Genomic DNA, 123104 nt, shown 5'->3' with positions numbered 1-123104 from the left:
AGAAAAATGAATTCTCATGGATAAACATGACAGAGGCTAGACTAAGCGCATTTCACAACAATGACTCCGCTGGAGTAAACGCTGCTCTGGTGGAAGAGCGTGAGCCTCCGCCACAGGGAGCACATTTGCTGCTAAAATGAGAACCATATACCCTCCCGTGCTCCTAACCCCATTAGGCACGGCTTTCTTTCTGATGCTGAAACAGGGACAGAGCCTGAAGCGCGCACAGACGCACACTTCATATATCTCAGAGGGGCCAGAGGCTTTGGTTTCAGCGCCACTCCCGGCCCCTCCAAAAGTCTGCATGGGGCCAGTATGAGCCTCGGTGTGGCATAAGAGCTTGGTGGAGGAACAGGATATTACGCTTCCTCTGTACATCACCTCAGCCTGCACAGGATGAATTGTGTACAGTCTGCCCCAGCAAGCACGGAAAGGGCTTGTCCTGTTAGGGCTCTGTAATGCTGAGGGCCTGCCTCTCACCCAAAGCTCTGGGAACCATAGCAAATCATGAAATACCAGGAGATCACGGTGAAGAACTTGTTGACCCTTCAAAAAACTTGGACACTAGCTATAATCAGGTCTTCCATTAGGATAGTTATCCAAAATATGTCTAAACAGAGGAACAGTTCATAATCATCCTTCTTCCAACCAAGGACTCTGGATCATCTAGTGATGGTGAAATAATGGTGAAAGGTCCTTCTCTCTGCATCTTCATTGTTTTAGAGATATAAGCAAGGACAAGACAAATTGCTGTTCTGTTGGCGGGAGGGTTTTTTTTGTACCACTTAATCAGTAAATGTTTCAACAAAAGGTGTTGCCGGCCAGTAGCAACGATTTTTAACAGAAAATTCTCTTTGTGGTCAATCTTTATGTTGTCTTTGTGGTAAAACAATTGCTTTTGTTTTTATCTTGAACAAGTTTTGGACTTTGGTGAAGCAGAACAAGTCCTTTCACTACAAAACAAAGGGAATTCTCAGCACAGAAAGCATATCTAGGAGGTATAGCACTCATGTGCGATCACACCAAACAAGAGGAAAACTGTTTGCTTTACGTGGAAGTGTGCAGAAACGCAGTCATTGTTCAACGCTGCAAACTTCCTCCAGATAAAAAAACGCTGGCATGCACTTTGTTTGACTTGAGAATAGACAATAGGTCCTTAACCGCATTCAAAACGTGAACCCCCCCCCCAAAAACTGTTTAGTCTGCAGGCAGGACTGATTATCATGAAGCAAAGTTCACTGAGATACAATAATGATGTGAAATACGGCACCCTAGCCCCTGATTTTTAATTAACATACATATGTCTTCCTCTGGCTGTGCACTGGACCGGTTTCAAAGTGGTATCAGATGTCCCTAAAGTTCCAGCGGCCTCGGCGTGATCGCTGTGTGTATTTTCCATATGATAATTTCAGTGAACCGCAGCCCTGAGCTTTAGGTCCGCGTCTGCACATACAAACTAAAACATCTGGTCCTGCTATAGGAGGCTGACTCGCAGGACCAGAACGACCCCACGAGGCTCCCCCCTCACACCCGGAGCCAGGATTAAATGTGAGAATACATTAAATTCATGCATGTGCGCTGTATGTATGAGTAATGACTTCTGCACCAAGGAAAACCGCTTATTTTTTGCGTGCTTTTTGGATGGAATTTCACAATTTTGCTTGCTTTAGGAAAGGAACGAGACACGAAGCGTTAACAGAGGAACAGAAAGGGTCACGTCTGCGTCACATGGTGGATGTCAAAGGTCATGAGGAAGGCTGTTGTAGGGCGATGGCTGCAAACATCCTTGACCTCCTGATTAAACAAACAGAAAGTTAAAGTTGTTTGAAGGTGACACAATAACCAGAAGGCTCCTGCTTTTACAGTTTTTATTTGTTGCTTTGACACAGCAGTCAGCTCAAAACCCACGTTTTTCAAAACAGTTAACGCAGAGGTCTAAACTTTGGCAACAATGGTCAAAATGAAACATTTTGTTTGCAAAAGGCTCCAACTCTGCCAAAACATTTAAAATATGAACCAAAAGCAAATTTTCCCTCAAACAACACAACCTACACACAAATGTATGAGCCCTTCCAATCATTCGTTACACAAGGGGCAACAAAATATAAAACACCAAACTCAGTGTGAATCAGTGCAGCATTGCTGGTTCATTGTAGCCAAAGACTCTACGCAGCTTACATGTCAGTGTCATTTGTAGTCAAATTTGCCTTCTTGCAAAAAATAGATCCAGAATCAGATATGCAGTGATCCAAATTTTATTGATTATTCTTTTTTTTTTTTTTTTTCAGATTGTGGCTACAAATGAAATATTCCAACAGAAGATACTAGAGCTGTGAGTCTCTTCTAGTCTCTTCTCTCTTGATGAATAGGCCACATAGCCTCATCTTCATCACACTCAATATTTTCCCTTGTGATGCACCTAGGGAAAAATCTTCTTGCATGCCTGAGCCATCCTTGGCATGCCTCTGCATCCATATCATGGGCAGCAGCAGTCATTGCATTGAGCAAGGGCATCTGCTCATATGGGCAGTGATCATATACCTTCCATCTCCATGCACTGAAGAATTCCTCTATAGGAATAGATAGAGATATATCTGTATATACTGTATAGCAGCAAGACCTGCTCTCCCGTTGAAAAAGAAAAACTCTTACAATGGATGCAACCGTGTTTCTATTGAGAACAGGTTGGACTCTTTGTTTCCCTCTAAGTGAAAGGCCATGATTTACCACATGATCAATCATAGTTGCCTAAATTTCATCTGTAACTTCAGCCCTTCCAGCTACACCGCCACCTAGCACACGGATTCCTCTTCCTCATAATCTTCTTCCCCTGACCCATCTACCTCTTCCTCTGACTCTCATCTGCCTTAGACAATCCATGCTTGCAAAGAACAACACACAACATGGCACCTTTTACGTAAAGCCTGCAGACTGATTGCAAATTGAAAAATTGTGTAAAGAGGTGTCAATCAGGTGCTTCAGTGATTTCATTCTGAGCAAGAAGTTTCTAAGAGCTTGAAACATATGGTTTCTGTTTTGCTACCACAGCTAAAGCAATGAAGTTTGGACTGCATGAATGACATCTGCGTTAACTGTTTTGCAAAAGGGTGGGGAAAATGTGTCAAGCCAATGAGAATGGGTTAACTCATTTGCAAGAGGAGTCTTTTGCTCTGCAGAGATGGTGATGATGAAAACTTAGAGGTTAGCAGTTTCTTCAAACAGGTCAAAGCAATCAATAAAAACTGTAAGTCACAGTGCCTCGCAAAAGTAATCAGACCCCTGTACCATTTTCCACAAGGCTCAGACTTGTGCCCACATATTTAACAAAACAGCTCAAGTTCAGTCCGGCCAGATGAGCAGCATCTGCGAAGATTAATTAATCACTGACATGAATATGCACTGATAACAGCATCAGCCATCGAGTCGGTGCTCAGCTACTCTGGCTGCACCGTAGCGAACAGGAAGGCTCTACAGCGGATGGTCAGGACAGCCGGGAGGATCATCGCACCCGGCATCCCAGACCCACTGCACCAGGAGGACCACGGGCCCCACCTGCACACACCTGTACGCTGCAGGACACACAGCTATGAGGCTTATTAACTCTACCCCCAGAGACATGAAGGACTCAGCAACCCCCACCTATATCCCTCTCATCAAGGACTCATCCAGCCTCAGAGGGGGTATCTATCTCTAGTTTTATTCTATTTAAACCCGTTATTATCAGGATTTCCATGGTACTGCGTAATGACCTCCACACTGCCCCGTCTTCCAGACGTATGCTGCCTCATACACATTTCAGATTTGTGAAAAGCCATGCATAATCTTTCAAGCACTTCACAATCCCACTGGGCTATCTCCTAAAATCCTAAAGGAATACACGAAACCTTTATTGCCACAACCAGGGGAAAACACGGACGCCAAAGTGTGTGAACCTGCTTTACTGATTTTGATCAGCCTCTCTCGGGTTGATTCCTCTTTTTCAGGACCTTTTCTCTCTTCAAGAATGTCTCTCAATCTTCGTGCCTGAATGAACACGTCTCTGCACCAGTCAAGGTACTCTGTTATTACAATTTCATTATTCCAGCACTCCGCCGTCGCTGCAGTGATCAAAGCCGGGGTCTACTTCAGAGTCCCTTTTTTGTCTCTGCGCCGCATGGAGACGTTTAAATGAGCTCCGTGTGCATGCCTGAGTGCTTCAGAGCACAAATCAATGCAGGTCTCCAGCGAATCCTGCAGGAGCGTCACAGGATCAGCGGGCGGCCAGACAAACATAAAGATGGTGAAAACATGGTAAAACACGATTACCTTGATTTGAGATTATGATGGAGGTGTGTTGTTTAACTAAAAAATACATAAATGAAAAAATTTGGAAAGAGAAGAAGCCTAGAAAAAGTTCTTGTAGAGGAGAAGCTCTGCTTTCTGCTTGTTTAGAAACAAAAACAGAGTTATAGAGACTACCTTAAACAGGGCTGTGCTTCAGAAGGTGCCGACTGATGGATCCCACCGGCACCCGTAAATACACAGACCCTGCAGACACGCTCAAGATCACAGCGGCGTGGACGATGCCTCCAGCTGCACTTTGACGTTGCAATGAGATGCTGTAATTTTTCCATTTCTAATGGAGGCTGGATGGAGTTCTTAAAATACTTAAAGTACGCACTCACAGGTGCACGCCCCTCACCCCCTAATAAAAAGCCACAGCAGTCCCCTTCTTTTTTTAAAGAAAAAAAAAAAAAAAAAAAGCTCTTTGTGTTCCTACGAGATACAGAGAGACATAACACCACAAATATGGACGGGGAACATTAGGATTCAAGATGGGGCCTTTTTTTCACTGCCTTCACATTCTAACACACATGTTAAATGAAAGGACTATAAGCAGAGTGACGAGCTGGTTTTTGAATTGACATGGTTTCAAGACTCAAAGTGAACACTGGATGAAGCTTCAGAGGTTTCTTCACTGATAGAAATCGACTGATTGGTGGCTTCATCACAACAGCAATCATACTGTGCACACCACAGATGAACATATTAAAAAAAGATTATGTATCCTCATAAAAAAAAATTAATAGAGATTATTATGGCCGCTGGAGGCAACAGCCCACCTGCACGGATAAGCTGGTATGGCCAATGGATAGATGTATAATAATAATAATAATAATAATAATAATAATAATAATAATAATAATAATAATAATAATAAAATAATAATAATAATAATTATTATTATTATTATTATTATTAATAGGCACCAGCAACCCCCGCGACCCCATGAGGGATTAAGCGGTTTGGAAAATGGATGGATGGATGGATGGATTATTATTATTATTATTAGTAGTAGTAGTAGTAGTAGTAGTAGTAGTAGTAGTAGTAGTAGCTGTAGTATTATTATTATTATACATCCAAATACATCTATAAAAGCTCCAAAATTAATAACATTCATGCCCATGGTATTAGTTTCTGGCTAAAGCTGTACATTATTATTTACATTAAAAAAAGTCCAAGAATGTTAATGATTACTGAATGAATTGTGTCAACAAAGCTCTAAATGGTGAGTAGAATGCAAATGAAAGCCAAACGCAACTCATTTTAATGCCCAATTACAAGGTCATTGTGCAAAATATAGATGGAATAGTTTAAAAGATTCGGAATATAATTAGCTCTTATTAATATATTCTGATTTCTTTTTACTTGATTTTACTAACAACATAAGAATGAGACAACTGTCTGTTGCGGGGCAAAGACCCGCCTGAACATCTCACAGCGGTTAACACGGTGACATGAGAAAGCGCAATAAAAAGAGATTGCTGTTAGTGAATGTGGGGAAAAGTTATATATCTGTGTGGCTCAGCAGGTCAGATTAACGCACATCAAATCATAACTAATACTTTTGAACCTCATCTGTAAGTTATCAGATCAATAAAGTCTTTGTTTCGAAGTGAAAAGGGGCAACACTAACACAGAGGGATCATGGTGTTCAGGTCCTCGGCCAGCAGTGCATACAGTAACACAGAAGGCCTTCTGTGGCGGAAACTAATGCAGAGGTGGAAATTTATCTGTGTTCATGGTAAAACATTGACTCTCTGCATCTTGATAATCCCCCCTTGTTTATTTCAACTCATCAAAGAACCCTCACTGTAGAGAATCTATTTTAATCATCTTTTATGTTTCGCTTATTGGCCTCAAATGTCTATCCTCAATTGAAATCAGGCACGTCAGCAGCGCGATGACTCCGCCATCATCAAGGCTTCGCTTTGCTCTGTGATGTGTCACCTGTCACCAAGTTAACCTCCAGCCAGACACACGCTAGATCGAAGCGACAGAGCCTCTAAGTCACTGCGGTAATGCGACATCAAAGACATTGGCAGCATGTGAGCTTCGTTAAAGGAACCTGTTCTTCAGCCAGAGACGTAACGCACACCCAGACTATAGCACGAGCGGAGCTGCCAGGAAGGGCCTGCTTCCACTGAGAGGACCCTCCTTCGAGGTGATGTCAGATGTGCAGGAAATGTGTCGCGGCGGTTTCCTGGCACGCTTGTTACACAGGAAGAAAGCTGGAGGATGCCTCTGTCAGCCTGGATGTGATATTCGGGAAGTGTTTGATTTATTTCCATTTTCAATAATGGGTCGCCTCAGATTATGTAACATGGCCTTGTGGACTTGTCACGTCTACTAAGTAAATACAAAACCAAATCCCTTCACTTTCTAATTTCCTGGTTTCTATGCAGTTCATTTATTTCCCCCGTGTTGTTTGTACTGTTTCCATGGTTTCTATGTCAGTTTTAGCCCCTCACCCGCCCCTCAGTTCATGCTCCTCCACAGCTGGTCCTCATGCACTTAATCACACTCACCTGCTCATTGTGGTGCTTATTGCTCTCCTCAGGGGTTTTAGTCCTGGTTTGCGTTCTTTCATAGTCCAGCTTACTTTGTTGTCTCTTCCCTCTTTTTTTAAGCCTTCTGCATTTTATGTAAGACTGCTTGTTTGAGTTTATTCACTAAAATCTACGACAATATCATCATAGTATCAGCTTAATAAATCAGCAGCAGTGTCACCCTCCTGTCTGTGTTTGGGCCCACAGACACAAAACATGACATTTATGGCCAGAATCATATTTTCATTTTTACTTTCAGATAAGAGGTAGCTCAAAAAATAAATAAGTAAGGAAATCTGTGTTTTAAAGGAGACATGCTTTCAAAGGGTGTCTTTTCATATTGAAATCATGAAGTTGTACTTGTAAAAAGTGGAACTGCAATGCTTTGGTCTGAATTCCTCATTATTGTTGACCCACAAGTCCATCTTTTACCCCAGTTCTGAGGCGCGTCAGAGAGCAACTTATTTTGGTGCCGTCTCTTTAAATGCAAAGGAGGCACTTTGCACACCCTGCCTTCCAGGTTGCAGAGCATTCCGCTCACTTCGGCCAATTTTGTAGAATGCTGATGGCAATGAAGGGAAAAGGTGTAATGAATTTTGTGGATTACACCTAACAACCGGACATTATCACTTATCCACTTGTAGTTTCAGCATCCTTAAGTCTGGGCTACAAAATCTGAGTGAGGAAAATGGTGGATTTGCAAAATTGGTCATTTGGAAATCCCAGACTTCTTTTAGCAGGAATGCTGAAAATACTGTGCCTGTATTGTTAAAAAAAAATGTAATAGAGAAACGAACTGAATTGCTTGAAAACAGAATATAGACCCAAACAGAATATAACATTTTCTACGCAGCACCTAGAGAGGCTACATTCAGAATCTCTGCACTCCTAGAGACTCCTGGTATACAATAAATGGCATTTAAGGGCTAAAAAAAGTGGATTTCACATTATATGTGCACTTTAACAATGATTCTTGGCAATAAGTTATATGCCATAGGAAAGTCACTTGATTTTCCTTTTGTGCCATGTTTGCAAGGAAAATGCTTTTGTGGGCAGTGGTATGTGTGTAATGTACAAATGTCTCTCCCAATCCGAAACAACCTTATTCCGCTGCTGACTCTTGCTTGGTTCCCTCCTCTTCACTCGCAGATTCTGGAGGGAGGCTCTGATAAATCCGGCGCTGGAGGAGCTAACACTGGCCTCTCGGTGAATAGAAGGGGAGATATTGGATCGGTGGCAGAATCTCTTCTTGATATCTCTCTGGTTTCCTATGACAGCAAGCCTTGCTTCTCAAGTAAGGGGGGTTGCTGCACCACACCATCACACTGCCTCCTCCTTTATTTTTAAGGCTTAGCTCAAACGAATTGTGGTTTTCCACTATGTTTAGGATCTCAGCCAAGTGTTTTATGCAAGTGGGGACACAATCCTGAGTACCAGGCGGATTGACAAGACAGCGCGTGATGGTGTGCTTGATCTAGAGCGTGAAATGGTGAAAGCCCCCTGGATTTATGAATGTCGGTGCTTGCATGTGGACCACACAGAGATATATCTGATACCAGAAGCTGTCTCGTCTCAGGGTCCAGCTGAGAAAACAGAGCAAACCTAACAGTTTATTCAAACAAAAAACCCGCTGTCATGAGATAAAACAACAAATCTAGGTTGAAATATTTGGCGTGAGGTGTCAGTCGTTTGATTGCTGCCTCCTGTGCAGCCTTACAATGGAAACGTTAGTTTTTGCAGATTGCAAGCTGGTACCAGCCATCTATGGTTCCCAGTGTATAATTATCTTATTGAGTGACACGCCTCCCTCCAGGGCAGCATGCGGTGGTATTTAGAGCGGATCTGCTTTTCCACCGACAGTAAGTTTAGATGTAAAGCCCGGGTGAATGCGTCGCTTTGTGTAACTGTATTGGTTGGCGAAACGGGACACGGGGCCTTATGGTTTAACGTTGCCGTGCGGTTCCACCTGTCTGTCACGTCCGGTCCCGTGCAGCAACCCCTTGTGGAGCGGGACGCCGATGCTCCGCTGGTCATCCACAGAGGTGAAGCGTTCAGGAGCTCCCCAGAGACACGCTGCAAAAACAAATCCAGGCGTGGAACGTTCTCACAGTGTAACCCAGTATGCCCAGTGAAAGGCTTTCTTAGAGGCGGATCGTTTCCTCCACAGCTCCTCCACTTTTGCCGGGCCGCTCTTGAGCGAGCCAGGCTCCTTTGGCTCCAGCCGAACAGGGGCCCCCCTCTCCTTCGCTCCACTCCAGGCAGGGGCCCGTGCAGGTAGCTGAGGAACACAGGCAGTCCCGCTTCAATGGAGCCTCTTATGTATCAATTACCTAGAATATCAAACAGCACGTAAGAGGGGCGGTTGACTTGTTTGTTTGACTTTGGTCACAGAAGTTCCTGAGTAAACTCGGGGAGGTGGAGGGGGGTGAGAAAAGGCTGGTCTATCTCAGAGGATGTGAGGCGGGGCAGCTGGGTCATTTGTCATGTGCACGGCCTATATTTATCGCAGGGGAAACTTGATTCTTTGCTTCACAATGCAGCGAGACGACAACAAAAATGCAGTTCTTTAAAGGTTAAACAAAGTTTGGGACTTCAGCGTCAGTTAAACGGAGCAGTTTTTAGTCCAGATAGCTTAACACACGGTTTTCTTGCAGCCACATTTCATGTTAAATGTGGATTGGGAGCTAAGTACCGCCAGAGGTGGAACTGCTCAGGAACGATGCACGGAGCAAAAAAAAAGAATCAAACTGGTTTTAGAAAGCGATCCCAGTGGGTTGATGTTGGGTGTGTGTGTGTGTGTGTGAGCAGCAGCAGATTTTGATATGACCATCATCGCTCGGAGCCCGTGGCAGCATGTCACCGAACGGAGAATCGAGTCTGAATATCTCACTGTTCGCTGCCTAAATTAAAGGACTATTTCATAGTTGCTGCTAAGGAATCTGGATTGTATTATACTTCAAAGTTAATAGATTGAATTATTCTACTCTAAGCAAGGGGGTGTAGCTAAAGGAGCAGCGTGTCCAATGTTAGCAATAAAATATCAGAAAAATGTGGAGTGCATTTGTGCACAGCCATCGTTGGAGGAAAGGCGCATTAGGCACAGGGGAGGCACAGAGGTAGATCACATGACCCAGGTTCAGAGGCATCAGTTCTCGATGTCCTCTGCTGCATGCTCTGTCAACCTCATCTCCTGTGTCAAATAAAGGCCACTAGTGCCTAAAAAATAAAGAAAGAGAAGTTTAAATTGTAGCTTAAATTTCACTGCAAGCCCTGTGAGGGGGTGAAACAAACCTGATATGAAGTTCCTAGCTGCGTCCCTCTGGAGATTTTTGGACATGAGCAACTATGAGGAGACCCCAGGGCTGACCCACAACCTCAGCGGACGCACTTTACATCCTAGTGACCCCAGAACACGTCAGGAGACGTGTTCTGGGGTCCAGAAAGCCATGGGGAGCAGCAATTATTAAGTTTTGCCACAGATTTTCAATTTAATTCAACTGTGGACGATTATAACTTGTAAATATGCTTTGATCTAAACTATCTCAGTTTAGTTCTGGCCATTGTCCTGCTGGAAGAAGAACCTACACGCCAATCTCAAGTCTTTTGCCGCCTCTAACGTGTTTCCTTCCAGGATTAAGGTATTTCCAAGTTAGAGTCAGCAATTTATTTTTTTGAACAGATTACCAACTATAGCTTTAAGTCTCTAGATGTGCAACTCTGGCCTAAAAGACTTGCAGCTGTGAGGGTGATTCTGCAAGGAGGCTGAATAAAAATGTACACCACACTTTTCAGAAGTTTGCTGCAAAAAGATTTAAAACCATGTATCATTTTTGTCCAAAGTTCATGAATACCTTGGATAGAGTCCCAGTATAGTATCGTTAGATCAGGCCTCCCTCTGACTCCACAGGTTGGATTTAGGTTAAGAAGTAATCAGTTACTGAGCTAAAACTATTTAACCACCCCTGACGGACCCCCCACCCAACCCCTGCAAGCCTTGGTCCTTCACTGAAATGGCCTGATTGTGAACAGACCTGCAGCTCAGTTGATACCGGGGGGTAAAAGAGGGGGCGAGGTGGGGAAGTAGCCACAAAAGCCTTCTGTGACTGCCTGGGCGTGGGGTTACCTGGCCCGTCCTTTCCCGTGTGGTCTAATTTCACACATCACATGTGTGCATGCCCATGCATGACCACTCCAGGAGCGAACAATCGCACACAGCCGCAGCAGCAGTGGGAGGGGGGGGGGGGGGGGGGGGGGTGGAGGATTGTGGTTCACGTCTGAGACAAGTGACGGTTGTTTGTTGAGTATTCACAGTGACAGATAGCTGTTGTTCCCTGGGGGGGGGGGGACATGGAAAAGCCACAGGAAATGCACAAACACGTTTCCTACTTGGTAAATTCTTAAACACTAACTTGCTCTGAGTGGGTCAGAGAAACTAATTTAGTAGCCGACCTCTGGCTGCTGCGGCTCCGGTGTGGTCAGAGCAGCAGATCTACGGAGCCTTTCTCAGAAATGTTGAATTGATATTTGGGTCTATTTGAAGAACAACACAACGTTGCCCACAATTGTGAAGTGGAAGAGAAGAAAATGATGCCTGGTTTTCAAATTTTGAAATATATATTTTTTTGGAAGTACAAATCAGAAAAATAGTATGTATCTTAATTCAGGACCTCTGAGTCAATATTTGGTAAGACCGCCTCTCGATGCAAACCCAGTTGTGAGTCTGATGCTGTATCAGCGTTGTACATCTGATGCCTGCATTTATTTATGAATTTTTACCCATGCGTGGCATTTTGGATGTGGGTCAAAAAAAAAACATCGCCTTCTTCCACATGTCTGCTTTGCTCCCTATATGGTTTGTGCCAAACTTTCAAAAGTACTTCTTATGACAAATAGTTGTGATATGAACTGAATCGTCCACAAATTCTACCACCAGAGCTGTGAACGTCTGCAGCTCCTCCAGAGCTAACTTGGTCCTCTTGGCTGCTTCTACGGCGCCTTTATTTGTAAATTAAACATTATTTTGGAAGGCAGAGTATTTAGTGTCCAAAATCTCTGTTTAAACAAATTTCCTTGAAATAAAAATCTATTTCATTTTCATCACAATATTTTCACTACTTTAAAAAGGATGACAAAGCAAATTGATTAGCTTATAATTGAAGGCATTTTGATGAAAGGTCTGCTTAACAGAGGAATGGGTGGGGAAGTGTGTTTCTCCCTGTGACCAAAGGGGAATGGAACGATGCTTTCCACAAACAGCAACTCCCATCGGAGGAAATAAAAGCTTCAAAGGTAAGTGATCCGCCAGAGGCCGGGAGGCAGGATCCTCCCCGCTCCTCCTGTGACAACATGCAACATTAATGTTATTTCTCATCTGAGACGGATCTACTCACACCCATAACATGTGTCTCCGACGGGATAGGGGAGACACGTTATGTTTCTGATAAATGATTTTGACTCTGGCAGCTGTTCACAGGTCAGACGATACATAAAGCAGCTCGCCTCATGGGTTTATGTCAAAAATCATTTCTGGGTGGCGCAGCAAAACTATTCATTCAGTTAGAAATTTAGATGAGAAGAAAAGGTTATGCGATGCAGTCTGTGTGCCGGGTTGGGTAAGTTGCTTTAAAAATGTAATTAGTTAGAGTTACAAGTAACTGCATATGAAATATCATAGTAGTGACCTGTTTCAATTCCTTCCCCCCCCACCCCCCGTCTCTCTTTCAAATATTATAAATATATGTACACGAACACAAAAGTCTTTTTTACTATATATATCTATATATATATATATAGATATATATAGATAGATAGATAGATAGATAGATAGATAGATAGATAGATAGATAGATAGATAGATAGATAGATAGATAGATAGATAGATATGTATGTATGTATGTATGTATGTATGTATGTATGTATATAGTTAGCAGCAAAATTTGTTAATAGTCCAAAGATTTTTTGGTGGCTTTGTTTGTCGAGGCTCTGGATGGTCATGCAGTGGCTGTTAAAGAGTCCAAAGGAAAGCGTCCATCAGTCCATAATCTTGTTTTCTTACAGCTGGAAGTTTCTGCAGATATAAGCAGTGTCTGGCAAGGGAATGAATAATATTGCAGAGTTTGAGCCATTGACTACTCAGCTGTCCTTCCATTTCTGTTAAGCTTGATTGGTTCTCCCTATGTCTGTGAAAAGTTCCTCAGTGATTATATGAGCGATCTTCTTCCAGGAAGCGGTGCCGCTCAGACATCGGAGGAACAGATACTCTACGGTTTCGGGGTCTAAAAAGACAAACTGTACAATCTCTTTACGTTTTTGGTCAACTCGGTGCAGGATGACTCCTGTGCGGATCCTCCCGCCTCACAACAGAAACTTAAATGCATGTTTGTGACAGAATGTGGGATGCAGATTTGACAACATCTGTTGAATCAGTCTATATGGAAACGTATGTGACCATTGTTTGTAAGCTGTTGGTTCTTGTATAATGGAGTAAATTAATGCATTTGTACCATGGTTTAGTTAGTTTCAATTCCTTTAACATTGTAATGAAACATGTTACATTTAGCTAATACTAGATTTTGTTTTTTTTTCATTTAGATCCATCATAGGTGGCTGGTGCTGCACATTCAAATGTCTGATTGATGAGAAAAGCTCGTGTTCAGGGCACTCTGAAGGGAGCCCAATCATATGGATCCATTCCTTCCAAAGATTTTCATCTGGATTTGTGTGTATTGGGGCACATCCTGCTCTGTGCTCCTCTACAGTGGACAGGCATAACAGGGCAACCTGCAGAGACACAAGACAAACAACCAACCAACCCTTGAGGGAGACTTGAAAACACTAATTCACCTAACATGCATGTTTTCTGACTGTGGGAGGATGCATGCTTAGGGAGACCATGCGAACTGCACACAGAGACACCAGGCCAGGATTTGAACCAAGGACTTCCTGGCTGAAAAGCTGAAAAGCTAAAGTGTCAACAGTTGCTCCTTAAGCAGGTTGTGAATAAGTTCATTTTCAGCCAAATCACTTCCGATAAATACAACAGAAACAGTTAGTAAACATTTTACTGTGAATAAATAAGTTTAAATATTTATTTTTCTGCTGCAGCGAAGATAGTGAAACTTGGATTTGTCTCCAACAAACTCCTTTATCACTCTGCCAGTCCAGATCAAACTCCTCTGGTCTCGGACGGCAAAAGGCGCCTCAAACGTGAGACTTTCTCACATCTGTAAAACAGCTTTGCTGACAGTCGTGGAGCGGAAAACGAGCCCCTGCTCCTATTCCTGGTCTAAACAGAGGAAACCACCTGTTTAATCGATGTGAATCATTTTACTAGCGCGTATGCCTACCTGCCAGAAGAGGACCAATAATGTCATCAGTGTTTGAATCAAAATTGAGCAGTTATCGCTCAGCGTAGCCCTTACCTGCAGATTTCTGTTCTTTTCACCGACAGAGAAGCCAACGTAAGATGTAAAAGTGTATCAGTCATTCCCTTTTAAGTATTATTGAGAATCATTTGCAGTTCAGTCTAAATACCTAATAATTTTTACAAGCATATTGTTTTCGACATGTAAGCCACTTAATCCTGACAGGAGTCACAATGACGAACAACTGCTGTGCATGAATGGAAGCATGCTGATACATACAAGGGTATATATATATATATATATATATATATATATATATATATATATATATATATATATATATGTAGATAGATAGATAGATAGATAGATAGATAGATAGATAGATAGATAGATAGATATATTCTTATCAGCAAAAATAAGAATATGAGAATTTCGATAGGGTACATTTGAAACATGAGATGCATGTAGTTGCTAAAAATCAATACACAAAAACAAAGACGTTTGCAACTAAGCAGGGTCCCCTTAAAACACGTATATTTGTGCATAAAAACACAAGCAATGGATTATTTCTAAGAAATGAAAACACTAAACAGCAGGGATGTACATGCTTATTGGGTATTTCTGGGAGCAGTGCTGGTTATAAAGTCCTACAGCTGCTGGGAGGAAGGATCTCTAACAACGCTCCTTTGTGCACCTAGGATGCAGCAGTCTGTCCCTGAAGGAGCTCTCCAGCAGCTTCTTGCATGGAATGGTAGACATTTTCCAACAGTGGTGCTGTTTTTGCCAGAGTCCATCTGTCTCCCACCACCTGCACTGGGTTGAGGGGACCTGCTAGGACAGAGTTGGCCTTCCTGATGAGCTCATCTAACCGCTTCTCCTCAGCTGTAGAAAAGCTTCTGCTCCAACAAACTACACTGTAGAAGATGGCAGATTTTACCGCAGAGTCAAAGGAGGTCTTCAGGAGCGCCCCCTGCAGTCCAATCTACTGTCACTGTCACCCTAATCAAAGATTGAGATATAAAAGTTAGGACACCATCACCCTCTGCCCCCAACATATTTACTGGTAGAAATCATGTTTTTTTTTTTTTTTTTTTTAGGCCAAATATAACACATCTTTTAAAAACCTCCACTTATGTCTCCTCAGTCCTCAGAATATTTTCTTAAAAGTCTTGGAGATCATCAAGATGTTTTTTTTTCTTCCTTCAAATGTGTGACAGGCCTTTCTTTTCTTTTTGGTCACCAGTACCTTTCACCTTGGCACTCTCCCATGGCGGCCATATTGGTCCAGCATCTTTCTTACCGTTGAATCATGAACAGTAGCATTAACTTAGGCAAATGAGGTCTGGAACTCTTTAGATGTTGTCCTGGGTTCTTTAATGAACTCCTGGATGAGTCCTCACCCCTGGAGTAGTTCAGATCCGGCACTGCTCCACGTTTTCTAATGGATAACAGGTCCCACTGTGCTTCACTCAAATCCCAAAGCCTCAGAAGTGACTTTTTCCCACCTGTTCTTGAATTTCTTTAAAAAAAAAAAAAGGTATCGTGTGCCGGTTTTTGCCTAATTCATGTAATTTATTTCTTTATTCTACAGGTCAGGCAGTGATGAATGTAGCTACAGAAAAATGTCGCTAATCACTGGTAATTATTTCTTGGCGAGGCAGGTTTATTTATAAAGCATTTTTCAGCAACAAGATGATTCAAAGCCTTGTTCATATAATGTAGGTCCAGGTTGGTTTGGATTGCTTCCCCCCCTTAACACATGAAATAATCATCTGAGAGCTGCCTTTTGTACTTATCAGGTGATCTATGGGTACTTGGGGTAAAAATATTTTTCACTGCCCTGTACAACGAATCATTCCGTGTCTGCAGGCCTTAGATCTTGAGCTTTTCGCCTAATAAGGCTTTTTGCATATCCACTCTCTTAAATTTGTCTGAATCGTGCCTTCATATTAATATATATAGGTTTTAGACTCTGAAACAGAAATATAAAATGCAGCTTTGTTTAATCAAAAGGTACGTGAAGAGTCATGCAAGTGTTGCAGCTGTAGACAAACTTAATTTCGTTTTGGCAAAGAATTACCGACTATGAAGGTTTCTCACTGCAGGGCAAGTTCATTCTGCATCTTAGTTCTTTATTTGCAAGAATGATTCAAATATTCGTACTACAGTGAATGAATAAGACTTTTTTTTTAACCAGAGGGGGGGGAAAAAGGTCATGCCCAGAGAAAACACCAATATTGTCTTGCAGAAAGCCTTGAAAATATTTACTCTATTAAAGAAAAGCATCAAGTGTTAGCAATCATTTAGAAATTATAGATTCGACCGATTTTAATAAATATTGTAAACCTTGAGATTTCCAGCTTTGTGAAATCAGTTTGTTTCTCCACGGGCCACAAACTCTGCTGCCATCTTGTGGTGAGAGGTGCTCTGTCTCCTGATCCCAATTTTTTCTGCCAATTTATTTTCAATCCCCACCTAAATAAAATTGTAAATGTTTCAAAATGAAATAAAGACTGTTTTTTACTGTTCAACAACAAAAAACCCACACATGTTGTAGTGTTAAAAGGACCACTTTACTCTTGCACAAGACATCCAAAGAGTACATTGTCAATAGAAAAATAAAACTGCCTACTTTGGAGGACATTTAATGTAATCAAGCATTTTTCTTCTTCTTCTTCTTCTTCTTAGAAACAACTGAAACCAACGCAAAGTTCAGAGACGCATCTCAAAATGTTCAGGCCCATTCCTTCAGCTGAACACACATTCATTGAGATTAACTTTGGGTTCATGTCTAGTTTCCTCTCTTTAGAAAATCAGCGAACGCTTGCAGCGCAGTCAGTGGGTGGTGGATACAGTCAGAACAAAAAAAAAAGGTCCAAGACAGGCAGGAGCCATGCATAGCCAGATGGTAGAGTAAAAACAGCAGAAACCCGTTAAACTAGTCAAACAGATGAACTACCAACTGAATGTTAAACAGAAATTGGTCAAACTGTGGAGAAAGGGGGCAAAGAATCAAACCACATGAAGATCCTCCACAACTTCTCACTCAGATCGGCTTTATTTTTAATTATAATTCTTCTCTATGAATTCTCCAGCACATAAATAGCATCATTATTGCTTGTTAAAAAAAAAAACAAATCAACTCGAGTACCACTCACACATACTGGCATTAATTCCACGATACGGCACTTCATTGGCCATGACAAAGCTAGAGCGACAGCAAAACCAAATGTTAGCAGTTGGATCTAAACAAGCACTTCAACGCTTTGTCTCGGGTAAAATGACTCGTCAGGAGACGTTAACAAAAAGAGGCTCTACTTCACGCAGGGGAGGGGGGGGGGATCTAAACTCCTCGGTTAAATTATACACATACTTGGGAGACGGAAAGGCTCAAATGAAAACCGATTCAAGGGGGGCTCTTTCAGGGAATATTTACAATTTAGGATCAATATTACAGGTTGGCTTCATTTCTCCGAGTTATTCGTCGGCGCCGTTTGTCTGAGGCGTCTCCGTCGGCTCGCCTGCCGGCTTCACGCCAGACTCGCCCGCTTGATCCTGAAAAAAGAACAACGAGAAGCCGTCAGCGGGCGCGAGCCGATTACCGAGAACGCGCGAGACGTGGCGCTGAACGCTGCGTAACCTTCTTTAGTGCATCCAAAAGCCCGTTGACGGTGGTCATCAAGGAGTTGGCCGACTTGCTCATCAGGTCGTAGTAGATGGTCTTCTGCTCCGTCGCGGCTCTCAGGGTCTCCTCGGTTAGGCTGAGGCTGCTCGTCACCTCCTCCAGCTCCTTGGTCAGGGCTTTGTTGGCTTGCTCTAACTGAGCTTTAAGCTTTGCTTCCTCCTCTGGGAATCCAGATCAGATTGGAGGATGAGGGGAAAGAAATGATCATGTTTTGATACATTTGCACTTTAATTTAACAAAACGGTAAAAAATTATTTTTTACCAAACATCATTGGGTCATTTAAATGCATCTGAGCTGGTTAGTAACGTGTTAAAAAAGGAGAAGATGCCTTGTCCTGTCTTGTTTTGGCTATAAAAAAAAACCCACAGTGATGGGAGGAAGGTGGTTTTTACTGTTTTTTTAACAGAAGACACGGTTAGCCTAAAGAGTGTTGCTTAGATTTTACAAACATGCCCCGACGTTTCAGAGCTGGTCACAGATTAGAACTGAGCAGCATCTGAGACGCCCGGTTCTGCCGGAGGTTTTCTATCCCGTTAATGGGGAGTTTTTCTTTCCACTGTCGCTTCATGCTTGTTCAGTATGAGGGATTGCTGCAAAGCCATCAACAATGCAGACGACTCTCCATGTGGCTCTACGGTTCCCCAGGAGTGAATGCTGCTTGTCAGGACTTTGATGCAATTAACAGGTTCGCTTATATAGGACATTTTTGACCAATCTGTATAATCTGATTGAATTTGACTTTGTAAAGTGCCTTGAGATAACATGTTTTATGAATTGCCGCTATGTAAATAAAATTTTATTGAATTGAATAGAAGTGAAGATAGAGCAGTGAGCTTATTATAAACACATAAAATATGATAATTGTTTCAGTTTCTTTCTTAATAAAATGAGTAAAAAGCGATATAGTTTACAGTGAGAAAAAAAACAAGCTCAATAAATAATCTAAACTAATATAAAGAAAAACCTAATAAAAATTGGCACTTTGAATTCTGGAAAACCTCTGACTTTCTTCTCGACAGTCAATATCTTCTTACAGCAAATCTGTTTATTTCACTGCCTGCTCAATAATCTTCATTTGTAATCAAGTAAAAGTAAGAGAGCCCACCGCCTCTGCTTTCCCGCTCAGAGGGATCTTTATGGGAAAGCTGTGGTCAAACAAACACTTGGCTGCTCTTAAATGGGACGCTCCCTTAGCTACAGCAAACGCAGCGACTGGTTGCCAGAACAGTCAGAGAAGCTGCAGACTCCGGGCAAAGATGGAGCTTTCTCCTGTCTGAAGCAAAATAAAGTTTAAACAATGTACACACACACACGGTGTTTTTAAATGCCTGGAAAAGTGTTCTTTCTAATTTCCAGGTCATGCCAGTGTCTTACTAGCTAGCAAATAGGGCTTGAGCTTAACACCCTTGAAAAATAATTGCTTCCTGCATGTGGTGTTACTCTGTAACTCCAGGGCAACGTGATTCAGCTTTAGTTTGTGAAATACAGCGATCACAAATTAATAAACAAAACGATGGTCCATCTGTTCGTTTTTCTGATTGTTCTCACCAAGTGAAAACTCAGCTTCAGAACCAATCTCAGCCCAAAGTGGTGATCTGCACCGTGTGATCTACTTTCAATAGTTATAGCCGCTTAATGCAACCCTAAACTGCAGAAACGAGAGCAGAGTTGCTCCCTCTGCGTTTACTCCCGTTGGCTCCAGCCTAGAGCAGGAGAGACCCATCCAAGATGGCAGCGCCGCAGGATGCACTCCAGCACATAATGAGGCATCTACATATTTAATGTCTGTGCCCCTAGCCTAACAGCAGGCGGTGATGGTTTTTCGAAATAAAGTACATTTTAACTTTTCATGATATTTAAATTAATTTCAAGCTCGGACTACGGTTAGTGTAAGTGCAAACTTGATTCTGAAGGTGCGGTGCCTCTTATTTTGCCGTGGCGGTGCGCCACCATCAATTACATGCAGCAGAGACCCTTTATATTTAAGACATATCAATCTGGAAGAACTTTCTACCATTTAGTAGGAAACATGCAAAGTTATGCTTAACTTGCATACCATGTACCCTACTTTATATGTATTGTGTGTGTGCAGCATTAAAATTAATTTGTGTAACAAAAAATAAATATATATTTTATTTAAGAATGGTTCTATTCTGAATAAAACCAGGCGTATATAAACGCACATCATGATCAGATTAATTGATTGTGTGCCCATATAACCGGTACCATCCAATTATTTTTTGTATTTTAATCTCAATACAATTCAATCTGATCGTACAATTTTGTGCCTGTAAACATAGTTATTGTTAGACCCTTATTATATAGCCTAGTTATTGTGGCTCCTACAGGTTAAGATGATGAACCAGGATTTTTTCACAGTGCTATGCGTTGAGCATTTTTAGTTTAATCAAACGTTGTGGCCTCCTTTTATTTTCAATAGTTTTACCCCTTCCATATCAGTATAGTTATCCAGCAGGTTTCTCTCCTCAGTTGAGATCTGACGTGCTTTCAAAGTGTTGCTTTAACTGGTTTTTAGCCATGTATGACAGAGGTTTTCAGAAACAAACTCTAAATGAAGAACATCGTCCTAAAGTAAAGCTGGTAACAAGCAGCAATATAACGTTTACCCATTTTGGCATCCTGAGTAATAAGCTTCTGCTCGATCTCCTCTCGAGCCTTCTCGCTCTTCTCCAGCTTCTGCATCATGCTGCCGACGTCGACCATGGCTCCGTTGTAAACGATCAGATTACCAGACTCACTGGCCTCAGACGAAGCACAAGCTTTCGGACTAGGAAGCAGTGCTCTGTTACCTGACAGGGAAAGAGGAAAAAGAGCTGTTTCCATTAGCAGCCCGACTCCTTTGAATTGATTCCTAACACCGAACCCACTACTCACCTATAAGGTTCTCTATGTGGGCTTCGTTAAACGAGGGTCCGGCTTCATCGTTTTCCCTGTCTGTCAGTTTTCGGTAGTAACAGGACTCTCTAACCACAGGTTTGTTCAAAAGCTTCTTTATCTAAAACCAGAAATCGACAGGAGACGTATTCTGAGAATAGAAGCTCTCTAAACAGACAATATCATCACCTGAAGCCCAGAAATGTGAAAATATTGTACTTTGAGAACGTATGTTCACCTGCGCACGCGAAAGATGCAGGCCCAGGGTGTACAGGATATCCTCCAAGTCTCTCTCCAGCAAATAGCCACAGTGGCTTTGGTCAAAGTAGACAAACGCCATGAGCAGCTCCCGGTTCTGGGTCACCATCTGTTTCTTCTCCTGGAGCAGAAAACAACAACGATGTCACCTGCATCAGTACCAGCCTCGTGCAGCAGGGATGAAGAAGTACCAACCTTGTCTTTAGAGGATCTTTCCTTCGACGACCTGTGGTCGTCTTTTCGGTCTCTTCTGTCTCTGTCGTTGGAGTCTTCGTCGTCTTTGTCTGACAAAAGGAAATAGACAAGTATATGTTTAGCGTCAAATCTTACAAATGGCAAAATCAAATCAAGTAGTTTCAGATTTAAACTGCAGGGAAACAGAAGATGCGTAGGTTACCCTCATCATCGTCGTCATCATCTGCATCTTCAGCCTCTAAGGGGTCATATTCCTCAGCATTGGCTGTGCTGCCCTCATCTTCATTGTCCTCCTCATCCCGAGACTCGTCCTTTTTGAGGGCTTTGTCCTCGCACTGGTGAAAAACAAAACTCGTCATTTACTGTTTATTAAACCTTTAACAGACAAACAGAAACAGGACGGGCTTAAAACCCACCTTCCTTTTGTCCTCTTCGTCGTCTTTGCTCTTTTTAGCTGCTGGCTCCTCGGCCTCTTCGTCCTTCTCCTTTTTCGGTTCGTTTTTTTCCACGTCCTTCTTGTCTGCCTCCTTTTTAGCCTTCTTTTCCTTCTTGTCATCCTTTGCAGGAAGACAAGCGAGCGCTTTGTAGATGCGGTAGCCAAAGTCTCTCTGCAGCATCTCGTTAAACAGCTCAGCAAACAGGGAAACCTGGAGGGGGGGGACAGGACAGTATACCTCAGCATGCAGCGGTGAAAAACGTGTCCACCAGATCTTCAGAGTTGAAAGGGCAGAGCGGCCTTCATTTCCCCCCCCCCCCTTTATCAAATAAATGCTGTCCATTTAACTGTCACAGAATAATCTAATGTCTATTTTATCCTTGCTCCTTTTTTAAAGTCTCCTCAAGCAAAGGCAAAGCAAGTCTCACCTCAAACGAGTGCTCCTTGTTGTCCTCCAGTCTGTAGTCCAGCAGCACGCTGAGGGACATGACGCTGCAGTCGAATTTGCCGTTCTTGGCGGCCCAGTTGGGGTACACCAGGATGGTGGGCTCATCCGGGAGGATGTAGCGCCGTTCTCTCCGCTGGCGCTCAAGCTCTTCCTGCTTCTTTTTTTCGTCATCCTATCAAAGAAAAACAGGGTTGTTGTTTTTTCTGTAAGGACTTGAGAATACAGCGGAAAAGTTCACTTCGTAAAGCTTCGCTTCAAGTAATAGAGCGCTGTTGAAGCAGCAACAAACACCTTCACACTGGCAGAAAAGACAAGCAGCAGGACGATTAGATTCACGTTTAAACAATGTCTGACAAATCTATGAATGAAAACTTTGACATTTTCATATCGTCAAGTAGAAATGAGAAGTTATAAAATCATCATGACGTGATACGTATTTACATAAAGATTTACAAACAGCATGACCTTTGCTTTATATAAAACTAAACAATTAAACTGCTGCAAAAATTTCACTACTTATGTCTTCTACAAAATTGTATTTCTTTGATATATAAATACATTTATTTATTCAGTTATCTGCATATTGCACAAAATAGTCTCGCTTTTTCTGCCGTTGTGTTTGTCAAAATGATAACAACCTGATTTATTTACTTGAGGCTCAGTCAGCCTGCAGTCAGCTGCTGAACAGACACGTTTAATATCGGCACCGTTACTTTAAGAAGACCGAACGCTGGTTTCCACACAGCGACTGACATGACGGGGGCAGCGCAGCTCCATCCGGATGGAGCAAACTGTGGCCACTGCTTGTTCTAGCAGCTCCTTAGAGGGACGCAGAAGCATTTTGACGGAGAATAACAGCAGCGGACTTAAATCCATAACTTCTTAAACTTCCGACACATTTTGATATTGGTAAGCGGCTTGTGTCCGTTTATAAAAACGACCCACGAGGGATTCTCTGGTCAGGTTTTTTGCTGTGGATCTCTGATCCCGATTACATGGGTTGGCTGTAAAATGTTCACTTTAGTTATAAGCGCAACTGGCTATGTGATTTGGAGAAATTAACCACCTTCATTTAAACAAAAACGTGTTTTTTATATCACTGCATAATTCATTGATTCAGTCTCAATCGGTTACATTTTTTTGTAGCTTGACTTTTCCTCATTATTTCCATTTTATCTGGCAGTTTAGTTGAAGGTTAGTAGCTTAAGTTTAAAGAGTTTGTTGACTAAAGTATTTTACCTGGAAGATGAAGTATTGTGTTAAAGGTCATAGTTACAACTTTTCCATCACAGCGATTAATTTAGCAAAAATAATGAATCCACGAAAACATCTAGTCATGCAGAATAAAAATATAAATTTTACTGAAATATAAATATACACCATATGAACAACTGTTTTATAAATCTCGACGGGTCCAAAATATGTAAATATTTACTTCTGGTGCCAACATTGACGCAAAATGATTCTGCACCAATAGGAATAGTAGGTTGAAGTCCCGTGGGACGGAGTTCAGGCGTTGCCAGATCGTAGTAGCTCCGTGATAGCGCTGAGAGCTTCTTATCTGCTTTACATTCCTCAGATTCAAGCAGATCAAGAAAAAATAAATATAAAAACGACGGTGAGCATCGGCCAAGCTTTTGAGCGTTGGTGCCGACGCGGAGGTTGCCGTGTTCCTTCTGGAGAAGTTAAATGTTTGCTAATGCTGACCAAAGGACCTGGCAACCAGTTTGTAAACAGTAGAAGGGGAGGTTGGAATGAGACCCGGCGAGAGCGCCACCTACTGGCCCCGGCCAGCAGGCGGAGTACAGAACGCCACCATTACTCGGTGCAGTTGCAGGGTAGACACAAATAGGATGTGTGTGTGTGTGGGGTTAGTGAGATATGTCAGATTATCATAAATGACAAACCATTGTTCAAAATTGACTGAATGCTCAGTAAATAAAATGTAAATAAATGTTTTTTCTCAATGTGTGGTATAGAAACGGCTAAAATAACCCTCCATGATTTTAAATCACAAGCTTTACCCTCATATTTAACAACTAAGCATCTTCATATGTTGCTGTAGTGTTGGTTTTAAGTTGTAAACGAATTGGCTGAGGACTTTCAAGGAAATCTTTAGAGCATTTTCCTCATGAACCTTCAACACTTGAGCGAGTACCTCTTTGTCCTCCTCAGCGTGAGGCGGCTCCTCTTCCTCGGGGACTTTAGTCTCCGGTTTCTCGGGCTCTTTGGACTCCTCCACCTGCTCCTCCACCTTCAGCTGCTTGGTGAGGCGAGCTATGAGCTGTGATTTCAATCCCTTTGAGCTCAGAGAGCGACAATCAAGTTCTCTACGCAGGTCATTCACCTACAACAGGGAGCAAAGCAATTCATGTTGTTTTGAGGATTATATATATATATATATATATATATATATATATATATATATATATATATATATATATATATATATATATATATATATATATATATATATATATATATATGCTGTTCCAGTGTCCCTCTCCCTGTTATTTTGAACCTCACCTTCATTGATTTCGGGTCAAGTTTAGTCCAGTGAGTGGGAATACTGACATCCTTAGATTCCTCATCATCCTTCTCCTCTTCCTCCTTGATAAACAATTAATTAAACAGAGAAAAGGCAGAGGAGGGATAACAAACAGTCAGCACACAGGTCGTGATTTAGTGAGCTTTTAAAGTTGATCCGTGCAAGAAGCAAGGTCTCATCTGTCTTTCACTGCCTCGTTCTAGTGAGCTTGACTGTGTTTAAGTCCACTGCTACAGAAGCGCACACAGGGAAGCTCTCTAGCTCTTTAAAAAATAAAAATCAGAACCAACAGAAATTTCCCCCAGCTGCCAATCAATCAATCTGTGGAACACAAAAAAGGTCAAAAATCAATGAGAGGTGTGACCAAAAGGCGCGTTGGTACATCAGGTGGACTGAGGCTGGCCTCCCAAATGGAGTGAGGATAGGGTAGCCCTAACATGCTCTACGTCTGAGGCATCGCCCGTTTATCAGTTTTACGTGTCTACGTCAGATTGGAGCCATCTGTCCAAAAACACGGCCCTGGAGAAATCTACATACAGTCCAAATGAGAGTGTTGAACCCAACAGTAAGAACACACAATCAACAAGACTTTGGGGAGACTCTCTTTTCGTTCGTTGTCAGAAGATTTCAAATTGACGTGAAGAAAGAAAAATAAAAATAAAAAAAATATATAAATATACACACTTCTACAACAAACATTATGTGCACGCAAGTGGCTCCGCAGCTTCCAGCTAATTGTGAAATTTAGGCTTCCAGTGTCAAGACCTGACCACTGGTCCAAAAGGGAGATTAAAGCGATTCGTTAAGAGTCGTTTAAAAAGCCCAATTTGGCCGTCTAACGTAAAAACGAGAAGATTTACAGATTATAAATGACGGTGTCAGATCAGCACCCAGTTTGCAAGGTGTTAAGAGGAGCTGGAAGCTGCTTTGCCATTTGCGACTGGGGCCTGCACAACACAACCTAGTCTTACTGCTTCCACTCTATGTGTCTGCTGGATGTGAGGGAAGGTGGAGGTGCTGATGGAGGAATGGAGGAGTTCGAGCGGAGGAAAAAGGGGGAGGGGAGCAGGTGGAGGAGGAGTAACAGAAGAAGTCTAGGTGAGGATTGGTGGAACATTAATATGCCTGTGTTGGTACTGAGGGGAGGTGTGTGTGTGGGGTGCGGTGTGCTTTGTGTCTGTTGTCTATCTGGGATGTGTTGTTGTTTTGTTTTGTTTGTAATTCCTGTGCCTTCCTGTGAGAAGCGGAAATGAGAAGAGAAGGATTAGCGGTTCAGTGCCTGTTCTCCATCCGCCTCCTTTCGCTCGGCCGACAGCTTCTCAGCCAGCTGCTCCCGGAGTCGCCGTGACAGCACTTCCCACTCTGAGCGGGTAGGAAGACAATGCCAAACATCCGGGAGAAACAAAACCACTGTCTCCACATGAGCGGGGACTGTCCGCCCCTTGTGTGTCTCCTCCGGCCGGTGATAGCGAATCTCTGCAAAACGATACCTGTCGCAAAGGAAGAGGGTGCATTGGAAAGAAACATTCTGGTCAGGGCACAGAACAAGAGGCAAGCCTTGCTAGGGCGAGCCCGCTACAGCTACTCCCCCATCCCATCCGGTCACTGCATGATTGCAGAAATCATTGCATTGACCCGGCTCCCGCACAACACTCAGCATAAGACAAATGGACCCGGGCTGCAGCTCTTCATCTGTTGTCGCAGGTTGCGGCCAGTCGTCATTTTTCGAAAACAATGACAGACAATACAAAATAAACCGGACCCCCAAGACTTTATAGTTTCAGCCAATTACTGGACGAGTGTTCTGCATTAAACCTAGGATACACTTAATGCGCCACATTAGCAGAGAGAGACAGAATCGAGAGGAACGCTGAAAGCCAGTTAAATATGTAAGATATTTAACAGGGAGAGTGGAAAAATGATGAAATAAAAAAAAAAAAAGAGACAAATTAATGGTCTTCTGCTCCAGGCTACGGCTTCCAGGCACCAACTCCATGCGTTTGGTTTTTAAAAATCACAACAGAACGGGTGTATGAGCAGAAAACCACACAGAGAGAGCCAAGACGACACACAAAACGTCCCCAAACGGGAAAAAGCACAACAAATAATAATAAACTGCAAATTAACAGAATATTAATACAGAAGAGGCGAGAAATACTGAACAACTGTGATATTAGGGCGCTACCAATGTTTATCACTGATAGAGAATTTCAAATTTAAACTAATGAGTTCAAATAATGTTGAAAATTAAATAAAACGTGGCGAGAGAACCGCAGTACTTACCACTGAGTGCACAGACTAAGGTCTATGCCTGTGAGCGCCTTGCAACAGCGTATGGCTGTCTTTATTAGGACTGATGGGTCCTTCTCTGGGTCAGCTCCATCCAGGGAGGGAGACCAATGACCCCCAATGGCCATGGCCTCATCTTTACCGCGCATGCCCACCAAAAACTGACGGAAAACACAAACGGGAACAGAGAAAGCCACAGAGTTAAGGTTAGGTGGAGAGAGGGGACGTAAAGACAAGGGTAAAAAAAAAAGGTCAGCAGGTAGAAGAAATGGTTATAGCTCAGAGGAACCACAACTAGAAAGCAAAACCTTTTTTTTTTTACTTCAGAGAGCCAACATCAGTCAGTATTTTTCCACACAGTGGCACACTCAGCAATGGAATAGGATTTATACATCATCGTCGGCCCCTACAACGTGCAAACGTGAAAACGGCGGTGACATACCTTAATAAGCCTGGCGGGATGTTGGAAGGACTCTCTGACTTCCTGAGGGTCCTCAGCCAGAGCGCACGACTTGTGATAAAGCTCCTCTAAGCTGGGGTTAGCAAGCAGCATCACCTGGACCAGAAGAGCACAACTCTGGGTTCATCCCTGCTGAGATCTGTCCCAGACAGCATCCTGGTGCTTTTCACTGATGGCTCAGCTAATATTTAAGGACTGATCAGGTTAATTTGTAATTTTATGTGTCTGTACGTCCACATCTTTAGTCCCAAAAAGCATTCACCGCAACTAAAGGCTTCTTTCTAGAACAAATGAGACCTCAACCCTTAGTAAAAGGACGCCGTCTGCCCATTCTGCTCAGTCACGGACAACAACACCGATTTAGCCGTTGTCTGATTCAGTTACGAAACGTTACAACTAAACAGTAAGAAATTAAAAGCAGTCATCGCTGAATCTTGTACCTTGGCGCTGTAGGTGTGGTTGACATCGGGCGGGTCCAGTACGGCGGTGTTTTTGACTGGAGGATCGACTTCTTTGTGCAAGATGTGGAAGTTGCAGGCGTTGCTAAACTGGAAGGATCTAGTAAGAGGGAAGGCATCCACCCAGGTGAAGACTGCGTTAAAGAAGTCGCTGGGGATGTAGAGGCTCTGATAGCGCCGCCTCAGCTCCATCAAGTCACAACTGGAGCTGAAGAATAAAGTAAGGAGCAATTAAAACCTCAAGCTGATTCTTGAGCTTAACCTTTTTATACTAATAATTAAACAACGCAGAGATTCTTCTCACCCATCTAAGCTGAACTTGGAAAATTGGACCGTGTAGCGTGGGACCACCCTGCGAGGCCGCCTGGGGGAGCGTTCCCGTCTTGGCGAGCGGTCTCGCGAGCGCTTGCGGGTGGGAGAGCGTTCTCTGGATCGCCTCCGCTCGCGGTCTCTGTCTCTGATCAAGCGTCACAAGAAAAAAACACTTTAATGCCTAAACAGAGAGAGGCGACAGAGCCTGCGTCTGCATTCAGACTACAAAACCCCGTACCTGCGTTCTTCTTTATTCCTGAGGATGAGCTCAGGGCCGCGGTCGTTGCGGGAGAGGAAACGAGTCGGAGGCTCCATCCGCCGCATGGTCTGCGGCTGCGGCATTATTCTTACGGGGGGCTGAAGCAGACCGCCGGCAAATACATCTAGGGACAAAATTATGAATGCAAACGTGCCGTTAGCATTCATCGCATACAAATGACTTACCACCTGAACGCGTTAAAGACATTTATGGGGGTGTGTACCTTTGGTCGGAGGCTGTGGGAGCAGAGGCTGAGGCGGGTTCTGGAGGAGAGGGGCCAGAGAGGCAGCAGAAAGCTGCGCCTGCAGGAGGGAGGGTGGAGGAGCCTGGCCTTGAACACTGAAGGTGGTTGGGGGAGGTAGCGACTGCATCATGGTTGGGCCCGACTTGATCATGTTAGAAGCCTGAGCCTGGTTCTACAGCAGAGAGGGGGAGGAAAAAAAAAAAAAAACAAGATGAAAATCTGGAAAGCAAAGGTTTAAATAAAAAAAAAGGTACAACAGAAAGAATCTCGAACGTGCCAAAGACTTGCACAAACAACAGCTATAAAACAGATAAACTCTTGATCAGTGATCGCTTAGAAGACAGAAGCTGGGAGAGAGTCTGAGCGGCCTGCATGAAACAAAGACCCGGAGAAATCTGCTTATTCAGACCGGATGTCCTAAAACAGAAAAAAAAAAAGCTTTAGGTTTTATTCTTTCTTATCCTTTATCCTACGCTGCGAACATAATAAAAGTACTAATATTCTTAAAGAATTGACCTCCAAGCAGAAGTCAAATAATCAGTGCTTTAGATTTCAATGAATGCTGCAGACGTTAGTAGTAAGGAAGTTGAAGAGTGCCGTGAGATTTTTTTTTTTTTCCTATAACAGTTGTTCAGTCAAACATTTATTTTTGGAGAGAGTATTACATTAAAACAAGCAAAATTCAAAAGGAACATTTATTGTCTTACAAAACGTGTAAAACACGCTGATATTCATTCTTCAGCAGCCTTGTTCTCAACTAGAAAATAAAATAAAGCAACTTGTGGGCATAAAGAGTTTTTCTAGGTTCTTTTAGGAGATCCCTCCCTTACGCTGTATTTCAACCAGAAACGATTCGGTTCTGAGGGAGAAACATTTTCCCCAGATATAGCTCGAGCAGAGACGTTGTAGGACCGTAGCACTGGTGGCGACCAGAATGGGAGCCTTTGGGGGAAATTATGTATTTTCACCCTCCAGTCTCAGTTATTACAACTTTAAAGTTCAACTTGAATCATGTTTCTAGTAATAAGTTGTGCATCTATGGTTGTTTTATATCCAATAAACTGTAGAACAGTGCAACTTTAGCTTTCATGTGCACTGGCTTCGATGTCTTGTCAAAGTAACTCTGATCAGTGCAGCGGTTCCAGGGCTAAACGCCTGTTCACCTCATGGTCAGCCCTTTACCATAAACTAGTTGTGTCTAGTTGGATGTATGTTGATGCGCCACCCTAGACCGAAATAAATGCATCAAGTATTTAAAATTATAACATGTTTAATAGCTTGAACTCTTAAAACTCTAAGTAAGTGGTCAAGGGCTAACTTTAGGAATCTGGAATCAACCCAAAATTGTGGCATGGAGTAGCAGAAAAGAGCTGTGCACTTGATTTAATCGGCCTGATATGCTGTGCATCTTAAACCTCAGTGGAAAACTAAAAGACTCTTTAGTAAAATAAGATTTTCATTTCTTGGCAAACTGTAGAAACAGTCATGGGTTCAATTACTCTGAGTTGAGAAACCACTTCCCTCTGAAAGGAGCATCAAACTAAATCCCTGAATTTAATAACTCATGCTTGTTTTTTTCAACAAAACTAAATATTCCTCACTGGTTATATTTCCAGTAGAAACAATTGTTACATTTTCCATTAGTATCTAAAGAAACATTATCCCCCACCGCCCCACTGCACAATGACAGTAAACCAGCAGCTTCTGTAGAAAAAACATGAAAACAACAAGAAAAAGAAAAAAAAAATAGACTGTTAAGAGACAAACAACAGAACTGTGGTTGTTAATGCCCATAAATACTGCAGGTAAAGCAAAGTCAAGAAATAGAGGCAAAAATCTAATGGGTGAGCAGGAAAAGTGACCATATGAGTGTATATTTCAGGACTAGAGGGTTACATTTTGTCTGTTGTCCATAGCAGAGTGCATATCTGTGTAGCGGAGCTGCATTCCTGGATCATTGTAAAGGCTGCCGAGCTGTGGGGAAGCTTGAGGTAAAGGCTGAGGCTGCTGCTGAAGCTAGGAGGGATTGAGAGCACAACAGCATAAGGTCAGAAAAGGTAAAAGGAAGCGATCAAGACTCATTAAAATAAAAAAAATAAATAAGTATTCATATGTTAAACAAAGGTAAGATCTCCAAAGTTTAAAACATAACTGGTAAGTCCCGTTCTGGATATTCAGAAATATCCAGACAGATATACAGACAATCTGCATATTTAACAATATTTACTCAGATCAATAAAGACTTAAACTAAAGCAAATAGGCACACAAACACGACAAGGGAACTCGACCCGTCTCAAATAAGTTGTTGGTCTTTACATTCATATTTTACGTTTTGTAACAATATGATTTTATTTAAAAAGGGGACATATGATTTTTAATGCCTTCCTTTTCACATTTAAATCATTCAGTTGTGGTCTATATAAAGTGGAGCTGCAATACTTTGGTCTGAATCCCTTGTTATTGTTGCCCCACAAGTCCCTCTTTTACCCCTGTTCCGAGGTGAGCCTTAGAGCAACACGTTTTGGTGCCGTCTCTTTAAATGCAAAGGAGGGACCTCACAAAAATAAATTACAGAGAAAACCAAACGGGTTGAAAAATACGTTATATTCCAAACAGAATGTAACGTTTTCTACGAAGCACCTGAACAGACTTCATTCAAATTTTCTGCACTCCAAGAGACTCCAACTACACAACTAAACGTATTTAAGGGCCAAAAAAGTGGATTTTGCATAATATGTCCCCTTTAATGTAAAAGGCAATGTGAACGTAATTAGAAGGTAAATCCTCAGCTTTTACTATAATAGTATGTTTACAATGATAGTTTTTCATGATACTGGGGATATATAAATAAAAACTTAAACTGGAATCACCTAAATGCATTTTAAATTTAAATTTAAAATTGAAATTTCAGCTCTCACCGACTGATTTGCAAGCTGAGGTAAAGTCTGGATGCGTTGGGCATTCCACTTGAAGGGCATATTAGGGTTGTACACGGCTTCCACTAGGACCCTGTCGCCGACCTGGGGAGTTTTTCCTTTCACAGCGCTGTGGAAACACGCACACACACAAACAAAAAAAAGACATTTAGACTGGACCCACAAAAAGAGTCAATTATGTCAGGTTGAAATAGAAACATCTAAATCTAGTATTTAATATCTGTCAAGCAACAGAGCGTCTGAGAAAGACACCCCTTCCCACCTCAGCTGAAAGAAGACATCTTCATCTACGAAGCCAAACGTGTCATGTAGCTTATTGACAACACCAGTGAAGACCCGCTGCTTCTGTGGCTGCGTCTGCTGTTGGTGGCTGGACCGCGGTGTTGGATAGGACACAGTAATCTGTGCCGTCTGCTGAGGGTTGGACAAGCTCAGGCTGGTGGGCAATGCGACGGGGGGCTGAAGGTTAGATGGAGATTATTGAAAACTACATCAAAGACACGTTCTTTGTATGTCTTAGAAGTCAGCACTTTAAAAGCTACAAGGACATAATGTGACACACTATTGTTGCAGGGTTTCTTCTTCTCTAACGTCAAAAGAAAGCTTCAACAGAAAAATATGCCACAACGCATGGTCTGTATGGTCTGTATTTGCGTTACCTGAGAGATCAGCGCCTGCTGAGGCTGAGGAAGCTGTGAAGTGATCAGAGAAAATGATAAATGTCAAAATTTTGTTGACTCAAAGTAATTCTCTATTGTCTTTTTATTGGATATTGATAACTTTTGCATACAAAGGATCTTATGTAACATGGTAAATGAATAAAAAGAAATGTACTGTGCCACTACAGGAAATTACAACAAAATATATAATATATATTATAACAGTATAATATATTTTCTTTCTTGTCGCCAAATTCCTGACAAAGGCTAGTCCAGAATTCTGAAAATGTGACCCAGAAGCCGATTCTTCACCTGATGAGGTACATTATACATTTGTTGAGGTGGTTGCTGGGGAGGTTGCTGTTGTTGCTGCTGCTGCTGTTGTTGTTGTTGTTGTTGCTGCTGCTGTTGCTGCTGATACTGCTGAAGTGCTGAATTGATCTGAGACTGCGAACAAGGAAGAGAACATACCAATGGTCAAAGTGTCACGTGTGGCAAAAACCAAGATGGACAGATTGCTCTGGACAACCATAATGACTGACCTGCTGCAGAGCGGCAGCAGCAGCAGCTGCGGCTTGTTGCTGCAGAGCAGCAGTTTGCTGAGACAGCTGATAGTTTGCTGCAGACTGGTTACTGAGAGAAGCTGCAGCCAAGGCTGACTGCTGGGAGTAAATGGAGGGAGACGCTCCCAGGAGAGACGGCTGTTGCACACCAAGAGCTACAAGGGTTGAACAATGATAACAATGTTAATAATGAGGTGGCTGACACCAATGAACATGTTGCTTTAAAAAGGAGCACACAGTAAACCATCAGCTTTAAAAGGTAATGAACCCCTGAACCACAACCTAACTCCACCCACATCTAATATTTGAAAAAGGTGCCTAAACGAGGCGGTTTCTGGAAAGGTGGTAAAATTATCATCATTAATACTTAGAAACCTATGAAAAAGCTTCATCAGCCCAGAGGCTTCGGTTTGTTATACTCACAGTGCAGACTGTTGAGGTCAAGAGACTGTCCTGAGTGACCTGGTTGAGACACGGCTGTGGTAGCAAACTGAGTCGCCCACGGCGGATTCTTCTGTCCCCCGAACTGGGCCATGACTCGTTCAGGGTTGGGGCAATCTCTGTTTACCCGGTCAATTTGTTGCTGGAAACATAAACAAATCAAACACGGGACAACCTGAAGTCTAAAACTAAGTCTAGTGCAGCATAAAGCATAATGTCGACACCTTAAACAAGTGACATTATCTGCACTAAAATCAAGAGATTACAGCTGTGACATGCACGCTATCTCCGATGGAAGTGACAAACACAAGGAGGAGAATTAGAAATATATTTAAAACAAAAGTAGCCATCTATTCTCATGCATGTCCTTTGTCATCTAACCCTTTACCAGTGCTCCATCTCAGGGGAGAATAGCTGTGTATAGGTCAAAATAGCTGTTATACCAGGTCTTTAATGCATCTAATGCTTATCATGGTATGTCAGTGTAGTTTAGTTGCAAAGAATGTGCATAATGGTACTTTTATGCACACTCCAGGTAACTCCCAGGCTAAAAAAAGATCATTTTTTTCTTCTTGAACTTGCCATGATCATTCAATTTCTCTTGTTTTTAATTACGCAATAATAATTTAATTAATTCTGTTTAAGAAAGAAAGAAAAAAAGGGCAGTGACTCTGAAAACAGACTTCATGTCACTACACGATACAATTTAATTTACCGTTTTATTTATCTTTTATTAACAAAGTAGGAAAATGTCCACGCTTAGACGTGCAAGTATTTAATTTAGGAATCTATGACATTTATATATAAATGTCATTAACCTCAGCTTCAGTAATTCGGTCCATACATGAAGAAGTTGGTGGAAGCGGTCCTCCAGACAGAGCAATAGGTGTGGGGCTATTTTAGACACCTTGTTTTTTTATTTACATTCTACCAATCCGTCACAAAATATCCCCGGTTATATGTAGTTACCTACAGACTGTTTATAAGTAGGGGCTTACACTGTACTACTTATTCCTGTATGTTTTGGTATTGAACTAATAGTGAGCGTCGCAGGAGCTGACAAAAAAAATAAAAAATTAATTAAACCATTAGAAAACATGCATTCATATCAGCAAGCCTTATTTAATCGATATTGAAGAGATGAGTGGCGTTGCTTTATATGGGATTTCTTCCAATGATGCAGAGTTGTTTCAAGATAAATAAATAAAAAGCAATCGCAGAACAAACAGGACCCACTAAGGCAAATGGCAAAGTAATATATCTCCCGCTGTTTTCCACGCCATAACCCAATATAGCTAACGTTAAACTAGAGATATGGAAACGCTTTATATATTTTATCAGTGTTTTACAACCTTAACAGTGGCTGACTCAGCAGCGAGCTCGACGGCCAGTCTAGCTAACATTAGCCTCGTACTGATAGTTGAGTGTTAGCAGAGAAACTAGCACGACTTTTTATTTGCCCGGCGTGCTAAAGGGGCAAGTGTTGTAGTAGTGAGCCCGCCATTCAATTTTCTTAGCACACTACGTTGTGACGACTCGGTTCGCATTATCCAGACTCACCTTATTTAGCTCTAAACACGTTCAACAGTGGTGCTGCAGAATCAAAACAGATGGCTAACGCTTAGCATATTCAGACCGTTAGCTTTGTCGCCAGATTAGCCTCGTGCTAGTCTGATAACGAGAGCGAGGCCCTGGCTGTTAACAGTAAATGACAAGGTTAAGAAGCTTTGTTGTTGTTGTTTTTTTAAATCAGAGCTAAAGCAACAGCGTCCTTCCTGTGCGTTTTAACAATGATTTCAGTGAATGTTCAGAATGCAAAACAAAATATTGGTTCAATAAAATACTATCACTCACCGATGTACCTCTGGCGATTGTTAAGGCAAATTGCGCATGCGCATGTTGGTAACGCCGATCCATGTGGCCAAGGCAGAATGAACATGATCACCCTTTAACTGGATTTGACACATCTTTGCTACACCGCTTTCCGATTATTTATAAATCTTCCATCATATGTATATATATATATATATATATATATATATATATATATATATATATATATATATATATATATATATATACGCACACACATACATCACAAAATTGAGTACACTCTTTAAGGTGAGTTGAAAATCTTCAAACTTCCAAAATTAACAAGCGCAAGCTTGTGTCATATAATGTTCACACTCTACAAATTTACACGAGGAAATGTTTGCGTCAATGAATGTGCCTGTTAATATTGGAAGTTTGAAGATTTTCAACTCACCTTAATGAGTGTAATGCATTTTGTGAGATACTATAGGTATGTATTAATTTACTGTGCTGATCTCACAGTTTGTTTGTTACTTTAAGATAAAGCTGTTTGCTAATTTTTCTTTACTTTGAACTTACAACTCACTCTTTAAGGTGAGTTGAAAATCTTCAAACTTCCAAAATTAACAAGCACAAGCAATGAATGCGCCTGTTAATATTGGAAGTTTAAAGATTTTCAACTCACCTTAATGAGTGTAATGCATTTTGTGAGATACTATAGGTCTGTATTAATTTATTGTGCTAATCTCACAGTTTGTTTGTTACTTTAAGATAAAGCTGTTTTGCTAATTTTTCTTTACTTTGAACTTACTGATATAAATGATAAACACAAGACAGAAAAAACAAAGTCAAAGTGAACTTTAATGTGATATAATAAAACTACAAAGTAGAGCACAATGCATGTAAATATCCTTTCAGGTGTCAACCAAGTAGTCAATGGAACTGCGGCTTATATATAGTCACCAACTTTCATGTACAAATACTATGAAATGAATGATTTAACTAATTTTCCTCCATTTAATTTCATTAAATAAAGTATTTGTTTTCTAAATTTAACCGTATTTTACGTCAAAGTGGCTGTAAATGGAAATAACTGTCAAATGTTCCAGGAAGACATAGACCATTGTCTTAAACTTCCACAGAGTCATAATCTTAACAAAATATTCTTTCTTAATTTACAATATTTATAAGAAATAAATACAACAACATTTACAACAATTGCAAAAAAACAAAACTAAAACAAAAACTAAAGAAAAAACATTTTTTTCTTTATATCACCTTGCTTCAAGGACAGGGGCATACAGTATGTGAATGCAAATTACAGTTAGAATATTTAGAATGGATGCAAAAGAAAAATCTGGAAATATTTTTCTCACATCAAGCTTTTGATCCAGTATGATCAACAACAGAAACACTGTTTTATCATGTGTTTACAGACATTTTACTTCAGACAGAGATCATAAGCGTGTTGTCTGGTGAGGAAGTTCTTATTCTTGTAGCTTACGCTCCACATCTGCAAAAACCTTTGCATTAATTTCATCCACTTCGTCTTCCACCTAGGCAAAAGATTAAAACATTAGTAATGTCGTTTGTCACTGTGTTGCCTTCCACTGTAAAACCGAAATGAGCGAGAACGTTGTCGGGATAGAATAATGTTTTAGTTGGTGGTAAAACCAATTTGAGCAAATGTAAATGAGTAATTAAATCCATTAGCAATTGCACAAATAATGAAACATGCATGCTGAAGTAGAAACTCATTACAACTACACGTTGTACAATCTTTACAAATGGCAGCAAAATCTTTTGTAACAAAAAATAAATGTTTTGGAAGTTTCACTTTTTATGTTAGTTATTTGAAGATTTCAATACCATTTACAGTGAATTATCTTGCTCTAAAATCTAATTTTATACACTTCTTCAGTTTGAATATAATTTATGAGAAGACTGACATGTATTTGCCTATAACTATATGTTTTTAATTTTCTTTTGCTAAAACCTACTGGTAATTAATGTCAAACCAATTCTTGAAAACCATAATTTCCCATTTTGCTTCCAAAACGTTGCTCGAGAAATTTATTGTTCCATCGTCTGCAGATAAAATGAGTTTCAGAGTGGTCTGGTTCATTATGTAGTTTATGCACTATATAAAAGGTTTAGGGCCCAGCACAGAACCTTGCTGTACACCACAGATTTTAGTCAACTTTATGTATCGTCATATTCAATGAAAAAGAATGTAAGTTTTCATGAGTTTGGCAAAAAGTATGTTTTGAAAACAACCTTTAAGGAGGTATTAAAACATACCTTTCATTAAGCCCATATTTCTGTAACATTTTTTTTTATATTAGTCTAATGAAATAGTCTACTGATAAATGTCATGTTTTCATTAGCTGCAAGTGGAAAATCCTCATAATTAACAGAAATAAAAGCTTAACATCAGTCTGTGTGTAATCTATATAAAGCGGTTCACTTAGTGAATGAAGTTACTGAAATAAATATGCTTTTGAATAATTTTCTAATTTATTGAATGGGTCTTTACCTAAACATAATGATTTCTATTACAAAGGTAACCTTTTATGCATCAATGTGCTATTCCCGAGATACCATGACCCCCCCCCCCTCCATCAGCAGTCCGTGCCCTAAAGTTAGGTTTTTTTTAAGTCAATGACAACATGCTTTACATTTGCTATTTATTCAGTTTACCAAGGCCTTGCAACAACTTTTGAAGTCTTAACTTTGCTTGAATTCTGTTTCTCTGTCTGTCTATTCAGCTCAACCAAATTAAGATAGAAAAAGGTGCTTAAATTTTCTTTTCTTTTTAAAAAAAAAAAAAAAAAAAAGATAATTTTTCACTTAACCTGGAACTTCTGTAAATAACATCTGTGGCCATAATGTAGCTCCTAAAACTGTTCAAATGCATCAACTGTACAAAAACAAAACCTTACACTGCTTTTTATTCACATAAGAAAAGAAAAGTTATTTGGTAAACACCTGCTCCACGTTGTCCACCTCTGGGATATAAAACTGCATCATGTTCTGAATGCCGTTTTTGAGAGTAACCGTCGAGCTGGGACACCCTGTGCAGGATCCAACCAGCTTCAACTTCACTGTGCCGTTCTCAAAACCTTTAAAGATGACGTCACCTCCGTCTTCTTGCACCGTAGGTCTTTGTGAAAGAAAAAACACAAATTTGTACAGAAGAGAGGCATGAAGGACAGACTAAATAATGTATTTTTTTTAGAACAGCAGAAGGAAAACAGTCAACATGAGATCTGTTATCTCTTAGAAATTTACAAATAATAAAATGTAATTCTCTACAGTATCACATAGTTATAAAGTAAGTTGAAAGAGATATTTGTAGACACTGATACGATGGTAGTTTTTGTACCTAATTCTGGTGTCCAGAAGCTCCTTTATCATAGATACAATATCATCATCATCTTCAGAAAGACCTGTACCAAAGCAACCGTAAAGAATTGTGAAACACTGAAGTGCTTATACAAGCCACAGTCTGGATGTGGCATTTAAAGAAATCTTACTGCTTTCATGGTGCACTGCTCCTGTTGTTATTGGGTCCCCACTCTCAAAGAACTTGGAAATAGCATCTGAAACATGACGTTTAATGTCCGTCCACTCCACATCCTCGTCCGTCTGACGGTAAAAAACAAAGTATCTCATGTGGTATCTCCTCACACACACAATACTCGGACTAAGGTGGGCAGCCCGTCTACATTTAGTGCTTACTTTAGTCACGGTGATGAAGTCAGGGCCAAAGAACACACTTTTCACTCCCTCAATCTCAAACAGCTCCCTGAAGGATAAATAAGTGCTTCAATTAATATTAAAACCACAAACACATAATATTATGAGGAGGTTTTAAGAAGTGCAATCCTTGTGTTTAGTTCCTCTCTTTACACTCACCTTCAAAACAATACTTTTAGAGCTCAGATCAATAGACAGATTTAATTAATTTTCTGGACATTAGAACTGTTAAGATCTTTAAACTGCATCCGCATTACTGTGATATTTGATTACTGTCAGGGATCCTACTTTAATCCCAGCAGTAACATGACTAGTTACCGGGCCAGAGACGAAGATCCAGCCGAGTTCGGAGAGGGAAAGTCCAGCGTACCGCTTCCCAGGACCGGTTTCCCAGGGAGGAACTTCAAGCTTCTTGGGTTGGGAGTATCTTGAGTCTGGATGGACAGGTTTCTGGCTGAAAAAACGTCACAAAAAAACAGCTGGTTGGTGGGAATTAACGCCTTCTACCTGAGTGACAGGATCCCAGCCTACATGACACATCAGGAGAGGTCAGGGGCTGGTGCCTCACCCGAGAAGAATGTGGCTCCTGCCCCTGGCTGACGCTGGACCGATCTGAAGGCTGATACTGCGGTCTGTGAGGGATCTGGTAACCTAGAAGAAGCGCGAAGAGTTTTGTCAAGCACGATTTCAGCTGGGGAATGTGTCAACTCAGCTTTAAGTTTAAAATATAAGGGCCAAACTTGATAAAAGACAACATAATAAATCGGTTTTCTGACAGTGACCTCGAAAATCGTTGCTAGCCGACTTCCAGCAGATGAGCTCAAACTCTTTAGATCACCCAGAACACACGAAGCGTTACATAACGTTACATAATGACATTACGGAGTTATAAAACTATTTTAAACTGGTTCTTGTGTAAACAGAGCTGAATGTGAGGGTTAAAACGTGTTGTGTGCTTCGTAGTTGGGCAGGAATTAGCAGAGCCGCTTGCTAAATCTAATATGCGCAACGATGCAGATAATTAAAGGCGTCACACAAGCCTTTCTACGCGTCCCCTCACTTAATATAACACAAGTGACACATTATGAGAGGCAGATAAAACAAGTCAAACCTGAAGAGAGTTTTGCTTCGGGCCCGTATTAACCGCTGAAGTCCCCATCTGATGTGTGCCGACATTTTGTTTGTTTTGAAGATGAGGACCCCCGCATGTGGTCCTAGTCGCGTTTGCCTGATCAGAATTACCAGTCCTCTTCTGCCCTATCACGGTAAAATCACTGACGAATAATTAGCAAATGTTTAAAATGGATAAAATAGAAATATGACAACAAATTACATAAGAATAACTATAGAATAAAAATAAATAAAATTATTGAATTTAGTAAAGTTTTCAAGAACTATGAACTTTGGTGTTTTTTTTTGTTTTTTATGTTTGATTTTTAGAATGATGTTCTGTCAAAAATACACCACAAGTCTGCTGCGATTCCTATACCCTTTACAATTGAAACAAACAACAGCATAAGCTGTGCAGCTTAATTCAACTAAAGGATTTTATCCCATTTTTGGGATAGTGGGGAAATCCTTACTGGATGTTCCTGTTTCATTACTAGCGTCTGCAGCTTTTACATGATATTTATGAGTTAATTATATGTATGTCTTGTCTTGCTTATTGTCTGTTTAACAATGCAATACCGTGTTCATTTAAATGGGTGTTAATTGAAAATGAAACCCTGTCTCAATAAGATTCACTTGTATAAATATTGATGCCAAATTGGTTGGTCTGAGCATTTCAGAAGCTGCTGATCTGCTGTCATTTACACTATCAACCATCTCCCAGGTTTCCCGAAAATGGTCCAAAATAAAAAGGATGGACAGAAATCCTTTAACGATGTCAAAGATCACAGGAGACTGGTTCAAGATGAAACAAAGGCAACGGTATTTCAAATACAACCAAGATATGTGGATACCATATGTGTGTATACAGTGCTGCAGCAAAGGGGCTACAGCAGCAGCAGACCTTACTGGGTGCCTATTATGTCAGGTAAGAACAGGAAGCTAAGGGTACAATTTATGCAGACTTACTAAATTTAAACAAAAGCAGATTGCAATCAAAAGCATCCAATAAGCATTGATTACACCAGCAACATTGATAAATAAACAACTAAAGTCTGTATAACTATGTTGTTTAAAAACATCTGTACAAATAGACTTGTAATACATAAGTTTGTTTGATTGCTTTCTTGATTGATTGCTTTCTTGATTGATTGATTGATTGATTGATTGATTGATTGATTGATTAATTGATTGATTGATTGATTGATTGATTGATTGATTGACTGGCAGTATTTAGAATCTAATGCAGAGGTGTCAGGGAATCTAACCCACATTGTATATATGAGAATATTTACCAAATCACTGAAAACAAATTGAAGCTATTTTGATAATCAGCACTTCTGCTAGATTTTTTTTGTTGCTTAAAATCCCCAAAACCTGACAGTCCAAAAGTTCCTGCAAATGTAACAGGAGAATAACTTACTGCTTTAATTTTTTTTTTAATTTTCAGAACTTAAAGGCTATAGCAATAACAATTTAAGTTTCAATTTTCGAGGGCCAAAGCTGACAAAAGGCAATAGAAACAATACTTTTTCTGATAGTGACCTCGACAGTCTGTGCTAGCTGACTTCCAGTAAATAAGTTTAAACTCTTTAGATCATCCAGAACACATGAAGTGTTGCATAATGACATTACGGGGTTTAGAATATTTTAAACTGGTTCTTGTGTAAACAGAGTTGAATCTGAAGGTTAAACATATGTTATTTTTAATTTTCAGAATTTAAAATGCTGTAATAATAACAGTTTCATGACATTTTTCAACACACAACAGATTTAACATTTGAAAACTCTGATATATTTCAAGTGTTAGATATCAAATCAAATGCAAAAGGAAAGTTGGAGTGTTTCAAAAAAGTTTTCCCATCACTAACGTGAAACATTGATCAAACAGTTTAAATAATTAAAAACCCTCTAAACGATGATTCTCACAATCCTGATCTGTTCCCCTGTTAATTTAAGAAACTCCACATCAAGACGAACCACACAGCGTGTCTGGAATGAAACAAACAATGCGAAGGAAGGCCAACCCAATGTTTCCCAACGCTCCTCTCCCAGAACAAGGTGGTGCTTCAGAGGAGTGGCAGACGCAGACAGAAGCAGACTCAAATAAAGCAGCTCTGCGCTCTTGATTGTGGAGGACTTACTTTAACTTCACCGGGCTAACTGCTTGTCAGAAAAAGGAACCGTATATATTTATTTACCGCTGAGGTTTTGAGGTTTTATTTATTTTTATTTTTGTATTTTATTATTATTATTATTTTTGTAGGGTTTTGTTACCAAACTTTAACTGAGGACTTAATGCCGGCTCCATGAGGAATCCACAAACCTCCACAGAGGTCTGACCCTGAGCGTGTTGAAGACGTCAGGAATCTTTGTTTTTAAGTTTATTCCTCTTCCTTACCTCTGAGACATGGTGCTCTGGATCATTCTTCCCATCTTGCTATCGCTGGTGTCCTTCATTGGAACATGGAGCGTGTAAGTTTTTATTGACAGTGTCTCTGATGACTTTACATCCTGGTGAAAAGACAACATTTCATTTTTACGGCTAGACAGTCGGCTGCTTTGCCAAGCCAAGCCACCTTTATTAATAAGAACTTTAAAAAAATTTGCTCAACAAATATGTAGAGCATACCTGATAAACACATAAAAGATGTTACAAACAACTAGAGTAAAAGGCAATATAAAACATGTAAGAGATATGATAAGCAACTTAAGTTAAACATAATAAAAAACACATAAAATATGTAATCAAATTAATGAAGTTAGCTCTGTCATGCTGTCAAAAGCTAATGAGGAAAGTTGGGTTTTCAGAGTCGATTTAAAGATAGACTGTAAGGAATGTTTTGTGTTCACTGCATCAAATGGCCAATTTACAATCATTTTGTATGTATTTCACCTTCTGAGTACACAGAATTTCAAAGGTTTTTACTGGAAAACTAATAATACGACTGATTCCCCAGCATGTCAGAACTACGTCATCGTTGATAACACAGACTATAATCTTGGAAAGGAACACTGAAAGTACATTGGCCGATTGATATTTATAAGAGTTGGCCCTGGCGTGATTCTGTGGAGTTCAGGGAACACACAATCTTTATAAAGTCATCTAAAAACGAACAGTTTTGGAATACAAAGAGACAAACAAAGTTAGACGTCCCTTGTGCGTATATCCTTGAGACAGCAGGTGGAAAATATGTGACCTGGCTTGTTTAGTGTGGCGCAGGGTGTGCTCACTGGATTAGCAAGAAAAGCCTGGAGACAGTCTTTTGTTATTCATGACGATAATAATTAAACTCAACCATAACTTAAACGCTCCGTTGTGGCAGAATGGTTTTCCTCCTTCTGCTTAGTTTTTTCCCCCTTGTGTTTTGCTCTAGCAGTAAAATTTAGTGAAACATACACAATTTTGTTCACTTAGTCTTGTAAAATGATAGTAAATGGATTTACTGGTTATAATTTGATTCAACAGAAAGTAAAAGTGTTCAATTTGATAAAATCTACGCAAAAACCTGCTGGGCAGCAATCTGAAAATTTAAATCAGGTGAAAGGTTGAATACAACTGTAGTAAAATACACCTTATTTTATTTAAATTTTTGTCTTTATGTGTTTTTTTTCCAGGTATGGCATGGCCTACTCCAACAACCATGTGTGCTCGTTGAGTGATTGGTGAGCTGACTCTCATTTCTGTTCCACACAGGACATAGATTTAACATTTGAAAACTCTGATATATTTCAAGTGTTAGATATCAAATCAAATGCAAAAGGAAAGTTGAAGTGTTTCCATTTTTAAAGGGTAACTAATAAGTTCTCAATTTCTTTTCAGGAGCGGTAAAAACCACTGCACAGAGAATATAACCCAGGGATGTTGCTTTGTTCCCACAATAAGGTGAAAAGTCTGAACATTTAACGTCGTATTTTGTCTTCCCGAGAATTGACTCGTTGTCACGAATAATAAAACAAGGATTGTTATTCCAGTGGAAGTGGGACCAGTGCTCCAGAAAGCTCGCTCTTTGCAGCGACAATGAACGCTGGGACCTTTCTGTGTGAGTTAAGCATCAAAATGTTAAAATGTTACATGTTATTAAATTGCATTAAAGAGCCCCAACGAAGTATTCACACCCCTTGGAATATAACATAGGTTTCATTTTTTTAAATGAAAGAAAAAGCCTTTTCTTCAACTACTTTGCGCTGTTATTCACTGCAATAACAGCTACTGGTATATCGCTGCATCTCTCTCGGCTTCACACATCTAGAGATTCAAACTTCTGCTCATTCTTGCAAACCAGCTCAAGGTCAGTCAGCCTTGCCAGAAAAGGATTTAGCCCCGGACTTTGACTGGGCCTTTCTAACAAATGAGTCAGTGTTGAACTGAAACATTCCTCTGCAGCTCTGGCTGTATGTCTAGGGTCGTTGTCCTGATGATAGGCGAACCTCTGCCTCAGGTCTTTTGCGGGTTCTAGCAGGTGTTTTTCTAGTATTCCTTGTATATATAGCTCCATCCGTCTTCCCATGAACTCCCACCAGCATTCCTGCTCCTGCCAAAGAAAGCATGGTGCTGCCTTAAACATGTCACCATGCCGATGGCGTATTACGGTTGACGTGCAGTGTTGATTTTCTGACACGATGTTTTCAAAAGGTTTAATTTCCTTCTCATCTGAGCAGACCACATTCTGCCAGCAGGGTTGCTGGTCTCCCAACGTGTTTGTGGCTACCTGCAAATTGGATTTTCTTTTTATTTAAACTATGCAATCTTTGTTTTGCCTTTTCCACAGAATCCAGATTTGTGGATTGTATGGCTGATAGTTACCTCGTTAGCAGATTCTTCCATCTAAGCTGTGAACCTCTGCAGCTCTTCCAGAGTTATCATGGGCTTCCTGGCTGCATGTCTTGTGGACACTCTCCTTAGCCGGCCTGTCATTTTAGGTGGACGGCCATGACTTAGATGTTTGTAGCTTTGACATCCATCTTCAGATGCTGGATGAAACAGCACTGAGTGAGATGTGCAAAGTTTGAGAGACTGTTTTATAAACTAAAGGAACTTTACATGCGACCTGTCTTCTGTGTTCCTTGACCAGCTCTTTGTTTGCTCGTGTTCTCTAAAGAACGTCTGTGGTCTTCACACAAAAGCTGTACTCAGACTGAGATTAAATCATGCGCACGTCTACCGTCTTTGCTAATAAGGTGCCCTCTGAAGGTGCTCTTGATTTTATTCAGGTGGGAAGGGCTGGAAAAGGTCACACTCTTTTGATTATGAGCTACTTTATGTTTTTCTATCCCCTAACAACCCAACATGGCAAAAATAAGTTTGAGGTTGTAGCATGAGAGATGTAAAATAAAAACAAATTAAAGGGGTATGAATACTTTTGGTATGCGGTATACTGCATGTCATGAAATGTGCCGCATTAACTCTCTTTTCTTCTTTAGTCCTGCTGTTCACCATATTCCATCATGCCCATATAATGGAGAGACATGTGTGCCATTCCATGCTGAGCAAATTTGCATTAGCCTTTGGCTTGGTGGCGGCCATTGGGGCCTTTGCTGCTGGGAACTGCAACGTAAGTTGTCCATTACTTCCTGGTAATATTTGGCAGCTTTAGAGCGAGCAGAAATCCCAGGGATTGTGTTGCAGAGGTATGAATCACACAAAGAGATACTAGCCTGTGAAGACTTATCTCAAAGCTGAACTGTTTGAATTCATGACATGCATTCAAAAAGCAAACAAAGGCAGGTCACAATTTGCTTTATGCCCTCTATAAAGATTTCCAGCACAAGATGTGCAGTTTAGTGTCCTATTCAGCTTATAATGTTACACAGAAACCAATCTTTTACTTTGGATTCAAGATTGTTGTATTGAAGACTGTGTATAACCTTTGAACCTTTTCAAAATGTTCATGTTACAGAAAAGAGATTAGCACACAGTGCAAATTAGAAATATATAACTAAATAAAAGCAAACCATGCATCACTTAGGGAAAAACAAACAAAAAAAAAAAACTTGAAAGGTGAAAATTCACAATAAAAGAAGTTTTAAACATTCGATGGGTTAATAGGTCAAGTGTTTTGACCAGCAGCGTCAAGACGATAGCATTTGCACACTTATGAAATCATTCTGACTAATATCTGCTCTTTATTCAGTTCCTTAACTGTGTTCAGATTCATGAAAAACCTGTTGCTGCTCTCCACAGCCGGGCGACGTAACACTCATGCACTACCTCGGAGCTGCTGTCAGTTTCACGTGCGTCTGCTTCTACACCATCCTGCTCACCGCCCTGACGGGAAAGTGCGTTCTGACCGGGTTTGAGAGGTTCCTCTTCCCCCTGCGCGTTGGTTTCACAGTGGTCCAAATCACCGTGACTGTCTGCTGTATCCTTTTAGAGTTCTTGGTGCCAAATCAGCTTTGTTCATTTGCCTAAAGAGAATCAGAATCAGCTTTATTTGTAAGAGATGTTGTTATTCTGGTTGAAAGAATGGTTATTATTTTGCATGATCATACAGTATAGTTAAACTTGGTTGGATCAAAATGTATCTGAAGGCAGATCATAGCAGTAAAACCAAAGACGGTTACAGATCTGCACTGCTGCTGTTTGCTAAGCGGGACGGACCACAAAAGCATGACTGACGAAAGAAGACGGGCTAACAATTAAACCAGACAAATATTTAGCAGAGCAGCTTCCTAATAGGGCAGCTCAATGTGGAAGTGAATAAGAGAACGACAAAAAGCCAATGACAAATTCAGTTTTCAACCAATCATAAACAATCTTTCCAGCGATCATCATGCGTCTGACTCGGCCCTGCAGATCCTTAACTCCACAACCTGCAGACACCATTCTGTTCGTCCAGGAGGAGTACTTCTACAACCACCTGTCCGCTGTGTTCGAGTGGAGCCTCAGCGTCAACCTGCAGATGTTTGAGCTCACCTACGTCGTGGAGTTCTTCTTCTTCTCGTCCTTCATGCTTTCAAACCTGCTGAGCAAACGCGAGGAGGAAAAGCCCTTGATATTAAGCATGTCCTGATATGAGGCGGCCAGGGTCCAGCAAGAAAGCACAAACAGGGATGAAAGACCGTACGGGACATCAGTAACGACAGTGGCCGGACCCTGGCTCAAGGTTCAATAGTGTTTTTATGTTATTTTATTGTTTCAGGCACTGATGGCTTGGATTATGTATGATGCTGTTTCATCATCTTGTCTCTTTTATTTGAAACAAACTTCCTTAAGATTGGTCATTTCTTTTTCTTACCTAACATATTTATTAAATGACACTAAGTTTAACAGCAAAAGAACAAAAAAAAAACATATTTGTACTTGTATGTACAAGGCTTTGGGAAATTATTCATACCCCTTGAACCTTTTTCTCATTTTCGTCACATTAACCACAAACTTCCGCGTATTGCTGTAGGACTTTATGTGATACAACAATACCAAGCGGTGCATTATTGGGAGGGGGAAGAAAAATTTTATCTTTCAGATTTGCCTGTGCAGATTCTTGTCGTCTGGGTCATCGCAACAGCAAACAGACTTAAATCGGAGGCAAACGGACTTTTGCTCAGTTTTTCTAAAAATGTTTCGAGACCTATCCAGGAGTTTTTCTTTTTTCTGGTGGCTCACACTTTCAGATTGTTTTACATATAAAAGCTGATTAGTGAGGCGTCCATTTGTGTTCGCAGCACTCCTGAGTCGGTACTTTCTAGAACAATCTTTCACTGCAATTACCGCTGCCCTGTGCAGACACCAAAAGAATGGTGTCTGCATGAGGTTTGCGCATCTACAGGCTCAAATGTCTGCACATTCCTCTGTGCAGCTTAGCTTGTGCTCAGTCAGACTGGATGGATAGGATATTTCAACTCTTTCCGCAGACCTTTCTTTGGCTTTAGGTCTAACCTTTTTATTAGCTTTGTTTCTACCGTAGGTTGAGGGTTTTGTTCCTGGCTGAAAGGTGAACTTGTCATTTCATCCTGGACTTCTCTGGATTTAACGCCATCCAGTCTCTGCTGAAGAAAAACCTGTCATGATGCTGCCACTGCCATGTGTCACCCTGGGGATTGTGTGTTCGGTGATGTGGTCCATCTATGACCGGCTGTACAAGGAGGGCATTAATCGGAGAAGCAGCCGAGAGCTGCGTGGTTACTCTGGAGGAGCTGCAAAGTTCTGTAGCTCAGATGGCATAATCCACAAACTTTTTCAACCATGCATAATTTTCCTACCCCTTCCCAATGATGCTGCACTTTGTGTTTTATCTGTCACAAGAAATTCTAATGAACTACATTGAGGTTTGTGGTTGTACTGTGATAAAATCTGATCAGGGGCGTGAATAGTTTTTCCTTGGGTCTGTGTATGGCACCTACCAGGAAACAACTTCCCAAAGCTTTGATAGGATGTTTTAAACTTGTGTGTGTGTTGTAGTGCGTGCAATAACCTTTTGAATGTGGACAGAGTGTACCAACAAACATTTTCCCTTGTAGCTCAGCACAAATATGAAGTTTAGGCACTTTAATAAAATGAGGTTGTTAGATGTGCTGTGTTGATAGACAGGGTTGACGATGATGCTCTCAGGAGAAGAAGGGTGGAGTTCCAGCAGGTACAAAAGATCCTGTTTGACTAGATAATTAAAGCCGAGTGACGTTTTGAACAAAGACTTGACGGTTCGTTCTCTCTGGACACGTTCAGACGTCATCCTCCGCTGACTTCTCCCAGCGCAGAGGGTGTTGTCAGTTTCGTTTCTGTTAAATTCCCTGTGTGAGTCTCTAACCTTCTTTTTGGAACAAGACTTAGAAACGGTGTAAAAGCATCGATTTCTGAGCACTAGAACATTTATGAAACATCTTCATGCGTGGTTAAGTCCTTGTTTTGACTCACCGGTTTAAAGGGACGGCTAAAATATGTGTTCAACACAAAGCCAGGAAATATCTTTGAAATGTTAAATTATCTTTGCAAGAGATGTTTTTTTTTTTATTTGACAAAAACTAATTCAGAATTGCGAACGTGTTTTGCTACGTTCCAAGTGGTTAACATTGTTATGGGACTGGATCCAAAACCTGCTTCTATAGAGTTTAAAATTCTCATCTGCTGGGTTGGTTTAGCTTTAACCCATAACCGACAGGTCCTCAGCGACTTTCTTTTAGATACCTTCAATTTCCGTTCATCTCCATGCTTCTTTTTGGGTCTGATTGAAAGTTCTCGTCGTCGGCTTTGCTGGAAAAGGTCATGAGATCAAGGATTAGTCATGAGAACGTTGTAGAGGACGACCAAGTTACGAGAATCCAGCTGTGTTTACACTAAGATGTGATGTTTGTAATAAAACTGCACTATATACTTCAGTTCAAGTGTTTTCCTTTACAAAAACATAGTGTTGCACATTTGTCAGAAAACAAAATTTTCATAAAATGGTCAGAGAGCTATGCGCTTAATGACATCGTTGGAGGCAATAAATAATTGTGACTTGGAAGATCAGACTACATCCTTTCTTCTGTTAATCAGGGTCCACACTGCTTTCTGCAGCTGAACGCCCACATTGGACCATAACGCTCATCCCTAGTGCACAACACACATATCCACCCTGGTGGACCAACACAAGCAGATGACTTGGCCCTCAAAATGATCCAACTGTGGAAACCTCACTCTGGACTTTAATAAACATGGATTATGTGCCTCTTGGATCTTGATTTTCAAATGAAATGCAAATTATTTTCATCTGAAAAGAAGTTGACTCATTGAAACAGCCCAGCTCAGTTTCTTATCCCAGTTAAGACACTTCTGAGGGCGTACCAGGCTAAGGAGCGGATTGACTAGAGGCATGCGACGTTTGTTGCCCATAAGTAGGACTCGTCTGTGCGTAGCGGCTCTCGATGTGTCAACTCCCAAATCAGTCCACGGCTGGAGAATCTCCCCCAAACTCATGAATGATTAGTTCTCCCTTTGGGAACTTTTTCTACCTTCCTTTTACTCAACTTTCTACAGATAAGTCTGGATACAGCACTCTAAAATACCAGCTTCTTTAGCAATGCCCTTTAAAGACCTACCTTCCTTATGGAGGGTAATGTCTTCGGGACGTCGCTACAGTTAAGTCTTCCCCATAAATGTGTAGGGTATAATATGGTCATTGCAAACATTTATAAAATTAAAAATGCTTTTAAACTGGTGTTACGTAATAACACCAGATAATCAAGACTTCTGGGTCTTGATTATCTGTAGACTATAGGCATCACGATGACAAAAATAAAGGCTTGAAATTGTTCTATGTAATTAATCTATATACGAGTTTTACTCTCTAAAATGAGCGACAAATAATGGGAAACGTTTTCACGACATTCACATTTTTGTAGATGTAGGTGTACTGTAGTTACCAAACTGGAGTAAAAACTGATATCTTAGGGTCACTTAGTCTCTATTATGACAATTTGAGCGGCTTCTGGACTCATCGTTTTCAGATCAACAATAATAGTGAAGGTTAATGTAAAGAAAGTCATTAGATTTGAAATTTAACGTAACCTGCTAACGAGCAGCCGCCTGCAAAACAAACGTATGAGACGCGAGTGTGATTCCCTCAGATGCCAACTGCCCTCAAGGGAGGCAAAGAGGAAACCTGTATTGCATGAATCAGACTCTAACTTCACTCCCATACTCTACAAAAGTGACAACAAAGTTGCAGTTTAATGCAAAGCACTTAACCTTTACTTGAAAGAAGGTAAAATACATCCTGGAATTACAGATAATAAAGATACATTATGAGCAAAATCATGTCACAATGAATAGCATCTTTCGTTCGCATCAACCAAGAGGAGTGTGACATAATCTACAGTCGCTGTTAGGAAGAAAACAGTGAAAAGCACACCTGTCAGCATTTTTACTGTATGGTACACAGGACATTTTTTTATCTATATGCAGTAGTCCTCACTATAAACTTGAAACTTTAACCAAAAGAAAAAAAAAAAAAACTTAAAAAAAAAAAAAAAAAAAGTAATTGTTGTCTTTCAACTAAGTAACTGCAATGCATACATTATAAATAAATGTAAGAGGAAGAAAACAAAACAAGAAGTACAACAAACAATATTCCACAATTCCAGCGTGGCTGAAATGATAAGTGGCCTTAAATCCAAACCATCCACTGGGGAGTGTGACCACGGCTTTTCCAAACCTTTTAAGATATCGTGGAATCGGCATGCTGATGCACCTGAAAGCCCCCCTTATGCTCTACACTCCTGGATAAATCAAGTTTAAAAACTGTCCTTAAAACTGCCGGCGTGTAACGAAAACGTGACTAATATTTTTTTGTTGTGAGGCAAGGGAACACTTTTTAGAGAACTCAGCATGAGGAAAAAACAAGGCCTTAAGTTAAGGGGTTTCTTTCCCAACCCAAAGTAGTTAAGTACTGAAAAAAGCTTGTTCTCAACACAGCTATGGGAGGCCACTATATATACTCTAAAAGTAAATTATGTTCTTTTGCTCCTTTAAGACATCTTGAGCCAAACACTCCATCCAGCCTGGTTCCGCTATACTCTGGTGTTGAAGGAAGCTCAGACTGTACACACTATAAACAATATTTGTTTGCAATAAAAGGAAAGTACACTATAGTAGTTGACAACTCAAAAGGTTAATGTGACGATGCAGACTGGTAATTGTTTAAATCTACAGCAATGTTGAAACGGGGAGGGGGGGGGGAGCCTTTTCAAACGGAGTACATGTTCTTGGTGGTGGAGCCGCTCTTACTGGACGTGTCGTCATGTGACTGGTAGCCAATCATGGCTTTTATATGGAGGTTCAGACGCTCCTTGTAAAGTTGCCTGGAGAGAGAGAGAGAGAGAGAGAGAGAGAGAGAAAAGAAGCTCACAGTCACCACCTAATGGTCACAACCTTCTCACCATGGCCACGTAAAAAACAAAACTTTCAAGGTATTTCAGTGAGATTTTAGGTGATAAACCAACACAGGGTGGAGGATAATCCTAACCAGTCGACTCTGATCAGCTTCCCATTCACTGCTGAAGAAATGCAACCCCCCAGCACGATGCAGCCCCCACCGTGCTTAACGGTGGGGATGGTGTGTGTTCAGGATAAAGTGCAGCGTCAGGCTTAAAGGCCACAAAGTATAAGGTGGGCTCATCAGACCAAAGCCCCTTTTTTTTTTAACACGTGTCCCTAAACGGTTCGATAAACCGAGAATCAGGCTTTTTCCTTCAGCTTTGGTTTAATTATTGCCACTCCTTCATGGAGGCCAGACTTGTGATAATAACAGCCCACCTGAGCCACAGATCTTAGCAGCTCCTCCAGAGTAACCATGGGGCTCTCAGCTGCTTCTCTGATGAATGCCAGATTGAACATGGGATCTGTTAGAAGCTTGGGGTGGAGTTTTATAACCTAACCCAGGTATAACTGGCTGCACTGGGTTTTATTTAAGGGTATTAGACTAAAGGGGCTCAAAAACCACAAGACACTTGTTTTTTTTAGGAAGATTTGAGAAGTATTAAGTTCCTCCACTTCACAATCATGCCCTACCTTGTGATGAATTATCACGTAAAATCTCAGAATGCGTGTAAGTGTGAGGTCTAAAGAGCATTTGTGCGCGCTGCTGCACTCTTTCTTTCATACCCTATCGTCATGATGGCGTCCCTGTTTTGGCAGTTGCTTGTCCAGATGGATATTTTGTCACCTTTGGGTCTGACGTTGACCACGGCTCCGCACACGTCTTCGCTTGCCTCGTCAAATGACTCGCCAACTAAACACAGGAGCTGTAAAATTCAGCATTAAAACACGGTTTCACTTAAAATATGGTTTAATGAAGACGGAGCTGATGACTGGGAGTCATTTTGAGGAATAGAAAAAAAAAAAGAAAAAGAAAAAACAGTCGGCATTACCGTTTCCATCCAGTAGCGATCGAGGTCATTGTGCCGCTGTTGTTTGTTGAGAGTCATCAGCCATCGACCCCCCAGCTTATTCCTCTCATCTTCCCACATTGGCTTTATCCCATCCTGACACAGAAAAGTAAATTTACAACTGGAAATTTGCGTCCACAACTCATCTGTTGCAGTGTTTTTTTTATTTTTATTTAACTGGTGTAATTACTCTGAGTTGTCTGAGACATCTACAACAAGGCTATTGTTTAAAGATGCCCTCGTATTAAAATGTCTTATCTGCTCATCTCTCAGGAGAACAGTCACTTATGGACAAAAAACTGTGCCTCTGATTATGAGCTTTTATTGATGTCATTGCTCAAGTTTGTTATGCATGAAAATCAGAGAGTACAGCAAAGTAAAACAATACTGACTCTAATTTTCATACTAAACGAATCAAAAATTATCACACTGTAACAAGACAAAAGCACTGGAATATAGGCATTAAACATTCATACAAATTGACAATAAAAAAAGAGGATTAGATTTACCTTAAATAAGCTATAATCACAACCAAAGCCAAGTTTGCTTGGTTGCTGTATGTGGTTGTATAATCTGCAACGAAGATCAGACAATTTTTAACACCAAACCAAAAAACCTGGCAATATTCAAACATACAGATCAAGGAGGGCTGCAAAATATTACAATATCTTTCGATAATGATAATATTGGTAAACATTGTGATGACGGTATCACAGTTGTGATACGTGCACATTTTCTTCTTCTCTCCTTTTCTCATTGCCGTTTCCTGCAGTCTGCAGGACTTAGCCTCTAAGGCAAAGTGATCCCTCTCTGGTTTAAGCACCTGCTGCTGTGAGAATATGTCCAACTGGCTAAATATTATACCAGCATGCAGGTTTTCCTCCGGCATCGAGATGGACGCGCGGGGAGCGGTGCTTTAAGGAGCTGAGCCCGACGACTGGTTACCGTAGCGTACGCCAAGCCGATAACTGCTAGCGTTAGCTTATGTTGACCGGGAGGTGTTCTCCCAGACAGGAGCTTTAGTGACCGCTTCATGTCGCTCTCAAACGTCGGGGCATTTAAAATAAACAACGCTTAGGCTGGCGGTGGGACGAGTACAGCCTGGCCGCCCGTCAGGCTAACGATACAGAAAGCACCCTTCAAACCTGAGACAACTGCAGCAGTTTGCTCACGAGGGACAAAGGTGCAGAAATTAGTTGGCTGACACCGATTGGCTCAAAAGCTTCCCCAAAAATATTAATTTACAGGTGCCATCATTTTAGTCCAGGCCGGTTTCATTTGTTTATTTTTTTAAATAAATCTGTTAAACCACAGTTCAAAAAGCAATGCCTGATTTTCATTGGTTCATTTTCAGCACATTTTTATTTATCATTACTTTTGTCAGTTTTGTCGGCCCAGTTTTATCTATGGAACCAATGCCAATGCTGATTTCTTGTGCATGACTAGTTTAAATATATTATACAGTACTTTGTAATGCTAAATGTTCGTGATTATTGAGCAGCCATAATATTACGCCTGAATGGCTTTAGATCAGAGTAATATGATCAGTAACACATGGATCCTGATAAAGATGTCCATCTTGTTCGTATGGTTTATGTAGGAGGTTTACATGCATTCAACATGAACTCATGTATATCATGGAAACATCAAACAACATCTTTGTAATATTCAGAAACATCTGATCACAAATTATCTATATATAAATAGAAAAAGAAAACGGGGAGAGATTGTTTGTTCTCCTAATCCATTTTAATGAATACTCAGTATATTAAAGGTTTAACTCAGGATATCATTTATTTAAAGCATATCTTTGCTGTAAACATCTAAATCCTAAAAAAAGTAGAAGAAAACTTACGCCCAGAAGTCTTCGACTGTGTCAAACTTGGAAATGAGACGCAAGTTCTCCGTCCAGCTTTTGCTCTTGTCGTTTTTGAAATACCACAGGGCCCATCTGAAAAAGGAAAGAATTTCATGTTCAGGGGACGATTTATCGCTCCTTTAAAAAAAAAAAATAAAAAAAAATTATAATAACACCTTTATTTAGTAGTATTCAATAACAAATATGAACCAGATTTTTCTAAAGAGGCTTTTACTTGGCATTGTATTTGTGTGACCTCCGTTCACAACAGAACACAACAGCTTCTCACAAAAGCAGGCATGAACGCAGAAAACCATCCGCGGCACTAGAAACGCAGCCTTTGTGTACAATGGCTGCATTTATTCTTTCATAGGTTTCCAGGAGGGGCGGGGCCAGCCGGGGGGAGCTGAGGGCAGACAGGGGACACCAGGCGAACTCAGTGCCCCCCACCACCTACAGCTGTTACACTAACCCGCCCAGATCCCAGAGTAAAACCCCATTTACGCTTTGCAGCAACGCCACTCATACCTAGGTATCAGTTTAACAAACAAAGTTTCTCAATATTGTCACAGATGTGTAGGAATGTCTTTAGGACTTGGTTAAAAGTGTCATTAATTTTATCCAAACCCAATTAGGGGTTCCAACTATTTCTATACGTATAATATGAAATCATTCCTTCTGTTTTCACAGGGATTAACAGAGACTAAATACAGATTCTCTAAAAGTAACGTTTGGAAAACCAAGATTTTGTAATAATTTAAAAAAGTTTTCAATGTCTTCTGTGCTTGCTTTTTAAAACTGTGGTAGAAGTGTCTCAGAGTAGGCCTGTCACGATAAAAAAAAAAAAAAAACGTTTTGCCGGATGATACATGTCCCAAAAATGTATTGCGATAAATCATAATAATGCTATTGGGAGACATTTTTCTAACTAATATAATAATGGCATAATAATACAAGCACACCCTCTGGACTTGCCGGCTCAGAGAGATTAAGCCGATAGCCGGCATCATTTTAACGTCAAAAAAACTCCCAGACTGCAGCGGTCGTGTTCGACTTTGACACTATTTCCATTTTTCTTTTCAAACTGGCGTTTCTCTGGCTCTCCCTCAAGAGGCTCTCATGCTAAACTTTGAGCATGTGTCTACCTGACAGGATATAACTCCTCCTACTCTGAGAAAACCAGAAGGGAGCGGTGAGTAGACACCGATGCACCGCCCTGAAACCTTTTGTTATAGAGGAGCGGGAAACACATGCATACACAAATTATCGTGCTTATTCTAACTAATCATGTAATTAAAATGTGTTGTGCCATTAATTGATTTAATGCATATCATGACAGGCCAATCTCCATAAAGCTGTAAAAAATGTTTTTTATTAGCTTGCAATAATCCGTTGGTTCTGTCACTAATTTAATAATTAATAATCAACCAACAATATGTTGGAAAAAATAACAAAAAATAAATAAAAAAATAAAAGTTGTGTGCCAATCTAAATATAACTCACTTTAGAAAATGCTTAATTTTCCAAAATTCTTTTTAAACTTAGAATAGAGAAAAATAAATACATACAAGAAAACCACAATTCTTCCTCACTCAATTTTATTTCCTTGCCTATAGTTGGAAAATGACTAAATTACATATTTTCCAAACTTTTCAATACTGCAAAAGAAATCGAAGGATATTTAGTAAATAAGTAAACTCTCCTCTTTAAAAAATTAAGATCTAAATTAGCAAAGCAGCTCATATATTTCTTGTTTCGAAATAATTTTATACACAATGTAAATATTGCTAAAAGAAAATAAGGTAATTTCATATAGAAGTTTTTCTATCCATAAATATTGGAAATAATAGTTAAGTTTTGTGTATCTGCTCAAACTAAATAAATCCAAATTAATGACATGCATCAGGAAATCGGCACTATTGTTTAGCTTCTCTTGACTCAAGACATCTAAAGGAAGGAAGACTTAGGTTTAAAAATAAAATTGTAATTGCATCACTCATTTTATTGGCATTTCCTTTAAGGCTTATTTCCTTCAACCGTGTCTATATTTACAGATTATTTCACCCAACATAGCACAAGTTCTCAGAAGCTGAACATTTTTTTTCATATTTTCAAACAGCTGCTAGTTTCGAGTAATGCCTTGTAAGAAAATCATGTCGCATCGCCCGACGTTTAGGAGATCGTCATTTCTTTTTGTGTTGCAGCAGGGTAACCGAGCTACACTGTGCGATCTAAATCTGTTTTAAGACAGACAGAAGGCCAAAATAGGAGAAATTACAAACGAGTTCCAAGTTTCTGCTGCATTGAATTAGTAAAGTTTAGTCCCACTGCAGGAACAGGCAGGTTCTACTCTCCAACTAATGTGTAACAAATGCTTTGCACTGGCCAACAAGAAGGATCCAGATAATTAACCGACTTAACTAAATGAGGAATAAATGCAGTAATTTGAACATGAAATGATATCAGCAGGACAGAGCAAGTTTGATAATGAAACTCTTCACTAGTTTCGTATTAGCGATAGGCGTGTTAGAAGATGGATGGATGGTTTAGTATTGCGTCACGTAGAAGCAGACAGTTTAGGGTTGCGACGTTCAAGTCGCTGTTCCTAAATCTCACCTGTTTTGCAAAGGATGTTTGATATACTGCTCAGGATTTGCAACAACCTGCCCATCAGCCTGTTGATCTTCAGTTTCAGGTGCTTTCTAAAGGGATAAACAGACAAACCCGTCATACATTTGCACAGAAAACATGCGTATTAATGTCCTAGCAGGGATTTTCTGCATGAATACTTGTTTGCATATATTGTAGACAAGAAAGGCACAAATTTGTATTTTACCAGAGCTACAAAAACAGTGAAGCTCACTAATACCATTTTCAATAACAATTTTCCTGCCAACTCGATTAGACACTTAAAGTTTGACTTGTTACATCGGGTTCAATGAAATAACTAGGCAGACCTATTAGAGCAGAACCCTAAACTTGGCTTCTGATTCTCAGTACTACAGGAGTATTTCTTTACCATAATCATGTCTAAAATAAGAATTTAGATTTAGAGTCGTCATCCATACAGATTAGACATTTAAAGGGCAAAAACACGTATAAGGATTTCAAGACAGAAAGAAAACTGCAAACTCAAAGATTTTGACACTATTGTTTAAAATTTTCCCCTTTTTGTAAAGTTTGCCAGCGCATCCGGTGTATTTATCAGATGGTTGGATCACCATCTGACCTTCTTTTGGAGATTTGACGTTTTTGCCCAGGACCCACCCATTGTGCGACAACAGAACACCCACATCTAAAACGCGGTTCTGAATGTCCAGCGGTTCCACATATTTCACATAACCAAGCTTGCAAAACATTGCAAAACAGAAGAAACAGACAAGCCGTGTGTCAATGTTATTTTGCAATATTTGTCAGGAGTGGGGTAAAAAAAAAAAAAAGCTGTGCAGACATAACCACAGATCGTGGCACTGACAGCAATATATCCAATTGGTAAAGTTTGATATTTACACCACTGCCTGAAGGAAAATGCTGCTACTGGGACAACAAACTAAAGACCAGACTTGCATATATCTTAATAAGACACAGAGTTTAATGGCAAAACAAAAAGTTAGATCACAAAAACAGCGTGAAACTGTTAAGTCTTATGGTTCCTACGGCCTTTTTCATGTAACATTTCCAAACTATTCCAGACTGTAATTTACAAATGTTCTCCTTTTCAGCCTCACGTATTGACTTGTTTTAAGATGTTTTTTAAAGCTAGCCTTGACAGAGGGAGAAAGGAAAGATAATTGACAGATTGCTCGGGAGAAAATGATAGATTGATAAATGAAAGAATAGATGGAATAACAATGCAAGAAATGATAGATGGGGGAATAGATAGAGACAAATGAAAGAATAGATTGTATGTAACAGATGGATGGAGATATAGATGCATTGATGAAAAAGATGGACGGATGAAAGAACTGATGGATGAATGGAAGAAAGATGAATGAGAGAGACTGCTGAAAGGCTGTAGGTAAGAACAGAAACAGAGGGAGGACGATACATGATAGACAAATAGATAGATGCTGAAGATGGATAAACATAGTGGATAGATGGCTGGACAATTAGGATTGATAAAACACTACTTTTAGAAAACGGGACTGGGAAAGAAATCCATACCCTGTTTTCTTTCTCCATGTGAGAAAACAACTAAAGTCCATGTCTCCAAACTTTTACATACGGTGTATGCGCCCTGTTATTCTGCCGTGTAAACATCCAACACCAATAATGTAGATTTGAGGTTGTTTTTTTTTTTATCTGTGTTGATTCCATGTCCTGCAACGAACCCACTGCCCATGTGCATTTTGACATCCACCATGGACACAAGTCCAGATCTAGGTAAATGTTTGGGACCTGTCCGTTTCTTCAGCACCACAGACAGCGCCATGGACATGTCCACAACGCAGGTGACTGTCACACCTGAGCCCAGACTGAAGCCATAAACTCCAGTTTAAAAAAAAAAAAAAAAGGCTCTATGATAAACCCAGATACCCAGAACGACTGCTGGGAGGATGTAGAGATAATAGCACGTTAAAAAAAAACAAAATAAAGGCGTTTTGGTGATGCTTTGAGCTCATCAGCTACATAAAAAATGTTGAACTTTAGGCAACTGCAAGGTTTTAATATCTACATTATCATAGAAGACTTCTGCCATTTACAGGCCGGACACTGACAACATTACAACTTGTTCAGAGCTGTGGCTCCTAAAGGGCAGATGTTTATATATGGCTGCCCAGGTGACCATTTTGAAATTTAACAAATATTTTTATTTTAAAAAGGCCAACAAAGGCCGCAATATGTGCCAACAAAGTCAAACCTGAGCCCACTTCTCCACTAAGGGTTGCTAGCATCGGTTTAGCAGCCGTGCTATGCTAGCTACGAGCTCGATACACACGTGTTTTTATCGTCATAAAATGTATGAATAAATTAAGAGGGACCGGATAAAAGTGTTCCCACCACGGCCCCCGCGGTGCTCTGGGCCCAACGTCGAGCAAGAGTAAAGCAAACCACGGGGTGAAGTTTGAATGAACGACGGTCGGTCCATCAGTCCCTCCCTGCTGACAAAGTCGGGCACATTGCACTGCATGCTAACGCTAATCCACGCCGACATTGCTGAGGCGAAACTCTGTCGACTACACTAAATACCAGCGTCACTTTCCACGTGAAAACTTCGGCTGTGGAATCCAACTTATAAAGCGGCAGCTAAACAAGCCTTTCCGTGCGCAGCAGTCGGTTATTTTCATCGGTGTCTCGTCGCTCTTACCGGCTCCGATGTCGCCATCTTGACTCGTAGAAATGATCTGACCGTGCGACGCTTCAATCCGCCACTACGGAAGCCGCCTCGGTCCAATCGGACTTGAGTCACCTACCGAATGTATAACTAATCAATCATATTTATTATTCCTTATAGAAGGGAAAGGAAATTAAAAGTACGAAAATGAATTAAATATAGACCAAGGTGTTTCCGAGAGCAACAACGATTATTGAGCGTGTAAGTCACAAAAAACCTATAATAATAGTCGTGAAAAATAAGTAAATAAATGAGAATGGGTAACAAAAATGTAAAAAAAATAAAAAAATAAAATAAAAAAAGAAACACACAGAAAATCTGTGTAAATATAAAATTGTTTTACAAAACAACAATAATAACAGCAACAAACAATTATCTTATTAGAATGTGTAAAATAAATTAGCAAATAAATAAATACTCAATATACACATGTATAAATATTTTGTTTTTGGAAGACGTTTCACCTCTCATCCAAAAGGCTAAAGCTACTAAACGTTGAAACATGACAAGTCCAACAGCCCTTAAACACAAACTAAAATTACTAAGCCCTCTTAGTAAAAAATTAAAATAAAAAAAATAAAAAATAATATATATATATATATATATATATATATATATATATATATATATATATATTATAACAATAATAATATTAATGATCTACATAACCAGAATAATCTGTAAAATGATTCAATAAATACTACATAAATGAGTCTATATGCAGCTGAACGAAAGTGCAAAATTTAAAACAGAGATTAAGTCAAATCAAAATAGCTGTGTGTAGTAGCTGACATGCTAATCTTAACAATGGTTGAATGGATGACAGTTTATGTGATGTATTTTGAGAACATAAGAGGGCTCTCCATATTGTTATGAATGCAAATTTCTGCCAAGATACACATAACTAAAACTCAAAATATCTTTTTTACAATTTTCAAATAAAAAACTAACTTAATGACCTTCTGTTATTTAAATTACCTTCATATAATATAAAATAATTCAGAGTTGAGATTACTATCATGAATCTGCGGTGAGATAAAAAAAAATTACAACCTGTTTCACCTTGTGTGTAATTAATTTCATCCTCATGGTTTGACTAAGAGCTCCTCACCGTAAAGCAAAACTACTTTGAACCTAAATTACCTGGAGCTCAGTTCCCTCTTTAGTTATTATCCATAAGAGGCAGCTTTGTCACATGTGGTTCAGTGAGTGATCACACTTTCCACCACTTGCCAGTACTAAAGCTGACAACAAGTCATGAGGATCTGACATAAAGCATGTGATAATTATTTTGTGTGATCCCTATTTATTTATTTTTTTGTCCCTACAATTAAAACATTTTGATCTGAACAGTTCATAAGGCAACTATTTCACTCAACCCAAGAAAGAGACAACACATTGCGCAGTTTCTAGTGCTGGCAATGTGTTCAGCTTTTTAAATCCACCCCTGCACCAGTGTACAATCTGACCTTTTGGAAATCTGAGAACACCCTTTGTTCTCATTTTAAGGCTAGAGAAGAAAGATATTGTAAAGCATTGACCCCACATTGTGAAATGCATTGCATCCCCTTCTGGAAAGAGCCTTCCAGTCAACATGAGAGAAGCACATCAAGGACAACATCACACAAATCGGTGTGTGTACTTGGGGTGAGGAGTGTTTGGTGACCACTTTACCCCCTGAGTGGCAATGCCAGGCCTTTTTAAAGTCATCCCTTATTGGGATGAATGCTAGTGGCAATCATTAAAAATGTTAAAGACTGCATTCATCCATCATTTGCTAACTTTCATTTATACAGGGAAACTACCAGTTCTCTTTGTTGCTGGGCATTTATTATATATAGGTAATTTGTTGCTGGGCATTTATTATATATAGGTAAAATTATCCCAAGCAGTATATTAACAAATGCAGCTTGTATAACCTTATTGTTCAAAGTTTTTACTTATTTTTACAGTTCTTCTCCAAATCAAGTATTTCTAGTGCACAAAAACTGGTGATACAAGACAGAATTAGCACAATGAACATAAGGCTTTGCAAAAATATTAATTCTCTTTAGACATTTTCAGTGTTGTTGATATCACCACAGCAAACCTCTCTGTACAGGATTTTATGTGATGGTCAAACACAAAATAGAAAGATCAGTGATAAGGTAGTACAGTCTTTTTTTAACAAATGAAAATCACATTGAGTGCAGTTGTAATGATCCTCACCCCCCTTAGTCAATACATTTTGGTATAATTATAGCTGAAAGCCTTTTGGGGCTTATCTTTACCAGCTGTGCACATCAACGGACTGAAATTCTTGACCATTTATTCTGTCAAAATAGCGCAAAATCAGTCAGATTGCACACTTAAATGTTATTAAAAAACTGTTTTCTAGTTTTATCTCTAGATTTTGATTGGTCAACAATTCCACTCTTTCCATTACTATTACTATTATTGTTATTACATATTTCATGTAAGGGCACCAAGTCTAAAAAAGGGCTATATCCAAATGCACTTAAAACATTTCAGAGCTGTATTGGTAAAAAAAAAAAAAGAAAGTCTGAAAGCCATGGATTATATTCCTTCGACTTCACAGTTTTGTGGTACATTGTGTTGGTTTGTCACAAACAATAATAAAAAAAAGGAATGATCTTTATGATTAGAATGTGATCAAATGTGAAAAAGCTAAAAGGATGTGAACACTTGTACAAGATTGAAAATGAAGATATGGCTTTATTGATAGCAAAAACTGAAACTTCAACAATAGCTGCCATGTGGTGCATAAATGTCTCATCAGTTTTGTTTGCTGGAGATGTAACGTTACACTGATGTGAAGATAAAATTAGTTCTGAATAAGTAACTAATTTCTGTCGCTTCAGTGCACATGGCATCATCTAATGTCTTGTGCTATTACTACACTGTGAAGGGTACTGCCTACAGCAATATATACTGTATTACTTTTATAAGTGCATTACTGTGACAGTGTTTTCAAAAGTTGTAACTAAATAACCCCTAAGCATCCTTTTTAGCTCTGCTCATAAACTGGAGAGGGTCCTAAGACCACTGTGGAGCTAAGCTGGTGGTATGTTTAAGGTCACCGTCCATTTTGAACCACCATTTGTGCCCTAGCTTCAACTTCCTGGCTATTGTCTTGAGATGTATCAATCATTTTATACGCTATGTTCTTTTCCCACGATGGCATCTACTTTGTAAAATGAATCACACCATCTTCCAGCAAACATATCACACATGAAGCTGCCAACTCTATACGTTGCAAGGGGAATGGTGTTTTCTGCAAGCCTAACCCAGTTACATACTATTTTATTCAGACCACATGATGTCTCCAAAAATTAGGGTCTTTGTCCCGGAGGTAAGTGCACACCACATCAGCTTCAGCCAGGATCTTCACAAGGTATTTAGCTGTTGTTTTGGAGTTAATTAGCACATAGCTTGTTTCTGTTTGAACAGATGAACGTGGCACCTTCAGGCAACCGAGAAATGAATCCCATGGGTGAACCAGACAGAGGCTCGCATGTCTCCTCTTGATATGTAGGTGGATTTGTTTGGATTTCTCTATGGTGTCCCACAAAAAAACAGCGTGTTTAAGATGTTGCCTCACAATGTTTCTGAAAATGTGCTTCCAGTTAAATAAAATTATTTTAAATAAACCTATCTGAAGCTTATAAACTAACTATAACCCATAAACTCTGCACAACATTTGCATATTTGCACATTTTGCATCATTGCTTCTCCATCTAGCATTACAAATACTGTCGAACTCTTAGTTTTCAAATTCTGTACATACAATTGTTTTTTTTTTAAATATTCACCTGTACACTGTGACCTTCTCCTGCATTGTTTACATTTCAATTGTTTTACTTTTAATCAGTGCTGCACCTTATACTGTATTTTAAATCTACTGTAAGTTACAAGCTGTATTCCTGCACAAATGCCCATGCACAATCAATTCTGCACATATAAATGGTTTTAAAAATGCTCACATGTACACTGTGACTTCTCCCGCATTGTCTACATTTAAATTGTTTACTTTTAAATCACTGCTGCACCTCATTCTGTAATTAAATTTTTACTGCAATTTTACAAGCTGTATGCAACAAAATTTCGTTCTGTACGCACTCTGTGCATACAAATTGACAAATAAAGTTGTCTAAGTCTAGGTCTAAACCATTACATCCTCTGAGTTTTCACAAATTGTTTGAAAGCATAGTAATCTTAGTGAATGTAAACTTTTACATTTTGAAGAAATAATCAAAAATCTCTCTAAAGGTATATTATTTAGCAAATAGAGATAATTCTGGTTATCCTACTTGGCCTAAAACAGGAAAGGAATAGCTTGCCTGAATGTCAGACAGTGAGAGAATTATTATTATTTTTTTTTATAGTGTATGTAAAGTTCTGGTTTAAACTATATATTATAAACACACTGGAACCTATCAGTCAGCCTTGAAGAAATAAAGCTATTGTAGAAAACAGAAACAGAAATAAATACAAGGAGTAAATCAAGATGAGGTCCAAAATATAAATATGACTTTATTTCACAATCCCGAAAGAGTTGAGCCATCCATAAAAGGAATGCTAAATTTAGTCTCTTCTCAAGTCTAAACTGGATATACTATTAGCAACATACAGTAATTCAGCTTTAAAATAAGCAAGATCACCCATTGTCTAAAACACCTTTAACAGTACAGTAAAAAGAATGTGGTTCACATACGTATTTACAATCTCTCTCAATGCTGGTGCTTGTTACAAAAATGTTCCATGTGGACTGAAAATGTCCGTCCAAAAGAAATAATAATAATAATAAAAAAAATTACAATTTTCATTTTACCATGTGATGTTTAAAAGTCAACGGGTACTAAACAGTTTACATTCATTTATTTTTTGCATGTAGGTTCTGAATTTTTAAGAGCTGCTGGAGAATTATTTATCTGAGGAAGACATTTAAACTTTAAATGAAAAACTGCACCACTTTGCAACTTGAACTGGCAATTGAAAAAAAGTTAATTCTTCTTTGATGTCCCTTGTCTGCCAGTATTCGTCAAAGGAAATGACACAATGTTTGTTGAATACATACCACATGAATACGTTCTACAAAAAGCACCAATAAAAAGTTTAGAACCAGTTTAGGTCAGTGTCTGCACTTTGACATGTCTTCCTTTAGCACCAAAACCAATTTTATGCATGTGACCAAAAGGTTTCCGCGGAAAATGTAATGCCATCAGTCTTAGTGTGAATGTGAGTGAAGAGTTGTGCTAAAGTTGCGTTCATCTATATTTCTAAAATAAAGAGCTTCTCTTAAATGGGTACAAAAATTACTAGGAGCTAATAGTAGCCCCTTTATTGAGACCCTGTAATAAGATATCTGTTGACAAGAGCTGAGCACTTGAAAAAACATCATAAGCAATTGCTTGAGTGCGACACGGTGTTCAAGTGGTTTTTACAACAAATGGGAGAAGTTTGATTCAGCATTTGCTAAGACAGCTTTGTGTTGACATCTGGCATTTCTACGGTTTATGATGAGATAGCACCAATAAAATGTACAGTTAGGTTCTGAATTATTATGATCACAGTTGTTCCCTATGAAAGAAGCCCATTCAAAGCGTGGAATCCAAGAGCCGGCCCAAGGAATAAACAAACTAAACAGCTGCAAAGGTCCACCCCAGGGTTTTTTATTTATTATTTATATTAATATAATAAGAGCAGAGGCAAAGTTGAAACCATTTCTGTGATAGAAATTAATATAAATTATAACGCAAGTGTGCATTTAAACTGCCTTTAGCCTCTTCTAGCAACAAGTAGCAGGATTAGCACAGTTTGAATGACTAAAACTGCTCCCTCTGTGCGAGTTTATAGAGAATATAGAGCCAATATCAATTTCCAAAATGATGCTTTTCTTTACTTTTTAGTGTTGATTCCAAGAGAGCACTATTACCGTTAAGTGCTGCAAGTTTCAAATTGTAACCAATCTAATACTGAGAACTGTTTAGCAGCACAAATGCTCTAATAGTATAACTGTTTAAATTAGTAAGGTGTATTTTTAGAGAAGGATTTGAGAGGATCTGACTGAGAAATATAGCCAACAAGCAAGTGATGAATTCTATAAAATACTGCAATATGATTTAAACTCTGCACCACCAATCAAGCTGAAATTTGTCAAATTTCAGTCAGCAACTAATTTCTGTGTCTATCTCTAATCACAGCAAGATACAAATGTGCATGCACTCCACAACAGGGGAATGCTGCAGGCTAAATAGGTGGGTTGTGAAATATTATAAGAACAATTTATGAAATAAATGTGTTTAAAAATGCTATTCAAAAGTGGAAGACCTCATTAAATGTAGTGTGAGAGTAAAACTTTGAAAACTTGCAAAAACCCTGGACAAGTTAACATTAGCTAACGTTTAAGCAAGTTAGCTCAGGTAATTTCTAACTAAATGCTACACTAAATGATGCATTATGCATTAGCTTAAATCTAAACTTTAGTTGCCATGCTAATATTGGCGCAGTTGATAACAATAGTGACAATTTATATGCTCTTTGGGGGGTAGCAATAGTGAACATGCTAATGTTCATAATAACAATGCATGCAAACTGTGATTTTATAAAAATGGTAAAATATCAAAAATATTTCCTGCTGAAAGTAGTTGGACTTTAAAGGGCAAAAGGTGTTTGAATTATTTGAAAGCATCCCCATTAATTTCTACAGTGAATATGTTCAGAAAATAACAAATACCTCAAAAAGTAGACTAGGCATTTAGAGAAGGCCAGGGCCATAATTTACTGAAAGAGCTAAACGTTTTAACATTTAAATGATTGAAAGAGCAGAAGAGGCTAAAAAAAAACTAGAAAAAATTAATGGCAATTGTAGACTAATGTTTTTTTGACGTATAACGCATGTACATTTGTACATGGAAGATATGAAGGAGACATTAGCTGAGCTGTGGTGACAGATGGTAGCTGCAGGGACCCCAAATCAAACTCTGTTTACAGCCTCAACCAGCCTTGGACCGGCTCTGGTCAAACTGATAAGTAACTAACCGCTGCGGTTTCTCATGACTCAATAACGTGGCGAGTACTGAATCTCATTAGATATGTGTGCCATTTTTAACAAACTGAATAAAAAGCTAATTATTGAAGAAATACCGCAGAATAAAACACAGTACATGCTTAACTGTAACATTTACTGTATAGTATCTCTGTCAGTACGTACATGTGCAGGCCTACGCACTGTTAAGGGAAATGAAAAAAATGTGCTTCTCATTATGCCATCTATAGCTGTGAGTTCAAGAAATAGAATATCTAAATAAGGAAAAAAACAGAACAGAAAATGAATCAAATAAGTACATTTCTTTCCCTAACCACCAACAGAGCAGTGACGTGCGGTCAGGGGACACAGGTGGGACACTTCCTCTGCTGTCACCATGACAGGTAAAATACTAACAATGATAAGTGAAAATCAATTTGACCACTTGGCTGTTCTATAACATTGTTTTCAGTATGATTTTAAAATTGTTATGGTTAAAGTTGCTGAATTTACGCATTGCTCGTTCAGCACTTTGGATAGTCTTGTTACTGAAATGTGCTATACAAACAAACTTGCCTTGCCTAATTAAAATACGTGGGCGGGGCACGGCAGCGAGGAGCTGTGCCTCCCCTATGATGGCGCGCGCTGACAGATGCAGGCAGCTGGCGCAGAAGGTGCGGATGGATGTGGCACCAAGAAGACTAAAGGTACACTCACTGCAATTTGTTCTGGCAAATTAAAAAAACGACATCTAAAAACTGCGCCTTTTCCTGCTCTACTTGCCTTTTTATTTTCATATTTTATTTTCCATTTGTTCTCTCCTCATTGAAAAGACTGGAAGCCATCCAGTCAGAATATGACAAGAGTTTTAAAAATAAAGGCAAACAAGGATGGCTTTTACCTCACACTGATGAGGATATTCATAGAGAGAGATAGGCGCAAAGACCTCATACACAAATAAAAGTAAGAAGATCATACACAATTTTCAATTTAAAAAATAAAAGGGAGATTAGCGTAAAAAAGTTAAAAGATCAAATTTTATAATAAACTATTACTTTGTCTTTCTTGCTATTGCATTATTGAACTGTCTTGAATTGATTAAACAATTATTAAAAGCTTTTAAAACAACTAAATGTTTAAGTTAAAGACAAAATTGACACAAAAGCTTCTATTTTAAGTTCATATAGTTGTGCATCCGACTCCCGAGGCGTCAGTGCCTCACCAGTCATGAACCTCACCGCACGTCACTGCAACACAAGACGGAGGCAGCGAAAGGAAAAAGCACAATGCTACATGTGACAATCTGTAGTAAATAAAATTGTGTGAAGCACAGAAGTTGCTAAACCACGGTTACAGTGAGAATGGCACCCAGGTACACTCCTAGTGTACAATATAAAGCAGGGTATCATAGACATCTTGCAGTAAACAGGCTTACATCAGAAATTAAATAGAAATTGTTATGATAAGAATAAATAATCACATCTTTTTTTTTTCTTCTAAATCCTGTGTATAAAATCAGTTTAAAAACATCTTGCTTCAAAGCACCATCTCTTTACATTAAAAACCAGCACCGAAACTCACAGTTAAAAAGCCAACAAACTTTGGTCCTTCTCATCGCCGAAGAAGGCAAACTCAAAGAAGGACAAAGTTAGCAGACATTAGAAAAGCACAATTAAAAAAAACTAAAAAAAAAAAACCCACACGATAACGATGAGAGTAGCGGTCTGAAGCTGAATGAGGTAAGGCAGAACCATGGTGTAGGAGTTTTGAGTGAGTCTGCTGAAACACGGCGACTAAGACCAGCGATTGTAAGGGCCCGTCACATGTGTAAGTGCGTAGGGAGACACGGTGGTGACCCCGCCCGTCGGCGCGGTACAAGCCTGGCGCGTCGGGACATTCGTTGCCCTCCCTGCCTGCTCCGTCTCCTCCTCCCCGTCCTCCTCTCCCTTTCCGTCCCCTGATGTCTTCCTGCTCTTCGCCTCGCCGTTGCTCCCCTCCGTCCGCAGCCTCTCCGCCTCCTCCCGCTCCCGCTCCCGCTTGGCCACCTTGGCGTCCCACATCGCCATCCCGTGGCCGGGCTCGTTCAGGGATTTGTGCTGGTAGAAGACCAGGGAGATGCGGGTGGGGTGGTGGCGGTTCGGCTTGAGGATGGGGGTGGTGGCGTGGAGCTCGCGCCGTGCGCACTCGATCAGGATGGAGCCGTGCGACGGCGCCACGGCGACCCCGCCTATGTCCTCGTCCAGGAAGTTGTGCTCGCTGTCGGACCACACCTCTTCCTGCTCCGTCTTATGCGGTTCGAGCGGGGGAGCCTGCGAGGGGAGCGATTGGCCTGGAGGGAGGTCGTGACCCCCGACCTCTCCCGCGACACTTTCTGCAGCCCGAAGAAGTCCGTTGAGCCTGCTGTAGAGGCCCTCAGAGGTAGGTCTGGGGGAGAAGGAAGAGGGGGACAGTCTGTGCAGAGCAGAGCAGCGCACCTCGCTGGGCTCAGCTTTAAAGGGATAGCCATTGCTGATGTTCTGTGGAGGTATGTGTTCTAACAAAGCACCCTGCTCTCCAGGAGTTGGAGATAATCCACTCATAGTGTTACCCGCGGCGTGATAGCCGACGGCTACCCCGTTCTGCTCAAAGCCGAGGCTTGATACGCCACGGTGGCTGGAGGGGAGGACCCCTGCACCTGCAGGCGAGCCGCCGCTGACGCTCTGGCCGTAGGCAGGGGGCTGGTTCCTCTCTGGCGGGGACCTGCCAATGCTGGTGGGTCTCGGTGGCGTTCTGTAAGAGCTGTAGAAGCCTTGTGGCTCTTTTTGGGCAAGCAGATGACATGTTTGTGCAACACAACGATAAAATGATTACTTTCTGTAAGTTTCTCATCAAAGCAAAAAAAACGATAATGTGTGTGGATGCGCTACCTTTGTTGGGGGTTTCAGATTTGACTTTCCCAGGAGTGAGAGGAGACACCCCAAGCTTCTTCTCCATCTTTTCTGCCTGAGCCTTTAGACGAGCTTCCTGTCGTATTTTACGAGCAGATTTCACAGGCTCAGCCAGCAGACGCACCTGAAAAAACATGGCCCCCAGAAATATGAAAATCAATAAAAAATTAACATATTATAGTGTTTGCAAAAGTATTAATGCCTCTTTTCACAACCACAAACCTTTATGTATCTTACTGTTTGAAATGCAAAGTAGTGCATAATTGTGAAGTGGAAAGAACCGAGTTTTAAATGTTTGTACAAATATGATTCTGAAAAGTGTAGCCTGCATTTTCACTGAAGTCCTGTTTATTCAATCATTTGTAGACCACGTTCTGCTACAATTAGAGCTCTGCAAGTATTTTAAAGCACGTAAAACAGCTTTAAATTTGAAATGTTTGCCTTGTCTTTGCAAAACAGCTCAAGCTGTTGTTGGACTGATTTTTTTTGTCAACATAAATGTTCAAGTCTTGCCCCAGATGCTCAGCTGGATTTAGGCTAATATTTTTGGCTTGGCCACTCTATCACAGGAACATGCTTTGATCTAAGCCATACCACTGGAGCTCTGGCTGTGAAGTGTTGTCCAGCTGGAAGGCGAATCTCTGTCCCAGTCTCAGATCTTCTGCCTCTAACCTCTAACAGGTTTTTTTCCAGGATTTATTTGCTTTATTCATCTCGCCTGTTTTCCTGTCCCTGCTGGAGAATTGCATCCCCACAACATGATGCTGCCAGCACCGTGTGTTTTTATCGGAATAATGTGTTTGGGTTATGTGCCCGGTTATTTTTCTGTCATTTGCACATATTCAATACATATTTAGTATCAAACATACTTTTTTATTAAGCCCACTTTTCATTTCTGTATTAAATATTTATGTTTTTTACTGGTAGATTGTAATTTTCTAATCTTAAATGCTGTGTTTTAATTATATGTGAGCAAACGAAAAAAAAAACATTGTTATTAACAGAAATAAGGGCTTTAAAACATCAGCCTGTGATTAATTAATCTATATAATGTGTTAATTGGGTTACTGAAACAAAGTGACTTTTGATAAAATTCTAACCTATAGAATATATGACAGCATACAGAATTTTGCATGCAGGCAACAAAGTTCAGTTTGGATCTAATGTGACCAGATAACTTTCTTTTGCATTTGCTGTGTCTCCTACATGGCTTCTGGCAAACTACAAACAGAACTTATTAAGGCTTTCTTTCATCCCAATCCTCCTTAACAGCCGGGCTTTTAGAGCGCACAACTAATAGTTGTTCTGTCAACAAATTGCAGCTCCTCCAGAGTCACCACAGGCTTTTTCTGTGGCCTTTGATGATGTCTTCTTTGCTTGGCTTACATGTTTAGGTGGACTGAGATGAAATTACACACAGGTGGACTCTGTTTACTATTTTGGTGGGATTTTAACAGAAACGGTTGCTCTAGTGCAACATTCTCTTTAGTGCTATCAGAATGAAAGGGACTGAACAGAAATTTGAATTTGCAGTTTTAATTTACGTTGCCTTGACATGTAAAAACCTAATAAATACATTGGGTACATTTCATTTGGATTAAAATTATGGTAAAATATATAAAATTATTATGAAACTACAACCTGACAAAGATCATTTCCTAAATGTCAAACCCTGCTTCACTGTCAACTCACCTCTCTGGGAAAGGAGGAGAGAACGTGCAAAGCGCCGCTCCGGATCTTGGCCCACTGGCCGTCAGGCTGACCAAACTCATCTCTGTCCGAGATCTTGTAGAGCGGGAGAACGTGAAGCTGTTCGTCCTCCGGTATATTCCGCACTGCGCGGTTATCTTCCTTTGTTAAAGTGCAAACCTGCAAAACAGATGTAAAGTTTTTCATTCTAACCTAAATATATACAACGTTGAGTGTCTTCTTCTATGGTGTGAAATGATGGGTGACGACTTGCAGTGCAGGAACTGATCACCGCCTACTGTAAGGAGTATGGCAAGCAAGTCTAACTTGTCGTTTTTTTTTTACCACAAAAAGGCCAGAAACTGACCAAAAATTGGTTGTGATCCACTTTAAGGCTGTGACCCTGTAGTTGACAAACTGAAAATCTGAAGAAAGATTTAAAGATGGCTGTTTAAAGACATTTCCCTTCAAATATGACTGAGCTTGAGCTATTTTGTAAAGAAGAATTAGCAAAGGTTTTCTGCCTCCAGATGTTCACAGCTGGTAGAAACACAACCAATAAGACTAGCAGCTGTAATGGCAGCTGGCAAAGCCGGTTCTAGAAAGAAACCATTCAGGGGTGCTGAATCAAATGCATGCCACACGTTTTAGATTTTTTATTTGTAGAATAAATTTGGAAATCATGAACAATTTCTCAGGCATTTAACATTTATGCTGATCTAGAACATAAATCAACAAAAAACACATTAATTGTGTGGTTTTAGTTTGACAAAAAAAACTACAAAGTTAATACTTTTGTATAGCACTGTGGCTCCTGTCTAAAAGTAAATAATAGTGCTGATAAAAATTGATGAAGCATGCTTACCACGGTGCTGCCGTTGTTCATATTGCTGGTGTCTTTGTGAGCGTGGGCACAGAAATCTACACAGGCTGTAACCCCTGAAAAAGGTCGTCCCTCCTTCCTGCCCAGACGGCAAGCGTCCCCTGATGCCTCATACTCCACCTGTGACAGAAGGAGAATAACACGTTTGTTCACAGTGTTGTCAGTGAAGAATCTACAAGGTTGTATGTAACAACTCTATTTCAAAAGACACAAAATAAATAAAGCACAGAAAATGCTGTTTATAATGAAGAGGAATGTTTCATTCAGGTTTATGTTTCATACCTGGTTTTGGAACGCCGCAGGAGCCAGTTTTTTGTAGAGTGGGGCGAGATCAGTGGCCAAACTCTGGAGGCTGTTCTCGATCTTCTCCTCCTAAAAGAAACAGATTTTGGATTTTTTTTAATTTTATTAATTAAGGCTGCTGAAAAATTTGTTTTGTTTGTGCAGCATCAAAGGTCGTACTCAACACTGGCCACTAGGGGGCAAAAAAAAACTGGATTGATTGTGGGAATGTTTAGTAAATTAAGTAAAGCTTAATGAAAGAAACTGCTGTAATTTATTTTATACCATAAAACAGATCAAACTTGCACCGATTACACAGACAAAACAAACAGAGGAGCGGCAGGTCCTAGTGGTATTTCAGGATTTTTCTAAGTGCAGACTTTAAGGCCGCGAGCGAGCGTCCCCTAACCTCCTCCCGAAGGTCTCCGAGCAGACGAAACTTTCGGGGCACTTTGCTGCGGGCAAACTTGCAGCCATTGAAGTACATACTCCAGGAACAGCCAAAGGAAAACGAGGCTCCACACGTGTCTGGGTCCAGACCCTGGCATGCACACGTGCGACTGCAGAGACAGAGAGGTTAGATCAGAGAGGCATCAGAGACGGTTGTGAGGAAGAAGCCCAACTCACTCTTCATTGAGGGCGCAGCGGCGGCTGGTAGGGGAGCCATATTTAAAGAGGGTCTGTGTGAGGTCTTGGTAAAGGTGGTCCGCCACCCCACGAGGGATTCCCTCCCACGCCAGGATGAGGATCACCAACACGGCTGTCTCGCAGTAGTGCCCTGGCCTTCGGCGAACCAAACAAAGCAGCTTCTCCTCTTCACTCTCACGTCGGATCACCTGCCGGGCGATTCGAGAGGAAACGAGTCACATGGTGGGCAGACGACGGTCACAAAACGATGCTTGAAAAGGGAGACGTGGTTTCCCCAAATGCACGGCTGGCTTCAACATGCGTTCAGCGTGAGGAAAACATGAGACTGTGAGCATTACAGCAAACACATACCCATTTAGCTATGGGACACCCCTGGGAGCTCTTGCCTTCTTTCCCTGTGTAGACAACAACCTCCACCCTCACTGCATTTCCTTTGGCGCCATACCTGTGGGACGACAACAAACATTTATCAACCTCAGCATGTTGAATACGATAATAATAACATGATAACCATCTATATTTGTCATTGCAACATACATACACATCCAATGATAAACGACTACTAGATTTAACCCATCATTAAGAGAGCAGTGGGAACTTGCTCAGAGACCTAGGGTTGGGGAACTATAGGAAATATTAGGATTAATTATTCAATACTAACTTCTGTTTTTTACTACACAGTCTGTGATCACTGATTGGTGCTGCTTTAAAGAATATTGGTCCCAATGTCTTGTTTTTACCAGCTTCAAAACAAGTAAAGAAAAAAAAAAGGCAGCCACGGGACCCTTTTTTACTTTTTTAATTAGTGTGCATTAGCTTTTAACTTTGGAAAGTGCCTTGAGATGACATGTTTCATGAATTGGCGCTACTTTTCAGTCTGACCCAACAAGATAAACGCAATTATCAAAATCATTATTATGACTAGTAGAAGCAGTTCTATTATATATCCCATATATTACCAGATCTGATAGCTGTCCTTCATTAAATGAAGTCACAGAAAATGTGTCAGCAGACTAAGTCAACAATGTACTCATTTTCCTGACTGTACTGCTAAAAGTAGCCACACTTAACATTAGTGAATATGCAGCTAATGATAGAGGACTACTAATATATTATTCCCTTCTGCATGTGGGAAAAACTACAACCTCTTCAGAAATCCTATCGTCTGCAGTGACCAAAATCAGCAACTTTTAGCGGCGGTTCATATACCCTTAATTGCCACCTGAGGACCTGGACTCTTTCCTATCGCAGTTAACTCGTCGGGTTTTAGTGTTGATTTCATTTTAAAACAGCATTGCTAACTTAAATATTTTATTACAGTAATATAAAAAAACTCTGAACCTTTTCATCCCTAGCACCACAATGGCTCGGTTCACCATCCTCTCTAATGCACCGTCTGTTTCCACTCATTTCCATCACAGCTATCATTAAAGAGTTTATACTTATTGCCACAGAAGCTTTTTTTTTTTTTTGTAGGAGCCAAACCACAATAATCAGACTTTATTATACTGACACTTGGGACATTAGCTTACAAAAGCTCTCCATGCATCTTAACGCTATCTGGTACTATAATTTTCTCTGAACCTAGTTGTTATTTCCTATTGGTCCAATAAGACCAGGCTGTCAGTTGGACAGTGATGGCAGCAAAGAAACAAGCTGTCATCCAAGCTTATGGGCCTCCCTGGTCTCAGCTTGAGGGGTTTCCTGTTTCAGCCTGCTTTGTGCTCATGTGTTGTATAGTGTGACAAGTGGCGCATGTGTTAAACTACCTTAACCCAAACTTCCTTCTTACTCAGGGTCTCTGTAACGTATTCCTTTACCGTTGGGGAACCAGGTGGTCCTAAGATTGTCAATTCAAACAAGTCAATTTACCTGTTTTCCATCATTTCCCTCACAGCAGCCACGTTGGGCCCTGCCCCAAGATGAGTGTAGTAAGGGCCTTCCTCCTTTTCAATGATCTGGTCTGTGAAAGACAAAAACGTAGTTTATGTTAAAACCTCCCTGGTTGCTGACGCAGCAGCACAGCTTAGAGACTATCTTCACAGGGGGAACCTCGTGTTGATGAACTGTGCATTGCAAAAATGTTCAGACCCCTCGAACTAGAGCAGCGTTATCTATCAAAGTGCAATCGTCGTTGCAGCATTAATGTTTGCAGTACTGCAATTACAAAGCGCGGGTTAGATGTGATATTTGGTAAAGTGACATATATATCAAGCTCCATGCATTCACACCCTGCTTGGCAGCAATATACTTGGCAGGTTGATTGGTCTCTAACTGCCAAATGTATATTTTTTAATGGCTGAGGTGCTTAAGCTCGCAGAAAATGGTGGTTAGAGAGATGGAAAGAGAAAGAAAAGGAAAATGTGGGTTAGCTGCAGTTGATTTCGTCTTGCGATATTCTGCAAGCCCTACCTTGAGCATTTTGTCCTCTTGTGATCTTAAACTGGTTTTATGGGACATGTCTACGCTAAGGGCCACATATTTGGGAACTTAAAGAAAAATTAAACACGGTTTTAAATGTCTTTGCGAATAAAACTCGGAGGCTACCCCCCTTTAACTGCGGTCAATTAATAAAATCCAGTGCAACCAGTTGTAATAATATAACAGCTGTTCTTCAAGGGCCTCAGAGGGTTGCAAGGGAACATTAGTGATCAAACACCACAATGAAGACCAGGGAACATGGCAGACAGATCAGGAAGAAAGTTGTTGGGAACTTTAAAGCTAGGTGAGGCTAAAAAAAAAAAGCAACATCCTAAGCTTTAAACATCTCCCAGAGAGCTGTTCAGTGGAAAGAGTACGCTGCAACCACAAACGCGTCAGGACATGGCCGTCCTGGCTAAAAAGACAGGCCAAGAAGGAAGGGTGTTAATCAGAGAAGCAACAAAGATGCCTTTGATGAATTTGGATGAGCTGCGGCGATCCACAGCTCCGGTGAGAGAAAATGTCGCCAGAGCAACTTTTAATCAAGCTCTCTGCCGATCTTTCTTTTGAGATAGTGTGGTAAGACGAAATTTCCCACAACAAGCATGCTGTGGGAGCCCGTTTTGGCCAAGATGTGGGAATGGATGGAGCTAAATACAGGGTCATCTTTGAGAAGCAAAAACATTACTGATCTGTCAGAACGGCCTAGTCAAAGTCATAAGTCCATTCTATGGCAAGACTTGATAATCGGTCTCCATTCAGCATGACTTAGCTTGAGTTACCTTGCAATGAACGGAGAAACCAATTCAGTCTGAAAGCTGGAAAGACACACCCCAAAAGGGTTTCAGCCTCAACTGCAGCCCCCAAATAAATATCCTCAAACGAAAGGTCATATTTGATTAAGAGTGAGATTACGCAACAAGATACATTAACTGTACTTCTTTTTTATACAACCATCACCATGGGCGTTGATACGCGTGGAGGGAACTGAAACGATCTCAGTGAATAATTTAAAGCAGAGTAAACTCACCAACACACTGACAGGATGGAAGATCCGCCATTTTCTTGGAAGGCGTATTGAGCAGGTTCTTGATAGGGGTATCCAGAAAACTCATAGGAGACTCCAGGAAGCTGTTGACATCGTTCTTCGTTGGCGTCGACTCCGCAGGATGAGCCCCGTCGGCAGCCGTGGACAGGACAGTGACGGACCCTGACGTCTCTAACTTGTAGTAGCTCTGCTGGCTTGGGGGAGGGGAATCAGGAGGCCCTGAAAAGCCATTCGTCAGAACATGGAACCCATTGGCGTTGCTGGGAAAAGCTGGTTTTGCGGGGCTGGTTGTGGGATCGGCACTGTGCCACAGCTCACCAACAGGCGCCGCTACCTGAGAGGACACATGGCACTCCTCTGGTCCCGCAATGAAGCCGTTGCATTGATTGTGTTGGTGAGGCAGACCGTTAGGAGACCACGGCTGGTTTGCCCGCGCCCCACCGAGGTTCGTAGTTGACAGGGCGCTGGGATTTTGAGTCAGACTTTGCGTACTGTGTGTGTTACTTTGATGGATCAGATGCCTCATTCCCTCCTGAGCCTCAGCCAAGTACTTCTTCAGCTCGATTTGAGCCAGAGGCAAAAATAAGTTGTACTTGCGGAGACGGCTTGACTTCCCGTGCGGGAGACCGTTCTGGCCTCTGCTCCTCTCCCCGGCTGGCATCCTTGAAGAGAGCGGGGCCCTGTGGCTGCCGCCCTCTTGTAATCCGTCGCTTTTCCTCTTCCTGGGCTTGGAGGGCGTAGTTTTGGTTTTTTTTAAGGGGGGCTTTCTCTGACCGGGGGCTTTCTGGGAGTTGTAGTTGTACTTTATGGCTGACACGGGTGTTCCCTTAGGGGGGTCGTTCTCTGACTGCTGATTGTGTCGCGTCTGGATGATGAAGGCCAGATCGGCCAGCTGAGCTGCCACTTCCTCCTCGTCCCTGTTCCTTCTCACTTTATTGACGCACCTTTCCCTGTCCTCCGCCAGTCGCTCGTGATCCCTGCTGGACTCTCGGTGGACGGAGTCCTTATAGCTAAACTGTGAATTGATGACACAAGGAACATGACCCTTCCCTGTCTCCCTGCAGCTGGAGCCCATGTCGGGCACAGGAGGTTTTGTGTCGGAGCTCAACCTTCGGGAGCATTGAATGACATTCCCCTGCCTGGCCACAGGGGGGCGTATCACTGACGTCTGGTGTTGTGGTGAGCTGATGACCGAGACTTTGTTGTAGTGGATGGCTGATGCTGGTTTAGCTTCTTGCCGTGCAGGATTTGTGGTGAAAGGGGGGGAACGGGAAGAGATGGGAAGTTCACCATTACGTTCGGCTTTAATGGGACCTGAGGGGCTTTGAGGTATAACGGCCAGCTGGGTCAAGGCCTCGATAGCAATAGCCTGATCAAAACTGAGGTTTCTTCTCTCCGCCAAGGACTGCACGCTGGGCAACAGGACGCTTTGAGGTTCACTTTTGACCGCCTGGAGAGTCCTTTGCAAATGAGCAGGAGTGCTTTTCTTCAACTCGTCTTTTTCTGTTTTGACAAAGTGCAAATCTGGCGGCTCTGTTTTGATGGAGTGCAGAATCGAAGGCCGTGTCCCGAGAAGTTTCTCCTCCAGCCCCTTCCTCTCTGTGACGGACAGGCACACCACCGCCGCCAGCATCGACAGTGGGTCTTCGCACGTATCATCACCTTCTCTACTCAGCGGCGCGGTGGTCTGCTCAGTGATCCACAGCCACGGCTCCTCCAGTTTGATCTTCTTTAGTGGAACTGGCATGTCGTCTGGAGGCGTCCTTGGCCCATTCTCGGAGCTGTCTTTCGGGATTGCGGCGATTATAGTCCTTTGAAGCTCTGTTGCCATTGTGGTCCTTTTACGTGCTGATTTCAGATCAGACTGAGACCCATCGGTCCCGTTAGCACCATTAGGCTTTGTAAAACTCTCATCAGAACCATTCTGATTAGTCACAGAAGAGCATATGTGTCGGTGAAGTGCAGCGTTGGTCAAATCTATCTCTGGCTCTCTTTTAATAAGTGCTGGACGTCCACCTTGGTTGGCGAATGACTGAACGATGACGGGAGATTGAGGATGAGGTGTGGGGCCATCCTCCTCCTCGTCCTCCTCCGCTGCCACGTGGGTATCCTCCATCTGTGCCTTGCCTTTGCCATTTACCAAACCGATTTCCGGAGCCACCTGAGGAGCAGAGGAGAAACATGAAGAGGAGAGGTGACTCAACAAGCTCAGGCAGAATACAGTGATTCAGTTCACTCTCGACAATCACGGCACACAGACTGCCTCTCAGTTTGGCACGAGCATCTGCTGCAGCCACTATTAAAGCTGTGGAAATCATCACAGCAAACAAAGAATCTGCCATCTATAAAATATATAATGCAGGAATCCTAAAGCTTTAAACACTGCTAATTATGGACACTGACGGTTCATTGGAAAAGTACTCACACCCTTTTTGTCACATTTTTACAACCTCAAATTGCAATAAATCTGTACAGGGATTTGATTGGTTAAACCGACCAGAAAGCAGAGCATAATTATGAGGTCTAAAGAAAATGATGCAAAGCTTTCAATTCTTTTAAGAAATACAAACCTGGAAACTGTGGTGTACATATCTATCTAATAGTTCTACTCTGATACCCCAAAGTAAAGAGTCCACTCGTGTGTAATGTAAAAATGCAGCTGTTCTGTGAGGGCTCCAGAAGTCACCAGAGGTGTAATTCAGAGGTTCGTTAGAGAACATTGGAATAAACAACACCATGCAGGCCAAGGAACACAGCAGACAGGCCATGGACAAACGTTGTGGAGAAGTTTAAAGCATGGTTAGGTTATAAAACGAAAAAAACTCTGAACACATCACGGATCTCTGTTCTAGCAAACATCTGAAAACTAAGAGTATATGCGAACCTGTTCAAACATGACAGTTCACCTAAAATTAATCGTAGAGTATTAATCAGGGAAGAAGCCAAGAGGTCTGTGGCAACTCTGGAGGAGCTGCAGAGATCCACAGCTCAGGTGGTAGAATCTCTTGACAGGAAAACTATTATTAGAGGACTCTACAAATCAATCAATTTGCTAAAAGCCATGTAGGGGAAACAGCAACATGCTGAAGAAGGCGTCGCTGATTGGATGACACCAAAACTGAACCGCATGCCCTACATGCAAACAACTAGGTGAACAGGAACACCAGCAATGCCTTTCCCCCCCTCAGCACACTATCCAAACAGTAAAACACTAACACCATCATGCTGCTGTGATAGTTTTCTTCAGCAGGCAAAGGAAGCAGGTCAAAGCCAATGGGAGGATGGATGGACCTAAGTCAACAGCAATCCAAACACAAACTCTTTGCCCAACATGCAAATTTCTGGCAAAAAAAAATCTACCATGCACATTACCCTACAAACAACATACATGGTTAAACACGGCGGTGGCAGTATCATGCTGTGGGTTTGCTTTCCTTCAGCACAGACAGGCGAGATCATTAAAGCTGGCGGGAAGATGGATGGAGCTAAACGCAGAGAAATCCTGCAGCAAAATCTGTTATGAGGCGGCAGAAGACTTGACGGCGACATGGGGGTTCACCAGCCAGCAGGAGAACCTCCCACAAAATACAGCCAGAGCTTCAATGGATCAAAGCATATTCATGTATTAGACTGACCCGGTCAAATCCAGACCGAGATCCAATTGAAAATCAGTAGCTAGACTTGGAAACTGTTGTTCAAAGACACTCTGCATGCAATCTGTTACCTGGGCTTGGGCTATGGACACAAACCCCAGTCTCTACATGTGCAAAGCTAATACAGACATGTCACAAAAGCCTTGCACTTTTTAAATTTTTTTCTGGTAAAAACATTCGACAACCCTGCATAATATTTCTCCCACTTTAAAATGATGTCATTCTTAGCATTGGTGGTTCATCGGATAACATTCCAATAAAATACACGGGGGTTTGTGGCTCTAATGAGACAAAAGGTTCAAGATATATGAGTGGCTTTGCAAGGCACAATAATGTAAGGGCATTAGTCCACAGCTGAGGTGAGGAATCAGGCGTGCTGCTGACCCACAGGTAGCCAAGAGCCAGCGAGCAAACATTTCAGAACCACCCCGCAGTTCATGACAGCGCTGCTATCTGAGGTTCACTGAGTTCATGTATGCAGCGTGTATGTGCATGTCGTGTTCGAGGCTTTACATGGAGGTGTTTCCCTGAGCCTGTAACACAAAGTGCATATTTATGCATTTCATTCACACGGACCATATCAACCCACGAGTCTTGTCGCGTGAGCGATCCAGTGCAACTTTCCCCAACATTCAAGACTATTGACTTCAAAAAGGGGTAACAATCCCTCCAAGGTCCAAAGTGTGATCGCACATTGATTGCTCCCAAAAGCCTATGTAAACACGCACTCAAAGTAACCTGTGACTACGTGCAAACAATCATCTCCCCGACTCGTCCATGGAAGCTTTGTGTTGTTTTAGATGTTATCTCAGAAACAAGGCGGACACGTTCTTATTGTAAAAATGTGGATTAGTTACAGGTTTTAGGGCAAAGGATTCTTGTTTTTCCATATCTTGAAAGCGTGACGTCACGTTAAACCGTGTTAAACCTTCAGGAAGTTCAGGGCTGCCTGCGCTCCTCGTCAGAGGAGGGCTGACTAAACGTGCAGCAAAAATAAAACGTTTTTAAAAAGCACAAATTAAGTGCTAAAGCTAAGCCGCAGACAGGATTTTAATTTTATTTTATTTTACTGGAGGTTACCGTGCATTATTAGAAGCTGATGCTTATGTAATTTTATATGTTCACTCTAATGAACTGGCCGGACTCCAGGGGAGCTTGGGTTATGTTCTTCATCACTATTTACCTGGCATAAACGCTCATTAAACTCCACAGTCACTGATTTAAAACTGCTTGTAGAGGGAGACGCGCACACTAGCCTTACAGCCTCTCAATACAAACCAGACGCCTTTGAACTAACAGAACAAACAGAAAACACATGTGTTGTGGGCGTAATTATGTATTTTTTTTCTTCCCATTTTCCATTTGGATCAAGTTGACTGTGATGCTCTATTATAGCACTGCAGAGCTTTTATTGAATCTCAACAAATACCAACACAAGTCAAAGAGATTTTTGACAATATTTTAAGAAGAGCCATATAATCTTAAAAAGTGAACCCAAAGCTGGCCCCTTGTACACAACTCAGAAAAGTCCTTTTTTTTTGGGTGATGTACACAGTGTGTTTTGTTTGGAGGAGGCATGTGGTGTACGAAGAATTGAGCCTTATGATGCGCCGCATGTGATCACTTCAGGGTCACCATGCGTTCAGATGGCTATTCACTCGATCTTTTCAGAGCTAAATGCCTCCAAGTTGGAAACATGAGCATGAATGCAATTTTAAATTTGGGCCTTTATTGATGCACTTGAATCATTCATTTTCAATCGGGAGATGGATTACACAGCAAACAACTTTGATACATTTCAAACACAAGAAATGGGTTTGAATTTAGTCAATTTTTTAATTTATTTTTTGCTATAAACAAGATTCTGGCATAATTCTTCTAGGAGGCTTTACCTCTGGTGAAGTTCCTTTAAACCGGCTGGTAACCTCAGACGAAGAGGTCAGAGCTCTAGGAAGGCTGTTACAGAAGCCGATTTGCTCCTTTCAAAACATGTTTTTCATGCATGTTTGGGACTTTTGTGCTGATGACAAAGTCTTTGCAAGTTTTACCAACATGACCCAAACTTCTCCCCCAGAAAGAAGCAAATTCTGTTGCCCACCAAGCTCAAATCAATCATAAACTGGAAACTGGTGGAAAAACAGCGTTGCTGTCAACACCATTATGAAGGGCGCTGACCAAAACGTACACCTTTGGATTTGGAACTGAAAGAAGAAACCAAAGGGCGATCTGAGATCTGAAGGGATAAATAATGAGCGATACGTCATTTCAGGGAGACTTATTTCAGTGTAGTCTGTGTTTACGGATCAAGTCAAACCTTTCACAGATCAGGCTGTTGGAGTAGGCTTTGCTTCCCCTGATGATAATGACTCTTCTGCCAGTTCATCACAATTTCTTCCTTGGATTATATTCAGATAAATACAGACCGTTGCAGATTGGGAATACACCAAACTGCAGGTTTGGAGATACTTTGACCCAATCATTGGGTCCATCACATTTGTCAAACTCACCTAACACCTTATTTTTAACAATTTTCTATTGCTTCTAAAATCAAATCTAAAGATAAATGTTTACTTGGTACACCAAATGCCATAATGAAGAGATAATCAGAGGTTATAAACTGACTGATGTATGTTTTGTATTATATAATATGTACCGTGTTTATCTCCACTGACAAACCTCTCTATATTGAGTCTATATTAAGTGTGTAAATGCAACTGAGTAGGTTTTATTTAGTTATGACTATAATCAAGAGGGAACACTTAAATAAAGGTAACAGAACAAAGCGTGCCACTAATAATTGAAGCCAAAAAGAAACACCTACATCTATATGAGTAATGGTTTTCTTTATACCGTTGGTGGAAACCTCTTGCAGATTGCATCTCCTGCGATTGCACTGCTCCTAAGTTTGAACAGATTGCTTGATACTTTAAAGCCGTCCGTAAAGTCCGTAGTTTAAACTTTGTAGAGATTTACCTATGAGAATAGGTGAAGGAATTTGCATGCAGAGATGGGCCACAGCAATCTACCAATGAAAGTGCAGGAGAGGAGGCACACACCAAAAAGGGAAGGAGGAAGAGGTAGTGTGTCACAATGTGCTGTTTTCAATGACAAAACAGTCCTGGCCGTCTTCCAGCACTGCAGCAGACTCACACGTGCCAGGATGCATGTGCATGCAACGCTACATGCACCCAACTTTTTATCATCTTAAAGCGAAATCAAAGCAGAGCGGCTGTTTTCAATTCTGTTGTATTAGGCTTTATGATAACAGTGAGCCAAATGGAGAGTGAAAATAACGAGTCATGTGTTCTCATTTAGGCACTGGGTCTCTGGAGAGAGAGTTGGGTCTGCTATTTGTTAGAACGGTGTTTCTGTGCAGAGCGGCCTCTGTGAGTATGAGGTTACTCTTACTTTGAAGTATTGCACTGTTTCAAAAGCAAACATGTTTCTGTAAGTTTCTTTTCATAGTCAAAATTTTAAGCCCGTCATAATTTTAAAGGGCAAATATCACAGGGGCCGTAAATTACAAATGTATTATAAAGCCATAATATCATGATTATTCAAAGCATGACACTTAAATCAATCATAATCAACATTTACATTGTTTTCCAAAGAAATAAGTTATTAAAAATCACTTTTTGACCCCAAAAAAGCTTTTGTACCAAGCCCTCTCTACAGCAGGATGTTAGTACTAATATCAATGATGGCACGTTTATATAAATAGGATTTGGGTGGATTTTATTACAAAAAAAAAAAAAAACTTTTTACCAGGAATATGTTGAAAGAATGAATGTATAACCGCTTATTCGCAGCATAAGACAAAACGAGTAAGCACTTCTAAGCACAGAATAGTTCAAAACAGTGGCAAGCAGAGATACTTTCTGATATGGCCCGACATGTGGGCGGTTGCTCAGGGGGGCATTAGAAAGGGGTGGGGCACAAGCACCAGATAAAATAAACTTAAACTTTTATACTTAATTGTGTTTTTGTCTTGCAGCTTACGTTCAGTGACATTCACTTACAGTACATCAGGAAATATTTTAAAAAGCACCAACAGGACAGTTGAGAGCACAACCACTGTTTGTGGGCAAAACATTTATCAGGGAGAAAAAATACTTTTTTTTTCAAAGGGTTTCTACTGTATATCTATCCCGTGTCAGTACAATAAGTCTGCTGATGTACCAAGGTTGCACTGAGTCCATAACCACTCTCTCTAAACAATCCTTTTGCATGTTTAGCCATGGTAATTAGGAGAGTGTGTTTGTTTGCAGCTGCAGTCTGATTGTATATCAGTATTTTAACCTCTGTACCATCTGCTACACGTGTAGCATCACCCCGAAGTGACGCTTTAGGGCTAAAAGACATATTGTGGGGAATCTAACTACAAGCAGACGGTCAGCATATGAGCCGCGTGAAAGACGCTATCCTTGGAATGACGCTTTCAAGGTTTGCTAATATAAAGTAGGTCATTCTGGTGGCACAGATGTTGGGTGGAATGTGCCTTTTTATATCTGAGTAACAATCCTGGTGAAAACTAGAGTAGCGTTTTAATGCTATGAATTACAGCATTGGATACATTTAAGACAGTGGTGCATTAAAACCAGACTTCTCTCTTCACTAAGTACCTTTTAATCCCTGCTATTGTTTCCAGACGGCGCTTCTCCTGATTAATCAACACATAAATCTTCACTTTATGAACTCAAATCTGAGAAGAAGAGTTTGCAATTATACACGCGTCTCTCTGATGGCCATAGTATTACGACTTTGACGTCAAAGTTTGGCGTTACAAATTAAAGATATGCAAAGTTTGGCAACTTTCTGCTGCGCTGTTTGCGCTTTTAAAAACATTTCTTAATGGAAATAAATGTTACTAAGATAAGCTTCGAGCTAAAAAACACAGAAGAGTATAAGAAGTTGTAAAATTGATTTGTTCCTTTTAAAAGGTAAAACCAAGGAAAGCAAGGGCTGCTAAGGACAAGAGGGCTATCCAGACAAACACTTACTTAGAGGCTTAACGAGGCAACAAAACTGACAACTTTGTTAATCCTAACGAGCTACAGAATGTTTTCATTCCCAAAAGAACAGAAAAAGGACAAACTAAACCGATTTACCCGGAAAGGTAATCATTTCGAATTCAAACACTCACATTCAGCTGTGCTCATCTCCCTTACTTCACACCGCTGGAGCTGTCATTTCACAGCACTAAGAGTGAAACAATGAAAAAGCACGCTTCCTTCCTGGCTTACAGAGCCTTGCTTCATGTGCGTTTCTCTGAACACGTGAGAATTTCCTTCATTCATTCAGTGAGCGTTTCCTGTCTGGCTGCGCTGCGTGTCGCATAGTCTAATGCTCAAACCTCTACATGAAAAGTCGCAAACAGTGACAGACTTACGCAAGTGTCAATAAACATCAGAGGCTTACGAGGAACCAGCTCAGTCGGCTGTGAAATGATGCAGGCGTGGTCGAAATCATTAACTAAATTTAACTAAATTAAAAGGCATTCTCGACAAACCGCAAAGTAATAACATTATTAGTACACCAGCCAAATGAGTTTGGTTTGCCAAGTTACAACAAGTGTCAACTCAAGGTTTAAATTGTCGTATCTGCCACAACAATCCAAGAGAGAAAAGAGGAAGCAGTGGGGATCTACCGAAATTCGAAAACTGGAGAAAAATAAATAAATAAAAGAGCTTGTTCTCATGAAGCTAAACTTCCCAAGAAAGCCCAGAGCAGTCCTCTGTGTTTTAGCAGGAGTATCAACAGCAGTTTCCAAAACAGGGTCGCTGCTGTCAGCTGATTCCAGGGTGACCAAATCAGACAAACAGAAGAGCTCCTCTGCAGGCGGCTCATCTGCAGCGAGACAAAGCGCCTCAGGGTGAAACGCTTCAGCTGCTTCTTTACCTCATCTGTCCTTAGCAGGAAAAGCCCCTCAGGTTTTGGCCGGATCCTCCTAAATGGTACCGGTGGCCATCTTGCTACGCCTTCCTCCAGACTCAACAAAAACGCTGGCTACAGTAGCCATGCGTAGGGCAAACACCCGGGAGTCATGACTGAGGTGACTGTGTGCATCTGTGACAAAGTGCTGCAGCAGCCGCAGCACGGTCGGATTCCCCGTGCTCCACACACACATAACACACACACACACACACACACACACACACACACACGGGATGCCAATTGCAGATGCAGACAGAGCATCCTCAGCCAATGGGATGAGGAGCTCAGAAGCTTGTAAATTATCTTCCATGCCTAGACTCTCCCTAAACAAAGGATCCCCTATGTGGGCTTTTTACTCCAGCCCTATGCACAGAGACAGCAGGAAAGCTGTGGAGCGGACGCTGCGCATGCTGGATCTGGATCACACCAGACAACTCTCAGCTGAAATGCTGACCCCTCATTTTCCTGACGTTTGAGTGATACGTTTAGGTTTGTTTTATATAATCTGATTTTATTAAGCTTAAAGTGCAAAATGTGAAAAAAAAAAGTATTTTTTTTTTGTATTTGATAAGAGCTGATTAAGGGATAATAAACTAAATCCAATCTCTGGTCGACTGATTGGCGCATTTCTAATATTGGATTTACAAAACACACCTTTTGCCAATTAATTTAGCTAATGTACAAGTGAACCTCAGTTTATTAACGAGACTGAAGAGCAATGTTTAACTTTACTACTTGGGATTGTGTTTTTTTAACGGAAAAACAGCTTCTTTATTTTTTTTTTAATCTTTAGCATCTGTTTAGCTTCATATAAAGAATGCGGACAAAAGCAGCTCTGTACATTAGGCTTGTTCTCAAGACATATGGGGTGGAAAATAATCAACATAATACGTATATAATACTTTAAATATGATTCTTGGGTAAAATAATTTATGTATTATTGTCTTTTTAAAAATTTTGTTAAACCTGTTTGCTGTTGCCATGAGCCGGATAACTGAGAATTTGCACAGGCAATATTATATCTCACAGATTTACAACGTGGCTGGATTTTTACTCTTAGTGCTGTGAAATGACAGCAGTGCTATGTTTACACGGCAGGTTTTGATGCTCATTTCTGACTTTTTGTCCTGAAATCAGATATTTTTTGTGAGGTTGTTCATACTGCTAATTAAATGCGACCAACATCAGAGTTCTGTCTGAACGGTTAAAGAGCCCAAAGCGACCCGCATGCACAGGTGACAGAAGAAGAAAGTAGACGTTACAAGCAGCACACTGTTTACAGAAAGGTTTAACTGTTACTAGAAGTGTTCAAGAAAAAAACAAAACATGAATACCGGTGTCTCCCTCTGTGTTATTATGAAGTTGTTAAGCAATGGGGGGCCAAAAATATTAAGACCACATCATAAGAAGAAGAAGAAAGGTAAGAAGAAAACAGTTAACAGTGGTTTTTGTGACTGAGCCGTGACTGCTGCTGCTGTAGAGAAGTCTGGTGGATGTGCAGTGAGAGCCAGACAGTGACGTAAAAGATGGATGAAATGTGACGTGACCATTCAGACTGCAGACGCTTGGCAAACTATTGAATACGTTTCTGATTCAGCACCACATATGAAAGTGGAACAAATCAGATTTTTTGGGAGGGTGAAAAGATCAGAATTAGGCTATTCACACTGCCATGAAAAAGACGGATATGAGTTGCATAATACAATACAACTTTAAAACTTTTAAAAACAACACCGTTGACCACAGTGCTGAACACCGATAAAAACGAATAAAATGCAGAAATGCCCTTGGCAGCTCTAGCTTGCAGAATTACTATTAAACTATGACCTATTAATAAAACATAAAACATCACAATAATAAAACTAATAACAATAAATAAGCATAGGGGTAAAAATATTAGATTTGGGTCGCATTTGCCTGCAGTGTGAACATAGCTTATGATGTGCTGAGCTTTGGAAAAATGCCTAAACCCATTGATTTTTTTTAGCTGTGAATCTATGCCAACGCTGTTTCAACGCAAATCACAGACAGATTTATTCTCTGCAGGAGAAGCTGGTGTCACATGACAATTACCCTCTGCCTTTCTTCAAATGCACTCATTTTTTTTAGCACATGATTTGTAATGAGGGAGTTCTGCACTCTAACAGCTCAAAGCCAGGTTTACTTTTCCCTTGCTGCTTTTAAGTGACCCCACAAAGTAATATATGCATAGGACACATCTCTCTGCAACTTTTTAAAAATCTGGTGAAATCTAGAAATGGTCAGGACAGAATTTGCATGCACGCACGCACGCACACGCACACACACACAAGAAGATGTAAGGCTTGCAGAGAAGGGATGCAACAATAGGGTGAAGCAATCCCTCCTTTTCAACATGACGATGAGGCCAAGAAGCTGGGGTCATGCCGGGACAAAGGAGTCTAAAGTGCAGTCAGAGCCAGTGCTCGTGGTTAACACTCCAGCCGCCAGACTCAACCATGTGCTTCACTGTGGAGGCAGAGATAGGGCTAGCCGAAACAGTAAAAATCTACACGAGTCCAGCGTGCAGACGGCATTAAACACAGCGGATCAAGTAATAAGAACCGGAACCAAACGATAAACAACAGAGTGGTTTGGACAACAGATGATTTGTGCACATCTTGTTGCAGGTTACGGTTTATTGATGTGCAATAATAGCACAGACCTGAACAGCGAAGTGTAATAATTTCTGATAAAATGTGTGCACTGCATTCCCCGCTGGCCTGTTTTTGTCACGGTCAGGTCATCAGTATGTCAGTTACATGCTTTCAACTTATCAGAGTCAACCTCCCGCGCCGCATGGCTGCACACACGTGTGGTTTCATGGCAAACATTTTTTTGAAACCTGACGCTGGGGAATATGATAACAGAGATATGAGCAGTCAACTAGCTGACATATTTATGTCATTGATGCCAAAAACCTTGTCTCAATTTGTTTCTGACTAAAGTAAAATCTGGAAACCAGCATTTTTTTTTTTTTTACATTTCAGAAAAACTAACCCAAAGCAGAAAAACAGGCTCACCTGTAGACTTAAACGCGTTTAGGCACAAACCTGTCCTAGAGGGAACTTCAGGAACACAAAAATACCTTTGCTCTGCTGAAAGCAGTGACAGAAATTTGCATTAAAACAACACATGTACAGCTATTTTGAATTGCAAGACTGATTCAGGTCAAAAGCTAGCCCAAGAGTAGCAAGTTCTGATAAATCTATTGTATGCAATCCACTGCATTCATCTGGTATACATGTGTTAGCATCTTGCCACAGAATCATGTTAGAGACTCAGGATTTAGATTTTGTGTAGTCACAAAGAAACGTGTAACAGAAATCATAAAGGATGATTCTTTTACCTGGCTTTCTGTTAATTAGAAATCGTTTTGTCCCGTTTAGAAACGCTTACTGCACGCTCCTGCCTTCCCCCGGAGGTTATAATTACAATTGTTACCACTGAGCTCTGCCTCGACAGGCAGCCCAACAGGTTTGTCATTTTAGACAACCCAAATAACAACCCAAGCTTGTGTAAAAATACACACCTACCAACTGTTACCATGTCACTATCAGTCAACACGTGCTTCTCAGGCTTTTACATCGCTACATGCAGTCACATCCTTCATGCCTCCACAACAGTTTTAAAACAGATCTAGGAAACACTAAAAGAGTCCCTGAAGCTTAAAGAGCTAAACCAGCATTGTGTCTATCCATAACACCTAGCATGCATGTTTAGACTCTCTGTTACAGCAGGTCCTAAAGAAAGTTGTCCTTAAAAAAAAAAGAAAAAAGGAGACAGCAGTTAGAAATGTACATTCAGCAGAGGCTTGTTTGTGTGACTAAAAGTATCTTTTGAAAAAAGCAAACATATTTTTCATCAAACCCTCAATTCTGCATGAAAATCGTCGCTTTTGTATTGGTCTGATGCAATATTCTAATCTTAAATGCTGTGTTTTTATTAGCTGGAGGTGGGAATGAAGGCTTTAAAACATCATCAGTCTGTTAATCTCTACAGTATAATGAGTGGAGTTACTGAACAAAATAAACTTTTTAATAATTTTCCATTTCTTTAACATGACTGTCTTAGTAATCCGAACCACCAAGGGGACGGCAAAATGTGTGACAGCTAATAACTCGACTATCTGACTATGGTGAGCTGTGTGTCTTTAAAACAACATGAGCTCACCATCTTTAATCGTCCTTGTCTTAATCCCACCAAAGTTGCTCTGAGTCAATGTGTTGCTTAGAGCTGGAGTTACAATCTGTGTGTCTTTACAAAAAAATTAGAAAAATATCCAGCAGACCTGCTACATGGCCTGGGAGTCATCATCCTTTAATTGTCGATTGTTTTTGCAAGTAACTCGCTAGAAATCATTGCTTTACTCTTGGTACTTTATTAAACATTTTAAAAGATAACATACATCTACTTTATCTATCTTTTCTGTGTGTATTTTACTGCCATCTACAGTGTGGGTGTGTAGGTGTAATAATGTAATTACTGTACTCCCCCTAAATGTAAGTAAAGAACAGATTCACTGATTGAGTGACTGATAACAGAAACTGGGGGATTTTCAGCTTGATGGACCGTGACAGGTGACCCGCCGGATCACCAGGAGTCATCTTTCTGAGCAGCGAACGCACCATACATGTGGAAGGTGCTACCAGGCCAACGCTACTTGATGTGAACGCTGTTCCTGAAGGAAGAACACTCACAAGTTTATCTATTTTCAGTAACAGCAAGATACTTAAAATAACCTCAGGGAAAGCCCAGCAGTGAAGAAAAGGTATTCCAAGAAAAAGTAGACAGCTCATTCAGGCTGCAAGAGAGCGAGAGAGAGCAGGACTTTTAGCAGATGACAGCTTTAACAGGGTACAGAAAAGGTGGTATCCTTAATGCTTTTGAGCTCTCAACCTCTCCCTGCCTTTTTGGATATCTAAGAGTGTGGGAAGGGATCTACACGTCCAGGTTATGCTAATGGTCACTCTGCGTTATCTCTGATGCTAGCCATGTTAAACACTAATCTCTACTATATAAGGTTTTGAAATCAGTTTAAGTTGTAAACTGTATGTTTGTAAAATAGTAAAAACCCAGTCACTGCTTTCGGACACAGTGGTTTGACATCATCTCTCTGCTTCTAATATTTTACAATGAATGCTTGTGACAGAATGGCTAGAAAAACCAAATATTCCCAATGTTCTTCTTATGCCTCATATTATAGTTTTTACAGAGACAATTTGAAGAGATGGTTGCTGGCCGCTCAAACCCTTAGAAAAAGAAGAAATTTAAAATTGTCCATAAATCTCTGATGGGTACATACCTAAAGGTAATCAAAAATGTTTTTGAATACTTTACCAAACTATAAAAAAAAATGGCTAAAACTCATCAGGCACGTGCAACAATGTATTGAGCACCCACTTCTCTAATAAACTCCCACGTTTCTTCCATTTAAGCAACAGCCAAGCTTGCATTAAGAACAAGTCTGGACATTAATCACCACAGGTCATGGTACACACACACACAGAAAGAGAAAGAGAAGTACAGAAGTCCATCTCTGAAGCAATCGTAAACTGTCTCTGACACAAGTAGCGGCTGACCCTCTGAGTTCATAGAAAGTTAAGGAAAGTGGAGGAATAGCGGGCGGAGATGTATCTGAAACTGTGTGCGTCAGCATATTTATTACAGATAAAATGAGTACAAAAAGACTACAGGAACATCAGCCTGACACTTTGCTTTGGCCTGCCACCATGGTGCTCATCCTGTTGAAGCATGCACCCCCCCGTCTCCACCAACCACACGTTTAAACACCTCTGTGTGCAGGTCAAAGGCCAAACAAATCCAACACACTGAACAACAAGACCGTGAGGGTTAATAAACCTTAAAACCAAAGCCTGTGTTACCCGAGAGCCGTCTGCTCTCATTGTGAAGAAGGCCTGCTCACATGATTGCATCTGCAGACGCAGGACTGTGACTTAAAGCCCACACTGTGACTTGCAGAACATTCCTCAGCAGGCTCTCGTCTTCGCCTACAAAACACACCCACAGCCCATAAACACAAACAGACAAATGGACTTCCTGTCTGGATAGCTTCGGTGCCCCGGGAGTGAGGTTATTTTAGGGATAGAGCCGATTCTCACTCGCACTTCCATCTCACGAGACCGTATTATATAACTACAATGCAATTCTTGAAATGAAATATGCAACACTCAACACCACACCCAAAGCCCACAGTGTCGGGGCCAACGGCAGCCGGTCAGCATAGAGGGGACGTCAGGTCTCTTTCTCCTCCACAGTCTGTCCCAAAGAGGAGTCGAGTAGTTCAAAACGTGCGCACCTCAACAACCTGTGCAGGGTGCATGGAAATGTGACCGAATGTTTAGGACAGGCAGCCTGCGATGGTACTAGCTAGTGAACATAAGGGGGTTCTGTCTCAATACATTCTCAACGTGTCTGCAAGGGGCGATTTGGTCAAAAGTGTCCAGGAGCTACCGATGTTGAGGCTATTCAGAAGTGAAGCTTTGATTATACCTGAGGGTTTTTTTTTTAACACCAATGTATTCCCTGTGCTAAACTGATGTTCATTCTTGATAAGCGGCAGTGTCCTATTGGTTTCCCCCGGTGAAGCTGTAAACCTCTCCACAGCTTTATTTGTGACCTTCCTGCTCTGCTTCTGCTCTCCCAACAAACCCCTGAGGTCTTCCCTGAACATCTGCATTAAAAAGTGGAGGTGGGCACAAAAAGTCTGAGGCGGTTCCTTTTTTTAAAAAAAAATGAGAACAAAACTATCCTTAAACACTCAACTTTAACCTAAAAAATAACACATTAGAACTGGAACAACATGAGCTCACCATCTTTAATCGTCCTTGTCTTAATCCCACCAAAGTTGCTCTGAGTCAATGTGTTGCTTAGAGCTGGAGTTACAATTGGGGTTTTAAAACTAACTTTAAAAATGCTGTTTACATCTTATCTTGGAAATGCAGATTAGATTAGATTCAACTTTATTGTCATTACACAGGTACAGGTACAAGGCAACGAAATGCAGTTTAGGTCTAACCAGAAGTGCAATAGCAGCAAGTGCAGGATAAACAATGGTTCCATAAGTACAGGACATGGATTATTACTGAATAAATATAGAGATGGATACTATTATAAACAGAATTTTACTGATAGATTTGTCCTATGAGTATAATATATAGATAACCAGTATTGTGAACTGAATTTACAGCTGGATGTGTACTGAATATAATATACAGATGGATATTACTATGAGTAAAGTTTTACAGATATGTACAATAGCATAACCAATAGCAGTTCCATCTCTTAAACTGCCGAGGTGGTGTTAATAAATAGTATTTTAGATGGTGGTCTAAACTACCTTTGAGATGCTGCCAGTTTATACCTACCAAAAACTGAATTGCTGTTCTCTAATGTAGTGTGAAGAGCATTCACAAAGATGTTTAATGCAGCATCAGTAAATTAATCTGATCATCCTCAGACTTGTTTAAAGTAAAGGATAACAGTGATTGGTCTAGTAGTCAAACAGTCTCCTCGCACTCCAATGCTCTACTGAAACTCAGAATAAATCACAGGGAGGAGCAAATGTTTACTAGATGACATGTTTTTAGCAACACAATGCCTTGTCACTGAGGTGGTTTCAAACCAGCACTGTTCCAGGACCAGAAACAACCACCTCTAGCCCTAGCCGTGTTTTAGCACTGGAACCATTCTTGTGAAAAACAAAAAATGTAAAAGAAAAATGACCCTAAAGGCATCTCCAAATTTTGATCTTTTGTAGGACTTTTATTTTCTGGGTTGTCCTTTGATACGTTCTCTCTGCATGATCCTGCTCAGCAGCACCTCAGTCACTTTGGATTTTATGATGTTTTCTTTTGTCTTTAGATACACAGACATTTGTATTTTGGTGTTTCACTGAGTTCAGGCTAAAATGCCAAACCTGTCTGAAGCTGTTTTAAACTCAAAGGGTGAATCCTATACTTTCCCTTTCTCTGACCATTTTTGGTTATAATTAGATTTGATGTGTTCATGTTATGGGTTAGGAGAATAACCGTTTTTTTAGTTTGTTTTGTAAGAAAGAGCTAAGAGTGCATCAATCTGGACTTTCTTGTGCCATACTCTAAACAAACGTGCTACCAGGTATGCTCACAAAGCATTTTAATGTTTGTGTGTTGTATTTTGATATGTTTAGAACGGATGTCAATCTTACTTAACTTAAAAAGATAGAACATTACATTTAACTAAAACTGTGTTTTTGTCAAATGAACAAATTCTAATATTTTGTTTGGTGTAGTCTGGTGTTATCGTTGGTCTACCTTAACAAGCAATAAGAAATAACATCTGTTTCCGCCGTATGTTGAAGCTTTGTTAACTAGCACTAACGTTTGCATTGACATTTTCAAATCATTTCATTCGAGATAGCGATGATTCAACAAACCGAATGTCATTAAAGAGTCAATTGAATTCAATCATACAGAGTCAATTTTCAAGTCAAGTAGACACACTAATTTATTCTAGGGGAGTCAAGTTCAGTTTATCATTGAAATTGGTAAAACGTTTCATATCTAAAGAAACCAAGCAGATCGCATTAAGTTACTGACTTGCAGCAATCCCCCTTCTGGATGAGCAAGTAGAGACAGTGGATAGTCGATTGCATTGTGTCGTTGACTTGGAAGCAATCCCTCATACCGTTTTTTTTCACCGTAGTGGAATTAATATAGAATATGCAACTTAAATGATTATAAAAAATAAAACTTGGGTTCAAAAGTTTGAACTTCTTCCAGATTTGATTTTATAAATTCAACATGTATGGCTAATTTTATCCTCTTCATTGTGCTTATGTGGTAGGTTTGGTATGAATATGTAATATGAAGGGTTATAACATAGAAAAAGGTTTGTAAACACAAACATACATCCACACCTAAATGCTAAACAGGAAGGAGGTGACAGACTCACCCAAATCAGACAGGAAATGATTTGCCCGAGGTACTGATTTTAAAACTTGGTGAATAAGCATTTTGGCTGCATGAGTTTTATGACTGCAACAAATACACGCCCTTACACTCATGGTCATGCATGCAAATCCCCGTATGTACAAAAAAATATATGCACACTCGCAGATGCTGCAGTCGCTGAATGGTAACAGACTGACCTGAGAGATAAAACAGACATGTGGGGCGGAAAAAAAAAAAACATCACAGTTATGCATTGTTTTAATTTAGAGAATGGCATGTTTACAAAGAGATCCTTCAGAAATACCACAATAAAGACGTAAAATGTTCTATATTTGGATTTTTTTTTTCATTGTAGGCTGAGTTTATTTTGTGAAGAATTCTCTGGGATTTCCAAAAGGAGGCCATTCGGAGCCCTTGGCAGGATTTGAGTTGCCTTTCTTTTTTAGGGGGCAAAGTCAGGAGTTCTTTTCACCCAGAGAAACCAAGTGGCACGACTTCAAAGCTGATCCAGGGACTTAAAAGCTCCAAACATTCAGGACACGCCACAGACTCCCAGAGAGAAACAGCAAACTAGTGGTATCAAGGTTGAACAAATATCTTGTTAACTAATCAATATGCTGGTAAAATAAGCACTAGCTTGCCTTTTTTATAACTTTTTTTATATAACTTAGCTGAAGTTGAATTTAAGAAAGCAGCAGCAAAGTGGCTTGTACAAGAACTTTATCACACGTAATCACAGTAAAACTATGTCTGTTTAACTTCATTGTGACAATCCAACACAAGGAAGTGCGAAATAGTCAAATATACAAATAATCAAACACAGTTTATTTATTTATTTACAGTGAAAATAAAGTGGTCAATTGTTTTGAGGATCCTGAGCCAATGTTCTGTAGAACCAAGCGATGCTACAGTCACAGCTGCAGGTACTTTGGGGTTTGTCTCTAGCAGCTTAGCATGTGTGAAATTTGTCCTTCTTATTAGTAAATGGCTCGAGCTCTTCCCATTCATTTCGACAAGATTCCCATTCCCTGCTGGGGAAAAACATATCCCACATAATGATGCTGCCACCATCTTGTTTCACATAAAGGGGACTGAGTGTTCAGGTTAATGACCAGCGCTAGTTTTCTCTCACGAATCATGTTGTGAATGTCGTGTTTGCTATGCATTGCTTTGTGTTTGTCTACCAGATAAGGTCCAGTTAAAAAATACCCATTTGTTTGTTTTTGTAACAATGTATAAAAACGTTCAAGAGGTATGAATACTTTTTCAATACACTGTAGATATTTTGACATGAAACAGCAAGGCAGGAATAGAGACTTATTTACTAAGCCCTGCTGCTTACACAGTCCGTTTCAATTCAATGCACCTGGAGAAACGATCAGGGAAAAACCTTGTAACCTTAATTATCGGTGCATTTTTGTAGAAAGGAAAAATGTTTATGTGCTCAAAATAACCTTTCTAAGTTTACCTGAGCTGCAGCAGTGAGAAAAGTCATGACCCTTCGGTCTGGTTGGTCCTTGTCAAAGTCAATCCAATTCTTCTTTACGTTCTTTTTCTGCTTTCGGCAGATCAACTTCTTCAAGAAGATGGTCGTTTGCTGCCTGGGATGTAATAAATTTTTTATACTTCAGATGTCAGCGCCCATGCTAGGCTTGATGACTGAGCATCCCATGGCTAAAATAAGCTTACCAGCTTACTTAGCTGCAAGAGTGATCAGCGTGCACACTGTATGTTACTAAAGTATTCACAAATCTCTTGAACAATTTCAAATTTTGTGACAACAGGGTATTTCAACAGATGTTTATGTGATAAAACAACAGAGTGTAGTACATACTGTCAAGCCGAAGAAAAATTTTGATAACCTTTCAAGGGTTTGTACATTATAGCCTGAAAAGAGTTATGTGCATTTAATTGATGACCCTAGATTGCAACCAAATGTCTTCAAAAGTGACAAAGATAGTAAAGAAAGTTTAGTTTTGCTGCAATGGACCAGGAGAAGATAAGCCTCTCTTTTTAAAAGTGGGCGAGAAAACTCATGGGTACTTCCGCACTTTTGGACTGATCATCCCTTGCAGTTGGATAAATTCACAAAATCTCTGAGGACATTTGTAAACTAAAAATAAATATTTCAAATAATTAAGTGTTATTCCAACCCTCCCTCCCCTGTGAGTTGGATCAGTCCAAATCACTCACTGCACCGCAATCTGATTGGGAAATAAAACTCGCTCCATTTCAAAGTGATGCGTCCCGTCAGACAGCCACGGGGCGGAAAAGTCAATGAATGCGAATCTAAATCGGCTTTCACTCGCCGTAAATAATAGAGCGAAACAACTTGAACGTACGTGTATTACTCAGGTTGGTTCTGCTTGGATCTGCTGCAGAAACAAGACGGCCTCATGAAGATTGTGCCTGTTGCTCCCGTTCATAGACATAGCATCCCAGAAACTGTTTTGTAGCGAGAGCGAAGTGGAAATGAGGAGCTGTCTTAATTTTGGCCACTTTTCTCCCTCATTTTACGACATATTCAGACGGCCATGCAACTGTGTGCCGCTTTCTATCCCAGTGAGCGACGTGGCTGGGTCTGAATGTTGAACTTCTTGTCCAACAAAGCTGTTTGATTTCCCTGAAGACGAGCAGATTTATTTAAATCAACCAAAAAGTCTGTTAATTATTATTTTTAAAACACCTATAAAACATACCGCAAGGGAACTGAATCAGCTAATGGTTGAGCACATCAGAATTGTAAAATACATTTATCCTAACTTCAGAACTGAATCATAATATTTACTTTATAGAATAATGTAAGCAGAACGTCTCTGATTTTAGACAATGTTCTCTTCCTGCTTTTAATGGCAAACAATACAATACTATGCAGTAACTCTACAGGTAGGCCACAAATCAAAGACCCTTTGCAGAATGTTTATGAAAATCTTTTTAAATCAAGAGCACTTTTTGTTTATGCACTGCAAAATTGAGCTAAAAGTAAGTAAAATGTTCTTGAAATTAGTGCATTTTTCCTTAATTTGAGCAGGTAGATAACATTATTTGCCCATGGAATAAGATTTTTGCACTTAAAATAAGAACAGTTCATCTCCATCATCTTATTTCAAGTGCAGGATATCTAATTATCTTATTTTAGGGGTAAAAATACTCATTCCATTGGCGAATAGTCTTATTTAGCTGCTAAAATCAAGGAAAAATACATTTATTTCAAGAAAATCTTACTTACCTTTAGTTTCCTTTTTGCAGTGTGTTTTTTTTTTTTTTTTGCTATTCTGGGTGTTTATTTGCTTTGTGTTTTATTTTCTTGGGGAGGGGGTGGGGGGGGGGGGTCACAGCAAAATATTATGAACTTACGGTTATGGGAAACATGGCAAAATCCATCATGAAATAATTTTTGGTCAATTTCCAACACCTGAGGCCATTAGATGTGCAAAGCTAATAGCGTCACACCCAAAGGGCTTGCAGCACTAAATACAGTGAAGGGTGGCTCTAAAAGATGTTGAATCACAGTGGCTGAGTACAAATTGTTGTGTAACAAAACCTTAGCTTTCTGAGCCACTAGGAGGTGGATGATCTGAGTGGGCTAACCTCATTACCAGGATGTGGGTTAGCGAGTTTACGGCCTTAAACTCACGGTCGCGCATGTCGACTGGTTATCTCCACTAATCCTCATTATGACCCTGAGAATAATGCATCCGACAATCATGGCAGGTCAAATGTCAGCAGGCAGACACAGGGGTTGCCATAGCGACTGTAAGGGCTCAAGACCTTGCGCCACTACCTATTAAAAGAGGGGGAAGAGGGCTTTAGAGCAAGCAGGACAAATAACTCTTAATTTGCATTAAGGCTTCTGCTGTTTGGAAACACAATTAAGTTGATGTTTTGGGGGGCCTGCACTGCAAGCAAGCAGGTAAAATGTTTACTACAAATATACAGCAGTGTACATGGGTGATCCTCAATTACAGGCGCAACTTTAAATACCTGCTACAAGGCTGAGTGCAGCAGCCTGCTTGTCCTTGCAATAAGAGCCGTCTGACTAAAGTGTTTTCCTGATACACCTGATATCTCAGCTGGACCACTCCTCCAGCTAATGCACCACTGCAGCTAAAGTAGGAGGGTGGAAAGCACGACAGATAAATGGCTTAGCAGGAGAAGCTGGATCAAGCTTTCGTGCAAGGTGCAAGCATGCAGGTTATGTTTGGAAAGAAGGCCACAATTAATGAAAGTCCTCAAACAAATTTATATACATATGTATGTGATTACTTAAATAATAAAAAAAAAAACGTACATTAAATTAGTTTTAAAAAAATCATGCTTATCCTGAATTTCCCCATTTAGGGGTTAAGTTTCTTATCACATATTTATACATTACAATTATAGAGAATCTGAGAAGCTCGTGAGTAAAAAATGAAAAAAATATATAGAAAAATGTGTTTGTCTGAGAGCTGAGACTGACAGTAAGGCTGCAAAAGTCAGTGTAAGTAGCCTCCAGCTCCAAACAAGTCAGGACTGTTTTACTCAGATACGCAAACAGGAGCGTTTGATACTCTAGGACTCTAAGTATCCTGTTTCTATACGTTTTAAAAGGTGTGCTTGGGACCAAATGTTAATCAAAAGCAGAAAGCCACTAGTGAGACACCAAATCAGATGACTATATATATATATATATATATATATATATATATATATATATATATATATATATATATATGTATTCCATCTATCAAAAAAAAAAGTTATGATAGGACACTCTGGGATCTAAATAATGTCTAGCGTGTATTCTAGCAGCTATTTTGTGTGTGTGCTGAATATTTCATGGCTGAGTAGCACGGCTATAAAATGGTTAAACCAGTAACACGATCTACATGCCCCTACACGAAGTCCTCTTTGGCCTCTGCACCTTTCCGACGCTTCAAACATTCACTGGAAGGGCGTGTGAGCTTGATCAGCAAGACTGGCCGGTGAGTATGTTGACAAATTTACTCACACTAAGCACACCTCAACTGAACCCACCTACACAACGACAGCTGCGTGGGACCACGGGGAACCTTGCTCTACCAGCTCCTCTGTGCAGGATTTGCTGAAAGATGAAGTTTGAGATCAGTGCATAGACAGCTCCCGGCGCTTGGAGCAGGCTCCGCCCCTGCAGGAGCGCAGAACCAAAGGAGAACCAGTTTTAAGGCCACAGACGGTCCTGTATGTAAACACACAGGCTACTGTGATGTCAACAACTGAATGAATGAGAGTGGATCAGCAGTTCAGCGTGACTCTGCGCGAGGGCCCTTTAACAGCGGCATGCATACGGACGCGCCCGCATGTATGTGCCGTATTAAAGGTCACAACGAGATTAGTGTCACTGAATCAACAGATTACTCACACAGACTGACCCACAATTCAGAGTAATCCATAAAATGTTTGCAAATCGCAGCTTGGGCTGATCATGCCTCCCCAAAACCTCTTTTTTTTTTTACTCATAGCGGACAAAGGTCCCCACAAAAAAAAACAAAAAACAACAACAACAACCCAGCAGCAGTTATATAATCAGTCATAATCTGCTACTGTCACTGCTACAACTCTTATGACTCAGTAACGTCCATGTGTACACGCTTGTATACAGCATACACGTGGACTTTCACACCCATTCACCTCTCTCCGAAGCGCACAGGAAACGGTGGACTCATAGAGTTCTGTTACTCTTAAAGTGAAAGCGAGCACAGGACAGCACGGCAAAATTAAGTTTCCAGAAACTTGACATGCGTACACTGGAAGTTCACTGGGCTTTACCTCTTTTTAAGCCAACATCAGGTTTCAACGTGCCTGAGAAACCGTCAGTATATCATGATTTTGTCGCCAGGCGTCCTGGAAGCTTTGGCGAGTGCGTGTCTTTTTGGTTGGAAACGCACCATCTGGGTTTTAGTGTGTTTTGACGGACTGATGCGGTTTTCAAGCCAACTCAACATCCAGAACTGGCACTGGGTCAAGTCGGAGGGAAAGTGAAAGGGAAAACTCAAATGGGTTCTTCACTTTTGCAGATTGTTATTCCACGAGAAATGAGACGGTGGTGATAGATATCCGTGAAGAGGCAGCTGCTGCTATGTTTAATCTATGCAGTTTCTACGCAGAATCATTTATCTGCTGCTGCGTCATTTCCTCAGTCTCCTTTTCCAAGTGAATCTCTTATGATGAAGAAACAGGTAAAGACGGCAACTTAAGCCAATAAAAATGCCAACCAGCAGTGACCAAAAAGGGAAACGTAACTGAACCATACAAGAACTGAAAATCTTCCATATCATCTATATCATGTTTAAAGCCTTCTAAAGCAAACCATAGGCATATATATGATCAAATACTGCCACTGGCAGTACGGAGTATTCCTTTGTTATGAAATATAAGTTGTTTTCTGGTGCTATTTTTCCAACCCGCAAGAAAGACGCTTGACTTCACTGCGATGGTGCCTCTCCCCATGTGGGGTCGCTGCAGCACGGTAAAAAAAAAAAAAAAAAAAAAAAAAGCAGTTGCTGTCGCTGTGCAGATTAGGGGCTAAAACCTTGTTTCAACTTTGAGCAGAAATGATTGCACTCTGCCTCAAATCACCGCTGGTTGGTTGTGTTGTTTACTGGGCAGGGGAGGCGCGGTCACGGTAGGTACTTCCTGGAGGGGGCGGGTAATAACCGCTCTAGACCCGGTGGTGGTGGCCATTCGCTTTCAAGGACAGGGAGGGGCTGCTGTTTAGAGGATGGATTCAGGAGGGTTACTCAGACATGCATGAATCAAGGAAAAAAATGAATAAATAAAATATCGGGGGATGATTCTGACAAAGGAATAGCATTATGACATAGTTAAAAGCTCATAAAGGTTGATTTTTACAGGATACAGCCCCTTTAATAATGAATGACATTGGTAAAGAACGAATTAAAAAAAATCATTGCGATGTTATCATCTTAAAGATTAAAGGCTCCCACATAATTAGCCGTGCTGTGCGCACACTGTGAGCCGCACAGACTCTCCACGCAGACTCTTCCTGGATATTTTACCCTTCATTGTCGAGCGTTACCTATTGCCTACATTTGTTGTGACAAATTCCTACAGTTCCTACACTTTCTGCCAGTGGGGACAAGCGGGGAAAGGCCAGTAGCTTGTCTGATTAGCTAGTTGATCGACTAGAGCCGCCTCTCCTCCAGCAGGCACCTACCGCACACCTGTCAGTGCGGCACAGGAAGTGGCAGTGACGCCGCGCATCCTTGTGACTTCCCTCGTCTCGGTTTATAGTGTGACTCCACATACGTGGTCATAAAAGTGGAGCTCCGCGAGTCCGAGTATGCGCAGAATCCGTGCGGACGACTGTGCGCACGTCCTTGGACTCGTGTCTGTGCAAATATGTCAGAGCCTTTAGGATCCTCATTAGTAAAAAATGGGATCTTTTGCAGTATTCACATTTACCCGTGAAGTCAGAACTTGGATCTGAGACATCACATTGAACAAAAACCAGGTTCTAGTTCTAATTCAGAGAACCTGTCAAATTTAGCAGACCCCCATAAACTGCCAGTGCAAAATACAAATAAACCGTTTATTACTGCAGCAACTATTAGCTTTTTTTTGACAATTGGCAGCCCTCTTGGAATTTGGGGTCAGGGTTGGTAAAAAAAAATCAGTCTTTGGATATGAGGCATTTTTAAACATTTTTGTTTAAACACAGTGCAATTGGGATTAAGACCCCTCCCCCCCCATTCACACAACAAACATAAACAGTCCAACTGCTACTGTGATGCTGTGTCAAAATGTGTTCTTGACAGTACATGCTTGGAAAGCTTTATTGATTAAGATGGTGCATACGATAAAAAAGTGTGATGATGTATTAGATGATGTCCACATGGATGATAGGGCATGCCAAAAAAAAAAAAAAAAAAACTTCTGTCTGACTGTCAAATGTGTGGAGTTTGCCAAATGCTACTAGTGCTTTAATTGGAGCTGTGTGTTTTGGTCAAAGGAGGTTAAGATTGAGATTTTCAGAATCAAACGCTCCAAGTGGGTTTGATGTAACACAGAGAAGCAATATGTGGAAACAGACCTAATGCTTACTGTGAGGTGTGCATTAGGTGTATTGGTGGATGATCTGTGATGCCAGATCCCCAGGGAGCTCTGTCAACTAAGCCTGGCACAATGAACTCTTAAATACCAGGACTTTCTAAATGACGTGATTGACGATTCAAACGACAGTCACATGATCTCCGTAAAGATTCACCGAGGCTGCTGGTGTTGGTCAGTTTGTGTCACTGGCATTTTGCACTTGGCTGTTTTGAAACCCAGGTTTTTGTGGTACAATATGATGCCATGTGCCATAGGACATTTTCTACTGACCGCGCATCGATTAGTACTAGTGTTGCGGTGATGCCATTTTTTGGCCCCAATACCGATACCCGATTGGCAGTATTGGCCGATACCGATTCCATACCGATACCATCTGTTTGATATTGATGTGTGTGTGTATATGAAGAACTGCATACTACTTGGATGTAAAATAATTGCCATCATGGCTTTGTCAAACTGCTACCTTTGCAAAGCAGGAAAAAGACTAATACAAAGTGAATCCAGTAGAACTACTGAGTGTCGGGAGAGAGAAGGCTGCGTTCAAGTGACATACAAACATCAAAATGGTATCAGTGCCCTATTTGTCGGTACTCGCCGATACCGATACCACCATTTTAGTGCGGTATCGGCGCCCCAGCCAATACTGGTATCGGTATCGGTGCGATATTCGATATTTTGTACACTCCTTTAATACGTCATTCGATTCCCTTCAGTCTGCCTAAATCTTCACAGTGAAAATAATATTCACAACAAAAAACACAATTCTTTTTATAGAAAAATGGAAAATTGTTTGTTAATACCTTTCTGTAGTCATTTTATAATGTACAAAAACGACATTTCAGTAATAGGTGATTACAAATGAATTTGCTTTTCTTTGATTTTTACAAGTATTCATCTCCATATATCAACAAAGTGACTAACCTGGAGAAAGAAATATATTCTCTTGTAGGGGTAAATAATACATCTATACAACATGGTAAATACATCAGTAAAACCAAGTAAAGACATTGGGAGGAATTAGCTGGCATGCAAGGTATGGAACGTCAGGATCGAAGGAAGCGATTGGTTAGTTTATGGGTACAAAATGGGGGTAGGTAGGGAAGAAATGGGTATAACCAGACAGGAAATCAAGATTCTTCAATGCCGTCTCAGATGCATCTTTCTGGATTCTCCAATCTTGCGCAATGATATGCGAAACATATCTTGAAAATACTTCTGCTAAGCTCTGCATTCGGTCCTCATTCATCAGGTAAACAACGAGAGAGACATAAGGTTCGGAGACATAACAACCTACATCATGGAAGCAAAGGCATTAAGTATTATCTTCAGCAGTAAGAATCTAAAAAAAAAAAGTCCTGCAGCAGATGGCCACAAAGCCCTGATCTCATCAAGGCTGTCAGCCTGAGAGCCTAAAACAACCGACATGGAGCCTAAATCCAAACGCTGTGCATAAACAGGGTGTTGACTCACTTCAATAGGTTTTCTTCTATAAATAATGAATCCTACAAGTTCTGGGTACTTCTGTTTTTTGGGGGGCTTTATTATCTATCCTCACACACTGCTGAAAGTTCCTCTCTTGATTGCAACACTAGGGACACACACACCGCTCACACACGCAACCATGTGAAACAGGGGTGCGCTTTAAGCATGCGCTGAACCGCCGGCAGCCCTTCGCCAGCGGCTTCCCCTCCAACAGTCGGATCTCTATTCCCCAAACACACACACATAAGCACATGCGAGCCCTTCCCCTTTCGCTCAGTGACAATCCGTGACACTTGACAGGGAAACGCCAGAAAGTCTTGTGCTCGCCATCCGATAGCACCCAGTGAGAAATTTCACTATCCGAAAGTGAAAGCTTCTCTTTTTCCAACTGTTTGGCTCTAGACAGTGAATCTCGATCACCTCACAGATCAAATGAATTCATGCCACAGGGCAAAAAACCGCCGTGGGATCAGCTGTCTGCAGAGGATCTTCTGTTTAAATTCACTTTATTTCCTGTATAAATCCACCCCTGTCTGACAAAAGTTGAACGGTTATTGAGATGGAGCGATGAGGTGCGTTATTTGCCCTACCTGTGCATCACATCGACCGATTCCAGACGAAGGTCTCCTCCTCTTGAGCTCCACACACTTCCTAAGCTTGCAGATCTGGTGGCCGGTCCTGCGATTGAGGCAGCAGCTGCACCGGCCGCAGTTAATCTTCATGAGGCACGGCTCGCACGCCCCACACCTGCTGCGCTTCTTCCTCCCCTTCCTCAGCGACTTCAGGGGCGGGTAGGGGAGCGGGCCCTTCCCCTCTGGCCCCCAGGGTCCGGGCAAAGCGGAGAAGCCGGCGTCCCCACACCCCGTCTCTGACTCCGTGTCGAAGGAAAACGAGGAGCGGGTGCTTTCCGAGCTGCAGGACATGGTGGAGCTGCTGTCCACGAAGGGAGACGAGATCTTTGGCAACGGATCGTGCTCCGGCGTCGCCACCCGAGCGCCGTCCGCAGCGAGGTTTGGTTCGTGTCTTCCTGTGAGGGGTTTGGTGTTTGACTCGCTAGGTAGTGAAAGGGAGGGACAGGGCATCTCTTTATTTATTTCACCTTCATCTTTGGTCTCTTCTGGTGTGCAAGCGAGCCTTTCTCCCCGAGCAGCGGGCGTTTCTCTTAGGTCGGACTCCCCCAGCCTCCTTGGTTGCAGGGAGTCCCGGCAGATAATAACCGGCGTCTTCCTGGTCACTATAACAGTCGTCGCCTTCAGAGCACCGTCAGGAATGGTCGAGGACCCCGCGGGTTGGGCTTTAGCACCGTGAACGGTAGGTTGAACATCCGTCTCTGCCTGGCTCGCAGCCTCCAGCTCAGACGAACGCGAGGCGGCGAGAGCTTTGGTGGGATCTGAGGTAGCTGCGTTGGAGAACACACGCACAGGCGACTCTGGCTGTGCCGTCGGCGGGTCACGATGAGGCAGATCAGGGGGTTCACGAGTCGGAGTGCTGGTTTGGGTTTCCTTTCCCCCCATGTCTTCACGCTCGCCACCGCCCAGCTTCACAGCAGTTTCTTCCTTCTCTCCCATCGCCTGGTGTCGCCTCTCCACCTCCGTCTCTGCTTCCAAACCCTCGCCGTCTTTCCCCGCGACAACCAACGCGCGTTTTTCTGTCCTGCTCCCACTGGGGGTCAGCTCTTCGCCCCCCTCCGGCTGGGCCGTGCCCCCATCATCCTGCTCACCGCTACTGACATCACCACGGACGGATGAGGTGTCGCTTTTCTCACCGCTGCCCTGCGCCCCCGATGAGCCGCTGCTCGCTAACTCCGAGGGGCCAGAGGCGCGATCTCCCTCCCCGTCACCCAGTCGTCCGTCACTGTCGTCACGAGCTGCATCCCCAGGAGCTCTCTTCGAGTCGCCTTCACCGTTACTGCTGACGGACTTTTCGTCTTCGGTTACAAGGCCGTCACACACATCGACCCCCTGCGTGTCCTCCTCAAGAGAGGTGCCCTCTGTGGCGTCGTCAGGCTCAGGACTAGCTGCGGCTTCAACGCCGTCCTCATGACAAGTTCTTGGGGGTTCTTTGTTGTCTGGCTTCTCGTTATCTCCACCTGCAGAGGGATCGTCGACGCTGACGCTCGAGGGCTTGTTTCTCGTGCTCCGTTGCCGGGATGCGGCTCTCTTCCCGCTGCTCCCCCTCCTGTTGTTTTTCCCTCCTGTGCACGCTTTAGGAGACTGGCAGGGAGCAACAGACACTCGCGCTCCCCGCTGGGACTTCCTCTGCCCGAGGGGGCTGTCGGGCAGACTGCTCGACCGTCTGAGCCGAGCGGATCCCGTTACGTTGGCGGCGGCACGGCTACCTCTGCCAGGGGACCTCCCGGGATCCTTCCCGCTCCCACGTGGACTTCGGCCAGACTTGGCCTGGTTGGTTCTCGCTGTTGACCTTGTGGATTCTGCCGGGGTTTTCTGGGAGTTACAGGTTTGGCCCCTGCCGCTGGCCCCTCTCTGTGCTTTTTTTCTCTGAGCAGGTGTCTGTCTCCTGGTTGGCTTGGTAGATGCAGGCATGGCTGAGGGTGTAAAGGAGCGGACCTTTAACAGCCAGCATGGGAGCCAGGTGATTTCTTTTTATCTCTTGCTCAGAAAAAAAAAAAAAAAAACTATACTTTCTTATAGTCTTCTATTTTGTTTTATCCTCGAATTGTAAATTCTGATAGCAGGTAATTGCAGCGCATCACCTATGAAGACAGAAGAAAAGGGACAAACAAATAAGAATCCAGCCACTCAAACGACGGGGGGAAATAACTTCTCACAGCTCAGTTGTTCAAACCTAACTGTATTTGTCTTTGTCGGCCGCTAATGACACTTTTGCCCCTCCTTAAATGGCCACTCGACGTGCAAGTGCCGAGGGGCTGGGGTCAATAAAGCAGTAAACAGTAAAAACGTTAGAAATAATCAGAGGAAGCGCGTAAAACAACAATGGAGAGGCTTTAACAGTTTAAAGGGCAGGCCCGTCGACTAGAGAGGGCTCTGTCCGGAGGTCGGATCCTGTTTTCGTCTTCCTGGCTGGCGGAAGAGAGGGGGGTTATTACCGTGTAAAAAAAAAAAAAAAAAAAAACGCCCTCAGCTTCGCTCTTTATTATGATTATTTTTGCACTTGACCGCTGTCATTGAAATAGCACGAAGCGCCGCGCGGTCTGGAAACCTCGCTTTCTCTCTAAGCGCTGACTGCTTTGTCCCGAGTGTTGTTGTTTTTTTTAATTACTATTATTATTATTGACACGTTTTTACGGACAGAAATGCTTTACATACCGCGGAAAGAGAGAGAGAGCGAGCAAGAGAGAGGGAGCGAGACAGCCGCACTGCCCGGACCGCTAATAATACTCCGCTCCAGCGAGACGGCGAGACCTGGCAGTGGTTGCGCTCCTCGGTAAATATAGACCGCTGCTCCCTTCGATCCTCTCCCGGCGGTGACACACGGACATGGCACCAGCACCGACGAGGTCCCGGGGAACGGGCACCGAGCAGAACCGCCGCTTCTCCCCCTCCGGCCGCGCTAGCCGCGCAAAGTCTCTTGACGGAGCACGACGCTACGCTGAAATGTAAATCCCTCTGGTGTGAATCCATGCAGGGCTGCCCCGCTCACGCTCCCTCCTCCGCCAGACGCACGCACAGCCCACGGTCTCTCTCCGCGCTGGCCGACGACAGCTCGTCGCGTCGGCTGGGTGAGGGGAGAGGGGGCGAAAACCCGGAGTGGAGCGCAGGCTGTCAGACACGTCGACGCGAGAGGCGCCCAAACAACCTTTCAAAGGCTTTAAACTGATTCCTTTTCACCGTATTTTGGCCTGTTTGCCTGTTTCTGACGCACCTGGCCGGAAAGTTTAAAAATTATATAAATGTTTTACTTTCCATGCTAAGTTGAACGAGACAAATGGGAAAAGGTTCATGGTGATGCTTTTTATTTTTTGACCTTGTTCCTGGAGTTCTGCTCTTCTACAGAACATCAGTCATTGAAGCGCATCTTCAAGTGAAAGGAAATTATGGGTTACAGTTAATGGAGACAAATACAGAACAGAGAGTGAAAAAGGGGAAATGCAGGACATATACAAATGATAATAATCATAAAAAACAAAAACGTCTTCTTCCATAAAACCTCTGCCTGGAGGTTTAAGGTGATCTCTAAAACTTCTCCAGCAACGTGCCCTGATTTTAGTGATCAGAAAGCTGTGGACTCTGGAAGATGACCCTTGTTTCTTTTATTGCACAACTATTTAACCTAAATGTAGCTGTAAGGGGTGTGGGAGTAAGATGCATCAATTTGACTATTCACAATATATATATATGATTAACTTGATTAATGTGGAAGTTGGGATTTCAGAAATAAAAATATACACAGATCTGAATGAGTTGTTACACCATGGTTATGGACATGGACATGGTGAATGTTTGGGGAGGGGATGCAAACCTCGATTCATCAGTTCACTGACCTATTTATGTCCAAACTGTTGTTTAAAATATGTAGTTTGGATAACTTATAAAAAATTAAACCCTAACCCAATCATTATTATTATCATTAATAATAATAATAATAATAATAATAATAATAATAATAATAATAATAATAATAAGAAGAAGAAGAAGAAGAAGAAGAAGAAGAAGAAGAAGAAAAACACACAAAAATTACAGCAGGCTGGCTGAAGAGAAGCAGCCATAAACATAAGATTATTAGACAAGACAGTAGCACACTTGCTAAAGGAAGGAGGAGATAACTGTATCAATTCAGCATACTTACAGTATGAATGCTTTATCAAGACCTACTTAAAAGTAGGTTTGGTGATAATGAAGTATTTGTTTTAGGGGAGCTTGCTGATAGAGCCAAACGTGTTGATACTGTGATTTGAAAAAGTCATATCAATTCAGGGACATTGTCAGCAAAGCAGGAAGTTTTGAACGCGATTAAATAATATGATCAAAACTTCCACCATGCCAAATGGATTCATCAACTGCTATGCAAGACAGCTGGAACGTGATCCATTAAATCAATTTAAAAGTGAATTTAAAAAAAATAACTGCTTTGAAAATAAAAGGGCGGGAACCATTGAACACCTACTCTGTGATTGTTTTGGGTCACAGTGTTATGCTTTTAGTTTGAGAATTGAAAACTCTAATTGTGTTTACTTTCAACTGTTTTGGAAAACGAAAAGCCAATGATTGCAAGAGTTTTCATTCTCGTCTTAATGACGTTTTATAACACCATAAGGATCGGTTTTTAAATGCAAATGTTTTGTGTCACATCTGTAGCTTCTATTTTTTGCCCCACAAAATAAAACAGCTGCACAAGCATCTTCCAAGAGCCATGATTCTGTATGTTTTGAGTTCTTAAATTAAATAATCATACAAAGCAGCAGCTCAGGCATTAAAACAAGTAAGCTATATAAAATATGGTATCTTTGAAATAAGACATTTTAAAATAGATGTTTCCCCCCTCCCCTTTTTTTAAATAGTTATTTATAGATATGATAGTTTAAATAAAACTGTGACAAACACAATGAATATATGTAAAATAATTGTCAGTATTAATATAACTGTATTGCCAAATGAACAATTTAATAAGTACTTAATTAGAACTTGAATTCATTATATGTTAAAACCCCTGTATAGTTCAATATTCATTTAATAATTTTACACATGTGCAACAATTATGTCGTTTTATCTTGATTTATCTTGGATTGGTTAATCTGCATCACAGTTTGACTGGGTGTTGGCTGGGTGTTGGCTCCGATTTTGATGCTTCCAGGCATGCAGATTAGGCTATATAGCAAGTAAAGCATCACTGCAATGTCAGTGTGTGCACTATGAAAAGGAATGTATGGAATGCAATGATTGTTGGCAATTACATTACAAGTATCAGGTATTGCATGTTTGCGTAATATATTCACCCTGTGGGACGGAATGTGACTCATTGCAATTAGCGGCTAAACCTGACACAGATCATAGTGACCAGAACATCAAAGGATAATGAATGAGCTGGAACTATTGTAATGACAAATGAGAAACAGAGCATGGAGATGTGCATTAATCACAACTATATTGTAATTGCAATATTTAACAATATTATCAACATTGCAAGACTTTCTAATAGTGTGCAACCCAAATAAATTCACAATTTGTTGCATCAAAGAGCTATTGCATAGACGCTGAACAAATATAAAACATAGCCTATGTGGAAGAAATACTTAAAAAACAAATATGGAAATTCTTATAGATTTTACTTGTTATGTTATGATTTTATATATGCTTATTTATACACTTTAATTAAATTTTATGTTGTGCACAATTGGCATATATATATATATATATATATATATATATATATATATATATATATATATATATATATATATATATATATATATATATATATATATATATATATATATATATATATATATATGTGTGTGTGTGTGTGTGTGTGTGTGTGTGTGTGGTGTTTGTGTGTGTGTGCAACGTATTATTTATAAATTAATGCATTTATTACATTGATGTATTTCTAATTACTACACATATAAATATTTATTGCAAAAACTTTCTTATTAAATTGTAGCAGTTCTGACCCTCCACACAGACCCTAGATTCCCTGGATATATTTACTGATCTTACAAATTAGAGTAGCTCAGAGGGGGGAAAAACAATTTGGTTAAACGTCAGTGTAAAGGAAATGCAAATATTACATTAGCACATAATGATCGTAACGTGCTGACATCAAAACACGTTCCTTTGTAATTGTGACACAGTTTTTGACAAATGACACGATCATTTGAAACAGTCAGGCCAGCTTTTTATCTAAAATCATCTGTCAAACAGTCCCAGACCCTCCCAGAGCCCTAACGGCTCTGGCCCCTCCCGTTTCCCCAGCAACCGGAAACGTCCGCCTGCGTCATCATCCTGCGACTGTTTTTGTCCGAGCGGCCGTCATTCGTCTGCGGGCGAAGGGCACGGATGTTGTAACAAGCCCACATTTTGAGCCGTTATTTCATCCCTTCACGTCTGACTCACGACGTCATCGACACAGACCCTTTAGTAGCTCGTAGCAGTCTTTATTCCTTATTTCGTGTCGCTTAATCGACCGGGGATATAGGAGAGGATGGGGGGGAGAGGTTGAAGAGTGGAGAAGATGTGGCTTAATGTTGCAGTGAAAACGGCCGTTAAAGTTCCCCGTTGATTATCGTCAGACTGGACAGGTTAGTTTGTAAGTAGCCTTTTCACGGTAGCCACGGTGTTGTCCTCTAATTAAAGTGCATACTAACCCGATGATACTGATCTGACCTTACGCAGACTTCCGTGTGGACAGTGTTATGTGTGTGGAAACAGCACTGTCATTCAAAGATCTATTTAAAGATTTCAAAAAGGATCTGGTTTGGCTTAAATGTCTTTAATTAAATTGTTGTAATAACGTATTTTGCTAAATGCAAGATGCAACACTCCCGCAACCACATTTGTTAATAATATTACAGAGGAACTGTGAAAAGTTAGATTTCTGGAATAAGATAACTTGTCAGTTTTTTCTGCTTTGTCTCTAGATCCAACAGTCCATGTCGTTTGTCTTTCACAGTGTTTTCACTAAGCTCATCAGGCATGGATGTGTCAGATTCCTGAGCAGAGAAGATGACATCGGAGGCTGCTGTCTCCACACCCTCCCCTACAAGCAGCAACAGCACCAGCCCGGCGAATAGAGACTACTACTGGCTTCGCTCCTTTGTAGCTGGAGGTAAAATCTGACGCATCAGCTTACTAATCATTTTCAGGCCCAGGCAGTCTCTGAAGGGTTCAAGGTCTCGTATTATATGTAGATCACTTCCTTTATTGGTTTACCGTCCTTCTACCGTTTGTTTAGCCCAATGCAAATCTTCTCCAATAGGTTCTAAATATAAGCATATTTTTGCCCACATAAGCAAGGGTTAGTGTGTGATAAAGGATTTATTCGTGGAACATGGGACTTTTAGAAGCAACCACTCTAGATCAAGTAGTACATTTTTGACTCTGATTCACCAGAACAGTTCTAGATTTGATTTGATTTTGTTGAGAGCCTCAGTAGCTCCCAACTGGCTATTCTGCTGGGGGTCTTTTTCATTTTCATTACAAATATGCTTTTGTAAAATTACATACACAGTCACACCCACACAGACCTACATAAACACCAAACTATGAAAACACAAAATATTAATAATAATAATATTTCAGATGTATACATAAAATAAAATACAAAATAACTATCATTGTAGATTTAAATAACTAAACTGGAAGACCCCAACTCAAACCCAATTATTCACCAATTTACAATTGAGCCACTAAGATGACGTAACTTGGTAGCCACAGTCCTAAAACATACTTTAAAAAATTATGTCACCCAAAACAGCACTTCAGAAATGATTGCAGTAATATGCATCGCACACCATAATTTACATTATCATTGCTGCTCACAAGTGGTTGAATGTTCAGAATTCATTCTTGTGTAAACAGAGAAAGTTTAAATTTCTTTTGAAAACATCTTTTATTGTTCTCTGATCTCAAAAATCCAGGTAATGCATTCCATGAAACCATGACTGTATAAAAACAGCTCTCTGTATTAGGTTAGTTCTGCAACAGGGTAACACGTCACTGATTTGACGTGTACCATAATTGTGAGTATCTAAGAAAAAAGGTATCTGCATATATAGACATGATTGTATGTTTTAACTCCAGGGGCAGGTTATTAGTAAAAATAGAAAACAAAACAGATCCCAGACAACTACCCTGGGGCACTCGACAATCCATCCGTCCAATCTCAGAATAACTGTCATTAACATAAACTTTATACTCTCGATTATTGTGATAACTCCCTATCCACTTTATTGCCAATAACTAAAATCCATTACAATTTAATGCTTAAGAGAATTTTATGATCTAAAATATCAAAAGCCTGTTGGACAAGTGACCAACAGTGGCAAATGTGATTAGGTAAATTGTACATTTAGTGACCCCTGGCTAAAGAGTTTTCCCTTTTGATATGATGGCAACTGAACCCTTTGACCCAAGAAGCCCCTGAGGACCACATGCGCTGCCCACGAGCCTGTTCTAAAAAAAAAAAGCACAATCCATAAGTAAGCTGCATCTAAAACTTTATTTTACTCTGATACACTTCCTGTTTATTTACACTTGTGTTTATATAGATTTAAAAATGACAATATCTATAACAAAGCATTAAAAATGTATTTATTTACATAAAGTTATAGTGAACTCTGACTGTTCTAGTTCAAAGTTCAGTATTAGTAGCCCTTCGTATGACACAACACCAGTGAAGTAGCTCTCAGTTTCAAAAAGGGTGGTGACCCCTGCTCTAGGATATTTCTTTTTTTATACTTTTATTATAGCTAAGAATAGCCAGATGCAGTAGTGTAGTGATGTTCAATGGCTAGCTTTTTGACATAAATGTAGACATAAACCTGAATAAGATCCTCACAAAATACAGCAATATCCAGGTATTTGTAAAAAAAAAAAAAAAATAGATATATATAAAAAAAGTGCAACATACAGCATAAAATAGATGTAGTACCCTTTTCAGTTATGTATATTATTTATATAATTTTAGAAGTGTAATTATTACAGAAGGACTTTAAACTGTAGAAATGGTATGATTGAATATTTAAGCAGTTTTGAGACCGTAGATTTTTAAAACCTTGGCACACTGAGAGAACAGTGGCCTGTCCATGCATACATGAGTGTTTTGCAACCACGCATTTTTTTCTCTATATTTCTGCATTTGTTTGTATTTGCTGTCACTTCTTTTTGTTCTGTTCAGAATCTTGGATTAGTTTGACTATATATAGCTATAGATGAATAACACTGTTTATCAAATAATCAATAAAAACAGGGAGTGAATGCCAGCAGATACATTCTACTCCATATTGGACATGTTACCGGTTACATGGGTTATGACTTCAGATCACCTATGGTAGAGTTCGAGGGGGCCCCTGATAGCTCGGCAGTGGCAGTCTGAACTGTCTATATCATGTTGATCTCCCTTTGCCAGCCAAGATTTGGGACCAGCTGCTCTTCTGCTAGTAGAGCCCCTTCCATTCAGGCCTGACAGGTAACCCACCCTTTTAATATCGGACCATGTAGTGCGGCTGTTCCCTCCGGCTCTTTTATCCGTTTGATCTGATATTCTAAACGTCGTCTTAGAGGCACATAGCATTTCAGTAGCTGTGGTTTTTTTGTTCAGTTCCCCTTCTCTGTTTCTCTCCTAAGCTGTCTTACATAATTAGTGTATTTTGCAAGCTTGTGTATTCTGATTTATGAAACCCAACCTTTTAGTTTACATGCTCGGGTATGACGATCTTTTTCTTCATGTGTAGGTGTAGCAGGATGCTGTGCCAAGACAACCATCGCCCCCCTGGACAGAGTCAAGATTCTTCTTCAGGGCCAGAGCCCACATTACAAACACCTGGGTAAAACACTAGCTGCCAAACAAACAAGGGACTCTAACAGGTCTTTGTTTTTGCGTTTGAGTGAATCCTGTGTACGTTCTCTGTAGGGGTGTTTTCCACTTTCACCGCTGTGCCAAAGAAAGAAGGCATCTTGGGTCTGTATAAGGGCAACGGTGCCATGATGGTCAGGATATTTCCTTATGGAGCCATTCAGTTCATGGCCTTTGACAAATATAAGAAGGTACCGTGAGTATTGGATCAGGAAGTAACTGTTTCAATGGGCAAAGCTGTTTGGCTGCTCCATGTTTATTAATGGCTTTCTGCGTAGGCATTATTTTTACGTATCATTGCTGATAATCTCGTCGTAGCTGCTGAGCAAACGGATCGGGATCTCCAGACACATCCATCGCCTCATGGCAGGATCTATGGCAGGTACTGATAAAACGGGCCGTCTCATCAGGACGTCCTGCGCTTTACTGACGCGGTTGTGTAGCTGTACTGCTGTCTGTATTAACGTAGATTAGAGAAGTCAGTCACAGAGGGCTCTCGGCGTCTTTTCTACCACATTCTCAGGCATGACTGCGGTGATATGCACCTACCCTCTGGACGTGGTCCGAGCCCGGCTGGCCTTCCAGGTGAAGGGAGACAATCGCTACTCTGGAATTATCGATGTCTTCCGCTCTATTTATCGAAAGGTGATTTACCATCGGCGAACTTTACAAATGTCAACCAAAATGATGGATAAAGTTTGAACTTATGGCCAAATCTGTTTTTACCTCTTTTACAAAGGAGGGCGCATTTGGCTTTTACCGGGGCCTGACTCCAACTCTTATCGGAATGGCGCCTTATGCAGGTGACTGCTGCCGTATTTATGCTGTTATTCAAAGGCACTTGCAAACATTGGGCATGACGTCCACCTTCACATGTTTAGACGGTCTCTTATTTCTATCTGCTCCCTCCCAGGTCTGTCGTTCTTCACCTTTGGCACCCTGAAGAGTCTCGGCTTAAAGCATTTCCCGGAGCACCTGGGACGCCCCTCGTCAGACAACCCGGATGTGCTCATCCTGAAAACCCACGTCAACCTGCTGTGTGGAGGGGTTGCTGGTGCCTTCGCTCAGACCGTCTCGTAAGCGCTGCCTTCGTTGGGTTTTTGAGCTCCTGAGGGAATCAAACATGGCAAGGTTTCTTTTTGAGCAATTCTGGTTAATAATTTATGCTTTTTGTCTTCTATATGTGCTTTCCTCTCCAGTTACCCCTTGGACGTGGCAAGGAGAAGGATGCAGTTAGGGACTGTTCTTCCCGACTCAGATAAATGTGGGTGAGTATCACGGCTGTTTCAACTTGCGCAGATAACAGAAGGAGACGTCACAGAGCAGCGCACTGTCTGTTGAATTAATGGTGAATGTAATTGTTTCCAGAAGTGTCAATAAAGTTTTGTTAAAAAAAACTTGAAAAGAAAAAGAAAAACGCAGAACAACATCCCTAACATACAGCCTGAGGTACGATGGAATGGTGCAGTGTTTATTTACTTTATAAGACTGGTCCAGTCGAAGTCTAGAGCTAAACTGGATTAATAATCTGACTTTTGTGGCAACACTTGAAAACTGGTGATCGCAGATGCTCTCCATCCAATTTGTCTGAGCTTGAACCTTTTTGCATAGTAGCATAGGCCAAAAAAAAAGTGAAAGCCGGTAGAGACACACCCTAAAAAGACTGAGCAGAAGGTGGTTCTATAGAGTCTCAAGTGTTGAATACAAAACACATCAGACCTTCTCCGGAAAAAATACGTAGAAGGTAAAGATAAGATCAAGTTGTTGTTTCGGTGCCAAAACGGTAGAAGTCAGCCAAAAGCAACCTTTTAAATAAAACCCTGTTGTTGAGATAGAAGTTATGATTTATTTTGTTCCTCAAGTAGCTGCACAGACGACTCATTATCTGGGGTCTATGTTTCCTTTTGAACTAAAAGCAGAATTTTTTTTTGTTTATTTACTTAGATCAAGTCACATCATTATCCAACAGCCACAAATATTGTCGCATGTCACAAGTTTTCCTAATGTCTCGCAGTTCTACTTTGTGTTGGTCAATCGCATAAAACTGATAAAATAAATGTGTGGTTGTAGCATGAGGGAATGTGAAAAGGTTAGATCTTGTTGATTTAACCAGCACTCCAACACAGGAGCTGTCAGGCTTCAGCAACATGCCTCTCCGCCCTGAAGAAGTTAATGCAATATCAAACACAGCTTACTCTTCTTGCTTTTCCTTGATGTTTTTGCCTAATCTCACGTCAACATCAGTTGGAATATAAATGTTTATCATCTGCTGGATGAAGTTTTATCAGCGTTTGGAGTTCTATTTTATGAACTCCAAATCAGGTAGTGATTGCATTTCAAATCAAGCAAAAAAAAGAAAAATAGCTTTGCTTCCTGTTTTTTATCTTATATTGTTTGGATCTTATTAAGAATATAACTGAATTCTTTGTCTTGCATGTGCACAGATCACCTATCAAGACTCTGAAGTACGTGTATGAGAAATACGGGATCAAGAAAGGACTCTACAGGGGCCTTTCTCTTAACTACGTCCGCTGCGTGCCCTCACAGGCCATGGCCTTCACCACCTACGAGTTCATGAAGCAGGTCCTCCATTTGAACTAGTCTGTACTGCTGCTCTGAGCCTGCAGGGTCCGACCCCTAACCCGATCAACATCCACGTCTCCCTGATGGCGTTACCCTTCCATCGGGGAGTTACTCAGTATGTCTTATACTCCTCGAGTTCCCTTAAGAAACCAGAGGAGTCATTGAATGAACAAAGAAAAAAAGAAATCTGCTGTTGAACAAAAGGAAGGCTCTCATTCCTTCTCATCTGCATCATCACTGAACAGATTTTTTAAACATTACAATTTCTTGGTCAATTATGCTAGCACCACCGAAGCAGCCCATGAATGTTCAGCAAATACAATCATATTTTGATCAGTTCTCACAATCTTCTCGTATTTTAAGCATAAAATAATCAAAGGATATATTTTTTTTTTTATGATAATGCATATGTTCTTTAAATTGTGGGGCATATTTGCCATTACATTTTACAGCTACACATTTATGCCATTACCTTATTTTTTTTATAACTGTTTACCAACTTGTAGCTGTTGCTAAATGATTATGTTTAAATTATTTTTGTGCATCCAGGGCCTAATGTGTCTTTTAATTTTGCAATGCAGTACTTTTGGAAAAAATCAAATAAAAATTTCTTAGGGCAAATCCGCTTAAATACTGTGTGTGTGCCTTTTGATACTAAGTCTGAAAAGCCTTCCATTTTGTTTTCATGTCTTAAATGGAGCAGTTTTGTTTCTGAAAAACATATCTCTATGTTGCTTAACGTGCATTTAACATAAAGAGTCTGTAGCTTCAGTGATGCTGGCAGATGTAGGACCATAATATTGTGACACATTGCGTGTTATTTTGAAGTTTTTGTTTAGAGGGAACTCAGGTTTCATTTGCACTGAAGCTTTTTGTTAATTAGTTTAGCAACATGTTGCCACTGGGTGGCAGTATTGATACGCAATGTGGATAATTACCGAGGCCTACCACACTACAAACATCTCTCTTCTCCATGACATCCCCAGATTGGTTCTGATAGGACACACCAACAACTAAATGTTTTATGACTGCTGTTTCCTGGCTATTTGCACTGACTTTACTTAATAAATGTAATCTCAAAGTCAACTGAGAAGGTCTTGAGAGACTTTTTTTTTTTTTTTACCTAGTCATTAATTTGTACTATTGACTTTTTCCTCTGGTTCATCCAAATTTAGATGAATGTGAAAGCAGATAAAAGCTAAGAGCAGGTGTAATATATCATCAACAGAATTAGAAATTGTATATTGCACAAAAGGGGCCATTATCTAGAGAAAAGCCCAAGTTCTCAACTTTTAGTCAGTTTGCTAATTTGATAGGAAAAGATATATAACAAGACTCCATATAGTAACCTCTGGGTTGTAAAGAACTGTCTTCAACCTAAAATTTCAATTAAATTTTATTTATATAGCACCGATTCACAACACGTGTCATCTCAAGGCACTTTACAAAGTTAGATTCAATCAAATCATACGGACAGATTGGTCAAAACGTTTCCTGTCTAAGGAAACCCAGTAGATTGCATAAAGTGTTAACAAGCAGCATTCACTCTTCCTGAAAGAGCGTAGAGCCACAGTAGACAGTCGTCTGCATTGTTGATGGCTTTGCAGCAATTCCTCGTACTGAGCATGTATAAGTGACAGCGGACAGGAAAACTCCCCTTTAACTGAGAGGAAAACCTCCAGCAGAACCAGGCTCAGTGTGAACGGTCATCTGCCACGACTGACTGGGGGGGTTAGAGAAGATAGAGCAGAGACATAAAAGCACAGAAGCACACATTGATCCAGTAATCTGTTCTACATTAGATGGTAATAGGGGGTGATCTGTCACCCCTGGATGATGTCACAGTTAACACCAGACCAGGTGTACCTACTATGAAGAAAAAGAGAGAGAGAGAGTTAAAAGCTGAAATAACAACAAACAACAATGCAAATTGGAGAACAGTAGGAGAACTCAGCAGAGTGAGATAAATTGATCTTGATGCCCTCCAGTAACCTAAGCCTATAGCAGCATAACTATAGAGGTAGCTCAGGGTAACCTAAGCCACTCTAACTAGAAGCTTTGTCAAAAAGGAAAGTTTTAAGATTAGTCTTAAAAGTAGACGGGGTGTCTGCCTCACAGATCAAACTGGGAGTTGGTTCCACAGGAGAGGAGCCTGATAGCTAAACGATCTGCCTCCCATTCTACTTTTAGAGATTCTAGGAACCACCAGTACACCTGATTTGCTCTGTTAGGAACATACGGGGTAATCAGAGCTCTGATATATGATGGAGCTTGATTATTAAGGGCTACGTGAGGAAATTTTCTAATTCTATTCTTGTGATCTTTAATCATGTTTGAAATTAACTCAATGCATGGTGAAGTACAGTGCCTTGCTAAAGTATTTATACCCCTTTATTTTTATTTCCACATACTGGAAATAAAAATCACTAAGCACCAATCTTTAAGTGTTTTATCAGGACTTCATGCCATACACCAACACAAAGAAGTGCATAATTGTGAAGTAACTGGAAAATGGTAACATTGATGGTTATAAATGAAAATGTGAGACGTCCAGTATACATATGTAATCAGCCTGATACGTCTCATTCTATAGTAAGATCCAGCAAAGAAGGGAAAGCGTTAAATAAGAGAAGCAGCCAAGAGCCCCATAGTAACTCTGGAGGAGCTGCAGAGATCCACAGCTTAGGTGAGAGAATCTCCTGACAGGATAGTTATTAGTTATGCGCTCCACATGTTGGGCCTCTATAGAAGAGTGGCAAAGGAAGAAACATTGCTGTAATAAGGCAAAGACTAATTCAAAGTTTGCTACAAGCCATGTCGGAGGCATGGCTAACATTTAAAACATTTAAAACTACGTAGGCCAAATGTAATTGTACATCACCCAGAGCTCACCATTCAGGTGTCGGCAGCATCGTGCTGTGTGGATGCTTCTTTTCATGGACAGGAAGCAGAGTTGATGGTAAGATAGTTGAAGGTAAACACCGGCCAACTCAAAGAAAATGATTCTTTAGGCTGTAAGAAACTGGGATGGAGGTTCACATTCCAGTAGACCAGTGACTCTAAATAAAGCATGCCGATCTTCCCTGGAAGGCTTTAGATCAAAGCAACATGACGTAATCAAATGCCCAGCTTGGACTGAACCTGTGACTTCAATTAGAAATCAGAACAGGACCTGACATTTATTGTTCACAGACGCTGCTCTTCCAGCCTGACAGAGCTGCAGAAGTTAATTCTACAAAGTATTGACTCCGAGGGACTGAATACAAAGGCATATGACACATTCATGGCATTGCTTTGTAGGAATTTCTTTTTTAAAAACCTCATGCCGCTTTCGTTCCCCTTCACAACCCACTTCACCTCAGTAAAAATGTGGCAGTTTGTGTTTGTAATGCAGCAAAATGCAAAAAAAATTTCAGTTAATCACCCATGGATGACTGAAACGTTTAAAAAGCATTTCCGAGCAATTAAGATGTCAGCATATCGTATTAAAAGCATCAAACAAAGTTATATTGTATTAATCATGCATTCAATATTAAGAAGTGCAATGAGTCTTTTTATTTCATCCTAATACATTAATTTCTGATGCAATTGTTCCTTGCTTCCCTGGAGTGTAGTCGCAGCTGCCAGTTAGGAATCAGAATCAAGTTTGCAGCAGCTTATTGTCCTTCGAATGCTGCCATGTATCTTTTCACAGAGCTGCTGTTTATGAATGAATATGCTTTCATTTCTCTGATTTCTATGTAAAGAAAATTATGTGTCGTTGCCAAGGCTGTCCTTCTGCATCAGCTGTGTTCTTGCTGTCAGTTGCACAAATTCATCATCTGCTGTATAAATGTGTATTCTGTTTGAGGTCATGTAAAGAAGGTGAAACATTTTCAGAATTGTGAATGTGCTGTTTATCAGGAGTGTCTGAAACAGACAATTTGGAAAAAGCTGGGTTATCTTTACTTTTTTCGTTTTGTTTTTTCTTTGACCAGCTCCATAGCAAGCTGTCAATGTATTATTATTATTATTATTATTATTATTATTATTATTAATAATAATAATAATAATAATAATAATAATAATAATAATAATACATTTACTTGAAAAGCATCTTTCATAACACTCAAGGACACTGTATAAAATTAAAACCAAACAAATGGCAATACAACAAAAGCATCAATAATCTATATACATCCATCCATCCATCCATCCATCCATCCATCCATTTTCTTACTCACTTTATCCCTCATGGGGTCACGAGGGATGCTGGTGCCTATCTCCAGCATTTCAATGGGCGAGAGGCGGGGTACAACCTGGGCAGGTCTCCAGTCTATCAATAATCTATAACAAATACCAAATAAAACATTTATAGAGAGTAGGCAGCTTTAAAAATATAAGTTTTGAGGCGACTTTTAAAATGGGGGAGGGAGCCAACATTGTGGATGTCAGGAGGCAGTTGATTCCAGAGCTGGGGAACAAAATGGGAAAAAGCTCGGCCACCCACGGTCTTGAGGCAGATAGATGGGACAGAAAGGCAAACAGAGGAAAGAAGACCCGAGAGAGCGAGAGGGGGTGTGAATATGGAGAAGTTCGGACATATAAGGAGGGGCAAGGTTACGGATGGCCTTGAAAGTAAGGAGGAGTACCTTACATTGGATCCTGAATTGGATGGGAAGCCAGTGTAGGAGTTGTAGAACGGGGTAATGTGTTGGAAAGAGGAGGTTAGGGTGTTGATATTGGCAGCAGAATTCTGAACTAACTCAAGTTTATTGAGGACTTTCCGTGGGAGACCGTAGAGAAGAGAGCTATAATGGTCAAAACGGGAGGTGACTAGGCTATGAATAAAGACAGAGATGGAGTTCTCTAACCCCCAGTTGGTCGAGGCAGATGACCGTTCACATTAAACCTGGCTCTGCTGGAGGTTTTCCT

The 123104-nt window shown here is 40.8% G+C and overlaps 6 protein-coding genes and 1 non-coding gene across 15 annotated transcripts; 2 read left to right on the top strand and 5 right to left on the bottom strand.

Moving 5' to 3' along the window:
* Positions 1 to 16787: 16787 nt before the first annotated feature.
* Positions 16788 to 35257, bottom strand: ccar1 (cell division cycle and apoptosis regulator 1). 3 transcript variants are annotated; one of them, XM_012880580.3, is made up of 26 exons: positions 35176 to 35257; positions 33304 to 33463; positions 32860 to 33035; positions 32630 to 32764; positions 32318 to 32350; positions 31921 to 32117; positions 31641 to 31767; positions 30618 to 30737; positions 28701 to 28893; positions 28457 to 28601; positions 28211 to 28363; positions 27889 to 28114; positions 27431 to 27544; positions 26983 to 27149; positions 25979 to 26189; positions 24678 to 24761; positions 24310 to 24498; positions 22132 to 22323; positions 21684 to 21914; positions 21470 to 21602; positions 21268 to 21356; positions 21053 to 21193; positions 20815 to 20935; positions 20547 to 20729; positions 17874 to 18079; positions 16788 to 17788 (listed from the first exon to the last, which is right to left on the bottom strand). In XM_012880580.3, the coding sequence occupies exons 1-26, from the start codon at positions 35236 to 35238 to the stop codon at positions 17711 to 17713; spliced, it is 3867 nt and encodes a 1288-aa protein (XP_012736034.3). In that variant the 5' UTR covers positions 35239 to 35257; the 3' UTR covers positions 16788 to 17710. The 3 variants fall into 3 exon arrangements, with proteins under 3 accessions (XP_012736034.3, XP_012736035.2, XP_035982787.1); XM_012880581.3 differs by lacking the exon at positions 35176 to 35257 and adding an exon at positions 34882 to 35023; XM_036126894.1 differs by lacking the exon at positions 30618 to 30737.
* On the bottom strand, positions 27322 to 27389 carry LOC118557251. Its single transcript, XR_004927748.1, has one exon. It is a non-coding gene; the product is annotated as a small nucleolar RNA SNORD98 (small nucleolar RNA).
* A 719-nt stretch (positions 35258 to 35976) lies between the features above and the next one.
* zgc:110319 (NifU family protein) lies at positions 35977 to 40134 on the bottom strand. Its single transcript, XM_012880652.3, has 8 exons — positions 40004 to 40134; positions 39461 to 39543; positions 39211 to 39346; positions 38875 to 38941; positions 38670 to 38781; positions 38519 to 38582; positions 38122 to 38296; positions 35977 to 36689 (listed from the first exon to the last, which is right to left on the bottom strand). Exons 1-8 carry the CDS (start codon positions 40066 to 40068, stop codon positions 36621 to 36623), a joined length of 771 nt encoding a protein of 256 aa, XP_012736106.2. The 5' UTR covers positions 40069 to 40134; the 3' UTR covers positions 35977 to 36620.
* A 1924-nt stretch (positions 40135 to 42058) lies between these two features.
* Positions 42059 to 49317, top strand: si:dkey-228d14.5 (Frag1/DRAM/Sfk1 family protein). Its single transcript, XM_012880639.3, has 7 exons — positions 42059 to 42477; positions 43621 to 43668; positions 43826 to 43888; positions 43978 to 44045; positions 45427 to 45557; positions 46187 to 46364; positions 46822 to 49317. Exons 1-7 carry the CDS (start codon positions 42413 to 42415, stop codon positions 47013 to 47015), a joined length of 747 nt encoding a protein of 248 aa, XP_012736093.1. The 5' UTR covers positions 42059 to 42412; the 3' UTR covers positions 47016 to 49317.
* Positions 49318 to 50642: 1325 nt separating this feature from the next.
* eif4e1c (eukaryotic translation initiation factor 4E family member 1c) lies at positions 50643 to 60149 on the bottom strand. Its single transcript, XM_012880528.3, has 7 exons — positions 60033 to 60149; positions 57341 to 57426; positions 54722 to 54817; positions 53376 to 53439; positions 52849 to 52962; positions 52583 to 52722; positions 50643 to 51780 (listed from the first exon to the last, which is right to left on the bottom strand). Exons 1-7 carry the CDS (start codon positions 60048 to 60050, stop codon positions 51666 to 51668), a joined length of 633 nt encoding a protein of 210 aa, XP_012735982.2. The 5' UTR covers positions 60051 to 60149; the 3' UTR covers positions 50643 to 51665.
* Positions 60150 to 67212: 7063 nt separating this feature from the next.
* On the bottom strand, positions 67213 to 108617 carry tet1 (tet methylcytosine dioxygenase 1). 2 transcript variants are annotated; one of them, XM_012880525.3, is made up of 12 exons: positions 108404 to 108617; positions 105707 to 107829; positions 76967 to 79145; positions 75388 to 75478; positions 73867 to 73960; positions 73495 to 73703; positions 73277 to 73427; positions 72868 to 72957; positions 72568 to 72705; positions 71706 to 71882; positions 69993 to 70137; positions 67213 to 69883 (listed from the first exon to the last, which is right to left on the bottom strand). In XM_012880525.3, exons 2-12 carry the CDS (start codon positions 107657 to 107659, stop codon positions 68880 to 68882), a joined length of 6231 nt encoding a protein of 2076 aa, XP_012735979.2. In that variant the 5' UTR covers positions 107660 to 107829; positions 108404 to 108617; the 3' UTR covers positions 67213 to 68879. The 2 variants fall into 2 exon arrangements, with proteins under 2 accessions (XP_012735979.2, XP_012735978.2); XM_012880524.3 differs by lacking the exon at positions 108404 to 108617 and adding an exon at positions 107927 to 108141.
* slc25a16 (solute carrier family 25 member 16) lies at positions 108617 to 119280 on the top strand. 6 transcript variants are annotated; one of them, XM_021307513.2, is made up of 10 exons: positions 108617 to 108913; positions 112704 to 112859; positions 115486 to 115578; positions 115665 to 115798; positions 115926 to 115989; positions 116131 to 116252; positions 116347 to 116410; positions 116521 to 116683; positions 116807 to 116875; positions 118052 to 119280. In XM_021307513.2, exons 2-10 carry the CDS (start codon positions 112757 to 112759, stop codon positions 118206 to 118208), a joined length of 969 nt encoding a protein of 322 aa, XP_021163188.1. In that variant the 5' UTR covers positions 108617 to 108913; positions 112704 to 112756; the 3' UTR covers positions 118209 to 119280. The 6 variants fall into 6 exon arrangements, with proteins under 6 accessions (XP_021163188.1, XP_021163187.1, XP_012736079.1 ...); XM_021307512.2 differs by lacking the exon at positions 108617 to 108913 and adding an exon at positions 112042 to 112292; XM_012880625.3 differs by lacking the exon at positions 108617 to 108913 and adding an exon at positions 112042 to 112332.
* The last annotated feature ends 3824 nt before the right edge of the window (positions 119281 to 123104 follow it).

Source organism: Fundulus heteroclitus, chromosome 22 (assembly GCF_011125445.2).
Source record: "Fundulus heteroclitus isolate FHET01 chromosome 22, MU-UCD_Fhet_4.1, whole genome shotgun sequence".
Classification (NCBI taxonomy): Eukaryota; Metazoa; Chordata; class Actinopteri; order Cyprinodontiformes; family Fundulidae; genus Fundulus; species Fundulus heteroclitus.
The sequence above is the reverse complement of the archived record's forward strand: the minus strand, read 5'-3'. Positions and strand labels throughout refer to the sequence as shown.

Coding starts and splice junctions, on each gene's coding strand:
- si:dkey-228d14.5 (XM_012880639.3), top strand. CDS start 42,413: ATGGTGCTCTGGATCATTCTTCCCATCTTGCTATCGCTGGTGTCCTTC. Junction 43,669..43,825: donor GTGTGCTCGTTGAGTGATTG/GTGAGCTGACTC, acceptor ATTTCTTTTCAG/GAGCGGTAAAAACCACTGCA. Junction 45,558..46,186: donor TTGCTGCTGGGAACTGCAAC/GTAAGTTGTCCA, acceptor TGCTCTCCACAG/CCGGGCGACGTAACACTCAT.
- zgc:110319 (XM_012880652.3), bottom strand. CDS start 40,068: ATGTCGGCACACATCAGATGGGGACTTCAGCGGTTAATACGGGCCCGA. Junction 38,942..39,210: donor GGATCTTCGTCTCTGGCCCG/GTAACTAGTCAT, acceptor TTTATCCTTCAG/GGAGCTGTTTGAGATTGAGG. Junction 38,782..38,874: donor ACTTCATCACCGTGACTAAA/GTAAGCACTAAA, acceptor TTTTACCGTCAG/ACGGACGAGGATGTGGAGTG.
- tet1 (XM_012880525.3), bottom strand. CDS start 107,659: ATGCCTGCATCTACCAAGCCAACCAGGAGACAGACACCTGCTCAGAGA. Junction 73,704..73,866: donor GGTGTCCCATAGCTAAATGG/GTATGTGTTTGC, acceptor ATCGCCCGGCAG/GTGATCCGACGTGAGAGTGA. Junction 71,883..72,567: donor TGAACAACGGCAGCACCGTG/GTAAGCATGCTT, acceptor TCTGTTTTGCAG/GTTTGCACTTTAACAAAGGA.
- slc25a16 (XM_021307513.2), top strand. CDS start 112,757: ATGACATCGGAGGCTGCTGTCTCCACACCCTCCCCTACAAGCAGCAAC. Junction 115,990..116,130: donor CATGGCAGGATCTATGGCAG/GTACTGATAAAA, acceptor CCACATTCTCAG/GCATGACTGCGGTGATATGC. Junction 116,411..116,520: donor CGGAATGGCGCCTTATGCAG/GTGACTGCTGCC, acceptor GCTCCCTCCCAG/GTCTGTCGTTCTTCACCTTT.
- eif4e1c (XM_012880528.3), bottom strand. Junction 53,440..54,721: donor ACAGTCGAAGACTTCTGGGC/GTAAGTTTTCTT, acceptor TCTTCGTTGCAG/ATTATACAACCACATACAGC. Junction 52,723..52,848: donor ATCGCTACTGGATGGAAACG/GTAATGCCGACT, acceptor TGAATTTTACAG/CTCCTGTGTTTAGTTGGCGA.
- ccar1 (XM_012880580.3), bottom strand. CDS start 35,238: ATGGATCGGCGTTACCAACATGCGCATGCGCAATTTGCCTTAACAATC. Junction 33,464..35,175: donor CAATCGCCAGAGGTACATCG/GTGAGTGATAGT, acceptor TTATGTTTCCAG/CAACAAATTGACCGGGTAAA. Junction 28,115..28,210: donor TCCAAGTTCAGCTTAGATGG/GTGAGAAGAATC, acceptor TTTATTCTTCAG/CTCCAGTTGTGACTTGATGG.